Here is a 106039-nt window from a genome sequence, read left to right as displayed (position 1 = left end):
GGGATGCGGGGGGATGGATCCAGGGGGGGGGGGATACAGGGGGATGGATCCAGGGGGGATACGGGGGGATGGATCCAGGGGGGATACGGGGGGATGGATCCAGGGGGGATACGGGGGGATGGATCCAGGGGGGATACGGGGGGATGGATCCAGGGGGGATGCAGGGGATGGATCCAGGGGGGGGATACAGGGGGATGGATGCGGGGGGGATACGGGGGGATGGATCCGGGGGGGGATACAGGGGGATGGATGCGGGGGGGAAAGAGAGGGAGAATCCGGGGGAGATACGAGGGATGGATGCGGGAGGGATCGGGGGGTCGTGCCGGGATGCGGGGGGGAATCACGCAGGGATCGGGGGATGGATCCGGGGGGGAATTCAGGGGGGATGAATTGAGGGGGGATGCAGGGGGGGATGGATTGAGGGGGAAATTCGCGGGGAGATGGATTGCGGGGGGGATGCAGGGGGAGATTCACGGAGGGATGGCGGGGATGGATTTGGGGGGTCAGGAGATGCAGGGATGGATTTGGGCAGTGGAGGGGATGCAGGGATGGATTTGGGGCGCTGGAGGATGCAGGGATGGATTTGGGGGGCTGGAGGATGCAGGGATGGATTTGGGGTGCTGGAGGATGCAGGGATGGATTTGGGGGAGTGGGGGAGATGCAGGGATGGATTTAGGGGGCCAGAGGATGCAAGGATGGATTTGGGGGGCTGGAGTATGCAGCGATGGATTTGGGGGGTCAGGGGATGCAGGGATGGATTTGGGGGGTCAGGGGATGCAGGGATGGATTTGGGGAGCAGGGGGGATGCAGGGATGGATTTGGGGAGTGGGGGAGATGCAGGGATGGATTTGGGGAGCAGGGGGGATGCAGGGATGGATTTGGGGGGTCAGGGAATGCAGGGATGGATTTGGGGGTCAGGAGATGCAGGGATGGATTTGGGGGTCTGGAGGATGCAGGGATGGATTTGGGGGGTCAGGGGATGCAGGGATGGATTTGGGGGCTCAGGGGATGCAGGGATGGATTTGGGGGGCCAGAGGATGCAGGGATGGATTTGGGGAGCAGGGGGGATGCAGGGATGGATTTGGGGGGTGCTGAGGACTGTGGAGGCTGGAAGGTGGGGAGGGGTCACGGAGGTGTCGGGGGGGGACAGGACGGGATGGGGGAGGGGCGGTGACAGGAGGGGGCACACGGAGGGGTGGAGGGGGGACAGGGATGGAGAAGGGGTTGGATGCAGGCAGGGGTGCGGGATGGGGCTGGGATGCAGGGCTGAGATCTGGGATGCAGGGCAGGGATGTGGGATGGGGCTGGGATGCAGGGTTGAGGTCTGGGATGCAGGGCTGGGACGTCGGATGTAGGATGGGATTGGAATGCAGGGTCAGGATGCAGGCACAGATTTGGGATGCAGGTTTGGGATGCAGGGCTGGGCTGCAGGGTTGGGATGCAGGGTTGGGATGCAGGCAGGGACCTGGGATAGAGGATGGGGTTGGGATGTGGGGTTGGGATGCAGGCAAAGATTTGGGATGCAGGGTTGGGATGCAGGCAGGGGTGTGGGGTGCAGAATAAGGAGCAGGATACAGGCAGGGATGTGGGATACAAGCAGGGATGTGGGGTGCAGGAAGGGGTTGGGGTGCAGGACCGGGATATTGTCAGGGATGTGTGATACAAGCAGGGATGTGGGATACAAGCAGGGATGTGGGGTGCAGGACCGGGATATTGTCAGGGATGTGGGACACAGGATAGTGAGCAGGATCCAGACAAGGATGTGGGATACAAGCAGGGATGTGGGGTGCAGGATTGGGATATTGTCAGGGATGTGGGAAACAGGACAGGGAGCGGGATCCAGACAGGGATGTGGGATACACAATAGGTTGGGACGCAGGAAGGGCTGGGATGTAGGATGGGGTTGGGATGTGGGGTTGGGATGCAGGCGAAGATTTGGGATGCAGGGTTGGGATGCAGGCAGGGATGTGGGGTGCAGGGCTGGGATATTGTCAGGGATGTGGGATACAAGCAGGGATGTGGGGTTCGGGATTGGGATATTGTCAGGGATGTGGGACACAGGATAGTGAGCAGGATCCAGACAGGGATGTGAGATACACAGTAAGTTGGGATGCAGGTAGGACTGTGGGATGCAGGATGAGGTTGGGATGTGGGGTTGGGAGGCAGGCAAAGATTTGGGATGCAGGGTGGGGATGCCCGCAGGGATGTGGGGTGTAGAACAAGGAGCAGGATACAGGCAGGGATGTGGAGTCCAGGATGAGATTGGGATGCAGGCAGGGATGTGGGATACAGGCAGGGATGTGGGGTGCAGGACTGGGATATTGTCAGGGATGTGTGATACAAGCAGGGATGTGGGATACAAGCAGGGATGTGGGGTTCAGGATTGGGATATTGTCAGGGATGTGGGACACAGGATAGTGAGCAGGATCCAGACAGGGATGTGTGATACACAGTAAGTTGAGATGCAGGAGGGGCTGGGATGCAGGATGGATTCAGGATGAGGAACAGGATGAGGCAGGGATGTGGGATGTAGGATCCAGGAGAAGGGACCCACAGGGATCCCCTGGGAGCAGCACTTTCCCCTTGCTCCCTCTTCCCTCAGCAATTCCTGCCTCCCCGAGCCCCCGGATCCATCCTGGAGCAATCCCAGACTCCCCAAAATCCCACCCTGGCTGGGATCCCAACCCTCCGGGGCCCTGGCCCACAGCTTCTCCTGCTTTCCCTTCACTCCCAGACTTCAGGAAGATGCCAGAATTCCTTGGGAAGAGGGATTGGGATGCCTGGGGCTTCCTGAGAGCAGATGAGCTGGAAATCCACATCCCTTTTCTAACAAAAATCCACATTTTATCCCTTATTCCCACTTCCAGGTTGTCTTCCCAAATCCTTCCCTTCCAGCCCTCCATCCCCACCCATTCCCAAAATCCCAGGGGAACGCTCCCTCATTTCCAGCCAATTCCATTGTTACCCAAAAACCGGAAAATGTGTGCCAAATCCACAAAATGTATCTCAAATCTGGAAAACAGGCCTGAAATCCACTAAATGTATCCCAAATCTGGAAAATAGCTCCCAAATCCATAAAATGCATCCCAAGTCCATAAAATAGATCCCAAATCCACAAAATAAATCCCAAATCCACAAAATACATCCCAAATTCAGAAAATAGACCCCAAATCTGGAAAATAGACCCCAAATCCATAAAATACATCCCAGATCCATAAAATAGATCCCGAATCTACAAAATAGATCCAAAATCCAGAAAACATATCCCAAGTCTGAAAAATAAATGCTAAATATAGAAAATAGGCCACAAATCCATAAAATAAGTCCCAAATCAACAAAATAAATCCAAAATCCAGAAAATAGAGATCACAAATCCACAAGATGTGGTCACATCCCAGCCTTTTACCAAGTTTCCCCCAGGGATTTTTTCCAGCATTTCTGACTCCTCCTCCAGGACCTCCTGATTCTTCACTTTTCCCCTATCCCAGATTTCCCAGGTTCAGAATTCCTGAGCTCCAGGCTCTGCTCCTGGATCAATAAATCCAATCCCATCTGTGGCCCTTTGGAGATGAGTTTTTACAGGACAAGGAGCTTTGGGAACATTTTCCCCGTGGAATAAATCCCAGTTTTCCCTGCAGGGCAGCCAGGAAAATTCCTTGGGAATTTACCTGGAGCTAAAATTTTCCCAGCTTTTCCTGCAGCCAACATTCCAAAGAATTCCTGGAATGTGCCACCACTATCACCACGGGTGACTCCCGGATCCAGGCACTCCACATCCCATGGGATCATCTTTTCCAAAAGATGGGAAGGAGCTGAGGAGATCCTGGATTTCCCAATCCCAGGAAACACCTGGGAGCTCCAAAAGGATGGAAAAGAGGGGAGGAAGAGGAAAAAATTCCATTTTCTGGTGGAAAATCGCCTGGAATTTCCAACTTTGGAGGACAGGACTTGCCTTGGATGGGTTTTAGGAGGAATTTCTCCATCCTGGGAATGTTCAGCTGTTGGGAAGCTCTAGAGTCGTTATCTCCACACAATTCAATTAAAGTCTGGCGTTAATGACACAATGGTCACTAATTAATTTAATTAAATTAATTAATTTAATTAATTTTTAATTAATTTCATTAATTCTCGCTCCGGCACAGGAGATTTGGGGCAGGGGGGTGGGGGGATTGTTTTTTGTTGGGAAGCAAAATTGAATTCCAGCCCTGGAAGCACAGGGGGTCCTCGGGAAGCAAACAGATTTGGGAATGTTTGGGGAGCATCCAGGATTGGGAACTGGGAATATTTCTGGGAATATTGACTGGGAACTGGGAAAATTTACTGGGAGCTGGAAATATTGGCTTGGAACTGGGAATATTGACTGGGAATTGGAAATATTGGTTGAGAATTGGGAATATTGTCTTGGAACTGGGAATATTGACTGGGAACTGGGAAAATTGACTGGGAACTGGGAGTATTGGTTGAGAATTGGGAATATTGTCTTGGAACTGGGAATATTGACAGGAAACTGGGAAAATTGACTGGGAATTGGGAATATTGGCTGGAAACTGGGACTAGTGGCTGGGAACTGGAAATATTGACAGGGAACTGGGAGTATTTCTGGGAACCAGGAAAATCGACTGGGAATTGGGAAAATAGGTTGAGAATTGGGAATATTGGCTTGGAACTGGGAATATTGGCTGGAAACCTTGACTGGGAACTGGGAAAATTGACTGGGAATTGGGAAAATTGACTGGGAACTGGGAATATTGGTTGAGAATTGGGAATATTGTCTTGGAACTGGGAAAATTGACTGGGAACTGGGAATATTGGCTGGGAATTGGGAATATTGGTTGAGAATTGGGAATATTGTCTTGGAACTGGGAATACTGACTGGAAACTGGGAAAATTGTCTGGGAACTGGGAATATTGGCTGGGAATTGGGAATATTGGCTGGAAACTGGGAATAGTGGCTGGGAACTGGAAATATTGACAGGGAACTGGGAGTATTTCTGGGAACCAGGAAAATCGACTGGGAATTGGGAAAATAGGCTGAGAATTGGGAATATTGGCTTGGAACTGGGAGTATTGGCAGGAAACCTTGACTGGGAACTGGGAAAATTGACTGGGAACTGGGAAAATTGACTGGGAACTGGGAATATTGGTTGAGAATTGGGCATATTGTCTTGGAACTGGGAAAATTGACTGGGAACTGGGAATATTGGCTGGGAATTGGGAATATTGGTTGAGAATTGGGAATATTGTCTTGGAACTGGGAATATTGACTGGAAACTGGGGAAATTGACTGGGAACTGGGAATATTGGCTTGGAACTGGGAATATTGACTGGGAACTGGAAATATTGACAGGGAACTGGGAGTATTTCTGGGAACCAGGAAAATCGACTGGGAATTGGGAAAAATAGGTTGAGAATTGGGAATATTGGCTTGGAACTGGGAGTATTGACTGGAAACCTTGACTGGGAACTGGGAAAATTGACTGGGAACTGGGAAAATTGCTAACTGGGAATATTGGTTGAGAATTGGGAATATTGTCTTGGAACTGGGAATATTGATTGGAAACTGGGAAAATTGACTGGGAACTGGGAATACTGGCTTGGAACTGGGAATATTGACTGGGAACTGGAAATATTGACAGGGAACTGGGAGTATTTCTGGGAACCAGGAAAATCGACTGGGAATTGGGAAAAATAGGTTGAGAATTGGGAATATTGGCTTGGAACTGGGAGTATTGACTGGAAACCTTGACTGGGAACTGGGAAAATTGACTGGGAACTGGGAAAATTGCTAACTGGGAATATTGGTTGAGAATTGGGAATATTGTCTTGGAACTGGGAAAATTGACTGGGAACTGGGAATATTGGCTGGGAATTGGGAATATTGGTTGAGAATTGGGAATATTGTCTTGGAACTGGGAATACTGACTGGAAACTGGGAAAATTGACTGGGAACTGGGAATATTTCTGGGAACCAGGAAAATCGACTGGGAATTGGGAAAATAGGTTGAGAATTGGGAATATTAGCTTGGAACTGGGAATATTGGCTGGAAACCTTGACTGGGAACTGGGAAAATTGTCTTGGAACTGGGAATATTGACTGGAAACTGGGGAAATTGACTGGGAACTGGGAATATTGGCTTGGAACTGGGAATATTGACTGGGAACTGGAAATATTGACAGGGAACTGGGAGTATTTCTGGGAACCAGGAAAATCGACTGGGAATTGGGAAAAATAGGTTGAGAATTGGGAATATTGGCTTGGAACTGGGAGTATTGACTGGAAACCTTGACTGGGAACTGGGAAAATTGCTAACTGGGAATATTGGTTGAGAATTGGGAATATTGTCTTGGAACTGGGAAAATTGACTGGGAACTGGGAATATTGGTTGAGAATTGGGAATATTGTCTTGGAACTGGGAATATTGACTGGGAACTGGAAATATTGACAGGGAACTGGGAGTATTTCTGGGAACCAGGAAAATCGACTGGGAATTGGGAAAATAGGCTGAGAATTGGGAATATTGGCTTGGAACTGGGAGTATTGACTGGAAACTGGGAAAATTGACTGGGAACTGGGAAAATTGACTGGGAACTGGGAATATTGGTTGAGAATTGGGAATATTGTCTTGGAACTGGGAATAGTGGCTGGAAACTGGGAAAATTGACTGGAAACTGGGAAAATTGACTGGGAATTGGGAATATTGGCTGGGAATTGGGAATATTGGCTGGAAGCTGGGAATAGTGGCTGGGAACTGGGAATGTTGGTGGCACAAAGCAGCACCAGGTACGGACAAGAAACAGGGACATCTCCAGGTGGTTCCATTCCCAGCTGGTCATGGACAGATGGGAACAGGTTGTGGCACATCTGGAATTCTTTAGGATGGGTTGGGAAGGACCTGGAAGCTGATCCCGTTCCAATCCACTTCCCACGATCCCAGGCTGCTCCAAGTCCTAGTGTCCAGCCTGGCCTTGGGCACTTCCATGGATCCAGGGGCAGCCACAGCTGCTCTGGAATTCCATCCCAGGGCCTTGCCACCCTCCCAGGGAAGGATTTATCCCAATTATCCCAACTAACCCAACACACAGAATCTTTGAATGCTTCAGGTGGGAAAAAATCAATCCCACAGTGCTCCAAGCCCTGTCCTTGGACGCTCCAGGGATGGAGCAGCCCCAGATTCCTTGGATAAGCTGTACCAGGACCTCCCCATCCGGCAAGGTTGGAAGGAGCTGGAAAAGCTGGGATGGGAGGAGGAAGAGCCCTGGGAGGGGTTGGGAAGGGAGGGATAGAGGAGAAATTTTGGGAAGAAGCAGAACTTTGGGATACAACCAATTACGGCCGCTCCAATCGCGGCACAAAATCCAGGGATGGAGTTTACTGACAGAAGATGAAACTCCTTGGAACGACACCGAAATCTGCTTTTCCTCCCAAAATAACTTCCCACGCCGCAGCTGAGCTCCGAGCTGTCACTTCTTTGGGAGAAATCCCTCTCTGCCTCAATCCGGCCCTTTCAAGCGGAATTATTCCCGCTCGGAGCCGCCGTGGCTCCGAACGCTCCGCGGCGATTTCAGCTCCGCGCTTCCACCCCGTCAGCAGAGCAGGGATTTGGGAATTCTGCTTTCCCTCCCTCCCTCCTGCCCGGCTTTCGGCTGCTGGGAGATTTCCCGGCTTTCAGCCTCAGCTTCCCTGGAATTTGGAGATAACGAGGCCCAAATTCCTTTGATCTCCTGAATTCTGCCACCCCCCCGGTTCTGCTGCTCCTCCTAAATCCACGTGGGGGGAATTAAACATGGAATTTTCTCATCCCAGGGTGGAGTCTGGAAGTTTTCCAGGGGTCCAGGGAAGTTCTGCAGCTTTGAGAAAACCCACAGAATTTTTGGGTCCGTTTTTTACGGATTCCCCCCCCCCGGATATCCAAATAAATTCCCACATTCCAAAGGGTTTCTTGTGGGGAATCTTCAGAAGATCCCATTTTTTCCACAAGGAAACCAGACCTGGGAAATCTGGGAATGGTTATTTTGTGTAAATATCAGAAACTCCCGGAAATTCCAGCTGCTCCAAGCCTGGAATTGCCATCCCAGGATCCCAGACATCCCTAAAAATCCAGGTTTGTCCCAGCTCATAGATGAGGAATCCTCGCTTGAAGGCTTCAAATATCCATGAAATATCCCAAAGTTTGGGGGACTGGAGGAAAATCCTGCAGGATGCTTTTCCCAGCGGCTCGACCTTGACTGGGAATGTTGCAAAGACATCCCAGAGAATTTGCATCCATGATTTTCCTCCTCCTCCTCCTCCTCCTCCTCAGCCATCTGCTCCCCTGGAATGGCTCCTGCTCCTCAGGGAGAAGTTTTCCAAGATTGGAAGGAGCTGGAAAAGCTGGGATGGGAGGAGGAAGAGCCCTGGGAGGGGTTGGGAAGGGAGGGATGGAGGCACCTGAAGGCCTTTTCCAAAGGGATTGTCCCAGATTGGACACGGAGAAAAAGCCAAGGAAAAAATGAGGGGAAAATGAGGGAAAATGAGGAAAAAATGAGGGGGGAAAGGGGGAAAAAAGAAAAAAAGGGAGGAGGAAGAAAGGAGCAGGAAAAAAGGAGACAAAAGGAGGGAAGAAAGAACAAAAAAAAAGAGGAAAAAGTAGTGAAGAAAGATGAAAAAGGGTGGGAAAATGGGGAAGAAAAGGAGGGAAAAGAAGAAGGAAAAAGGAAGAGGAAAAAAAGATAAATTACAAAGAAAATAAAAGGGAGAAAATTAGGAATGTGTTCATTGCACATTCCAGGGTTTTTTTTTTCCAGCTATGGGAAGCTCCATAAAAAATCGAAATCCTCAGGAATAAATTTAAATAACAAGGAAAAAAATCCCAAATCCCAACGGGAGTGGCCAAGCTGGAGCCTCCCAAGGCTTGGAAGTGGAGCCATCCCAAATCCATCCCTTTGGGGCCTCCGGAGCTTCCCTTCTTCCCCAGAGCTTTGGGAACTGAGGAGAAGGGGCCTGGGGGTGGCTGAGCAGATCCCTCGTGCTCTGAGTCATTCCCAGCCGGATTTAGGAGCTCTCCCACGCGCGTTCCGGGTGTCCCGGCCCACCTGGAACTGCTGACTCAGGATCACTCCCAGTCCCACACGGCCAGTTCTGGGGCATCGGGAGCAGCCCGGATTCCCTGGAAAAGTGGAGGTGCAAGGATGCTCCCACTGCCCTCTGGCTGCATCCCAGGCTGAGAATCCCATGGGATTTTCCCACCCCTTCCCACCAGCCCAACCCCAAATCCCCAGGAACATGAATCCCATTGTCATCCCAGCATCACTTCACTGCTTTGTTCCTGCAAAATCCAAAAAAAAAAAACCCCAAAATTCCGAGAAATGTGAATCCCATTGTTATACCAGCACAGCTTCACCTGCTCTGCTCCTGCAAATCCCAAAACCCTCCAAAATTCCCAGGAACGTGAATCCCATCATCCTCTCAGCACAACTTTTCTGCTTTGCTCCTGCAAACCCCCAAAAAACCCCAAAATTCCCAGGAACACAAATCTCATTGTCCTTCCAGCACAACTGTTGCTGATTTTCTCCTGCAAATCCCAAAAAAACTCCCAAATTCCCACCAAAACCAAAGCTGCATTCCATGCAGAGGAATCCCATGGGATTTTCCCACCCCTTCCCACCAGCCCAACCCCAAATCCCCAGGAACGTGAATCCCATTGTCATCCCAGCATCACTTCACTGCTTTGTTCCTGCAAAATCCAAAAAAAACCCCCCAAAATTCCGAGAAATGTGAATCCCATTGTTATACCAGCACAGCTTCACCTGCTCTGCTCCTGCAAATCCCCAAAACTCCACAATTCCCAGGAATATGAATCCCATCCTCCTTTCTGCACAACTTCACTGCTTTGCTTCTGTAAATCCTAAAAAAACCCCAAAATTCCCAGGAACACGAATTCCATTGTCCTCCCAGCACAAAATTTGATGCTTTGCTCCTGCAAATCCCAAAACCCTCCAAAATTCCCAGGAACGTGAATCCCATCATCCTCTCAGCACAACTTTTCTGCTTTGCTCCTGCAAACCCCCAAAAAACCCCAAAATTCCCAGAAACACAAATCCCATTGTCCTTCCAGCACAACTGTTGCTGATTTTCTCCTGCAAATCCCAAAAAAACTCCCAAATCCCCACCAAAACCAAAGCTGCATTCCATGCAGAGGAATCCCATGGGATTTTCCCACCCCTTCCCACCAGCCCAACCCCAAATCCCCAGGAACGTGAATCCCATTGTCATCCCAGCATAAGTTCACTGCTTTGTTCCTGCAAAATCCGAAAAAAACCCCCAAAATTCCGAGAAATGTGAATCCCATTGTTATACCAGCACAGCTTCACCTGCTCTGCTCCTGCAAATCCCAAAACCCTCCAAAATTCCCAGGAACATGAATCCCATCATCCTCTCAGCACAACTTTCCTGCTTTGCTCCTGAAAACCCCCAAAAAACCCCAAAATTCCCAGGAACACAAATCCCATTGTCCTTCCAGCACAACTGTTGCTGATTTCCTCCTGCAAATCCCAAAAAAACTCCCAAATTCCCACCAAAACCAAAGCTGCATTCCATGCAGAGGAATCCCATGGGATTTTCCCACCCCTTCCCACCAGCCCAACCCCAAATCCCCAGGAACGTGAATCCCATTGTCATCCCAGCATAAGTTCACTGCTTTGTTCCTGCAAAATCCGAAAAAAACCCCCCAAAATTCCGAGAAATGTGAATCCCATTGTTATACCAGCACAGCTTCACCTGCTCTGCTCCTGCAAATCCCAAAACCCTCCAAAATTCCCAGGAACGTGAATCCCATCATCCTCTCAGCACAACTTTTCTGCTTTGCTCCTGCAAACCCCCAAAAAACCCCAAAATTCCCAGGAACACAAATCCCATTGTCCTTCCAGCACAACTGTTGCTGATTTTCTGCTGCAAATCTCAAAAAAACTCCCAAATTCCCACCAAAACCAAAGCTGCATTCCATGCAGAGGAATCCCATGGGATTTTCCCACCCCTTCCCACCAGCCCAACCCTACAATTCCCAGGAACATGGATCCCATCATCCTCCCAGCACAACTTTGTTGCTTTGCTCCTGTAAAATCCCCAAAAAACCCCGAAAATTTCCAGAAATGTGAATCCCATTGTCTTCCCAGCACAATTTTGTTGCTTTGATCCTGCAAATCCCAAAAAACCCCCCAAATTCCTAGGAACACAAATCCCGTTGTCATCCCAGCACAACTTCACTTCTTCCCTCCTGCAAACCCCAAAAATCCCAAAAATTCCCACCAAAACCTCTCCTGCTTTTCCAGCAGCTCCTTCCTTTGGCTTGTCCGGGAACAGATCCAACGGGATCATCCCACATTGGGAAAACCAACCCGACCCCAAAACATCAGTAGAAATTCCCCCAAATCCCAGCATCCCAACTTCACTTCTTTCCTCCTGAAAACCCCAAAAATCCCCAAATTCCCACCAAAACTTCTCCTGCTTTTTCAGCAGCTCCATCCTTTGGCTTGTCTGGGAACAGATCCAACGGGATCATCCCACACGGGGAAAACCAACCCCGACCCCACAACATCGGCAGAAATTCCCCCAAATCTCAGCATCCCAACTTCACTTCTTCCCTCCTGAAAACCCCAAAAATCCCCAAATTCCCACCAAAACCTCTCCTGCTTTTCCAGCAGCTCCTTCCTCTGGCTTGTCTGGGAACAGATCCAACGGGATCATCCCACACGGGGAAAACCAACCCCGACCCCACAACATCGGCAGAAATTTCCCCAAATCCCAGCATCCCAACTTCACTTCTTTCCTCATGAAAACCCCAAAAATCCCCAAATTCCCACCAAAACCTCTCCTGCTTTTCCAGCAGCTCCTTCCTCTGGCTTGTCTGGGAACAGATCCAACGGGATCATCCCACACTGGGAAAACCAACCCGACCCCACAACATCAGTAGAAATTCCCCCAAATCCCAGCATCCCAACTTCACTTCTTTCCGCCTGCAAACCCCAAAAATCCCCAAATTCCCACCAAAACTTCTCCTGCTTTTCCAGCAGCTCCTTCCTTTGACTTGGCTGGGGACAGATCCAACGGGATCACCCCGCAATGGGAAAACCAACCCCGACCCCACAACATCATAGAAATTCCCCCAAATCCCAGCATCCCAACTTCACTTCTTTCCTCCTAAAAACCCCAAAAATCCCCAAATTCCCACCAAAACCTCTCCTGCTTTTCCAGCAGCTCCTTCCTCTGGCTTGTCCGGGAACAGATCCAACAGGATCATTCCACACTGGGAAAACCAACCCCGACCCCACAACATCGGCAGAAATTTCCCCAATCCCAGAATCCCAACTTCACTTCTTTCCTCATGAAAACCCCAAAAATTCTCAAATTCCCACCAAAACATCTGCTTTTCTAGCAGCTCCTTCCTTTGACTGTCCAGGAACAGATCCAATGGGATCATCCCACATTGGGAAAACCAACCCCGACCCCACAACATCATAGAAATTCCCCCAAATCCCAGAATCCCAACTTCACTTCTTTCCTCCTGAAAACCCCAAAAATCCCCAAATTCCCACCAAAACCTCTCCTGCTTTTCCAGTAGCTCCTTCCTTTGACTTGTCCAGGAACAGATCCAACGGGATCATCCCACATGGGGAAAACCAACCCGACCCCACAACATCAGTAGAAATTCCCTCAAATCTCAGCATCCCAACTTCACTTCTTTCCTCCTGAAAACCCCAAAAATCCCCAAATTCCCACCAAAACTTCTCCTGCTTTTTCAGCAGCTCCTTCCTTTGGCTTGTCCGGGAACAGATCCAATGGGATCACCCCACACTGGGAAAACCAACCCGACCCGAAAAAAACCAAACCAACCCGACCCCACAGAATCTGCAGAAATTCCCCCAAATCTCTCTCAACACATTCCAGCTGCTCCCTGCATTCCCAGGAGCTTCCCACTTCCACCACGACTCCCTGGCACCGGTGGATGCAGCTGCTCCCACCTTCCCAAAAAACCCTGGAATTATGTAATCCCACAAAACAGAGCGCTTTTTTTTCCAGCCTCAGTAGGATCCCTAGACATCAAAAAAAAAAAAAAGGTGGAAAATATTCCCAGTGTGAGGTGGTGATGGAAAAATCCACCCCCAGCTCTCGTTCCTGGGGGAAGAGCAGGAGGCTCCTCCTTCAGCTGGAAGGATCCCGCCGGGAATTCTCGCCCCTGGATTGGGAAAGGAGCAGCTCCCGAAATTCCAGGGGATCAGGGGGAGCTGCTGCTCTGCTCCTCAAGGTGAGGAACTCTTCCTGATCCCAAAAATGAATGGGGAGAATCAAGGAGGTTTCACTAAAAATCCAATTTTTTTGCTGCTGGTGCATCCGAGGCTGTGTTTTCCTGGGAAAAGGGGGCTCAAGAAAAAAAGGGGGGGAAGGAAAAAAAGGGGGGAAAAACGGGGAAAATGGAAAAAAGGGGGAAAGGGGGTGCACTGGTTTTGCATTAGAGTTACCAACAAAAATAATTTTTTTCTGAGAGGAAAAAAAGAGGGAAAGGGAGAAAAGAGAAAGAAATGGAAAAAGGGGGAAAGGAGGGAAAGAGAAAAAAGGGGGGGGGAAGGGAAAAAAGGGGGAAAAGGGGAAAAAGCTCAGAGGAAAAAGGGAAAAATCTCCATCCACAAGCCTGGATCAAGAGGCAATAGAAAATTCCTGGGGAAGGCAGAAAATCCAGTATGGAAAACCAAAGGAAAGGGGGGGAAATGCTTCAGTTTCCCCCAAAATGCCATGGAGGAGGAGAAAAACCAGGAAAAAACCCTCTGGAAATATTCCAACCCTCATTCCTGAAGGACATCCAGCTGAAGTGGGATGGGGAAGGGCTGGGAGATCAAAGCTGGATCCAAGTTGGAAGGGCCTGAGCAGGGACCAAAGCCCCAATTCCAGGGAATTATCTTTTGGTCAAAATTGTCAAAGCCCCAATTTTGGGATTTGCCCAAGGTCGTTCCAGAGAAGAAAATGGGATTTCCATGGAATTGAACCAAAAATCAGCTCAGATGTGACACGAATTAACTTCCTGGGAATTTCTCCTTCTCCAGGATGAGCAGATGAACTCCCATAAGAAGTCCTCAAATCCAGGAATTTATTCCATCTCTTTCCCACCTTCTCCATCCTCAAAACTGGCTGGAATACAGAAACCAGGGCTTGGGAATGGCTGGAAAAATCCTGGATTTATTCCGACTTCAGGATGATGAAGGTGGGATCCATTGGGACCACGCCCCTTTGTAATCCTCCAGAATTCCATAAATCATCCACGATTCCCTCAGATTTTGGGATGGGATCCAAATGGGACCACGAGCCTACATTGGTGTTATCATAACTCATCCATAATTCCCTGAAATCTTGGGAATTCTGCCTCACTTCCAGGCGCCTGTCCCTGATAATGGAATTCACAGGATCCGTCCGTGATGTGGTGTCGGTTTCTCGGCTGTTTCAAAGACCTGGAAAGGCCCGGGGTGGCCTTGGACAGCCCGCGCTTCAAAGGACGAGAAGAGGCTTCAGATCTTTTCTCGCTCTCAGTGTTTATTAATTGTTTATCTAAAAGATTTTCTCTCAGCCCAACAGAGGTCTGCACAGCAGCCAGCCATGAGCACACTGAGAGCCCCCGGGGCGGTCACCTATCTTTATACTCAAAATTACGTATACAATATTTATCATTTTCCCCAATACCTTTTACCCTTATTAACCAGTGCACTTTTAGTAATAACCAATCCCAAAGTGCCAACATCACCACAGAAGATGGAGGCCAAGAAGAAGAAGAAGAGGACAGGACACGCCCCAATTCCTCCATCTTACTTCTCTAGACCCCCCTGCACAGAAATCCTAAACCCTGTGTTTCACACTCTAATTAACTTATCCCTTCACCATTCACCCCAGTGAAATCCTCCCATCCTCATACAGGTGTCGTCTCCCGTGCAGGATCAAAGTCCAGCCACCAGACACTTCTGGCAACATTCCAGGACCTCTGAGCCCCCCAAGGGTGGTCTCAGTCACTCTGCACATCAGTCCTGAGGGGCTGAGATCCCACAATGTGGGAATGGAAGGGGAAGAGAAAGGGCGGATTTTGGCCATGAATTGAGGGATCATTTTCTCCTTGGGAATGGAAAACCCTCGGAGCTGGGTTTATTTCCAAATAGAAGCCAGGAAAACATCCCAAAAGTGTTTGGGATTTGGGATTTAACATCATGGTCAATCCCCATCCTTGGCCTTTGGATCATGGAATTGTTCAGGTGGGAAAAGGCCATTGAGGTCATGGATTCCAATCATTCCCACAGGAATTAGGTGCCCCAAGGGATTTTTTAACAATTCCAGGGATGGGAAGTTCATTTCAGGGCTTCTCCACCTTTTCCAAAGGGAATTTTCCTAATATCCAACTTAAACCCCTCCTGCTGCACCCTGAGGCCATTTCCTCTTTTCCCGCCCTTTATTCCCTGGGAAAAGGGATGGGTCTGGTAACCATGGAGAGGCTCCAAGGGGTGAGGAAAAGCCTCTTTCCAACATCTCCTTGGTCCCTCAATCCCTGCTTTTCATCCCCAGAAACCTCCAACCCCAAAAACTCGTGGTTATCCATGAAAATGCTGGAAAATCCCATCCAAGAAACAGCTGGGAATAATTTTGACAATCCCAATGGAGCAGCTTTGGGATTCATCCTCTCCAGCTTATCCAAACCTGGGAATTCAGACATTTTTATCCCATATATGGATAATTACCACATCTGGATCTCCATGCTCTTCTCCCACCTGGATGATGTTCCCATGGATTGGCCTTTCCTTAAATCCCAAGAAAAGCCAATCCCAAAGCAAACCCAGCTTCCAAATCCTGGATTTTATCCATTCCCATCATTCAAGCTCAGCCTCAGAGGCCCCAAAGGCCTTTCCCTCACCTGGAAACTCACAGCCAACATTTCCAGCATGGAAAAGCCAGAAAATTCCGGATCCTTTCCAGGAAAACCACAAAACCCCTAGAATCAGGGGCTGCACTGCGGATCCTATTTTAGAGGTTTTGCATCTGGATAAATCGGGAATTCCGGCTCCATGCCAAGCTTGGGAAAGTTTTTCTTTCACCCAAAATACAGGGGATGGGTGAACTTTAAAAATCCAGGATCCTTCCCACCCCTTCCTGCCTTTTCCCTCCTCCAGCCGGGGCTCCTTGCTTCAGAGCAAGCTCAGCACTGGAAAATCTCATTTTTCCAGCTTTTTTCTCTCCCCTCCTCCTTTCTCCCCCCAATTCCTGATGCAAATTTATGGAAATCAGGCAGAGCCTGCTCCCAGCCAGGGATAATAAAGGAGAGGGATGAAAAGAGGGAGGAATCTCGGCACGGGGAGGGCTGGAAAAATCCATTGTTCCATGGAAAAGGGCGGATTTATTTTCCTGGTAAAGGCAAGGTTGGCTTTAATTAAATTTGTGTTTTCCACGCTTTTAATGAGCTCCGTTGTTGGGTGGTTCCTTCCTGAGGGATCCTGTGGGAATGGGAAAAGGGGGACCCAGCAGCCGGATCTGGCTCATCCCGATCCCAGCAGTGCTTGGCTGAGGATGGGAAAGGGCCAAACTGGGGGAAAATCCATTGGAAATTCATTTTTTGCAGGGAAATTTGAGCATGAGCCCCACTTAAACCTCATATTCCCAAAAATACCACATTTGGAGGATGAGAACATTCTCATTTCCCTCATATTCCCAAACCACCATTTTGGAGGATGCAAACGTTCCCATATCCCTCCTAATCCCCAAAAATGCCACATTTGGAGGACTCAAACATTCTCATATCCCTCATATTCCCAAATTTGTCATGTTTGGAGGATGCAAACACATCTAAGGAATTCTTGGAAAGGAGCACGGAGCCAAATCCAGCTGGGAATTGGGGCTGGAAGAGAAAAGAGGGACCCAGCAGTCGGATCTGGCTCATCCCATTCCCAGCACGGCTTGGCTGAGCATGGAAAGGGCCAAATTGGGGGAAAATCCATTAGAAATGGGTTTTCTTCTGAGAAATTTGACCATGATCCCAACTTGAGCCTTATATTCCCAAACATTCCATTTTGGAGGATGCAAACATTCCCATATCCTTCATATTCCCAAAAATGCCACTTTGGGAGGATGCAAACATTCCCATGTCCCTCATATTTCCAAAAATGCCACTTTGGGAGGATGCAAACATTCCCATGTCCCTCATATTTCCAAAAATGGCACTTTGGGTGGATGCAAACATTCCCATGTCCCTCATATTCCCAAAAATGCCACTTTGGGAGGATACAAACATTCCCATGTCCCTCATATTCCCAAAAAATGCCACTTTGGGAGGATACAAACATTCCCACGTCCCTCATATTTCCAAAAATGCCACTTTGGGAGGATGCAAACATTCCCATATCCTTCATATTTCCAAAAATGCCACGTTTGGGGGATTCCAACATTCCCATAACCCCCACATTCCCAAATGTGCCACATTTGGAGGCTGCACACATCCAAGGAAAGGAGCACGGAGCCAAATCCAGCTGGGAATCGGAGGAAAATCTTCTTTTGCAAGGGAGCCAGATCCAGCCAGGAATGGGATCAGAAGCAAATCTGGGGAGAGGCAGCCCATGGAAAACTGGGGATGCCCCGGAGAACCCCACTCCCACATCCCATTCCCACATCCCATTCCCGCTCCAGTCGGCATTGCCACTGGAGAGGCCGATCCCTTCCCTCCCCTCCTGCCCTGATCCAGGTTTTGGGAGGGGTTTCCATCCTTCCTCCACTTCCAGCCCTTCCCGCCCGCTCCGATACTATCTCGGATCCTTCCATTCTCACTGCTCCAATAATCCTGATCTAATTTGCCGGGAGCCGGCGCCGACTTCCTTCGGCACTTCATTAGGGAGCGTGAGCAGCATCTCATTATCCCAACGCCGCCACCATTCCCGGCAAATTCCCTGCTGGAAAAACCCAACATCCAAGGTGGATTTGCCGTCCCCACCATCCCCTGGGATGAGAGATCCCAAATCCACCTTTGGCCGCACGTGGAGCGGTTTCCGCGCTCCAGATCCAGATTTATCCTTCGGGATCCCCCAGGTTGAGCTCAGTTTTGGCTTCTCCCAAAAATTCAGGTGCTTTCATCAGGATAATTTTGACTTTTTGTGCTCATGGAATTATTTCTGGAATTCCACATTCCCATGGACCAAGGGACTCTGCTCCTAATCCACGTGCAGCCATTCGCTCCCAACCCATTCCAAACCCTTCATGCCCAAAAAAGGCTGCAAAACATCATCACCAACATTTTCCTTTGGGAAACGCGCAGATTTCAGGATATTTTTGGGGTGGAAACCCAGTGGTGTCCTTGGGAGGAATTTTTAGGGAGCGACTGCCTGGATTTGGGACCATTGGGAAGGATAAAAGGAAATTCAGGAATTAATTATGGGGGGAAATTGAGCAGGGGGGGAGGTTTGCATAAATCCAATTAAAAATTCCCCCACGTGCTTGGGATGCGGCCGATTCCAGGGATGAGGGGGACATGGATGAGCTCAACCCCCACTCCTGGATTTTCCAGCGGCTCCTCCCGGCAGGAGAAAGGGACAGACAAGGAGAAAGGAAGACGGATCCGAGGGAAGGAGGGAGGGGGAGCGAGCACGAGCCGCGGTTATTTATAGGAGCTGCGTTTGTGCCGGAGGAGGGAGCGCTGCCAAAAAGGGATGGGAAAAATAATCCCGGAGCCAGGTGCCGCCGCCTCGGGAAGAGCCGGGGGGGAGCTCAAGGTGAGACAGAACGGGAGGAAAGAAGGAAATAATAAAAATCGGGATTTGTCCGGGTTTGTCTGTCAGCTCTCACCTGGCTGAGAGCAGTTCCGGCCTCTGTGACCCCCACGTGCCACAGGATCGGAGGCTGGACATGAACGATTTTCCTTCTGGCTGGGAATTTGGGATGCAGTCACACCTCTGGATCGGGGTTTGGGGAGAGGAGATCCCCAAAATCTAAAGGAAGGGCTTGGGATGGGATTAGAGCCAAGGCACAGCTGACAACCGATTCCCAAGGGAGCCATAAGGAAAACAACCCCTGGATCCCCCCTTGAATCCCAGCCCGCTTTGCCCCCATCCCAAAAACCCTCATCCCAAAAATCTGCATCCCAAAAAACCCTTTTCCACAGCTGGGTTCCAGCCCAAAGTGCACATGAATTAAAAATTAATGAACCCAGCCTGCAAGATCTTACCCCCAGCTTGGGGGAAAAAAGAGGAAAACTCCACATTATTTTAGGAAAAAGACCCATTCTGCCTTAATTTTGGAGCCACCCTGGTGTTCTTTGTGCTCCAGGTGGAACGTGGGAAGGGACAATCCCATATCCACGTGGATTCTTCCACGTCCTCACACCACGCAGCGCTGGGATGGCTCCTGATTTATTTATGGAAAAGTATAAATATAAAAAATACAAAATCTATAAAAATAACCCTGGGAAAAGCCAGGAGAAGCGGGGGAGGACACGAGCCCCATCTCCCAGGGAAGGGGGAGGCGGATCCGGCTCCGAGGAGCCGGGATGGGATAATCACGGTGAGTGCGAGCAGCGAAGTGGCATCTCCACGTCTCCTCGCTCCCTCCCGACCTCCCTCCCTGCCTCCCTCCCTCCCCTTCCCTGTTTTTCTCCCCCCCTGCACGAATCCGTCACCTCCCCCTCTTTTCGGGGCCGCTGTCATCACGTTGTCACCCGGCGATGCCGAGCTGGGCTCTGAGTGAGATGGGAAAAAATCCGGAGGAAAAAGAAGGGGGAAAAAAACCATCAGAATGCTCCAACCCCGCCCCAAACTCGATTTGCCATCCCCATAACACAAAACCTGGGAATTTATTCCTAAACTGGAGGCGATTTCGGCAGGAGGAGCTGACAGCGGCGCCCGAGCCGGCAGAGGGAAGAGGGATTGTGGAATTGGGGAGGTTGGGAAGGATCTCCAAGGTTGTGGGGTCCAACTGTGAAGCCAGCACTGAACATCCACAGGGTGTGAACGCTTCCAGGCTTGGGAATTCCATCATTTCCTTGGGAAAAGAAGGAGAAGGAAGCACGGAGGTGGGCCAAGCCTTGCTGGGGGCTTTGGGAAGGAAAGGCCAAGTTGGGTTTTGGGAAGAAGAAGGCCAAGTCAGGCTCTGGAAAGAAAAGGCCAAATTGAACTTTAGGAAGACAGGGACAAGTGAGGCTTGAGGAAAAAAAAAGCCAATTTGGGCTTTGGAAAGGAAAAACCAAGGGGGAATTTAGAAAGGAAGGAGTCAAGACAGGCTTTAGGAAGAAAGGGCCAAGTTGTGCTCTAGAAGGAAAAGGTGAAGTCAGGCTCTGGAAAGAAAAGGCCAAGTTGAGCTTTAGGAAGACAAGGCCAAGTGAGGCTTGAGGAAAGAAAAGGCCAATTTGGGCTTCAGAAAGAAAGAGCTGAGCTGGGTTAGGGAAAGAAAGACCCAAGTGGGGCTTTAGAAAGACATGGCCAAGTCGGGCTTTAGGAAGGAAAGGCGAAATCGGGTTCTGGAAAGAAAAGGCCAAGCTGGGCCCTGGAAAGGAAGAGCCAAACGGGGATTTAGAAAGGGAGAAACAGCCCAAGTGGGGCTTCGGGAAGGAAAGGCCAAGTTGGGCTTTGGAAAAGAAGAACCAAACGGGAATTTAGAAAGGAAGGAATCAGGACAGGCTTTAGGAAGAAAGGGCCAAGCTGGGCTCTAGAAGGAAAAGGCCGAATTGGGCTGTAGGAAGGAGAAGGTCAAGTCAGACTCTGGAAAGAAAAGGCCAAGTTGGGCTTTAGGAGGAAAAGGTCAAGTCGGGCTTTGGAAAGGAAGAACCAAGCGGGAATATAGAAAGGAAGGAATCAGGACAGGCTTTAGGAAGAAAGGGCCAAGCTGGGCTCTAGAAGGAAAAGGCCGAGTTGGGCTTTAGGAAGGAGGAGGCCAAGTCAGGCTCTGGAAAGGAAGAGGCACATGGGGATTTAGAAAGGAAGAAAGAGCCAAGTTGGACTTTAGGAAAGAAAGGCCAAATTGGCTCTGGGAAAAAAGGACAAGTCGGGCTTAGGAAGAAAGAGCCAAGCAGGGCTCAGGAATAAAAAAGGCCAAGTCAGGCTGTAGGAATGAAGAGCCGAGCCAGGCTTTAGCCCGTGATGGGCTGGGGTTAAATCTCTTTGCGAAGCAGAAACGCAAAGCCCCTCGGGTTTATGGCTTTTCTGGCCTTCCCTCCCCTTTCCCGCTCCAGCCTGTGGAATGCGGAGGAGGAGGCCGAGCGGGATCTCCGCGGGCCGGGCTGACAAGGGCAGGACAAATGAGAGCGTTTAGGCGCTAATTAGGCACTAATGACCCGCTCGGAGGTCTCGGGAAAGCAGCGCAGCCGGGCGGCAGCTCAGCAATTTGTCAGGTTCTCGCCAAGCCCGGGGGAAGCGCGGCCGAGTCATTGACCCCATTACGGACTCGGCCTCTTCCAGACAGCCGGCTGGGAATAAAAACCCGCTTTATTCCCGAGTTTTTTCCAAACAGAGCTCCTTGAGGCTCTCGGAGCAGAGCTAAGAGGCTTTTCTGGGGTGCTCAAGGGTGCAGCGCTGCATTTGCTGAGCCACCGTGGGGAAAAAAAAGGGGGTTTAGCCCTAATGTTCCAGCTTTTCTTCCCCCAGAAGAGCCTTTGGAAATATGAAAACCTCTTCCCGTCGCTATTTATAGAGGATATTTATAGACGAAAGGAATTGATTGTACTTTGGGGGGGAGAAAACCGCGATGCTGTCCAAGTTTCAGATTTAAACTCTGCCAAGCTCGTTCAATTTTAACGAGAGCTTTGGCGCTCGGCTCGGCTGGAGCGAAACCTCATCGTCCCTCTCTGCTCCGAGAGACCCCAAATCCGACCGGCAGGGCCTGGATGGGATCCCAGCCTCCCAGGAAGGAGCTGGATCCAAGCGGAGCCGCCCCGGGGTGGTTTTGGCAGGGAAAGACGTAAAGATGAAGCCCCACCGTGACGGGAGCAGACAGCTCCAGGCCTGGCACCAGCAGCGCTTGGTTTCTGCTTCAGATCCAAGTCCAAGCTTTTCCTCCCTTCCGGTTGACTTCCTCCCTGCAGGCGCCAGCGGGATCCAGGCATTTCGCTGGAAAAGGATGGAAAAAAAGGCAAGAATTGGCTTTCCGGGCAGTGCTGGCGCCCAAGCAAAGGAGAAGCCCAAGGTAGGTTCACCTTCACCTTCACCTTCAGCAGCCAGGGCGGGGTTTGGATAATCCCAACTCATCCGTGACTGTCACGCTCCAAAGGAGGAAAGGGAGAGGTTTGAGCAGAAGGGGGAGGAAGAGGACGTTGATTTGAGATAACAGCGCCCCAAAGGCTCGGATCTCATGCTGGGAATGCACACAACCTGCTCCAGCACCAGGATCATGCCCACAGGCACCAAACCCTGGGAAAACTCATCCCTCTGCTGCCTTGTCCCGCCCTGGGAGCTCCAGGGATAGCCTGGATTTGGCCATCAGGGATCATCAAAACCTTGTTAATTATCCTTTGGCTCTGTGGGCTGGGATCATCTCCCAGCTATGATCATCTGCGGGCTGGAATCTTCTGTGGGCTGAGGTCATCTGGGGCCAGGATCATCTCTTGCCAGGTATCATCTCCTGGCTGGGATCATCTCCTGGCTGGGATCATCTGTGGGCCAGGATCATCTCTTGCCTGGGATGATCTCCTGGCTGGGATGATCTCCTGGCTGGGATCATCTGTGGGCCAGGATCATCTCTTGGCTGGGATGATCTCTTGGCTGGGATGATCTCCTGGCTGGGATCATCTCCTGGCTGGGATCATCTCCTGGTTGGGACCATCTCTCAGCTGGGATCATCTGTGGGCCAGGATCATCTGAGGGCTGGGATTATCTCCTGGCTCTGATCATCTGTGGGCTGGGATCATCTGCAGGCTGGGATTATCCCCCATCTGGGATCATCTGTGGGCCAAGATCATCTCCTGGCTGGGATCATCTGTGGGCTGAGGTCATCTGTGGGCCAAGATCATCTCTTGGCTGGTGTCATCTGCTGGCTGGGATTGTCTGTGGGCTGGGATCATCTCCCAGCTGGGATCATCTATGGGCCGGGATCATCTCCAGTCTGGGATAATCTCCCAGCTGGGCTCATTTATGGGCTGGGATCATCTCCAGGCCGGGATCATCTCCCGGTGCCACCACGGGGCCTCCTCACACCCTTAATGTGCTGTGACTTCCGCGGCTCCGGCGGCGGCTCTGCCGCAATCCCGGGATCGACGCCACCGATCCAGTCCCTGACCTGTCACGGAGCCTTAAAATCAACCAGGGACGGCTCGGGGACACGGCAGCACCCGCGGAGGGTGGGAAGGATTCACGGAAGCGACAGCGCGGGAGCAGATCCCGGGGGAATGAGAGGAGTGGGGTGGGGAGCGCGCGGCAGATCCGTCAGAAAAGGGGAAAGCTGGGAAAGGCTCGATGCTGATAAATGATAAATTCATTAATTAAGAGAAGAACGAGGGGTTTGGTGTTGCTGTGGTTCAGCATGTCCTTGTCTCCAGCCTTTGCTTCCCATAAGGAAAATTCCCGTGGTTTTTTTAGGATTATGAGCATTATGTGCAACAAAATCCCCCCCAACAAATCACAAAAAAAGGGAGAAGTGACCCAGCACATGATGGGGTGGGACCAGCCGTTATCCAGGGATTATTCCGAAAAAATTCAACATTTCACCCCAAATCTCCCCTTTCCCCAAAACTCTCTAAATCCAGGAAAAGCCATGAAAATCCCACTTGGAACAGGAGGAAAACGGCCTCAATTGAGGTTTTACTTTTACTCTAGAGCTTTCCAAGCTCAATAGGATTTATTTTTCCTGTTTTCCCAGCAAATGCAACCAGGAAAGGAACAAAACCCATCCCAATCCCAGTTTGGGAGACAGGAAAGGAACAAAACCCATCCCAATCCCAGTTTGGGAGACAGGAAAGGAGCAAAACCCATCCCAATCCCAGTTTGGGAGACACAGATGGAACAGAACCCATTCCAGCCAGGAAAATTCCCAGGATATTGTCCAGGAAGTGTCATTGACGATCTCAGGTTGGGATGCGGCCTGCATCACATTCCAGGAGCATCCCACTGGATAGTTGCCACCTCCCGATGCTTCAATCCCATTATTTGGTTTATTTCCAAATTATTTTTTCCCTTTTTTCCCTTCCCATAAACAAAATCCGAGGCTGAGCAGGAGAGGGAGACACCCAAGGTCATCCCGGAGCTTTTCCAAGGGCTGACACGGAACCGATGCTCCGGAGCTTTCTCCTGCTGTTCCATGCACCAACTCTGTCATTTTTGGGGGAAAAACGAGCTGGATTTCCCTCCAATCCCAATGGAGCCGTAACACTTCCATTATCGAGCTCCCAAATCCCTCCAACGATCCCATTAATTGCTCTTCCCTCCTTTTTCATGGGAGCTTTTCCACTCCGAGTTCATCCCATTACGGCTCCCAGCTCATCCCATTATGTCACTTCCCATTTTCCTCCCGGCCCATTAAAAGGTGGAATTAGGCTTTTAGTCCCAGTTCCAAATGGAACAACTCCATCGATTCCCTCGAATGTTCTGCCCCTAAAAGGTTCCCAGAACGTGCTGGGAATGAGGCGTTTTCCTCCTTTCCAGCCCCACCCAAGCCTTGTTCCCTATTCCTTGTGCAAAACTCCTTTTTTTTTTCCTTTAAAAATTCCTTATTTCTTCACAAAATTATTTATTCCTGCTGCAGAATTCCCTATTCCCTCCACAAAATCCTTTATTCCCTCTGTAAACCCCCAGGAAAACCCCACTGAGGGGTTCCAGAATTCCTTATTCCCTCCACAAAAATTCCTTTTTCCCTCTGCAAATTTCCTTATTCCTTTCTAAAATTCCTTTTCCCTTTGCAGAATGCCTTATTCCCTCAACAAAAATTTCTTACTCCCTCCGCAAAAATTCCTCATTCCTTGCACAAAATTCCTTTTTCCCTTGTAAAATTCCTTTTTTCCTCTGCAACTTTCCTTATTCCTTTCCAAAATTCCTTTTTCCTTCGCAGAATTCCTTGTCCCCTCAGCAAGAATTCCTTGTTCCCTCAGCGAATTTTTTTTCCTTGTAAAATTCCTTATTCCCTGAGCAAAATTCCATTTTCCTTTACAAAATTCCTCATTCCCTCTGCAAACCCCCAGGATAACCCCACAGAGGGGGTACAACACTACAAAAATTCCCATCTTTTCCCAAACTTGATGGTTTTGGAGGCCTTTTCCAAGCTTGGTGGCTCCAGCAGGGAGAAATTCCCAATTCCCGATCCCAAAAGATTCCCAAACATGCCGGACTGCGACATTTTCCTCCTTTCCTGCTCCATCCAAGTTGGAATTTCAATCAATTCCAGATTCCACTGAATTTTTGTTCCCTTTCCTCAGGAAAAGCTTGGCTGGGTCTCCCCCACCTTTGGGGTTTCCAGCACAGTGGGGAAAAAAATGAAGGAAAAAAGGCAGATTTTTGGGGTTTTCCCAAAAATTCCGGGCGTTTTGCAGCATTGTTGGTGCAATGCAGCACAAGGGACACGGAGCAATTCCTGCTTCCCAAATTAATGTCCTAATTCCAGGCCCTGCTAATTAAAGCCCTTCCCTGGCCAGAGGACGGAGGAAATGGAGCAGATCCCGAAATCCAGGACGCCGCTGGCACTGGGGCGACCCCAAAAAGGAGGTTGGGACGTCAAAGGTGCCCTCAGGGAGGCGTCCCCCATTCCAGAGGCTTGGAAAAGCTCCAGGGCCAGCTGGGATTTATGGAGCAGCTCAAGGAGAGGATGAAATCCCAGTGGGGAGGACGGGGAGGGCAGAAAACACAGCCCAATCCCAGTTAGGATCACTGGGATGGCACAAATCCCATCCCAATCCCATCCTGGTAAACAGGGAAGGCACAAATCCCATCCCAATCCCATCCTGGAAAACAGGGAAGGCACAAATCCCATCCCAATCCCATCCTGGAAAACAGGGATACCACAAATCCCATCCTGGAAAACAGGAATACCACAAATCCCATCCCAATCCCAGTTAGGGTCACTGGGATGGCACAAATTCCATCCCAATCCCAATTTGGGACATTGGGATGGCACAAATCCCAATCCCAATCCCATCCTGGAAAACAGTGAAGGCACAAATCCCATCCCAATCCCATCCTGGAAAACATGGATACCACAAATCCCATCCTGGAAAACAGGGAAGGGACAAATCCCATCCCAATCCCAACCTGGAAAACAGTGAAGGCACAAATCCCATCCCAATCCCATCCTGGAAAACAGGGATACCACAAATCCCATCCCAATCCCAATTTGGGACATTGGGATGGCACAAATCCCAATCCCATCCTGCAAAACAGGGAAGGCACAAATCCCATCCTGGAAAACAGGAATACCACAAATCCCATCCTGGAAAACAGGAATACCACAAATCCCATCCCAATCCCAGTTAGGGTCACTGGGATGGCACAAATCCCATCCCAATCCCAGTAAAACTCAAAAAAAGAGGGAATTTGGGAATAAAAAAAGGGAAATTCCAAAAATAATAGGGAAATTGGGAAATTTAAAAAGATAGGAATAAAAAGGGGGTGGGGGGGAAATTAGGGAAGGGGAAAAAAGGGGAATTCCTGAAATAATGGGGAAATTTAAAAAAGAAAGGAAAAAAGGGGGGGGAAATTGGAAAGATATAAAGGGAAATAAAAAAAATTATTAGCATTTTTAAAAATAAGGGGAAAAAGGAAGGGAATTGGGAAAATAAAGGGAAATTCCAAAAAAAAAAACCCCAGGAAAATTTAAAAAAATAGGGAGAAAGGGGAGGAAATGGGAAAAAAATAAAGGGAAATTCCAAAAATAATGGGGAAGCTCCAAAATTTAAGGAAAAACTTGAAAATTTAAATGGAAACTTCCCAAAGCAGCTGCTTCCTGCAGGAAAAATCCTCTTTTTTGGCTCCTTGGGGAAGGATTTGCAGCTCCTGCTGAGGTCAAAGCTGGGCTTAAACCCAGCCTAGGCTGAGCTTGACTCCCTGTCCCCAGTTCCTGCTGCCAAATTTTTTCCTTTATTATTTTGGAAAAGGTTTGGGTTGAAAGGGTTTGGGGGCAGCTCCAAATCCGAGCACCCTAAAAACCTCTGGATTATAAAAATCTCCCCATGGTGAAAACTTTGGCATCTCCAAAATTCCTCTGGGATGAAGAAAAGCGTGAAAACACAGAATTCCCAGGGGATAAATGGATTTTTCTCATTTTCCCTCCTCTTGCAGAGCAGAATTTGCAATATTTTCCTGGAATGAAGGGAAGGGGCTCAGCAGAACCTGGATTTTCCTGGACAAATTCAGAAGGAATTTTTTTCCCCTTTTTCCCAGACTGGCTCAGACTCTTGGGTGCAAATGGGAGAAAAATGGGAACAAATCGGTCGCGGTGTAAAACAAGGAGTGGGATTTCCTCCCTCAGCTCTTCCCTCCTCCCCACGTGGCTCCAAAATCCCAGATCCATCCCAAATCCAGGCATTTATTCCTTATTAATCACCGTGGAGATGTTTAAGTGCTTCTCTGGCTGGGATTCAGGGGGAATTTTTAGCTTTTGTGGGGCTTTTGGGAATCTGCAGGAGGGGTTTTTTGTCCTTGGATGAGGAACAGGAGCATCGAGGATGGGGGAAAACCAGGGAGGATCTCAGGGGAGTCCTGGAGAAGGAAAGTCCTTGGAATGAGGAAATCCAGGGCAGGAATATTTGAATTATACATTGAGATTTAAATATGGATGGGAATAAATCCAGTGGGAAATAGGAGGGGGGAAAGGGGAGATAAAGGAAAGGGGGATAAAACCAAAAGTTTTAGGGATGGGAGACTCCCCCCAAGTACCCAACACATCCCAAAATTCCTTCTTTTATCCCAATCCATTGGGATTTTAGCTCCATCTTGGAGCCTTCAAAAAAGAGAAATTCCTTTTTTGCCATTATTTTCTCATATTCCTTTTTCCCATTATTTGCATCTTTTCCTTTTCTCCCTTTCCCTGCAAGGTCCTGGTTCCCAAATTTTCCCAGAAAATGTGGGGAAAAGGCCCAGGAGCCGTTCCCAAACAAAGGGACAACACAGAGTAGAAAATCTCACCATTCCCTCTTTTTTTCCTCCCACAAAAGGGTTAATCCAGCTAAGAAAGGGAGATGGGAATAAAAACCCACTCAAGCCATTCCATCCCATCCCTCCCGGCGGATAAATGCGGGAAAATTACCCGGAGCAGCTCCATGACCCCGAGTTATTTCCAGGCAATTTCGGGGGATAACGGTGATTTATGGACAAGAACAAGGAAGGGCAAACGATCCCAGATCCTGGATTCTGGATCTTGGGTCTTGGATCTTGGGTCCTGGATCTTGGATCTTAATTCCTGGATCTTGGGTCCTGGATCTTGGATTTTAATTCCTGGATCTTGGGTCCTGGATCTTGGATCTTACATTTTAGATCTTGGATTTTGAATCTTGGATCCCAGATTGTGGATTTTGGATCCTGGGTCCTGGCAGGACACGGAGGAGCTGCCAGGCCTGGAGCTGAGCTGCTCCTTCCACAGGGAATTCCAAACCTCTGGAATTATTCCCTCTGTTTAGAAGCCTGGTGGAAAAACCGAGCCTGGGCCGTGGAAGGGGGAATTGCTGGAATTTGAGGGCTTTGGAGCACTGGGAATGTGTTCCCATGGATTGATGCCCTGCTCAGCATTCCCTGAGCATTCCTGGGATGGAGGGAAAATTGGGATTGGGGAGTCTGAGCTTCCATGTCCTGGGATGGAGGGATCTGGAGTATGGGACTCCAGACCCAATTCCCACTTTCCATAAAAATCAGCATTTATTTCAAATCCCTTTTCCTGAAGAACTGAAGATATCAGGGATTTTATTTTTTTTCCCCATGGAAAACCCCACTGTATCCATGCCCAGGGGAATGGGATAGGGAATGTGGGAAGCCAAGAAAAACCTGGAATTTTGGAGCACTGCCCCCTCCCATTTTCTGCTTTCTCCAAGTCCCTCACGGGGCCTCTCCTTTGGATGCTGGAATTCCCTCATCTCCCTATCCGAAGAATAATTTAATTAACTTGGAGAAACGTAATTAATTTTAATTGTGGGCGATAATTCATTGTTTCATGGGATATTAATAATTATATTTGGGAAATCCAAGTGCCTGGGAAGTGCTCTGGAACGTCCTAATTAACGGCTCGGATGGGAAGCGTTTAATTGGAAACGCTGGGAAATTGGTTCTGCTCCCCAGGGCCGGAATCCGTGACCCGAGGACATGGAAAAGGAGGAAGGGAGGCAGATTGAGATTCTCCCGCTGCTTCCCAAATCCCAAATCCACCTGGGCTGGGTAATGACACACCTGGATATTCATTTTTCCCGGGATTTTTGGCTCCCAGCCTGCTGGCCCCTGGGAATTTTGCAGGTGGGAAATGCTCTTTTTTCACGTTTTCCGTTGTTTTCGTAACCATCTCAAGTACCTGAATATCCCATTTCCATCAAGGAATTACAGGTTTGGATTTCCAGCAGTCTCAGAAAGCCAGGAAAGGACCCCCCCGTGGAAGTGTTTGCATTCCTGGAGTGGGATCAGCCCCAGGAAGGATTTGTCCTCTAATTGCTCCATCTGTGCCTCGGGAAGACGCGATCCCAGCCCGGACTTGGCTCCGGTTTTCCCATTTCTCCTTCATTTTTCACCTGCCTGGGAGGAAAACTCGGCAATTTCAGGTCCTGATGTCCCCCTGATCCAGGACTGGGATGCTCAGAACCCCCAAATCCTGATGTCCTTTAATCCAGGATTTGGATACTGGGACAACTCCAGGTCCCAGTAATCCCCCAGACCTGGATTGGGATGCTCAGAGCCCCCTGATCCAATATCCTCCCTAAATCCCACTGTCCCCACAGTTCAGGACCTGGATTTTGGACAACCCAGATCCCAGAATCACCCCTCAGGCTGGGATTTTGATGCTTGGAGACCCCTGATCCAATGTTTCCCTGAATCCCAATGTTCCCGCAAATCCCAATGTCCGCCCCAGTCCAGGACTTGCATGTTCAGATCCCTCAATCCCAATGTCCCCCCCCAATTCCAGGACAAGGATGCTCAGTCCCCCATGTCCCAATGTCCCCCCTAAATCCCAATGTCCCCACAGTCCAGGGTTTGCATGTTTGGACAACCCAGATCCCAGAATCGCCCCTCAGGCTGGGATTTTGATGCTTGGAGACCCCTGATCCAATGTTCCCCTAAATCCCAATATTCCCTCAAATCCCAATGTTCCCGTAAATCTCAGTGTCCCCCCCCCAGTTCAAGACTTGGATGTTCAGATCCCTCAATCCCAATGTTCCACTCCATTCCAGGACAAGGATGCTCAGACCCCCATGTCCCAATGTGCCCCCCTAAATCCCAATGTCCCCACAATCCAGGGTTTGCATGTTTGGACAACCCAGATCCCAGAATCCCCCCACTCAGGCCGGGATTTCAATGCTTGTAGACTCCTGATCCAATGTTCCCCTGAATCCCAATGTTCCCTCAAATCTCAATGTCTGCCCCAGTCCAGGACTTGCATGTTCAGATCCCTCAATCCCAATGTTCCCCCCAATTCCAGGACAAGGATGCTCAGTCCCCCATGTCCCAATGTCCCCCCTAAATCCCAATGTCCCCACAGTCCAGGGTTTGCATGTTTGGACAACCCAGATCCCAGAATCGCCCCTCAGGCTGGGATTTTGATGCTTGGAGACCCCTGATCCAATGTTCCCCTAAATCCCAATATTCCCTCAAATCCCAATGTTCCCGTAAATCTCAGTGTCCCCCCCCAGTCCAGGACTTGGATGTTCAGATCCCTCAATCCCAATGTTCCACTCCATTCCAGGACAAGGATGCTCAGATCCCCATGTCCCAGTGTCCCCCCTAAATCCCACTGTCCCCAGAGTTCAGGACCTGGATTTTTAGACAATCCAGACTCCAGGAGCCCCCCCACCCCAGGCTGGGATTTTGATGCTCAGACCCCCACCCAGGTCCCAGTGTTCCCCCAAATCCCAATGTCCCCCTAAATCCCAGTGTCCCTGCATCCCAGGACATGGAAGCTCAGGCTCCCCAATCCCAATTTTCCCCCCATCCCAGGACATGGAAGCTCAGGCTCCCCAATCCCAATTTTCCCCCCATCCCAGGACATGGAAGCTCAGACTCCCCAGTCCCAATTTTCCCCCCATCCCAGGACATGGAAGCTCAGACTCCCCAATCCCCATTTTCCCCCCACCCCAGGACATGGATGCTCAGACCTAAACGTCTGAATTTTGGTGGCTCCACCTGCTGGAAGAGGCTCAGGGACAGCTCCCAAATCCTCATCCCTGAGCAGGAGGGCTGGGAATGGTCCAAATCCTTGGAATACTGCAGGGATGGGGTTAAGGAAGGGGGAGAAACCCCTTAAAATCCAGTGATTCTGAAATAATGAGGGGGATTTTTTTCATTAGGGAATGGGAGAAAACTGGGAGCAGCTGGACACCAAAGGGACTTGAGCCTTGTCCTCAGCTCCTTGAGGAATTCCAATGTCCACGGTGGGGATTGATGGATCCGCCGGCATCCAGACGGGTTGAGTGATGCAGGACCAACCAGCGGCTCCCAACCCTTGGGAATTCATCAAGGAAATCTGGGAATTGCCCCATAAACTCTTGGAGCCCGCAATAAAAAAAATTAAACGCTGACGGCTCTGCTGCGTAAACACAACCAAGAAAACTGGGATTGGGAATGGGGAGAGGGAAATGATCCCACAATGCTTTTGTTTCTCTGGTTTTTCCCAGAAAACAGCACCAAGAAAGCCAGGAAAGGAGCGACGCCTTCCAGCCACATTCCAGACTCATCCAAGGACCGGTGGCTCCGTCTCCCGCAGGAGAAGGGCGAGGGGGGTTTATTTTAAATCCCTTTCCTGCCCTAATCCATGTGACGCCAATCAGGGATCCGGCCCCTCGGGAATCAATGATTAATGGAGTTAAATTTAGCGGGAGCTTGCCGGAGTAAAATTAGGCGCCATGCATAAAACATCACAGCTCCTCGTTAGCACGGCTAATTACTCTAATGGGGGGCGCTCACGCGGGCCTGGAATTAGGGATGGACCTCCCAACCTCCTCCCAGCTGCCCAAATCCGTGGTGGAGCTGGGAAAGAGCCTGGCCTGGAGCCTTAATGAGAAGGTAATTAGCATACAATTAATGCTCAAGGGTGGGGGTGAAGAGGGGCTCGGACATCCCAGAGGTCCAGGGTGTCCTGGGGATGGGTTTGTCCCACCCCCAGGGCTTGGGAGGCTGTGGTCCAACATTCCCAAGGGTTGGGAGGAGGGATTGGTGCAGCACACAGTCCTTTATCCCAATGGGGTGATTGGGATTGACATTGTTGGGGGTTTCCTCCACTGTGGGTTTGCCATGGGGTCAAGGACCATGATGGTCTGGGGTCTGGTCACAGATCCAGCATTCCCAAGGATTGGGATGAGGGTTTGGATCCCAATAGGGTTGTCTGGATTGACATTGTTGGGGGTTTCTTCCACTGTGGGTTTCCCATGGAGTCAGAAACCATGATGGGCTGGGGTCTGGTCATGGATCCAGCATTTCCAAGGATTGGGATGAGGGTTTGGATCCCAATGGGGTGTTTGGGATTGACATCAGTTATGGGTTTCCTCCACTGTGGGTTTGCCATGGGGTCAGAAACCATGACAGGCTGGGGTCTGGTCATGGATCCAGCATTCCCAAGGACTGGGATGAGGGTTTGGATCCCAATGGGGTGTTTGGGATTGACGTTGTTAAGGATTTCCTCCACTGTGGGTTTGCCATGGGGTCAGGCACCATGATGGGCTGGGGTCTGCAACATTCCCAAGGATTGGGATGAGGGTTTGTTGCAGCACCTGACTCTTTATCCCAATGGGATATTTGGGATCAGCATCACTATGGGTTTGCTATGGGGCCATCATCATTATGGGTTGGCTTTGGCCAGTGGCACGGCCATGATTCCAACATCCCCTTCCACCATGGCTGTAATTTCAACATCCCCCTTCCACTATGGCCATCATTCCAACACCCATGGCTCCAACATCCCATTCCACTGTGTCCATCATTCCAGCATCCATTATTCCAACATCCATCATTCCAACATGGCCACCATTCCACCATGGCCATCATTCCAATATCCATCATCCTAACATCCACCACTCCAACATGGCCACCATACCAACATTCATCATTCCAACATCCACCATTCCACCATGGCCATCATTCCAACATGGCCACCATTCCACCATGGCCATCATTCCAATATCCATCATCCCAACATCCACTATTCCAACATGGCCACCATACCAACATTCATCATTCCAACATCCACCATTCCACCATGGCCATCATTCCAACATGGCCACGATTCCATCATGGCCGCTATTCCAACACGGCCATCATTCCACCATGGCCATCATTCCAACACAGCCACCATTCCACCATGGCCATCATTGTAACATGGCCACCATTCCACCATGGCCATCATTCCAATACCCATCATCCCAACATCCACCACTCCAGCATTCATCATTCCAACATGGCCACCATTCCAACATCCCCTTCCAGAGTGACCATCATTCCAACATCCACCATCCCACCATGGCCACCATTCCAACATCCACCATTCCACCACGGCCACCATTCCAACATCCCCTTCCAGCACCACCATCGCTTTTTCCTCAGCCCAGCTTCCCAAAATCCCTGGAATCCCACATCTCCTGGCCTTGCTGCTTCCTCATCATCTCCCAACCTCCTGGTCACTCACCAGCTCCAAGGGAAGCGATTCCAGAGCCCAAATCCGGAGGGAGAAGGAGGGGGAAGGCGAAGCCGTCAGCGTTTCCAAGTGGTTCCTTCAAACCCAGTGCAGGGAACACAAATCCAGCTGTAATTAATCCCATTATCTTGGGAAGAGGGAGCTGCGGAGCGCTGAGAGGGTTGTCAAAAACCAGGAATCCAGCGGGATAAGCCTCTGGGGGAGTTTAAGCTTGGACAGGCACCGGCTCTAAGCTGGTTTTGGGGGAGATGGGAGTGACAGGGAAATAAAGACGGGAGGACTCCGGCCTGGAGCAGGAAAATCCAGGGATGATTAATCCACCTCCCTTTTCCTTAAGGAATGAGACAAAAATAACCCAAAAAAGCCTCAGCAGCAGCTCCATTGAATTCCCTGCAAAGCCCAAGCCATCGGGCAGGAGTAGGATGGAATGTGGGATAGCCAATGGAATGTGGGATGTCCCACGGAATGCGGGATGTCCCATGGAACGTGGGATGTCCAATGGAATGTGGGATAGCCAATGGAACGTGGGATGTCCCACGGAATGTGGGATGTCCCATGAAACGTGGGATGTCCAATGGATTGTGGGATAGACAATGGAATGTGGGATGTCCGATGGAACGCGGGATGTCCGATGGAATGTGGGATGTCCAATGGAATGTGGGATAGCCAATGGAATGTGGGATGTCCGATGGAATGTGGGATAGCCAATGGAATGTGGGATAGCCAATGGAATGTGGGATGTCCGATGGAACGCGGGATGTCCGATGGAATGTGGGATGTCCGTCTCCCACCCAAGGATCCACATCCTGCCCTGTGGAGCTGCTCCACATCCAAAAGATCCTTCAGGAGAGGCATTTTGGGGCAGGAAAGGCTTTTCCCGTGAGCTCAGGGGATGAGGTTGGACTCCAGAGCCGGAGCAGGATCTGGAATGTTCCCAGCTCCCTCAGCTTCTCCCCTTGGCACCCCTTGCTGGCAGAGCCCAATTCCCAGGAAGAGCAGGGAACAATGATCCCTGATTGAGGCAGCTGCCTCGGATCCGGAAACTTGAAAAACTCTTCCCAGCAGCTCCAGATCCCAGGAACAAAACCTGGAGCGTTCCATGTCCATCTTTTCCATCTCCAGTTCCCGTCAGACTGGAGTGTCCCATGTCCATCTTTCCCATCCCCAGTCCCCACCACACCTGGAATGTTCCATGTCCATCTTTCCCATCCCCAGTTCCCACCACACCTGGAATATTCCATGTCCGTCTTTTCCATCCCCAGTTCCCACCACACCCAGAGCAATCCATGTCGATCTTTTCCATTCCCAGTTCCCATCAGACTCGAATGTTCCATGTCCATCTTTCCCATCTCCAGTTCCCTCCACACCTGGAATATTCCGTGTCCGTCTTTCCCATCCCCAGTTCCCACCACACCTGGAATATTCCATGTCCATCTTTTCTATTCCCAGTTCCCACCAGCACACGGATGGAGCCAGAGAGGAGTTCACACGGAAGTGCTTCCTTGGGAAGAGCAGCCAGGAGGAAAATCCTTGGAATTTCCTCTGCATCCCAGGAGAGCATGGAGAACTGGGGTGAGTTGGGATGAGCGGGACAGGGATCTGCTCAGCAGGGATTGGAAAATCTGGGAAGGGCAAATCCTGCTCAAGGAAGGGGAAAGACTTATCCGAGGGCAAAATACTCCTCGATTTCTTCCCTGAAACTGTCTCTGCTCCCTAGGAACCCATACTGGAAATCCTGGGAAGGTTTTCCAAAGGGGATGAGCCTCCACAAGTCTCAGACACTCCGGTTTCCAACCTCTCCTTGTATGGAAGCTACACAAACTCTTTCATAGCCCACCTTTGGGGTGAAATATTCCTGGATTTCTCCCCTAGAACTGGCTCTGCTCCCTATATACCCACATGGAAATCCAGGGAAGGTTTTCCAAACGGGATGAGCCCCCGTGAGTCTCAGATTCCAGCCCCTCCTTACACGGAAGGCAGGGAAGGCTCTGCCCACCTTGGGGGTGAAATGTTTCTGGATTTCTCCTCTCAAATTGGCTTTGCTGCTGTGAACCCACACTGGAAATCCTGGGAAGTGTTTCCAAAGGGGATGAGTCCCCACTAGTCACGGACACTCCAACCCCTCCATGCATGGCAAATATGGAATTACCCCTCCTTGCATGGAACACCCAGAAGCTCTGCCCACCTTGGGGGTGAAATATTCCTGGATTTTTCCCCTAGAATTTGCTCTGCTCCCTATTTACCCACACTGGAAATCCAGGAAACATTTTCCAATCGGGATGAGCCCCCAGAGTTGCAGATTCCACTCCCTCCTTGCATGGAAGGCAGGGAAGGCTCTGCCCACATTTGGGGTGAAATATTCCTGGATTTCTCCCCTAGAATTGGCTCTGCTCCCTATTTACCCATACTGGAAATCCTGGGAAGGTTTTCCGAAGGGGATGAGCGCTCACAAGTCATGGACATTCCAACCTCTCCATGCATGGGAAGTATGGAATTACCCCTCCTTGCAGGAAATACCAAGAAGCTCTGCCCACCTTAGGGGTGAAATATTCCTGGATTTCTCCCCTAGAATTTGCTCTGCTCTCAATCTACCTACATTGAAATCCTGGGAAGTTTTTCCAAACGAGATGAGCCCTCACGAGTCCCATTTCCAAGCCCTCATCCCACGGAATTCCCAGGAGCCGCTGCCGCCTGCAGAGCTCGTCAATCAGCCCCGAATGCAGCCAGCGTTGATTATTTTTAGCCGGGGCCGCTGCGGTGTTTGTGCGCAGGAATCAGACCATGAAATCCCTGGATCCGGAGCATTCCCAGCTCTCCGGCGCCCGGAGCAGCTGAGCCGTGCCGGGGTGAGGCATCCGAAGCCTCCAAGTGTCACTCGATGCCACCTGATGTCCCCAAGGCGGGCAGCGCAGCTGGTGCCGGACACGGGAGCCCCGGGGCAGGCAGGAGCGGGGCCTGCCCTGGAATCAACCCCTGACCCCAATTCCCAGCCTGGAATGGGAAATGTGGGAAAAGCAGCACTGGCATCGGACAATCCGGCTCGGTGCACGGCTCACAGGGAGCGGGAGCAGCAAATCCGCTTTTTTTGGGATCGTTTTGGCCCCTGGATCTGGATCGGCCCCATGGGGGCAGCGGCTGCTCCCTGGATTCCAAGGATGCAGCAAGGGCTGGGACAAGGAGAGGGGAATATCCCTGAGAGGGTTGGGATGAGGATGGAATATCCCTGAGAGGGCTGGGATGAGGATGGAATATCCCTGAGAGGGTTGGGATGAGGATGGAATACCCCTGTGAGAGGGTTGGGATGAGGAGGGAATATCCCTGAGAGGGTTGGGATGAGGATGGAATATCCCTGTGAGAGGGCTGGGATGAGGATGGAATACCCCTGTGAGAGGGCTGGGATGAGGAGGGAATGTCCCTGAAATTGTTGGGACAAGGAGAGGGAAATATCCCTGAGAGGGTTGGGATGAGAATGGAATTTCCCTGAGAGGGTTGAGATGAGGATGGAGAATGCCTGAAAGGGTTGGGATGATGATGGAATATCCCTGAGAGGGTTGGGATGAGGTTGGAGGGAATATTCCTGAGAGGGTTGGGATGATGATGGAATATCCCTGAGAGGGTTGAGATGAGGATGGAGAATGCCTGTAAGGGTTGGGATGAGGAGGGAATATCTCAGAAATGGTTGGGATGAGGATGGAGGGAACATCCTGAGAGGGTTGGGATGAAGAAGGAATATCCCTGAAAGGGCTGGGATGAAGACAGGATATCCACCAGCAGCTCCCATTCCAGAGCTCAGGAATATCCATCCCATCACTGGGATGCTCCCCATGGAATTCCTGTTACAGACAGGAATGGATCCAGTCCTGGGATGAGTTCCCAACTCCCTGGGCTGGGATTTTTCTGGTGCCGATGGAGAGGGCACAAGTAGAGGAACAAGGTATGGATTTTCCCTCCATCCCACCCCATTCCCAGTGGGAAAAGAGGAAATTTTGGGCGTTTTTACCTGATTTTTAGGATGTGCAGCTCCAGGGCGGTGCATCAGAAACCCAGAATTCCAGGATGGAATCATCTGGAAGCTCATCCCATTGCACTGGAAACCTGCATTCCCAGGCTGCTCCAAGCCCCATCCTGGAGCATTCCCAGGGAAGCAGAACCCTTGGAATGCTGCTCCCAAATCCCAGAAAAGCCCCGAATCCACAAACCAAGGAAACCACGGCCATTCCTATGGGATTTATTTCCACGCTCCCCCTGTTTTCCTTTCCTCGGGAAGCCGAGCGGGCTCGGCTCCCAAATCCAGGGGATTCCAGTACGGAAGATCCTCAAATTCCCAGTTGGGAACAGGAGTGGATATTGCAGCCGAGGCCGCTTTTTCGGGAGCTGCTCCCGCTCTTCCCGGCATTCCCAATATATACAGATTCCTTCTTTTTACAGGTAATAATTTACATCCTATTTATAATCCAGGGATTTCTATCTCTAGGGATTACCCACACACACACACACACACACGCAGGGAAACCGGGAACACCCCGCCGCTCCCAACTCCAGATCTGCTGGATCTGCTGGAGAATCCCGCGTTTTTCCCAGTTTTTTTTCCTCGCAGCGGCTCGAGCACCGCTCCCGGGAATTCGGGGGACTCCTGAGGTAGGAAATTCGGGAATTCCGGGCGGGCTCAGAGCGCCAGCGGGAGCTGCCAGATGAGCAGGGAGCTGTCGGCGGCTCCGGAGCGGCGCGTGGATTCCGCACGGAAATCCCGGTACCCGCGGCCTCCGGAGACGATGGCCACGGAGGAGATTTCCTTGCGGGAAGAATCCCGGGAGCACGGCCGGCTCCGCACCCACACGTCGGGATCGTCGGCCAGCTCGTAGATGGATCCGTCCTCCTCGGCGTGTCCCGGCGTTCCCGGCGTTCCTGGTGCTGCTTCCCGCACGGAGAGCAGCTGGCCGGGCAGGTGGGATGTGGAGCGCAGCCGGTATTGTAACAAAATCCCTTTTTTCCGCATTTCCCGCGGCTGGAGCCCCTCGGGATCCGGGGATTTCTCCTCCTCGGCCTCGTCGGGCTCGTCCTGCTCGGCCCGGAGGGCGTCGGGGGCCAAAGTGCTCAGAGCCAGCGCCAGGAACTGCACGGGGCCGGCGTGGCCGTTCAGGGACACCATCCCCTTCCCTGGAAAACAGCGGGATCAGGATGGGAACGGGAACCGTGGGATGGGAACAGAAACAGTGGGATTGGGATGGGAATGAGTCTGGGAATGGGCTGGGAATGGGCTGGGAACAGAAACAGCAGGATGAGAACAGAAACAGTGGGATTGGAATGGGAATGAGTCTGGGAATGGGCTGGGAATGGGCCAGAAATGGGCTGGGAACAGAAACAGCAGGATTGGAACAGAAACAGTGGGATTAGGATGGGAATGAGTCTGGGAATGGGCCAGAAATGGGCTGGGAACAGAAACAGTGGCATGGAACAGAAACAGTGGGATCAGGATTGGGAACGGGAATGGAAAGAGAAGGATGGGAACAGAAACAGTGGGATTGGGGTGGGAATGAGTCTGGGAATGGGCCAGAAATGGGCTGGGAACAGAAACAGCAGGATTGGAACAGAAACAGTGGGATCAGGATTGGGAACGGGAATGGAAAGAGAAGGATGGGAACAGAAACAGTGGGATTGAGATGGGAATGAGTCTGGGAATGGGCCAGAAATGGGCTGGGAACAGAAACAGCAGGATAGGAACAGAAATAGTGGGATTGGGATGGGAATGAGACTGGGAATGGGAACAGAAACAGCAGGATGGGAACAGAAACAGCCAAGGAATGGGCTGGGAATAGGAAAAGCGAGATTGGGATGGGAATGAGCTGGGAATAAGCTGGGAATGGTTGGGAATGGGCTGTGAATGGAAACAATGGGATTGGGATGGGAACAAGCTGGGAATGAGCTGGAAATGGGCTGGGAGCAGGCTGGGAATGGCACTGTGTTTAGGGAATGGCATTGTTTTCCGGGAATGATGCTGTTTTTTGGGAATGGGCACTGTTTTTTGGGAATAGCACTGGTTTTTGGGAACAAAGCCATTTTTTGGGAACAACGCTGGTTTTTGGGAATGGTGCTGTTTTTTGGGAACAACGCCAGGTTTTGGGAACAATGCTGGTTTTTAGGAATGGCACTACTTTTTGGGAATGGGCACTGTTTTTTGGGAACGCCAATGCTTTCTGGGAATAAAGCCATTTTTTGGGAATGGTGCTGTCTTTTGGGAACAGCGCCGTTTCTCCAGGATTGGTGCTGTTTCTCCAGGAACGTCGCCGCTTTCCCGGGAAGCTCACCGGTGATTTTTGGGATGCCCTCCAGGCGCGGCACGGGCAGCAGGACGATGATTCCCAGATCCGTCCCCACCCAGAGCGAGCCCTGGCACAGCAGGAGGCTGGTGACGCGCACGAGCTTCTGCCCTGCAGCGGGAAAAGCCGGGAAAAACCGGGATCAGGGAGAATCCCCATGGCCCAGCTTCCAGCTGGCCACGGGGTTTCCATAGGGATCGGCCTCAGGAAGATCCCGGCAGATCTGCAGCCAGAGGGGAGCGCTGGGAATAAAAAGGAATCAAGAAAGGAAAAAGAAGAAGTGGGAGAAAAGCAAGATTCCAACAGGAAATGAGGATTTCATGGGAAGGAGTTAGCGGGAGTTGGGAAAGCGATAAATCCAGGGAAAGTGAGAAATTCAGGGAAAGAGAGAAATCCAGGGAAAGATGAATCCAAGGAAAGTGATAAATCCAGGGAAAGGTTAACTCAGGGAAAGAGAGAAATCCAGGGAAAGACGAATCCAAGGGAAGTGATCAATTCGGAGAAATCGATAAATCCAAAGCACTGTGGCTCATGGAGGAGCTGCCACATTCCAAAGGGTTTGGGAGCAGGAGTTCAAATGGATTTAATCCCAACATTCCTGCCTACGAATCCAGGGATGGGAGGGATATTGGGAAATCAGGATATCAGACATGTCTGGAAAAAGAGGGGAAAGGGGAAAAACCAGGGAATTACCCAAGTCTGGTGCTCAGAACTAATGAAGGGGTTATGGAGCTGTGGAGTGGGAATGAGGTTGGGATAACCCAGAGAGAGAGTGGGAATGAGGCTGGATAACCTGGAGAGGGACAGGGATGGGGGACACGGATGGGATCGCTGGACAAAGTCGGGATCCAGGGGTGGGATCACAGAACAAATTTGGGATCCAGGGAAGGGATCAGGGCATGAAGTTGGGATCCAGAGATGGGATCATGGGACACAATTCCTGCCCAGCTCCATCCCTGCCCTGTTCCTTGGGAAAGCCGCAGATCCTGGTGGGACCCCCTAAGGTGCCCCATTCCCTGATTCCCCTTGGATCTTTTAATTAATCCCCCTCATTAGCTGTTAATTAGTATCCCACTGAGCAGCGGGAAGATCCCATTCCCTAATTCCCTATGGATTCATAAATTAATTCCCACCCCTCGCTAGCGCTGACTGGGCTCTCACTGGGCAGCAGGGAGGTCCCACTTCTTGATTCCTCACGGATCTATTAATTAATTACCCTAATCAATCATTAACTGCTCACCGGGGAGCAGCAGCAGGGTGGTCCCATTTCCCGATTCCCCCCGGATCATTAATTAACGGCCCTAATTAAGGGTTAATTGCTCACCGGGCAGCAGCAGGGTGGTCCTGGTGGCCACGTTGATCTCCTGGAGGTGCTCCTGGGTCTCGGTGTGGAACAGGCGGATGGAGGAGCCCTCGGCAAAGGCCATCCAGACCCCGCTGCCCGCCCGCACCATCAGCGTCACCGCCGCCGCGGGGTCGGGGTGCGCCTCGAAACAGTGCTGGGGGTTCCCAACATTCCCAGGGTTACTGACATTCCCGGAATTCCCACAATTCCTACAATTCCCACAATCCCCAGGAGCAGGCGGATGGAGGCCATCCGGATCCCGCTGACCATTTGCACCATCAGCATGATGGCCACTGAGCGGCTGGGGTGTGCCTCAAAATGGTACTGGGGGATCCCCAACATTGCTGGTATTACCAATATTCCCGACATTCCCGGATTTCCTAGAATTCCTGCTCTGGGAGCACAGTGCTCCACCAGGAATTCAGCTCCCAGCCCCCCCTGCCAGAATCCAGCCCCACTCCAAGCTCCTTCCAGGGCTTTTTCCCATTCCTCTTCCCCATCCCCTTCCCATTCCCACTGTTCCCTGTTCCTGTTCCCATTCCCATTCCCACTCCCATTCTTCTTCCTCTTCCTGTTCCCATTTCCATACCCATTCCTGATCCCATCCTCGTTCCCGTTCCCACTCCCATTCCCATTCCTGTACCCATTCCCAATCCCATTCCTGTTTCTATTTCCATTCCCACACCCATTCCCATTCTCCTTCCTCTTCTTCTTCTCATTCCTGTTCCCGTTTCCATTCCTGTTCCCGTTTCCATTCCTATTCCCACTCCCATTCCTGTTCCTGCTCCCATTCCCGTTCTCACTCCCACTCCCATTCTTCTTCCTCTCCCTGTTCCTATTCCCATACCCATTCCTGATCCCATTCCCGTTCCCATTCCTGTTTCCACTCCCATTCCCATTCCCGCTCCCATTCCCATTCTTCTTCCCGTTCCTGTTCTCATTCCCGTTCCCATTTCCATTCCCACTTCCATTCTTGTTCCCATCCCCACTCCCATCCCCATCCCCATTCCCAATCCGGTTCCTGTTCCTGCTCCCATCCCTATCCCCATTCCCGATCCCGTTCCCATTGTTCCCGCTACCATCCCTATCCCTATCCCAATTCCCATTCCCATCCCCATTCCCATTCCCATTCCTCATTCCCATTCCTATCCCCATTCCCCCTTCCCATTCCTGTCCCCATTCACCATTCCCCATTCCCATTCTCATTCTCATTCCCAGTCCCCATTCCTATCCCCATTCCCATTCCCATTCCCATTCCCATTCCCATTCCCATTCCCATTCCCCATCCCCATTCCCATTCCCATTCCTGTTCCCAGTCCCCATTCCTCACTCCCCATTCCCATTCCCCATTCCCCATTCCCATCCCCATCCCCATCCCCATTCCCATTCCCATTCCCATTCCCATCCCATCCCCATCCCCATCCCCGTCCCCATTCCCATTCCCATTCCCATTCCCCATTCCCCATTCCCATCCCCATCCCCATCCCCATCCCCATCCCCATTCCCACCCCCATTCCTATCCCCATTCCCCCTTCCCATTCCTGTCCCCATTCACCATTACCCATTCCCATTCCCATTCCCATTCCCGCTCCCATCCCCATCCCCATTCCCGTTCCCACCGTTCCCGTACCCGGTTCTGCAGCTCGGGTGTTCCCAGGACGCTGACGAGGTTCTGGGAGCTGGCCCAGAGCGACTCCTCCAGCACCAGCAGCGCCCGCACAGGGCCCGGCCCCACCTGGAGCACCTGCACCGAGTCCACGTCCCACAGACCCTCTGGGAACGGGATCAGCGGGAATGGGGTCAGGAACAGGGTCAGCAATGGGCCTGGCCCCACCTGCAGCACCTGCATGGAGCCCCTGTCCCACAGACCCTCTGGGAATGGGATCAGCAGGAATGGGGTCAGGAATGGGGTCAGGGATGGGCCCGGCCCCACCTGGAGCACCCGCACCGAGTCCGCGTCCCACAGACCCTCTGGGAACGGGATCAGCGGGAATGGGGTCAGGAATGGGATCAGGAATGGGATCAGGAATGGGCCCCGACCCCACCCGCAGCATCTGCACTGAGCCTACATCCCACAGACCCTCTGGGAATGGGATCAGCAGGAATGGGGTCAGGAACGGGGTCAGGGATGGGCCCGGCCCCACCTGCAACACCTGCATGGAGCCCGTGTCCCACAGACCCTCTGGGAACGGGATCAGCAGGAATGGGGTCAGGAATGGGGTCAGGAATGGGGTCAGGAATGGGCCCGGCCCCACCTGCAACACCTGCACGGAGCCCCTGTCCCACAGACCCTCTGGAAACGGGATCAGCAGGAATGGGGTCAGGAATGGGGTCAGGAATGGGCCCTGACCCCACCCGGAGCATCTGCACTGAGCCCGCATCCCACAGACCCTCTGGGAACGGGATCAGCGGGAATGGGGTCAGGAATGGGATCAGGAATGGAGTCAGCAATGGGCCCCGACCCCACCCGCAGCATCTGCACTGAGCCCACATCCCACAAACCCTCTGGGAATGGGATCAGCGGGAATGGGGTCAGGAACGGGGTCAGGGATGGGCCCGGCCCCACCTGCAACACCTGCATGGAGCCCGTGTCCCACAGACCCTCTGGGAACGGGATCAGCGGGATTGGGGTCAGGAATGGGGTCAGGAACGCGGTCAGGAATGGGCCCCGACCCCACCCAGAGCATCCACAACAAGCCTGTGTCCCTTAAACCCTCTGGGAACGGGATCAGCGGGAATGGGGTCAGGAATGGGGTCATCAATGGGCTCTGACCCCACCCAGAGCATCCACACTGTGCCCACGTCCCATAAACCCTCTGGGAATGGGATCACTGGGAATGGGGTCAGGAATGGGGTCAGGAATGGGGTCAGGGAATGGGATAACAGGGAACAAGAAAACATGGAACAGGATAACATCAACAGAATAACAGGGAATGGGATAATGTGGGATGGGATAAGGGAATGGGATAACAGAATGGGATAATGTGGAATGGGATAAGGGAATGGGATAATGTGGAATGGGATAACAGAATGGGATAACAGAATGGGATAATGTGGAATGGGATAAGGGAATGGGATAATGTGGAATGGGATAACAGAATGGGATAAGGGAATGGGATAATGTGGAATGGGATAACAGAATGGGATAACAGAATGGGATAATGTGGAATGGGATAACGGAATGGGATAACAGAATGGGATAATGTGGAATGGGATAACAGAATGGGAAAATGAGGAATAGGATAACAGGGAATGGGATAATGGAATGGAATACCAGGGAACGGGGAACAGGATAACAACAGGGAACGGGATAACGGGGATGAGGATAAAAGGGAACGGGATAACAGGAAAAACACAGAACACTCAGCACACATGGAACAGGGTAAGGGAAAACAGGGAATGCTGAGCACACACGGAAGGGGATAACAGGGAATGGGATAACATGAGATAGGATAACGGAATGGGATAACAGGAAATGGGGTGATGGACAATGGGATAACTACAGGGCATGGGATAACAGGGATTGGGATAAAAGGGAACAGGGTAACAGGAAAAACACAGAACACTCAGCACACATGGAACAGGGTAAGGGAAAACGGGGAATGCTGAGCACACACGGAAGGAGATAACAGGGAAAACAGGGAATGCTGAGCACACATGGAATGGGATAACAGGGAGAAGGGAAAACAGGGAACTCAGCACAGCCGGGAAGCTCCAGGTGCAGCTGAGCTCCCCCAGGGGTCACCAGGAGGGTCATTCCCACTTCCCAACATTCCCAAAGTTCCCTTTTCCCACTGCACACAGCACTGGAGCAGGGAAGGAGCGGCCACCTCCACCCTGAGAGCTCCTTGCCGAAGCCCAAATTCCATTTTTTTAAACGGATTCACTCCACTCCAGGCCCAATCCCGAGGATCTGGAAGCAGCTGGATCAGGATGAATCCACAGCCAGAGGCTCCGATCCATCATCACTTTCCCTCTTTTTATTCCCAATCCATGTTTTTGTATCCAAACCCTCACATCCCAGGAACTTGGAGCCTTTGGATGCTCCAAGCCCTGCTCCCAGCATATCCCAATTTCCAGGGAAAAGGAGCAATTCCAGGGAAGCTCATTTTCCCCAAAAAAATCGGGATGAGGTTAAGAACTCCCCCCTGTGGCTGCTGTTTAATCAAATAAAATTAATTAAATCCCTTTAATTGGCTCCCAGCGTTGCAATTATTTGGGAAAGGGGATGGGCACAATCCCAAAAATCCCTGTTTAGGGGGATTGGGTGGCTCAGGATTCAAACAGGTGCTGCTTCCTGCAGCTTTTCCTGGAGAAAATCTGGAATTGTGTCCAAAAATTCCGCCAGATTCCCGGCTCTCCCCAACCCCCTAGTGATGAAAACAGGGAATTTCCCAACCCAGGAATTCCTGCAGAATAGGGATCACAGCAGGATGGGACCTCAGCCTGAGCCAAATCCCAGGAAAATGACCCCAAAATCCAGGGAATAAAGGGAATTTTCCACCTGGGGGAGGTGGTGGGGACCAATGCCATTTCCAGCCCTAACACTGGGAATTTTGGGAAGGCAAAAATTCCCATTCCTTGTGATCCCACCCTGGATCTTGCAGCAGCCCCTCTCCAGGACCATTTCCCCAAGGTTTTCCCCCAAAATGAGTTTGTTTGGATCCACCATGGGAAAATGGGATTTTCCTGCTCTGGGGCTGCCAAAAGAAGGGGAAAATATTGGGAAAACAAAGGAAAAATGGGGATTTATCCAAAATGGGAAATCCTAAATGGGGATTTACCCTAAATGGGATGTCCTAAGTGGGGATTTATCCCAATCCCAACAGGATATCCTAAATATTGATCCTAAACATGAATTCACCCCCATGGGATATTCTCCTAAATGGGGATTTATTCTAAAAAGCGATTCATCCTGATGGGATATCCTAAATATGGATCCTAAATAGGAATTGATCCCGATGGAATATCCTAAATGGGGATTTATCCTAAACAGGGATTTATCCCAATCCCGACAGGATACCCCAAACAGGGATTTATCCCAATCCCAACAGGATATCCCAAACGGGGATTCATCCCAATCCCAACGGGATATCCTAAATGGGGATTTATCCCAATCCCTGTGGGATATCCTAAAGGGGGATTTACCCTAAAGGGGAATTTATCCCAATCCCAACAGGACATCCCAAACAGGGATCCATCCCAATCCTGACGGGATATCCCAAACAGGGATTCATCCCAAACCCGATAGGATATCTTAAAGGGGGATTTATCCTAAAGGGAGGTTGATCCTAAAGGGGGATTTATCCCAATCCCAGTGGGATATCCTAAATGGGGATCCATCCCAATCCCGACAGAGTATCCTGAACAGGGACTCATCCCAATCCATGTGGGATTTCCTAAATGGGGATTTATCCTAAAGGGGGATTTATCCCAATCCCAATAGAATATCCTAAGGGGAATTTATCCTAAAGGGGGATTGATCCTAAAAGGGAATTGATCCCAAACCCAACAGGATATCCTAAAGGGGGATTTATCCTAAAGGAGGATTTATCCTAAAGGGGGATTTATCCTAAAGGGGGATCCATCCCAAAGGGGGATTTATCCTAAAGGGGGATTTATCCCAATCTCAGTAGGATATCCTAAGGGGAATTTATCCTAAAGGGGGATTGATCCTAAAAGGGAATTGATCCCAAACCCAACAGGATAACCTAAAGGGGGATTTATTCTAAAGGGGAATTTATCCTAAAGGGGGATTTATCCTAAAGGGGGATTTATCCTAAAGAGGAATTTATCCTAAAGGGGGATTTATCCTAAAGGGGGATTTATCCTAAAGAGGAATTTATCCTAAAGGGGGATTGATCCCAAAGGGGAATTTATCCTAAAGGGGGATTTATCCTAAAGGGGGATTTATCCTAAAGGGGGATCCATCCCAAAGGGGAATTTATCCTAAAGGGGGATTTATCCTAAAGGGGAATTTATCCTAAAGGGGGATTGATCCTAAAGGGGGATCCACCCCAAAGGGGAATTTATCCTAAAGGGGGATTTATCCTAAAGGGGGATTTATCCCAAAGGGGAATTTATCCTAAAGGGGGATTGATCCTAAAAGGGAATTGATCCCAAACCCAACAGGATATCCTAAAGGGGGATTTATCCTAAAGGGGGATTTATCCTAAAGGGGGATCCATCCCAAAGGGGGATTTACCCTAAAGGGGGATTTATCCCAATCCCGATGTGATTTCCCAACAGCCCCTGCCCCATCCCCACAGGGTTTTCCGGGCGCTCACCGTGGTTGCGGGGGAAGGCGGCCACGGCGCCGTCCTGCAGCCCGGCCAGCAGGAACGCGGGGCTGTTCCGCAGGCACAGCACGGGCACCGCGCCCGGCACGCGGCACCGCTGCAGCACCGGCGTCCCCGCCGCCACCGCGCCGAACACCAGCACACTGCGGGACAGAGGGACATCATCAGCATCATCAGCATCATCATCATCGGCATCATCATCATCGGGATCAGCCCCAGAGTACGGGCAGGGACAGCAGGGTCGGGATCATGGGGATTGGGATCAGCCCCGCAGCACAGGGAGAGAACAGGATCGAGATCAGCCCCAGAGCACAGGCAGGGACAGCGGGGTTGGGATCACTGGGATCATCTGGATCAGCCCTGGAGCACAGGCAGGGACAGCGGGGTTGGGATCACTGGGATCATCGGGATCAGCCCCAGACCACAGGCAGGGACAGCGGGGTTGGGATCACTGGGATCATCGGGATCAGCCCCAGAGCACAGGCAGGGACAGCGGGGTTGGGATCACTGGGATCATCGGGATCAGCCCTGGAGCACAGGCAGGGACAGCGGGGTTGGGATCATCACAATCGGGATCGGCCCCGGAGCACAGGCAGGGGAGCGGGGTTGGGATCATCACAATCGGGATCGGCCCCGCAGCACAGGCAGGGACAGCGGGGTTGGGATCACTGGGATCGTCAGGATCGGCCCCAGAGCACAGGCAGGGACAGCGGGGTTGGGATCACTGGGATCATCGGGATCGGCCCCGCAGCACAGGCAGGGACAGTGGGGTTGGGATCACTGGGATCATCGGGATCAGCCCCAGAGCACAGGCAGGGACAGCAGGGTTGGGATCACTGGGATTGTCAGGATCGGCCCCAGAGCACAGGCAGGGACAGCGGGGTTGGGATCACTGGGATCGTCAGGATCGGCCCCAGAGCACAGGCAGGGACAGCGGGGTTGGGATCACTGGGATCATCGGGATCCGCCCCAGAGCACAGGCAGGGACAGCAGGGTTGGGATCACTGGGATCATCGGGATCGGCCCCGGACCACAGGCAGGGACAGCGGGGTTGGGATCACTGGGATCATCGGGATCAGCCCTGGAGCACAGGCAGGGGAGCGGGGTTGGGATCACTGGGATCATCGGGATCGGCCCCGGAGCACAGGCAGGGGAGCGGGGTTGGGATCATCACAATCGGGATCGGCACCGCAGCACAGGGAGAGAACGGGATCGGGATCATCGGGATCAGGATTGGCCCCAGAGTACAGGGAGAGAACAGGATCAGGATCGGGATCAGCTCCGCAGCACAGGGAAAGAAAATGGGACTGGAATCAGCCCCACGGAGCGTGGGATCAGGGCTGGGATTCAGGATCAACCCTGGAGCATGGGCAGGGATCAGGATCATCCCTGGAGCACAGGGAGAGAGCGGGGTTGGGGCTGGGATTGGGTTTTGGGATTGGCCCCGCAGCGCCAGGAGAGAGAGCAGGGTTGGGATCCGGATTGGCTCTGGAGCGCAGGGGAGAGAACGGGATCGGGATCGGGATCAGCCCCAGAGGGCAGGGAGAGAGCAGGATCGGCCCCAGAGCGTGGGGAGGGAGTGGGGTGGGAGCTGGGATTTGGGATCAGGGCTGGGATTTGAGATGGGAGCCAGGATTTGGGATGGGACCCAGGATTTGGGATGGGAGCCGGGATTCGGGATTGGAGCTGGGATTCGGGATCAGGGCTGGGAGCCAGGATTTGGGATGGGAGCTGGGATTCAGGATGGGAGCCAGGATTTGGGATGGGAGCCAGGATTTGGGATGGGAGCCAGGATTCGGGATGGGACCCAGGATTTGGGATGGGAGCTGGGATTCAGGATTGGAGCTGGGATTCGGGATCAGGGCTGGGAGCCAGGATTCGGGATGGGAGCCAGGATTTGGGATGGGACCCAGGATTTGGGATGGGACCCAGGATTTGGGATGGGAGCTGGGATTCGGGATTGGAGCTGGGATTCGGGATCAGGGCTGGGAGCCAGGATTTGGGATGGGAGCCAGGATTCGGGATGGGAGCCAGGATTCGGGACCTCACCTCCCGTCCTGCAGCCCCAGGCACACGGCGGGGTGGGGGGCGTTGGGGGTCGGCTCCGGGGCCATTCCCTGCTCCGCGGGATCCTCGGGATGCGGCTCCGGGATGAATTCCATGCACAGCACCGGGGCCGGCACCGGGAAGGATTTGACGGTTCGGGGCACGGAGCGGTTCAGGGAGAAGATCTCCACCTGCCCCCCCGCCCCCTCCTGCCCCCCTCCCACCTGGGGGAAAGTGGGAAAAGCGGGAATGAGCACCCCGGGATTCCAACAGAGCCATCCCAAATCCCAATCCCAGATCCAAAAGCCCAAATAATCCCAAATCTCGGGAGCCACTGGGGTTGTGCTCACCCACAGATCCCCACCTGCCCCCTCCTGCCCCCCTCCCTGCTGTGGGGCAGGAAAACCAGGAATGAGCATCCCAGGATTCCAGCCAGAGCCATCCCAGACCCCAAACCTCAAACAACCCCAAATCCCAAACCCCAAATAACCTCAAACCCCAAACAACCCCAAACCCCAAATAACCCCACACCCCAAACCCCAACCCCCCAAGTAACCCCAAATAACACCAAACCCCAAACAACCCCAAATCCCAAACCCCAAATAACCTCAAATCCCAAACAACCCCAAACAACACCAAAACCCCAAACAACGCCAAACCCCAAATCAACCCCAAATCCCAAATCCAAAACCCCAAGTAACCCCAAACTCCAAATCCCAAACCCCAAACCCCAAATAACCTCAAATCCCAAACAACCCCAAACAACACCAAACCCCAAACAACGCCAAACCCCAAATAAACCCCAAATCCCAAATCCAAAACCCCAAGTAACACCAAACCCCAAACAACCCCAAATCCCAAACCCCAAACTCCAAATAACCTCAAACCCCAAACAACCCCAAACCCCAAATAACCCCAAACCCCAAAACAACCCCAAATCCCAAACCCCAAACTCCAAATAACCTCAAACCCCAAACAACCCCAAACCCCAAAAGACCCCACACCCCAAACCCCAACCCCCCAAGTAACCCCAAATAACACCGAACCCCAAACAACCCCAAACCCCAAACCCCAAATAACCTCAAATCCCAAACAACACCAAACCCCAAACAACGCCAAACCCCAAATCAACCCCAAATCCAAAACCCCAAGTAATCCCAAACCCCAAACAACCCCAAATCCCAAACCCCAAATAACCCCAAACTCCAAATAACCCCAAACCCCAATAACCCCAAACCCCAAAACAACCCCAAATCCCAAACCCCAAATAACCCCAAACCCCAAATCACCCCGACCCCGCAGTCTGGGCTCTGCTCACCCACAGGAATCCCTGGGGCAGGGAGGTGCTGACGGCCGAGAACCCCAGGAGCGAGGAATGGACGGGATTGTGGACGGCAGCTCCGAGCTGGGGGAACAAAAATGTTGGGATTGGGATTGGGATTGGGATCCAGCCCAGCTGCAATTCCCCAATTCCCCCTCAGAATGCCCCAATTCCTGCCTTTTCCAGCCCCTCCACTATGGGATTTATGGGATTTGTGCTTTTCCACCCCAAAATCACCAATATGAAGGGAAAGGGGATGGAAAACCTAAATCGTCCCAAGCAGGCAGGGATCAGTGAGAACCTCAAAATTCAGGATCTGGCTGCCATTCCAAATTTTGCCCCTTTAATTCCATCAATTCCTTCATTTTCCAGCCACTCCACTGTAGGATTTGTGCTTTTCTGCCCCAAAATCATGGATATGAAGGGAAAGGGATTAAAGAATCCAAACCATCCCAAACTTGCAGGGGATCAGTCGGAGCTCCAAAATTTGGGATGCAGCTGCCATTCCAAATTTTCCCCCTTAGATTCCATCAATCCCTGCCTTTTCCAGCCCCTCCACTGTGGGATTTGTGGGATTTGTGCTTTTCTGCCCCAAAATCATGGATATGAAGGGAAAGGGGATTGAGAACCCGAATCACCCCAAGCAGGCAGCATATCAGTGCAGATCCCAAAATCTGGGATCCAGCTGCCATTTCCAACTTTCCAGGTTGGATTGTCCCAATTCCTGCCTTTTCCATCCCCTCCAGGCTGGGATTTGTGCCCTTCCCAGATGGATTCAGGATTTTCCATCCCCTCCAGGATGGGATTTGTGCCTTTCCCAGATGGATTCAGGATTTTCCATCCCCTCCAGGATGGGATTTGTGCCCTTCCCAGCCGGATCTGGGATTTTCCATCCCCTCCAGGCTGGGATTTGTGCCTTTCCCAGATGGATTCAGGATTTTCCATCCCCTCCAGGATGGGATTTGTGCCTTTCCCAGCTGGATCTGAGATTTTCCATCCCCTCCAGGCTGGGATTTGTGCCTTTCCCAGATGGATTCAGGATTTTCCATCCCCTCCAGGCTGGGATTTGTGCCTTTCCCAGACGGATTCAGGATTTTCCATCCCCTCCAGGCTGGGATTTGTGCCTTTCCCAGATGGATTCAGGATTTTCCATCTCCTCCAGGATGGGATTTGTGCCTTTCCCAGCCAGATCTGGGATCTTCCATCCCCTCCAGGATGGGATTTGTGCCTTTCCCAGATGGATTCAGGATTTTCCATCCCCTCCAGGCTGGGATTTGTGCCTTTCCCAGATGGATTCAGGATTTTCCATCCCCTCCAGGATGGGATTTGTGCCTTTCCCAGATGGATTCAGGATTTTCCATGCCCTCCAGGCTGGGATTTGTGCCCTTCCCAGCCAGATCTGGGATTTTCCATCCCCTCCAGGATGGGATTTGTGCCCTTCCCAGCTGGATCTGGGTTTTTTCCGGCTCTCACCTGCAGATCCAAGGCTTTGGAGGAGAAGGCTGGAATGTGGCAGGACAGGATGGGGCACCAGAAGGGCGCTCGGCTCTTCCTGTCCTCGTCGGGGCAGAGCCAGCCCGGCTGGTTCTCATCCCCTGCGGAAAACCGGGAGCGCCGGGATCACCCCAGCCCAAACTCCCCCTCTGGGATCCATCCCCACCCCAATCCACCCCTTTCCATGGATTTGGGATGTGCCCCATCCCCTCCTCGGAATTATTGCAGTGTGGATGGGGGGAAAAAATCCCCAAAAAAACCAAATTTATGGGAAAAAATTCCATCGTAAAAATTCCATCCCCTCCCCGACATCAGGCTGGGATGGGGTTGGGGTTTTGGCTCGTGGGTATGGGATTATCCAAGCTCAGAAAGCTCCCAAACCTCCTCCGAAACCTTCCAAAAACCTTCTCCCAAACCTCCTCAAAGAGTTCCCAAACCTTTCCCAGGACCTCCCAAACCTTCTCCAAACCTTCTGCAAAAAACCCCAAACCTTTCCCAAAGCCTCCCCAACCTTCCCCAGAACTTCCTCCAGAACCTCCCCAAACCTCCAGAACCTCCCCAAACCTCCAGAACTTCCCCAATATTCCCCAAACTTTTCCAAACCTTCTCCAAAAACCTCCCCAAACCTTCTCCAGAACCTCCCCAACCTTCTCAGAAAATTCCCAAGCCTTCTCCACAAGGTTCCCCAAAGGCTCCAAAACCTTCTCCAGAACCTCCTCAAAACCTCCAGAACCAACATTCCCCAAACTTTTCCAAACCTTCTCCAAAAACCTTCCAAACTTTCTCCAGAACCTCCCCAACCTTCTCAGAAAATTCCCAAGCCTTCTCCACAGGCTTCCCCAAAGCCCCTAGACCTTCTCCAGAACCTCCCCAACATTCCCCAAACCTTCTCCAGAACCTCCCCAAACCTTCCCAAACCTCCCCAAACATTCCCAAACCTCCATAACCTCCCTAACATTCCCCAAACCTTCTCCAGAACCTTCCAAACATTCTCCGGATCCACCCCAGCATTCCCAGAAAATTCCCAAGCCTTCTCCACAGGCTTCCCCAAAGCCCCCAAACCTCCATAACTTCCCCAAACTTTCTGCAGAAGCTCCCCAAACCTCCAGAACCTTCCCCAACCTTCCCAGAAAATTCCCAAGCCTTCTCCACAAGGTTCCCCCAAAGCCCCCAAACCTTCTCCAGAACCTCCCCAAACCTTCTCAGAAAATCCCCAAACCTTCTCCACAAGCTTCCCCAAAGCCCCTAGACCTTCTCCAGAACTTCCCCAACATTCCCCAAACTTTTCCAAACCTTCTCCAAAAACCTCCCCAAACCTTCTCCAGAACCTCCCCAACCTTCTCAGAAAATTCCCAAACCTTCTCCACAAGGTTCCCCAAAGGCTCCAAAACCTTCTCCAGAACCTCCCCAAACCTCCAGAACCTCCCCGACATTCCCCAAACTTTTCCAAACCTTCTCCAAAAACCTTCCAAACTTTCTCCAGAACCTTCCCAAACCTTCTCCAGAACATCCCCAAACCTCCAGAACCTCCCCGACATTCCCCAAACCTTCTGCAGAACCTTCCAAACATTCTCCGGATCCTCCCCAGCATTGCCAGAAAATTCCCAAACGTTCTCCACAAGGTTCCCCCAAAGCCCCCAAACCTTCTCCAGATCCTCCCCAAACCTCCAGAATCTCCCTGACATTCCCCAAAGCTTTTCCAAACCTTCTCCAAAAACCTTCCAAACTTTCTCCAGAACCTTCCCAACCTTCTCAGAAAATTCCCAAGCCTTCTCCACAGGCTTCCCCAAAGCCCCTAGACCTTCTCCAGAACCTCCCCAACATTCCCCAAACCTTCTCCAGAACCTCCCCAAACCTTCCCAAACCTCCCCAGAACCTCCCCAAACATTCCCAAACCTCCATAACCTCCCTAACATTCCCCAAACCTTCTCCAGAACCTTCCAAACATTCTCCGGATCCACCCCAGCATTCCCAGAAAATTCCCAAGCCTTCTCCACAGGCTTCCCCAAAGCCCCCAAACCTTCTCCAGAACATCCCCAAACCTCCATAACTTCCCCAAACTTTCTGCAGAAGCTCCCCAAACCTCCAGAACCTTCCCCAACCTTCCCAGAAAATTCCCAAGCCTTCTCCACAAGGTTCCCCCAAAGCCCCCAAACCTTCTCCAGAACATCCCCAAACCTCCATAACCTCCCCAACATTCCCCAAATCTTCTGCAGAAGCTCCCCAAACCTCCAGAACCTTCCCCAACCTTCCCAGAAAATTCCCAAGCCTTCTCCACAAGGTTCCCCCAAAGCCCCCAAACCTTCTCCAGAACCTCCCCAAACCTTCTCAGAAAATTCCCAAACCTTCTCCACAAGCTTCCCCAAAGCCCCTAGACCTTCTCCAGAACTTCCCCAACATTCCCCAAACTTTTCCAAACCTTCTCCAAAAACCTCCCCAAACCTTCACCAGAACCTCCCCAACCTCCTCAGAAAATTCCCAAACCTTCTCCACAGGCTTCCCCAAAGCCCCCAAACCTTCTCCAGAACCTCCCTAACATTCCCCAAACCTTCTGCAGAACCTTCCAAACATTCTCCGGATCCTCCCCAGCATTCCCAGAAAATTCCCAAGCCTTCTCCACAAGGTTCCCCCAAAGCCCCCAGCCCTTCTCCAGCCCTTCCCACCCCGCTCCATGCCCTGGTTCCCGTTTTCCCCTTTCCCCTCCCAGATCCCCGGGCAGGGCAGGACTCACGCAGGCCGATCTTGGCCAGGTGCAGCCGGTTCACCCAGGAGATCTTGCTCAGGGGGCTGGGGGTGATGAACACCACCATGACGCTGATGGGGCGCCCCGACCTGCGGGACACGGCGGCCTTCAGCCTCATCCTCTTCCTCACCCCCCCATCATCCTCATCATCATCATCGTTATCCTGATCCCCATCATCCTCATCAAATTCATCCTCACCCCCATCCTCCCCATCATTGTTATCCTCATCCTCATCATCCTCCTCATCTTCATCTTCATCCCCATCATCTTCGTCATCGTTACCCTCATCCCCCATCATCCTCATCAACTTTATCCTCATCCCCATCATCCTCACCATTGTTATCCTCATCCTCATCATCCTCCTCATCTTCATCTTCATCCCCATCATCTTCATCATCGTTACCCTCATCCCCCATCATCCTCATCAACTTTATCCTCATCCCCATCATCCTCACCATTGTTATCCTCATCTCCATCATCCTCCTCATCTTCATCTTCATCCTCATCCCCATCATCTTCATCCTCATCCCCATCATCCTCCTCATCTTCATCCTCATTCCTGTCATCCTCCTCCTCACCTTCACCCTCATCTTCATCCTCATCCCCATCTTCCTCCTCATCTTCATCCTCCTCTCTCCTCACTATCATTATTCTTATCCCCATCAACCTCCTCATCTTCATCCTCATCCCCATCTTCCTCCTCCTTCTCATCATCTTTATCTTCATCCCCATCATTCTCCTCCTCATCCTCCTCCTCCTCTTCTTCATTCTCCTCATCATCTTCACCCTGCTCTTCTTCCTCCTCCTCATCCTCCTCCTTTCTCCTCTTCCTTATCCTCATCTTCCTCATCATCATCCTCATCCCCATTATCCTCCTCACTGTCATCCTCTTCCTCACTGTCATTATCCTCATCATCTTCATCCTCATCCCTATCATTCTCCTCCTCGTCATCCTCCTCTTCTTCTTCATTCTCCTCATCCTCATCATCTTCATCCTGCTTCTTCCTCCTCCTCATCCTCCTCCTTTATCCTCTTCCTTATCCTCGTGTTCCTCATCATCATCTTCATCCCCATCATCCCCCTCCTCCTAATCTTCATCCTCCTCCTCCTCACTGTCATTATCCTCATCATCTTCATCCCCATCATCCTCCTCCTCCTAATCTTCATCCTCCTCCTCCTCACCGTCATTATCCTCATCATCTTCATCCTCATCCCCATCATTCTCCTCATCATCTTCATCCTGCTCTTTTTCCTCCTCCACCTCCTCCTTTCTCCGCTTCCTCCTCCTCTTCCTTATCCTCCTCCTCCCCATCTTCATCCTCCTCCTCATCATCATTATCCTCATAATTTCATCCTCACCCCCAACATCCTCCTCCTCATCTTCATCATCCTCATCCCCATCATCCTCCTCCTCCTCATCTTCATCATCCTCATCCCCATCATCCTCCTCCTCCTCCTCATCTTCATCCTCATCCCCATCATCCTCCTCCTCATCTTCATCCTCATCTCCATCATCCTCCTCATCTTCATCCTGCTCTTTTTCCTCCTCCTCATCCTCCTTTCTCCTCTTCCTTATCCTCATCTTCCTCATCCTCTTTTTCCTCATCATCATCCTCCTCATCCTCCCGCTCTCCTCCTCCTTCTCATCTTCTTCCTCACGCTCCTCCTCTTCCTCACCCTCCCCATCCCCACCCTCCTCCTCCTCCTCCATCCCCGATTCCCGCCTCACTTGTCGGGTTTCCCGGGCAGCAGCAGCCGCAGCCGGCACTTGTTGGCCGAGTGGATTTCTTCCTCCTTGACCTTCATCATCCTCTGCAGGGCCAGGCACCAATCCTGCGCCACCGTCATGTTCAGGTTCTGGAGAACACCGGGAACGCTCCCTCAGAGCCGGGAACAGCCCGGATCCCGCCCGGAGGGGCTGAGGCTGTTCGCAGGAATGCAGCGCTTCCCGGGAATGTGGCGGTTCCCGGGAGCACAGCGGTTCTTGGGAATGTGGCGGTTCCTGGGAATGTGGCGGCTCCCGGGAATGCGGTGGTTCCCGGGAATGTGGCAGTTCTTGGGAATGCAGCGCTTCCCAGGAATGTGGCGGTTCCCGGGAGCACAGCGGTTCTTGGGAAGGTGGCGGTTCCCGGGAATGCGGTGGTTCCCGGGAATGCGGTGGTTCCCGGGAATGCGGGCAGTTCTTGGGAATGCAGCGGTTCCTGGGAAGGTGGCAGTTCCTGGGAATGCCATGGGTCCTGGGAATGCAGCAGTTCCCAGGAATGTGGTGGTTCCTGGGAATGCAGCGGTTCCTGGGAATGTGGCGGCTCCCAGGAATGCGGCGGTCCCCAGGAATGCAGCAGTTCCTGGGAATGTGGCGGTTCCCGGGAATGCGGCAGCTCCCGGGAATGTGGGCAGCACCCAGGAATGTGACAGTTCCCAGGAACGCAGCAGTTCCCGGGAAGGTGGCGGTTCCTGGGAATGTGGGCAGTTCCCAGGAACGTGGCGGTTCCTGGGAATGCAGGTGGTTCCCGGGAATGCGGAGGTTCCCGGGAATGCGACAGTTCCCAGGAATGCAGCGGTTCCCGGGAAGGTGGCGGTTCCTGGGAATGCGGCGGTTCCCAGGACCGTGGAAGTTTCTGGGAATGCAGCTGTTCCCGGGAATGCAGTGGTTCCTGGGAATGTGGCAGTTCTCAGGAATGTGGGCAGTTCCCAGGAATGCGGCAGTTCCTGGGAAGGCAGCGGCTCCTAGGACCGCAGAAGTTCCTGGGAATGCAACAGTTCCCAGGAATGTGGGCAGTATCCAGGAATGCAGGCGGTTCCCAGGAATGCGGCAGTTCCCAGGAATGCGGGCAGTTCCTGGGAATGTGGCGGCTCCTGGGATTGTGGCAGTTCCTGGGAAGGCGGCGGTTCCTGGGAGCGTAGCAGTTCCCAGGAATGTGGCAGTTCCCGGGAATGTGGGCGGTTTCCAGGAATGCGGCAGTTCCCAGGAATGCAGTGGCTCCCAGGAATGTGAGCAGTTCCCAGGAAGGCGGGTGGCTCCCGGGAATATTGCAGTTCCCGGGACCATGGCGGTTCCTGGGAATGCAGTGATTCCTGCGGATGTGGCGATTCCCAGGAATGCGGGCAGTTCCCAGGAATGTGGCGGTTCCTGGGAAAGCAGCAGTTTCCTGGGAATGTGGCAGATCCCAGAACGAGGCGGCTCCCAGGAATGTGGGCAGTTCCCAGGAATGTGACGGTTCCTAGGAATGCAGGCGGTTCCCGGGAATGCGGAGGTTCCTGGGAATGCGACAGTTCCCAGGAACGCAGCGGTTCCCGGGAAGGCGGCGGTTCCTGGGCATGTGGGCAGTTCCTGGGAGCACGGGCAGTACCCAGGAATGCAGTGATTCCCGGGAATGTAGTGGTTCCCAGGAATGCGGCAGTTCCTGGGAATGTGGCGGTTCCTGGGAATGCAGCGGTTCCCAGGAATGCAGAGGTTCCCAGGAAAGCAGCAGCTCCTGTGAACGTGGCATTTCCCAGGAATGCAGCAGATCCCGGGAATGCGGCCGTACCTGGTATGTGCCGTGCAGCGTGCTGACGAGCAGCGTGATCTGCTCCACCACCGCCAGGTCCTTCTGCAGGTCCTGCAGCTCCTGGAAGAGCCGCGGCGGGCCCAGGTAGACCTTGTCTTTGGGGAGAAAAACCAGGATTTGTGGCACGTGGAGCGCCACGGGATCCACCAGGCTGGAGAAGATCCAAGCTGGAGCCCAGCCCGTGACCCAGCACCACCAGGGACGGCCCCGAGCACCACAGATGCTGCTCCTCAAACATTTCACCACCCACAGTCGTGAAATCCCCCAAATCCCAGCCCAGAGAGGTTCTCCTGCCACCAATGTGGCTGGAGCACCAAATCCATGATTGCATCATCTCCCAGAGTGATGAAATCTGCCTAAAATCCCCCAAATCCCAGCCCAGGGATGTTCTCCTGCCAGGAATGAGGCTGGAGCTCCACATCTGTCACTCCACCACCTCCCAGAGCAGTGAAATCCCCTAAACCCCCCAAATCCCCTAAAACCCCCCAAATCATATCCCACCAAGGTGATCCCACCAGGAATGAGGCCCAGACCACCTCCCAGAATGGCGAAATCCCCTAAAACCCCCCAAATCCCAGCCCAGGAAGGTTCTTCCACCAGAAATGAGGCCCCGAGTGCTGCATTGGTGACTCCATCATCCCTCAGAGGGGTCAAATCCTCTAAAACCACCCAAATCCCCTAAAACGTCCCCAAATCCCCTAGAACACCCCCAAATCTCCTACAACACCCCCAAATCCCCTAGACCCCATCCAATCCCCTAAAACCCATCAAATCCCTGCCCAGGGAGGTTCTCCCACCAGGAACAAGAGTTGCATCCGTGACTCCATCACCCCTCAGAGAGGTGAAATCCCCTAAAAACCCCCAAATCCCCTAAAACGCCCCTAGAAATCCCCTAGAACCCATCAAATTCCCCAGAACACCCCCAATTTCCCTAAAACACCCCAAATCCCAGCCCAGGGAGGCTCTCCTGCCAGGAATTCATCTGGAGCTCCACATCTCCAACTGCACCACCTCCCAGAGTGGTGAAATCCCCTAAAATGCCCCCAAATCCCCTAAACCCCCCCAAATTCCCTCAAACCCACCCAATCCCAGCCCAGGGAGGTTCTCCCACCAGGAACGAGGCCCTCAGTGCTGCATCCATGACTCCACCAGCCCTCAGAGCAGTAAAATCCCCTAAAATGTCCCCAAATCCCCTAGAATTCATCCAATCCCCTAAAACCCCCCCAAATCCCCACTGAGGGAGGTTCTCCCATTATGAACAAGGCCCCAAGCACTCCGTTGGTGACTCCATCACCCCTCAGAACCGTGAAATGCCCTAAAACCCCCTAAAACACACCCAAAACCCCTAAAACCCCCCAAATCCCAGCCCAGGGATGTTCTCCCACCAGGAACAAGACCCTGAACACTCCATTGGTGACTCCACCACCCCTCAGAGGGGTGAAATCCCCCCCATCACACCCCCAAATCCCCCCCAGGCTCTCACTGTGGGCGGCCTGGCCGGCGGGCGCGTGCCGGCGTTGGCCGGCGTTGGCCACGGCCGCGGCGGCGCTGTCCTTGTCCCCGGCGCCGCTCTCCTGGCCCACCTCCACCACCTGCACCTGCGGGAGGGCCGTGCTCCACTTCAGCACGTACTTGGGGCCCAGCGGCACCAGGCTGCTGATTTCCAGCTGGCCTCTGCCAAGGCAAGAATTCCAGGTCAAGAAAACCCCATGGATTTTCCCAAAATCCGTAGATTTCCCCAAGAAACCCCCCAAAAAATACGTGTCCTGCAAGCCAAGCACCCCACACCATGCAGGAACCCCAGAATGTGGTTTTCCAGAACCTCTGATTTCCAACTGGACGCTGATTTCCAACTGGCCTCTACCAAGGCAAGAATTCCAGGTCAAGAAGATCCCAGATTTTCCCAAAATTCATAGATTTTCCCAAAAAAAAACCATCTGGTTTTTCTCCCCCCAAAAATACGTGTCCTGCAAGCCAAGCACCCCACGCCATGCAGGAACCCCAGAATGTGGTTTTCCAGGACCTCTGATTTCCAGCTGGCCTCTACCGAGGCAAGAATTCCAAGTTAAAAAAAAAACTCCCCAGATTTTCCCAAAATTCATGGATTTTCCCAAATAAACCTGGTTTTTCCCCCCACAAATACGTGTCCTGCAAGCCAAGCACCTCACACCATGCAGGAACCCCAGAATGTGATTTTCCAGAACCTCTGATTTCCAGCTGACCTCTGCCAAGGCAAGAATTCCAGGTCAAGAAGATCCCAGATTTTCCCAAAATTCATAGATTTTCCCAAAAAAAAACCATCTGGTTTTTCTCCCCCCAAAAATACGTGTCCTGCAAGCCAAGCACCCCACGCCATGCAGGAACCCCAGAATGTGGTTTTCCAGGACCTCTGATTTCCAGCTGGCCTCTACCGAGGCAAGAATTCCAAGTCAAAAAAAAAAACCTGGATTTTCCCAAAATTCATGGATTTCCCCCAGAAAAGGCATCCCACAGGCCAAGCACCCCACACCGTGCAGGAACCCCCAAACTTGGGGCACACGACACAGCACAGCACACCTGGCACCTACCCTGCAGGCACTGGCCTGGAGAGGGGGAAAAGGAGGGATTCAATGGGATTTTGGGAATTTTATGAGGTTTTCCCGCTTGGCGGCATCAAATCCTGCCAATTCCACCCCATTCCCAAATCCCACAGCAGCTCTAAGACCCCGGAGCAGCAGGGAGGGAGATGGGTCAAAGGTGGGCAGGTAAACCTCAAACTTGACGGGATTTCCCAAAAAAACCCAAACTCAATGGGATTCCCTCCAAAAACTACAAACTCAATGGGATTCCCCATAAAAACCCCAAACTCAATGGGATTCCCCACAAAAACCCCAAACTGAATGGGATTCTCTCCAAAAACCCCAAACTCAATGGGATTCTCTCCAAAAACCCCAAACTCAATGGGACTCTCTCCAAAAACCCCAAACTGAATGGGATTTCCCCCAAAAACCCCAAACTCAATGGGATTTCCCCCAAAATCCCCAAACTCAATGGGAATTCTCCCAAAAGAACCAAATTAAATGAGAATTCTCCCAAAAAAACTCAAACTCAATAGGAATTCTCACCAAAAACCCTACACTTGATGGGATTTCCCCCAAAAACCCCAAACTGGGTAGGGTCCCCCCTTAAAAACCCCAAAATCAATGGGATTTCCCTAAACCCCCTAAATTTGATGGAATTCCCCCCAAAAACCTCAAACCTGATGGAAACCCCCTCCAAACACCCCAAACTCAATGGGATTTCCCCCAAAAATGAGGATGAGGAGGATGGGAATGAGGAGGAGGAGGAGGAGGAGGAGGAGGAGGAGGAGGAGGAGAAGGAGAAGGAGAAGGAGAAGGAGAAGGAGGAGAAGGAGAAGGAGAAGGAGAAGGAGAAGGAGAAGGAGAAGGAGAAGGAGAAGGAGAAGGAGAAGGAGAAGGAGAAGGAGAAGGAGAAGGAGAAGGAGAAGGAGAAGGAGAAGGAGAAGGAGAAGGAGAAGGAGAAGGAGAAGGAGAAGGAGAAGGAGAAGGAGAAGGAGAAGGAGAAGGAGAAGGAGAAGGAGAAGGAGGACAAGGAGGACGAGGAGAAGGAGGACAAGGAGAAGGAGGACGAGGAGAAGGAGGACGAGGAGGAAGGTGAGGATGACAAGGAGGAGGAAGAGGATGGGGATGTGCTGAGATCTCCCGAGGGTTCTGGGGTCAGGAGGTGCCCCGCACGTACTTGAAGTTGACGTTGGCGCAGACCAGGAGGTCGCTGAGCAGGAACACCTTCCTCTCCTTGGACTTGAGCAGCTGCCCGCGGTCCCCGTACACCGTCTCGGTCAGCGTCTCGCACAGCAGCAGCTGCCGCTGCCCCGAGCTCAGCAGCTGCAGGACAACCCCCACGTGGTCACTCCAGGATGGAGATTCCACCCCGGAGTGGTCAATCCCACCACAGAGTCAGAACCACCAATTCCCAGCATTGTTAAAAAATAAAGCTTCTCCAAGAGGTCCAAAACGTCCTGCAGAACGTCCCAAAACCTTCTCCACAACCTCCCAAAAAACACTTCCAGAACCTCTGAAAAACCTTCTCAAGAACTTCTCTAAACCTTCCCCACCACTCCCCAGAACTTCTCCAGAAGGTCCCCTACCTCCTCCAGAACCTCCCAAAACCTGCTCCAAAAGCTCCCCATCTCCTCCAGAATCTCCCAAAGAACATCTCCAGATCCTCCCAAAAATCTCCTCCATAAGCTCCCAAACCTCCTCCAGAACCTCCCAAAATCCTTCTCCAGAGCCTCCCAAAAACCTTCTCCAGATCCTCCCAAACCTCCTTCAAAAGCTCCCAAACCTTTTTCAAAAGCTCCCAAACCTCCATCAGAACCTCCCAAAAACCTTCTCCAGAACCTGGAGAAGCCACACATGGAGTCAGAGCTCCAAATCCAAACCCAGCAGATCCTCGGGGAGGAATCCCCAAATTCCACCCTCAAGGAGGAGGACGAGGATGAGGAGGATGAGGAGAAGGTGGAGAATGAGGAGGAGGAGGTGGAGGTGGAGGACAAGGAGGATGAGGAGGAGGTGGAAGATGAGGAGGCTGAGGAGGATGAGGATGAGGAGAATGAAGAGGATGAGGAGGGTGAGAAGGCTGAGGATGAGGGTGATGAGGATGAGGAGGCTGAAGAAAAGGAGGATGAGGAAGATGAGGAGAGGACAAGGAGGACAAGGAGAATGAGGACAAGGAGGACGAGGATGTGGGTGAGGAGGAAGATGAGGAGGATGAAGAAAATGAGGTGAAGACAAGGAGGACAAGGAGAATGAGGACAAGGATGAGGAGGATGATGAGGACAAGAAGGACAAGGAGGATGAGGAGGACGAGGCTGAGGATGAAGAGGAGCAGGAGAATGAGGACGAAGATGAAGGTGACGAGGAGCCCCCACCTTGTTGAAGCTGCTGCGGTCGCTGATGCTCTTGCTGAGCTGCTGCATCTCGGCCACCTGGTCGGCCAAGCGCTTCTGCTCGTTGAGCTTCTCGGCCAGAGTCTCCAGCTCGGTCAGCGCCAGCTGCAGGGACAGGCGGTCGGCGTGGCCGCGCGGGGTGTTCTTCAGCATGTCCTGGGACACAGAAACACCGGGAATGGCCCTGAGGAACCGCCACGGCAAAACTGACGGGGCCTCCCACACCGAGGTTTGGAGGATGATCCTTGGGTGGATCCACAAATCCAACCAGGGTGTCCACTCCGAAGTGTGTCTCTGTCATGCAGCTCCCAAAAAGGTGCTTCTCCAGAAGCTCCCAAAAACCTTCTCCAGAACCTCCCCAAAACCTTCTCCAGAACCTCCCCAGTCCTTGTCCAGAACCTCCTCAAAACCTTCTCCAGAACCTCCAAATAACTTTTTCCAGAATCTCTGCAACCTTGCCCAAAACCTCTCCAAAACCTCCCAAAAACCTTCTCCAGAACATTTTCAAACCTTCTCCAGAGCCTCCCCAGTCCTTGTTCAGAACCTCCAAAAACCTTCTCCAGAACCTCCTCAAAACCTTTTCTAGAATCTCTGCAACCTTGTTCAAAACCTCTCCAAAACTTTCCCTAGAACCTCCAAAAAATCTTCTCTGGAACTTCCCCAGTCCTTCTCCAGAACCTCCACAAAACCTTCTCCAGAATCTCACATCTTTACCTAAAACCTCTCAAAAACCTCCTCCAAAAGCTCCCAAAACTTTCTCCAGAACCTCCCAAAACCCTTCTCCAGAACCTCCCCAGTCCTTGTTCAGAACCTCCAAAAACCTTCTCCAGAACCTCCAAAAAGCATTTTCTAGAATCTCTGCAACCTTGCCCAAAACCTCTCCAAAACCTTCTCCAGAACCTCCCCAAAGTCCTCCAGAACCTCCCTTCTCTCACCTGCAGGAAAAGGATGAACCGAGGGAATTGGGAGCACTTTGGGCACCTCCAAATTCAAAGCTTAGGAGATGATCTTGGGATAGATCCAAAAATTTTTAAAAATCAAAAAAATCCAAAAAATTAAAAAAAAATGGCCCTGTCCTGCAGCACCCAAAAAGCTACTTCTCCAGAACCTCCTCAAAACCTTCTCCAGAACCTCCTCAAAACCTTCTCCAGAACCTCCCCAGTCTTTGTCCAGAACCTCCTCAAAACCTTCACCAGAACCTTCAAAAAACCTTCTCCAAAAGCTCCTCAAAACCTTCTCCAGAACCTTCCTGATGCCCTCCAGAACCTCTCACCCGTCTCACCTGCAGGAGGAGGATGAACTGAGGGAACCTCTGGATGGGCTTCACCATCAGCCCGTAGAGCGTGACGCGGTCGGCGCTGGCCATCTGCCGCTTCTGCCAGGGGGAAATGCCACAAAAACGGGAATTTTTGGGAAAATGCCATAAAAAGGGGATTTTTGGGAAAAGCGGAGCTGTGGAGGGGCCATGCTGACCTTGAGGAAGTCCAGGAAGGCAGGTTTGGTCAGACAGGCCTTCTTGATCAGGGACATGGCCGTGGTGAAGTTGTTGACGTAGTCGCTGTAGACGTCCAGCACCATGGACTTGGAGAACTGGGAGAGGACAGGAGAGTGGGAATGGCGTGGGGCTTCCCAAAAATGGCACATGGGGCTTCCCAAAAAACGGGGTGGGATTCCCAAAACATGGGGTAGGATTCCCAAAAATCAGGGTGGGCAAAGTGCTGGGGGTGTCCCACCACTCCAATCCTCCACCCATCCCTGGTGGGATCCCAAGGGACGTTTGGGGCTGACTCCTGGTTTTTCTTCCTACTGAGGTTGCACATCCAGCACCATGGACTTGGAGAGCTGGGAGAGGACGGGAGAGCGGGAATGGCGTGGGGCTTCCCAAAAATGGCATGGGGCTTCCCAAAAAATGGAGTGGGCAAAGTGCTGAGGGTGTCCCACCACTCCAATCCTCCACTCATCCCTGGTGGGATCCCAAAGCATGTTTGGAGCTGATTCCTGGTTTTTCTTCCTACTGAGGTCTCGAGTCCAGCACCATGGGCTTGGAGAACTGGGAGAGGACAGGAGAGTGGGAATGGCGTGGGGCTTCCCAAAAATGGCATGGGACTTCCCAAAAAATGGAGTGGGCAAGGTTCTGGGGGTGTCCCACCACTCCAATCCTCCACCCATCCCTGGTGGGATCCCAAAGCATGTTTGGAGCTGATTCCTGGTTTTTCTTCCTACTGAGGTCTCGAGTCCAGCACCATGGACTTGGAGAACTGGGAGAGGACAGGACACTGGGAATGAGGTGGGGATTCCCAAAAAATGGGGTGCTGGGGGCATCCCAATTTGGGCTCCATCACTCTACTCATCTCTGGTGGGATCCCAGGGGATTTTGGGGGTGATTCATGACTGATGAGATGCCAGGGGGATTTTGGGGGCAACTCCCAGTTTTTGATAGGACCCCAGAGGGATTTGGGGCCATTCCCAGTCTTTGCCAGGACCCCAGCAGAGACTGGGGCCATTCTTGGTTTTTGCTAGGGCGCCAACAGGATTTGGGGCCATTCCTGGTGTTTGCTGGGATCCCAGCAGGATTTGAGACCATTCCTGGTTTTTGCTGGGACCCCAGTGGGATTTGGGGCCATTCCCAGTTTTTGCTGGGATCCCCATGGGATTTGGGGCTATTCTTGGTTTTTGCTGGGACCTCAACAGGATCTGGGGCAATTCCTGGTGTTTGCTAGGACCCCAGCAGGGACTGGGACATTCCTGGCTTTTGCTGGGACCCCAGTGGGATCTGGAGCCGTTCCCAGTCTTTGCTGGGATCCCCATGGGATTTGGGGCCATTCCCAGTGTTTACTAGGACCCCAACAGGATTTGGGGCCATTCCTGGTTTCTACTGGGATCTCAGCAGGATTTAGGGTCATTCCTGGTGTTTGCTGTGATCCCAGCAGGATTTAGGGCCATTCCTGGCGTTTGCTAGGACCCCAACAGGATTTGGGGCCATTCCTGGTTTCTACTGGGATCTCAGCAGAATTTAGGTCCCCAACAGGATTTGGGGCCATTCCTGGTGTTTGCTGTGATCCCAGCAGGATTTGGGGCCATTCCTGGTTTTTGCTGGGATCCCAGCAGGATTTGGGGCCATTCCTGGTTTTTGCTGGGATTCCAGCAGGATTTGGGGCCATTCCCAGTTTTTGCCGTGACTCCAGCAGGATTTAGGGCCATTCCTGGTGTTTGCTAGGACCCCAACAGGATTTGGGGCCATTCCTGGTTTCTACTGGGATCTCAGCAGGATTTGGGGCCATTCCTGGTGTTTGCTGTGATCCCAGCAGGATTTGGGGCCATTCCTGGTGTTTGCTGTGATCCCAGCAGGATTTGGGGCCATTCCTGGTTTTTACTGGGATCCCAGCAGGATCTGGGGCCATTCCCGGTTTTTGCCGTGACTCCAGCAGGATTTAGGGCCATTCCTGGCGTTTGCTAGGACCCCAGTGGGATTTGGGGCCATTCCCAGTTTTTTCTGGGATCCCCATGGCATTTGGGGCTATTCTTGGTTTTTGCTGGGACCTCAACAGGATCTGGGGCAATTCCTGGTGTTTGCTAGGACCCCAGCAGGGACTGGGACATTCCTGGCTTTTGCTGGGACCCCAGTGGGATCTGGAGCTGTTCCCAGTTTTTGCTGGGATCCCCATGGGATTTGGGGCCATTCCCAGTGTTTACTAGGTCCCCAACAGGATTTGGGGCCATTCCTGGTTTCTACTGGGATCTCAGCAGGATTTAGGGCCATTCCTGGTGTTTGCTAGGTCCCCAACAGGATTTGGGGCCATTCCTGGTTTCTACTGGGATCTCAGCAGGATTTAGGGCCATTCCTGGCGTTTGCTAGGACCCCAACAGGATTTGGGGCCATTCCTGGTTTCTACTGGGATCTCAGCAGGATTTAGGGTCATTCCTGGTGTTTGCTGTGATCCCAGCAGGATTTAGGGCCATTTCTGGCGTTTGCTAGGACCCCAACAGGATTTGGGGCCATTCCTGGTTTCTACTGGGATCTCAGCAGAATTTAGGTCCCCAACAGGATTTGGGGCCATTCCTGGTGTTTGCTGTGATCCCAGCAGGATTTGGGGCCATTCCTGGTTTTTGCTGGGATCCCAGCAGGATTTGGGGCCATTCCTGGTTTTTGCTGGGATCCCAGCAGGATTTGGGGCCATTCCCAGTTTTTGCCGTGACTCCAGCAGGATTTAGGGCCATTCCTGGTGTTTGCTAGGACCCCAACAGGATTTGGGGCCATTCCTGGCTTTTGCTGGGACCCTTGCACGATTCGGGGCAATTCCTCTTTTTTCCTGCGATCCCAAGCAGGATTTGGGGCCGTTGTTCCCGTTTCCCCCGCACGCACCGAGGCCACGAAGAGGTCGCCGATCTTCTCGTTGGAGTCCCACTCGGCCACGCGCGAGGCCAGGGCGATCTGGAACATGGAGTGGCACTGCAGGATCTCCTTCAGCCGGAAGAACACCAGCTGGCACTTGCGGGCGCTCAGCACCTTGGGCTCCATCTCCAGCAGCGGGTTCCGGTAATCCTGCGGGAATGGCGGCGCTGGGATCGCGGGATCGGCGCCAGAGGGGGGGGATCCCCGTCCTGCCCCGGCCCGGCCCCACCTGCAGGATGCGCTTCAGGGAGTCCACGTAGCTGCGCTCGCTCTGCACGATGGAGCCCAGGATGTGCCGCCGGAGCACCTGCGGGGGCACGGGAATGGAGCCTGATCCCAAAATCCACAATCGTGGGGCTGGGGAAAGGCCCCGATCCCAAAATCCACAATCATGGGACTGGGGAAATGCAGGAACAGCCCAGATCCCAAAATCCCCAGTCCCAGAATAGGGGAAATGCAGGAACAGCCCAGATCCCAAAATCCCCAATCATGGGACTGGGGAAATGCAGGAATAGCCCAGATCCCAAAATCCCCAGTCCCGGAATAGGGGAAATGCAGGAATAGCCCAGATCCCAAAATCCCCAATCCTGGGACTGGGGAAATGCAGGAACAGCCCAGATCCCAAAATCCCCAATCATGGGACTGGGGAAATGCAGGAACAGCCCAGATCCCAAAATCCCCAATTCCGGGACCAGGGAAAGGACCTGACCCCAAAATACACAATCCCAGGACCGGGGAAAGGCCCTGATCCCAAAATTCCCAATCCCAGGACCAGGGAAAGGCCCTGATCCCAAAATCCCCAATCATGGAACTGGGGAAATGCAGGAACATCCCAGATCCCAAAATCCCCAATCCCGGGACCAGGGAAAGGCCCTGATCCCAAAATCCACAATCCCGGAATAGGGGAAATGCAGAACCAGCCCTGATCCCAAAATCCATAATCCCCGGACCAGGGAAAGGCCCTGATCCCAAAATCCCCAATCATGGGACTGGGGAAAGGCCCTGATCCCAAAATCCCCAATTCCAGGAACAGGGAAAGGCCCTGATCCCAAAATCCACACCCATGGGATCAGGGAAAGGCCCTGATCCCAAAACCCCCAATCCTGGGACCAGGGAAAGGAGCTGACCCCAAAATCCCCAATCATGGGACTGGGGAAAACAGGCACAGCCCTGATACCAAAATCCCCAATTCCAGGATTGGGGAAAGGCAGGAACAGCCATAATCCCCAACCCTGGAATAGGGGAAATGCAGGAACAGCCCTGATCCCAAAATCCCCAATCCCAGGACCAGGGAAATGCAGGCACAGCCCTGATCACAAAATCCCCAATCCCAGGATCAAGAAAGACAGGCACAGGCCTGATCCCAGAGTCCTGAATTCTGGGATCAGGGAAAAACAAGCACAGCCCTGATCCCAAAATCCCCAATCCCAGGATTGGGGAAATGCAGGAACAGCCATAACCCCAAAATCCCCAATCCTGGAATATGGGAAATAGAGGAACAGCCTTGACCCCAAAACCCCCAATCCTGGAACCAAGGAAAGGCAGGAAGAGCCCTGATCCCAGAGTCCCAAATCCCAGGATCAGGGAAATGCAGGCACAGCCTGTGGGGCTCAGCCGTGATCCCCCAACCCGAATCCCAGGAAAAGGGAAGCAGCCCCAGCCCTGCGGAAGCGCTGACCCAGCAGCGCCGTTCCTGCTGACTCGGCATTTCCCTGTTGCTCAATCACGGGGCCCGGGGGACGCTGGGACCCCCCCAGAGCCCGGGAAAGCCCCCCTGTCCCAATCCCAGGAAAGCCCCAATCCCAGGAGATCCCAGGAAAGCCCCGATCCCAGGAAAGCCGTGATCCCAATCCCAGGAAATCCCCAAAACAGATACCAGGAAAGCCCTGATTTCAGGAAAGCCATGATCCCAATCCCAAGAAAGCCCAGATCCCAGTAAATCCCCAATCCCAGATCCCAGGAAAGCCCCGATCCCAGGAAAGCCCTGAGCCCAACCCCAAGAAAGTCCCAATCCCAAGAAAGCTGTGATCCCAGATCCCGGGAAAGCCCCAGTCCCAATCCCAGGAAAGCCTCGATCCCAGATCCCAGTAAAGCCCTGATCCCAGGAGATCCAGGAAAGCCCCGATCCTGGAAAAGCACCGATCCCAGATCCCAGGAAAGCCCTGATCCCAATCCCAGGAAGGCCCTGATCCCAGGAGATGCCAGAAAAGCCCCAATCCCAAGAAAGCCCCACTCCCAAGAAAGCCCTGACCCCAGGAAAGCCCCAATCCCAATCCCAGACCCCAGGAAAATCCCAGTCCCAACCCCAGGAAAGCCCCAATCCCAGGAAAGCCCCGATCCCAAATCCCAGAAAAGCTCCAGTCCCAGAAAAGCCCCGATCCCGGGAAAGCCCCGATCCCAAATCCCAGAAAAGCTCCAGTCCCAGAAAAGCCCCGATCCCGGGAAAGCCCCGATCCCAAATCCCAGAAAAGCCCCAGTCCCAGAAAAGCCCCGATGCCGGGAAAGCCCCGATCGATCCCAGTCGATCCCGGACCTGCTGCGGGCTCAGCCCCTCGGGCGCGGGGCCCAGCTCGGGCGGGGGGTGCCTCATGTCGGACACGGTGACCTCCAGGAAGCCGGTGTCCTCCTCCTCCGAGTCCCCTGCGGCACGGGAACACCAAAAAAACCCCAAACTGACCCAAACTGACCCAGACTGAGCCTTCCGGAGGCACAGCCCGTTCTCCCGGTATTCCCGGTATCCCAGCGCGGTCACCGGACACCGGGATGAGCCGGGCAGGAGCGGGGATGGGACCCAGAGGGGACAGGGAGGGTCCTCATTCCAAAAATCCGCCCGGGAACAGCGGGAACAGCGCCTCATCCTCGCTCCAAGACATCGGGATACGGGAAAAGAAGCCGGGAAAAGGAGTCAGGAAATGGAGTCAGGAAAAGGAGCCGGGAGCCCAGAAAAAGTGGGAAGTGCCAGAGTATGGACCAGGACAGCGCCAAGGGGAGGGGACAGGGAGGGTCCCCATCCCAAAAATCTGCCCAGAAGCAGCGGGAACAGCGTCTCATCCTCGCTCCGAGACAGCAGGAAACAGGAAAAGGAGCCAGGGAAAGGAGTCGGGAAAAGGAGCCGGGAAAAGGAGCCGTGAGCCCAGGAAAAGTGGGAAGTGCCGGAGTGGGGACCAGGACAGTGCCACGGGGAGAGGACAGGGAGGGTCCTCATCCCAAAAATCCGCACGGGAACAGCGTCTCATCCTCGCTCTGAAATACCGGGAAACGGGAAAAGCAGCCGGGAAAAGGAGCCGTGAGCCCAGAAAAAGTGGGAAGTGCCGGAGTAGGGACCAGGACAGCGCCAAGGGGAGGGGACAGGGAGGGTCCCCATCCCAAAAATCCGCCTGGAAGCAGCGGGAACAGCGTCTCATCCTCGCTCCGAGGCAGCGGGAACCGGGAGCGCAGGAAAAGCGGGACGCGCCGGAGTGGGCAGCCCTTACCCGAGGCCGAAGCAGCCGAGGAGGAGGAGGGTGAGCGAGCCAGGGAAAGCTCGGGATGAGCCGAGGAAAACGCGGGAAGGGAGCGCGGCCGTCGCCTCCACATGGCCGCGGCCCCATCCCGGGCCAGAAATCCCGGGAAGGGGAAGGGCTGGGGGGAGAGGAGGAGGAAGGGAAGGGAGGAAGGGAGGGAGGGAAGGGAAGGGCTGCGGGGACCTTTTTCCTTCCCTAATTTCGGCTCCTCCTCCCCGGGGATGCGCTCCCGGGATTGCCGCGCCCCGAAGCCGCGCTGGCCATGCGGGAACGGAGGGACCGATCCCATGGGAACGGCGGGAACGATCCCATGGGAAGCTGCGGGAATAGCGGGACTGATCCCATGGGAACGGCGGGAACGGAGGGAATCCCATCCCATGGGAAGCTGCAGGAAAGCTGGGAACACACACAGCCAATACCATGGGAATGCCGGGACACACACATTTCCCATGGGAATGCTCTGGGAATGCTGGGAACCACAGCCAATCCCATGGGAATGCTCTGGGAATGCCAGGAACACGCAGCTGATCCCATGGGAAAGCCGGGAATACACACAGCTGATCCCATGGAAATGCTCTGGGAATGCAGGGAACATGCGGCCGATCCCATGGGAATGCGGGGAACACACAGAGCCGATCCCATGGGAATGCTGGGAACAAACACAGTTGATCCCATGGAAATGCTCTGGGAATGCAGGGAACATGTGGCCGATCCCATGGGAATGCCAGGAACACACAGCAGATCCCAGGGAAAGCTGCAGAAATGCCGGGAACACACACAGCCAATCCCACAGGAATGCTCTGGGAATGCCAGGAACACGCAGCTGATCCCATGGGAAAGCCAGGAACACACCACAGATCCCATGGAAAGCTGCAGAAATGCTGGGAACACACACAGCTGATCCCATGGGAATGCTCTGGGAATGCCCAAGAACACACAATGGTTCCCATGGGAGTGCCGGGAATACACACAGCAGATCCCATGGAAATGCTGGGAACACACAAAGCCAATCCCACGGGAATGCTCTGGGAATGCCAGGAACACACAGCAGATCCCATGGAAAGCTGCAGAAATGCCGGGAACCGCAGCCAATGCCACGGGAAAGCCGGGAACACACACGGCCAATCCCATGGGAATGCTCTGGGAAAGCCGGGAACACGCAGACAATTCCATGGAAAGCTGCAGAAATGCCAGGAACACACAGAGCCAATCCCATGGGAATGCTGGGAACACACAGAGCCGATCCCATGGGAATGCTCTGGGAATGCCAGGAACCACAGCTGATCCCATGGGAGTGCCGGGAACACACAGAGCTCATCCCATGGAAATCTGCAGAAATGCCAGGAACACACAGAGCCGATCCCATGGGAATGCTCTGGAAATGCCAGGAACACGCAGCCGATCCCATGGGAATGCCGGAACACACACAGCCAATCCCACGGGAATGCTCTGGGAATGCCAGGAACACGCAGCTGATCCCATGGGAAAGCCAGGAACACACCACAGATCCCATGGAAAGCTGCAGAAATGCTGGGAACACACACAGCTGATCCCATGGGAATGCTCTGGGAATGCCCAAGAACACACAATGGTTCCCATGGGAGTGCCGGGAATACACACAGCAGATCCCATGGAAATACTGGGAACACACAGAGCCAATCCCACGGGAATGCTCTGGGAATGCCAGGAACACACAGCAGATCCCATGGAAAGCTGCAGAAATGCGGGAACATGCAGCCAAACCCACAGGAAAGCTGGGAACACACGCAGCCGATCCCACAGGAATGCTCTGGGAATGCTGGGAACACGCAGCCGATTCCATGGGAAGCAGCAGAAATGCTGGGAACACACAGAGCCAATCCCATGGGAATGCTGGGAACCACAGCTGATCCCATACAAAAGCTGCGAATACACACAGCTGATCCCATGGGAATGCTCTGGGAATGCCAGGAACCACAGCTGATCCCACGGGAGTGCCGGGAACACACAGAGCTCATCCCATGGAAATCTGCAGAAATGCCGGGAACACACAGAGCCAATCCCATGGGAATGCTCTGGAAATGCCAGGAACACGCAGCTGATCCCATGGGAATGCCGGAAACACACACAGCCAATCCCACAGGAATGCTCTGGGAATGCCAGGAACACGCAGCTGATCCCATGGGAAAGCCAGGAACACACCACAGATCCCATGGAAAGCTGCAGAAATGCCGGGAACACACACAGCTGATTCAATGGGAATGCTCTGGGAATGCCAAGAACACACAATGGTTCCCATGGGAGTGCCGGGAATACACACAGCAGATCCCATGGAAATGCTGGGAACACACAAAGCCAATCCCACAGGAATGCTCTGGAAATGCCAGGGACACACAGCAGATCCCATGGAAAGCTGCAGAAATGCCGGGAACTGCAGCCAATGCCACGGGAAAGCCGGGAACACACACGGCCAATCCCATGGGAATGCTCTGGGAAAGCCGGGAACACGCAGACAATTCCATGGAAAGCTGCAGAAATGCCAGGAACACACAGAGCCAATCCCATGGGAATGCCGGGAACACAGAGAGCCGATCCCATGGGAATGCTCTGGGAATGCCAGGAACCACAGCTGATCCCATGGGAGTGCCGGGAACACACAGAGCTCATCCCATGGAAATCTGCAGAAATGCCAGGAACACACAGAGCCAATCCCATGGGAATGCTGGGAACACACAGAGCCAATCCCATGGGAATGCTCTGGGAATGCCAGGAACCACAGCTGATCCCATGGGAGTGCCGGGAACACACAGAGCTCATCCCATGGAAATCTGCAGAAATGCCAGGAACACACAGAGCCGATCCCATGGGAATGCTCTGGGAATGCAAGGAACACGCAGCTGATCCCATGGGAAAGCCAGGAACACACCACAGATCCCATGGAAAGCTGCAGAAATGCTGGGAACACACACAGCTGATCCCATGGGAATGCTCTGGGAAAGCCCGGAACACACACGGCCAATCCCATGGGAATGCTCTGGGAAAGCCTGGAACACACAGACAATTCCATGGAAAGCTGCAGAAATGCCGGGAACACGCAGCCAATCCCACAGGAATGCTCTGGGAATGCCGGGAACACGCAGCTGATCCCATGGGAATGCCGGGAACACACACATTTCCCACGGGAATGCTCTTGGAAAGCCGGGAACACACGCGGCCGATCCCCCGGGCAGCTCCAGGCGCTGGGATCCAGCGGGATCGATCCTACCTCCCCTGGATCCTACCTGCCCCCCCGGGCTGCTCCAGGGAAACCCGGGAGCTCCGGCGGGAGCGCGGCGGCTTCTCCGCCTCGGCCGCGCTCCTCCTGCGCTCCCCGTCCCCTGCGGCACAGGGAAAGGGCCGGGAATTGGGAATTCAGGGAAAAAATCCTGAGGGGAAAACCCAAGGAAAACATCCTGGGAAATGGGAGTTCAGGGAAAAAATCCTGAGGGAAAAATCCAGTGAAAACCTCCTGGGAATTGGGAGTTCAGGGAGAAAATCCTGAGGGAAAACCCCTCAGGAATTGGGAATTCAGGGGAAAAATCCTGAGGGAAAAATCCCAGAAAAATCTCCTGAGAATTGGGAGTTCAGGGGGAAAATCCTGAGGGGAAAACCCAAGGAAAACCTCCTGGGAATTGGGAGTTCAGGGGGAAAATCCTGAGGGAAAAATCCAGTGAAAACCTCCTGGGAATTGGGAGTTCAGGGAAAAAATCCTGAGATCCTGAGGGAAAACCTCCTGGGAATTGGGAATTCAGGGGAAAAATCCTGAGGGAAAAATCCCAGAAAAACCTCCTGGGAATTGGGAGTTCAGGGGGGAAATCCTGAGGGAAAAATCCCAGAAAAACCTCCTGGGAATTGGGAGTTCAGGGGGAAAATCCCGAGGGAAAAATTCAGTGAAAACCTCCTGGGAATTGGGAGTTCAGGGAAAAAATCCTGAGATTCTGAGGGAAAACCTCCTGGGAACTGGGAGTTCAGGGGGAATATCCTGAGGGAAAAATCCAAGAAAAACCTCCTGGGAATTGGGAGTTCAGGGAGAAAATCCTGAGGGAAAAATCCAAGAAAAACCTCCTGGGAATTGGGAGTTCAGGGGAAAAATCCTGAGGGAAAAATCCCAGAAAAACCTCCTGGGAATTGGGAGTTCAGGGGGAAAATCCTGAGGGAAAACCCCTCAGGAATTGGGAATTCAGGGGAAAAATCCTGAGGGAAAAATCCCAGAAAAACCTCCTGGGAATTGGGAGTTCAGGGGGAAAATCCTGAGGGAAAAATCCCAGAAAAACTTCCTGGGAATTGGGAGTTCAGGGAAAAAATCCTGAAGGAAAAATCTCATGAAAACTTCCTCGGAACTGGGAATTCAGGGCAAAAAGGGAAAAAATCCTGAAGGAAAAATCCACAGGAAAGACCCTGGGAATTGGGAATTCAGCAAAAGAAATCCTGAGGGAAAACTCCAAGAAAAAACCCTGAGGAAGTGGGAATTCAGGGGGGAAAAATCCTGAAGGCAAAATCCACAGGAAACCCTGTGGGAATTGGGAATTCAGGGAAAAAAATGCTGAAAGAAAAATCCACGGGAAAGCTCCTGGGAATTGGGAATTCGGGGGGAAAATCCTAGGGGAAAAACCCAAGAAAAAGCCCCAAGGAATTGGAAGTTCAGGAAAATAATTCTTAAGGAAAAATCCACAGGAAAGGCCCTGGGAATCAGGAATTCAGGGAAAGAAATCCTGAAGAAAAGTCCAAAGAGGAATCCCTGAGGAATTGGGAATTCAGGGGGAAAATCTTGAAAGCAAATTCATGGGAAACCCTGTGGGAATTGGGAATTCAGGGAAAGAAATCCTGGAGGGACAAAACCCTGAAGGAAAAACGCAAGCACAGGCCGGGTACTGCCGGTTTATCCCTGAGGATAAAAGGAGGGAGGTGGAGCCTGCAGAGATCCCGGGAAGCTCCAGATCCATGGAAAGAGGCGGGAGAAAGAAGGGGAAGGAGGTTCTGGAGGGATGGGGTTCCCGGTTCCATAGGGATGGGACCCCCTGGTTCTGTGGGGATGGGATCCCTAGGATTCTGGAGGGATGGGATCCCCGGTTCCAGAGGAGTGAGGTTCCTGGGTTTCTGGAGGGATGGGACACTCAGTTCCATGGGGATGGGATCTCTGGGGTTCCCTGGGGATGGGATCCCCTGGTTCTGTGGGGGTGAGATCCCTAGGATTCCAGAGGAATGGGATTCCTGGGGTTCCGTAGGGATGGAATTCCCTGGGGATGGGATCCCTGGTTCCAGAGGAATGGGACTCCTGGGGTTCTGTAGGGATGGGATCCCTGGAGGTTCCCTGGGGATGGGATCCCTGGTTCCAGAGGAATGGGATTCCTGGGGTTCTGTAGGGATGGGATCCCTGGAGGTTCCCTGGGGATGGGATCCCTGGTTCCAGAGGAATGGGATTCCTGGGGTTCTGTAGGGATGGGATCCCCAGTTCCATGGGGATGGGATATCAGGGGTTCCATGGGAATGGGATCCCTGGTTCCATAGAGATGGGATCCCAGGGGTCCATAAGGATGGGATTCCCTGCTTCCAGAGGAATGGGATTCTCTGGGGATGGGATCCCAGAGGTTCTGGAGGGATGGGATTCCCTGGGGATGGGATCCCTGGTTCCAGAGGAATGGGATTCCTGGGGTTCTGTAGGGATGGGATCCCCAGTTCCCTGGGGATGGGATCCCTGGGGTTCCATGGGGCTGGGGTTCCCAGAGGTTCCCCGGGGATGGGGTTTCCTGGGGATGGGATCCTGGAGGTTCCCGGGGGCTGGAATCCCCAGTTCCAGAGGAATGGGATTCCCGGGGTTCTGTAGGGATGGATCCCCAGTTCCATGGGGGGATGGGATCCCTGGGGTTCCCTGGGGATGGGGTTCCTGGGGTTCCCCGGGGATGGTATCCTCTGGTTCTGGAGGGATGGAATTCCCTGGGGATGGGATCCCCAGGGTTCCTTGGGGCTGGGATTCCCTGAGGATGGGATCCTGAAGGTTCCCTGGGGATGGGATCCTCTGGTTCTGGAGGGATGGGATTCCCTGAGGATGGGATCCCCGGGGTTCCCTAGGGATGGGTGGGCTCCCTGGGGATGGGATCCCTGGGGTTCCCTGGGGATGGGGTTCCTGGGGTTCCCTGCAGATGGGATTCCCTGGGGATGGGGTCACAGAGGTTCCAGAGGGATTGAATTTCCTGGGGATGGGATCCTGGAGGTTCCCTAGGGATGGATGGGTTCCCTGGGGATGGAATTCCCTAGGGATGGGATCCCAGAGATTCCCTGGGGATGGGATCCCTGGAGTTCCCTGGGATGGAATTCCCTAAGGATGGGATCCCTGGGGTTCCATGGGGATGGGTGGGTTCCCTGGGATGGAATTCCCTGGGGATGGGATCCCTGGGGTTCCCTGGGGATGGGTGGGTTCCCTGGGATGGAATTCCCTGGGGACGGGACCCCGTGTGCCCGGTGCTCACCGGTGCCGTCGCGGCGCTGCAGGAAGGTGACCCTGCGCAGCACCGCCATGCGCGTGCGCTCCAGCCCGTCCTTGGTGCCGCTGCGCGCCGCCCGCATCAGCTGCGACACCTGCAACGGAACCGGGCCGGGGATCAGCTCGGGGATCAGCACGGGGATCACTGCAGGGATCATCATAGGGATCAGCTCAGGGAACACCAGGATCTTCACTGGGATCACTGCAGGGATCATCATAGGGATCAGCTCAGGGATCAGCACAGGGATCATCATAGGGATCATCACTGGGATCACTCCAGGGATCAGCACAGGGAACACCAGGATCATCACTGGGATCATCATAGGGATCATCACAGGGATCAGCTCAGGGAACACCAGGATCATCACTGGGATCACTGCAGGGATCAGCACAGGGAACACCAGGATCATCACTGGGATCATCATAGGGATCATCACAGGGATCAGCTCAGGGAACACCAGGATCATCACTGGGATCACTGCAGGGATCACTGCAGGGATCATCATAGGGATCATCACTGGGATCACTGCAGGGATCATCACAGGGATCAGCTCAGGGAACACCAGGATCACCACTGGGATCATCATAGGGATCAGCTCAGGGAAGACCAGGATAATCACTGGGATCACTGCAGGGATCATCATAGGGATCACAGAGGATCACCAGGATCTCAGGGATCAGCAGGATCGTGGCTGGAATCACAGGGGTCACCAGGATCTCAGGGATCGGCAGGATCGTGGCTGGAATCACAGGGGTCACCAGGATCTCAGGGATCACCACAGGGATCATTGGGATCATCACTGGGATCACAGGGATGAAGAGGATCACCAGGATCATCACCAGGATCTCAGGGATCACAGGGATCAGCAGAATCATCACTGGGATCATTGGGATTGCAGGGATCCCCAAGATCACAGGGGCCACTGGGATCTCAGGGATCAGCGGTTTGATAACTGGGATCACAGGGATCATCAGTGGGATCACTGGGATCACCAGGATCTCAGGGATCACAGGGATCAGCAGAATCATCACTGGGATCACAGGGATGAAGAGGATCACCAGGATCATCACCAGGATCTCAGGGAGCACACAGATTCCAAGGATCACTAAGATCACTGGGATCACAGGGGTCACTGGGATCTCGGGGACCAACAGGATCACCGGGATCATCACTGGGGTTACAGGTGTCACCGGGATCTCAGGGAGCACAGGGATCACAAGGATCAATGGGATCATCACTGGGATCACAGCGATCAGCAGGATCACAGGGATCATCACTGGGATCGCAGGGATTGCAGGGATCCCCAAGATCCCAGGGGCCACTGGGATCTCAGGGATCAGCAGGATGATCACAGGGATCAGCAGGATCATCACTGGGATCGCAGGGATTGCAGGGATCCCCAGGATCACAGGGGCCACCGGGATCTCAGGGATCAGCGGTTTAAACACTGGGATCACAGGGATCATCACAGGGATCAGAGGAATCAGTGGGATGATCACTGGGACCTCGGGGATCATCACCAGAACCACAGGGGTCACCAGGATCATCACAAAGACCACAGGGATCATCAGGATAACGGGGATAGGATAAGACCACCAGGATCACAGGGATAACAGGAATAACAGGGATCAGAGGCATAACAGGGAAAACAGGGATCACTGGGATCATCACCTGGATCTCAGGGATCATCACCGGGATCTCAGGGATCATCACCTGGATCTCAGGGATCAGCACAGAGATCACAGGGATCAGCACAGGAATCTCAGGGATCAGCACAGGAATCTCAGGGATCATCACCTGGATCTCAGGGATCATCACCTGGATCTCAGGGATCATCACCGGGATCTCAGGGATCATCACTGGGATCTCAGGGATCATCACAGGGATCTCAGGGATCATCACCGGGATCTCAGGGATCAGCACAGGGATCTCAGGGATCAGCTCAGGGATCTCAGGGATCATCACCTGGATCTCAGGGATCAGCACAGGGATCTCAGGGATCATCACCTGGATCACAGGGATCATCACCGGGATCACGGGGATCATCACCTGGATCTCAGGGATCATCACCTGGATCTCAGGGATCATCACAGGGATCACAGGGATCAGCACAGGGATCTCAGGGATCATCACAGGGATCTCAGGGATGAGGAAGCTCCAGGCTACCCCAGGCTTCCTCCCGGACCCAGCTCCTCAGGAAGATCCCTGGAGTGCCATTCCCTGTTCTCCCAGCCAGGAGCAGCAGGCACAGGGCCAGGGCTCCGGGATCCCCCATGGATCCCCCCAGATCCCCCCAGATCCCCTGGGATCCCCCGGGATCCCCCCATGGATGCAGCAGCCGGAGCTGTGGGGTCGTGCAGCGCAGCCAAGCGGGGCCGGGCAGGGATGCCAGGATGGGATGTGTGGGGCAGGAAAAGGGGGATTGGCCCTTCCCACCCCAAATCCTGGGGGTTTACCCCAAAGCTGAGAGTTCTACCCCAAATCCCTGGCATTTCCACTCCAAATCCAAGAGTTTTACCCTGAATCCAAGTGTTCTACCCCAAATCTGACAGTTCTACCCCAAATCTCAGCATTTCTACCCCAAATTCCAATGTTGTACCTCAAATCTGACAGTTCTACCCCAAATCCCAGCAGTTCTACCCCATGGAGTATCAGCTGGGATGGGATGGGATGGGGTGGGAAAGGCTCTGCCCTGAGGTTCCACAATTCCCTAAATTCTCCTTCCTGAATTCCTTCCTTTCCTCCTGAATTCCTTCCTGAATTCTTCTTGAATTCCTGAATTCTTCCCTGAATTCCTGAATTCTTTCCCAAATTCCTGAACTCAGAATTTTCTTCCTGAATTTCATCCTGAATTCTGAATTTCTTCCTGAATTCCCAAATTCCTGAACTCATCATTTTCTTCCTCAACTCCTTCCTGAATTCCTTCCCAAATTCCTGATTTCTTTCCCCAATTCCTGAACTCCTGATTTTCTTCCTGAACTCCTGAATTCCTTCCCAAATTCCTGAACTCATCATTTTCTTCCTAAATTCCTTCCTGAACTCCTTCCTGAATTCGTTTCCAAATTCCTGAATTCCTGAATTCTTTCCCGAATTCCTGAACTCATTATTTTCTTTCTGAATTCTTTCCCGAATTCTTGAACTCATTATTTTCTTCCTAAATTTCTTCCTGAATTCCTTCCCTTGTAAACTCCTTCAGGAATTCCTTCCTGAATTCCTGAACTCATGATTTTCTTCCTGAATTCCTGAATTCCTGAGCTCCTGATTTTCTTTCTGAATTTCTTCCTGAATTCCTCCCCAAATTCCTGAATTTTTTCCTGAATTCCCGAACTCCTTATTTTCTTCCTGAATTCCTGAATTCCTTCCTGAAGTCCTGAACTCCTGATTTTCTTCCTGATTTTCTTCCTGAATTCCTTCCTGAATTCCTTCCCAAACTCCTGAACTCATCATTTTCTCCCTGAATTCCTGAAATCCTGATTTTCTTTCTGAATTCCTTCCTGAATTCCTGAACTCCTGATTTTCTTCCTGAACTCCTGAATTCCTTCCCAAATTCCTGAACTCATCATTTTCTTCCTAAATTCCTTCCTGAACTCCTTCCTGAATTCGTTTCCAAATTCCTGAATTCCTGAATTCTTTCCTGAATTCCTTAACTCATTATTTTCTTCCTGAATTTCTACCTGAATTCCTTCCCAAATTCCTGAATTCTTTCCCAAATTCCAGAACTCATGATTTTATTCCTGAATTCCTTCCTGAATTCTTTCCTGAATTCCCGAACTACTTATTTTATTCCTGAATTCCTGAATTCCTTCCTGAATTCCTGAACTCCTGATTTTCTTCCTGATTTTCTTCCTGAATTCCTTCCCGAACTCCTGAACTCATCATTTTCTCCCTGAATTCCTGAACTCCTGATTTTCTTCCAGAATTCCTTCCCAAATTCCTGAATTTCTTCCCGAACTCCTGAACTCATTATTTTATTCCTGAATTCCTGAATTACTTTCTGAATTCCTGAACTTCTGATTTTCTTTTTGAATTTCTTCCTGAATTCCTTCCCAAATTCCTGAACTCCTGATTTTCTTCCCAAATTCCTGAACTCATCATTTTCTTCCTAAATTCCTTCCTGAATTCCTTCCTGAATTCGTTTCCAAATTCCTGAATTCCTGAATTCTTTCCTGAATTCCTGAACTCCTGATTTTCTTTCTGAATTCCTTCCTGAACTCCTGAACTCATCATTTTCTCCCTGAATTCCTGAACTCCTGATTTTCTTCCTGAATTCTTTCCCAAATTCCTGAACTCATTATTTTCTTCCTGAATTTCTACCTGAATTCCTTCCCAAACTCCTGAATTCTTTCCCAAATTCCAGAACTCATTATTTTATTCCTGAATTCCTTCCTGAATTCCTTCCTGAATTCCTGAATTCGTTTCCAAATTCCTGAATTCCTTCCCAAATTCCTGAACTCCTGATTTTCTTTCTGAATTTCTTCCTGAATTCCTTCCGGAATTCCTGTCTTTCTTCCTGAATTCCTTCCCAAACTCCTGAACTCATTATTTTTTTCCGAAATTTCTTCCTGAATTCCTTCCCTTGTAAATTCCTTCAGGAATTCCTTCCTGAATTCCTGAACTCATTATTTTCTTCCTGAATTCCTGAGCTCCTGATTTTCTTCCTGAATTTCTTCCTGAATTCCTCCCCAAATTCCTGAATTCTTTCCTGAATTCCCGAACTCCTTATTTTCTTCCTGAATTCCTTCCTGAATTCCTTCCCAAACTCCCGAACTCATCATTTTCTCCCTGAATTCCTGAAATCCTGATTTTCTTTCTGAATTCTTTCCCGAATTCCTGAACTCCTGATTTTCTTCCTGAATTCCTTCCCAAATTCCTGAATTTCTTCCCGAACTCCTGAACTCATTATTTTATTCCTGAATTCCTGAATTACTTTCTGAATTCCTGAACTTCTGATTTTCTTTTTGAATTTCTTCCTGAATTCCTTCCCAAATTCCTGAACTCCTGATTTTCTTCCCAAATTCCTGAACTCATCATTTTCTTCCTAAATTCCTTCCTGAATTCCTTCCTGAATTCGTTTCCAAATTCCTGAATTCCTGAATTCTTTCCTGAATTCCTGAATTCATTTCCAAATTCCCGAATTCCTTCCCAAATTCCTGAACTCCTGATTTTCCTCCTGATTTTCTTCCTGAATTCCTTCCCAAACTCCTGAACTCATCATTTTCTCCCTGAATTCCTGAAATCCTGATTTTCTTCCTGAATTCCTTCCCAAATTCCTGAATTTCTTCCCGAACTCCTGAACTCATTATTTTATTCCTGAATTACTTTCCGAATTCCTCAACTTCTGATTTTCTTTTTCAATTTCTTCCTGAATTCCTTCCCAAATTCCTGAACTCCTGATTTTCTTCCCAAATTCCCCAATTCCTGAACTCATTATTTTCTTCCTGAACTCCTGAGTTCCTTCCCAAATTCCTGAACTCATCATTTTCTTCCTAAATTCCTTCCTGAATTCCTTCCTGAATTCGTTTCCAAATTCCTGAATTCCTGAATTCTTTCCTGAATTCCTGAACTCCTGATTTTCTTTCTGAATTCCTTCCTGAACTCCTGAACTCATCATTTTCTCCCTGAATTCCTGAACTCCTGATTTTCTTTCTGAATTCTTTCCCGAATTCCTGAACTCATTATTTTCTTCCTGAATTTCTACCTGAATTCCTTCCCAAATTCCTGAACTCCTGATTTTCTTCCCAAATTCCCCAATTCCTGAACTCATTATTTTCTTCCTGAACTCCTGAATTCCTTCCCAAATTCCTGAACTCATCATTTTCTTCCTAAATTCCTTCCTGAATTCGTTTCCAAATTCCTGAATTCTTTCCCCAATTCCTGAACTCATTCTTTTCTTCCTGAACCCCTTCCTGAATCCCTGAATTCCGATGTCTCGGGAAGCCCCGGAAGCAGCTCCAGGCTGATTTTCTGGGCCAGGAATGGGATGGGCCCAGCCTGGATCCATTCCACGAGGGAATTTCATCCCCCCCCAGGCCGTGGAATTTGGGGAATTTCGGGGCTGTGGGACGGGGTCGGTACCTTCCAATCGGATTTGTGCTTCAGCTCCTGCATTTCCTTCCCCCCAACTCTCAGAGCCAGGAGCTCCCGCTTAGTCCTGGCGCATTTTTCCTTGAGTTTATGGAGGTCTGGAGAGAGCTGAGCCCAAAGCAAAGCGGGAGAGTGGCAGAGCAGAGATCCCAGGAAGCAGCAAATGCAAAAAAACAGGAGAGATCATCCCAAAGGAGCAGGGAATGGAGGCGGCAGCAGCAGCACGGAATTCCGGCTGGGAGCAGCGGGGAAAGGCTCGGGAATGGGAGGAATCGTCCCAAAAATCCTGAAATGCCAGCTGGGATGGAGCAGAGAATGAAGCAGGAGAAGGGAAAGGCTCAAAAACAGGAGGAATGACCCCGGAATTCCAGCTGAAATGGAGCAGGGAATGATGCAGGAGCAGGGAAAGGCTCAAAAACAGGAGGAATGACCCCGGAATTCCAGCTGGGATGGAGCAGGGAATGAAGCAGAAGCAGGGAAAGACAGGGAGAGGATCAAAACCAGGAGGAATCATCCCAAAAATCCAGAAATTACAGCTGGGATGGAGCAGAGAGTGCAGCAACAGCAGGGAAAGGCTCAAAAACAGGAGGAATGACCCCGGATTTCCAGCTGGGATGGAGCAGGGAATGAAGCAGGAGCAGGGAAAGCAGCACAGAACAGGCAGCAGCATCCTGGAATTCCAGCTGGGATGGAGCAGGGAATGCAAAACAGCAGGGAAAGGTTCAAAAATTAAAAAAAAAAAATCCCAAAAATCGTGTCTGGGAGCAAGCAGGGAGAGCAGGAGCAGCAGGGAAAGGCTCGGAAATGGGAAGAATCATCCCAAAAATCCTGAAATGCCAGCTGGGATGGAGCAGAGAATGAAGCAGGAGCAGGGAAAGGCTCAAAAGCAGGAGAAATGACCCCGGAATTCCAGCTGGGATGGAGCAGGGAATGAAGCAGAAGCAGGGAATGGCAGAGAGAGGCGCAAAAACAGGAGAAATGAGCCCAGAATTCCATCTGGGATAGAGCAGGGAATGCAGCAGGAGCAGGGAAAAGCTCAAAAGCAGGAGAAATGATCCCAGAATTCCAGCTGGGATGGAGCAGGGAATGCAGCAGGAGCAGGAAAAGGCTCAAAAACAGGAGGAATGACCCCGGAATTCCAGCTGGGATGGAGCAGAGAATGAAGCAGGAGCAGGGAAAGGCAGAAAGATGCTCAAAAGCAGGAGAAATGACCCCAGAATTCCAGCTGGGATGGAGCAGGGAATGCAAAACAGCAGGGAAAGGTTCAAAAATGAAAAAAAAATCCCAAAAATCCTGTCTGGGAGCAAGGAGGGAAGGCAGAAGCAGGGAAAGACAGGGAGAGGATCAAAACCAGGAGGAATCATCCCAAAAATCCAGAAATTACAGCTGGGATGGAGCAGAGAGTGCAGCAACAGCAGGGAAAGGCTCAAAAACAGGAGAAATGAACCCAGAATTCCAGCTGGGATGGAGCAGGGAATGAAGCAGGAGCAGGGAAAGCAGCACAGAACAGGCAGCAGCATCCTGGAATTCCAGCTAGGATGGAGCAGGGAATGCAAAACAGCAGGGAAAGGCTCAAAAATTAAAAAAAAAAAATCCCAAAAATCCTGTCTGGGAGCAAGCAGGGAGAGCAGGAGCAGCAGGGAAAGGCTCGGAAATGGGAGGAATCATCCCAAAAATCCTGAAATGCCAGCTGGGATGGAGCAGGGGGTGCAGCAGGAGCAGGGAAAGGCTCAAAAACAGGAGGAATGAGCCCAGAATTCCAGCTGGGATGGAGCAGGGAATGCAAAACAGCAGGGAAAGGCTCAAAAATTAAGAAAAAAATCCCAAAAATCCTGTCTGGGAGCAAGGAGGGAAGGCAGAAGCAGGGAAAGACAGGGAGAGGATCAAAACCAGGAGGAATCATCCCAAAAATCCTGAAATGCCAGCTGGGATGGAGCAGAGATTGAAGCAGGAGCAGGGAAAGGCTCAAAAACAGGAGGAATGACCCCGGAATTCTGGCTGGGATGGAGCAGGGAGTGAAGCAGGAGCAGGGAAAGACAGAGAGAGGCGCAAAAACAGGAGAAATGATCCCAGAATTCCAGCTGGGATGGAGTAGGGAGTGCAGGAACAGCAGGGAAAGGTTCAAAAACGAAAGAAATCATCCCAAAAATCGTGTCTGGGAGCAAGCAGGGAGAGCAGGAGCAGCAGGGAAAGGCTCAGAAATGGGAGGAATCATCCCAAAAATCCTGAAATGCCAGCTGGGATGGAGCAGAGAATGAAGCAGGAGCAGGGAAAGGCTCAAAAACAGGAGAAATGACCCCGGAATTCCAGCTGAAATGGAGCAGGGAATGATGCAGGAGCAGGGAAAGGCTCAAAAACAGGAGGAATGATCCCAGAATTCCAGCTGGGATGGAGCAGGGAATGAAGCAGAAGCAGGGAAAGGCTCAAAAACAGGAGGAATGAGCCCAGAATTCCAGCTGGGATGGAGCAGGGAATGAAGCAGAAGCAGGGAAAGACAGGGAGAGGATCAAAACCAGGAGGAATCATCCCAAAAATCCAGCAATTACAGCTGGGATGGAGCAGAGAGTGCAGGAACAGCAGGGAAAGGCTCAAAAACAGGAGGAATGACCCGGAATTCTGGCTGGGATGGAGCAGAGAATGAAGCAGGAGAAGGGAAAGGCTCAAAAACAGGAGGAATGAGCCCAGAATTCCAGCTGGGATGGAGCAGGGAATGCAAAACAGCAGGGAAAGGTTCAAAAATTTAAAAAAAAATCCCAAAAATCTGTCTGGGAGCAAGCAGGGAGAGCAGGAGCAGCAGGGAAAGGCTCGGAAATGGGAGGAATCATCCCAAAAATCCTGAAATGCCAGCTGGGATGGAGCAGAGAATGAAGCAGGAGCAGGGAAAGGCTCAAAAACAGGAGGAATGACCCCGGAATTCCAGCTGGGATGGAGCAGGGAATGAAGCAGGAGCAGGGAAAGCAGCACAGAACAGGCAGCAGCATCCCGGAATTCCGGCTAGGATGGAGCAGGGAATGCAAAACAGCAGGGAAAGGCTCAAAAATTAAAAAAAAAAAAATCCCAAAAATCCTGTCTGGGAGCAAGGAGGGAAGGCAGAAGCAGGGAAAGACAGGGAAAGGCTCAAAAACAGGAGGAATGACCCCGGAATTCCATCTGGGATGGAGCAGGGAACGAAGCAGGAGCAGGGAAAGCAGCACAGAACATTCCGGAATGCCGGCTAGGATGGAGCAGGGAACGCAGGAACAGCAGGGAAAGGCTCAAAAATGATGGATGAGGGTTCCAAGGGATGGATGAGGGTTCCATAGGGATGGATGAGGGTTCCAAGGAATGGATGAGGGTTCCAAAAGGATGGATGAGGGTTCCAAAGGGATGGATGAGGGTTCCATAGGGATGGATGAGGATTTCCAAGGGATGGATGAGGGTTCCAAGGAATGGATGAGGGTTCCAAAAGGATGGATGAGGGTTCCAAGGAATGGATGAGGGTTCCAAGGAATGGATGAGGGTTCCATAGGGATGGATGAGGGTTCCAAAGGGATGGATGAGGGTTCCAAGGGATGGATGAGGGTTCCATAGGGATGGATGAGGGTTCCAAGGGCTGGATGAGGGTTCCATAGGGATGGATGAGGGTTCCAAGGGATGGATGAGGGTTCCAAAGGGATGGATGAAGATTCCAAGTGATGGATGAGGGTTCCAAGGGATGGATGAGGATTTCCAAGGGATGGATGAGGGTTCCATAGGGATGGATGAGGGTTCCATAGGGATGGATGAGTGTTCCAAGGGATGGATGAGGGTTCCAAGGAATGGATGAGGGTTCCAAAAGGATGGATGAGGGTTCCAAGGAATGGATGAGGGTTCCAAGGAATGGATGAGGGTTCCATAGGGATGGATGAGTGTTCCAAAGGGATGGATGAGGGTTCCATAGGGATGGATGAGTGTTCCAAGGGATGGATGAGGGTTCCATAGGGATGGGTGAGGGTTCCATAGGGATGGATGAGTGTTCCAAAGGGATGGATGAGGGTTCCAAGGGATGGATGAGGGTTCCATAGGGATGGATGAAGGTTCCAAAAGGATGGATGAGGGTTCCAAGGAATGGATGAGGGTTCCAAGGAATGGATGAGGGTTCCATAGGGATGGGTACCTTGGGCTGGAACGCCGTGCGGAGCTTGGCCGGCTCCGCGTCCCGCCGGGATTCCGGCCGGGATTCCTCTCCGGACTCGCCCTCGCTGTAGCTCTCGAACTCGCTGGAGCTCCAGCCCAGGTCCTGCCCCAGGCGCGTCCCCTCCCCGCGCTGCACCTCGGCGTAGATCAGCCCCGCGCCTGCCGGGACCGCAATTCCCAGTGTATCCCCATTCCCAAGGCATTCCCACTCCCACTCCGTTCCCGTCCCCGCTCCATTCCCATCCCCACTCATGCTCCATCCCTGCTCCACTCCCACTCCATTCCCATTCCCGCTCCATCCCCACTCCATTCCTTTCCCCATTCCCACCCCCGCTCCATTCCCATCACCACTCGTGCTCCATCCCTATTCCCGCTCCATTCCTGCTCCACTCCCATTCCATCCCTGCTCCATTCCCATCCCCATCCCCATTCCATTCCTGCTCCATCCCTGCTCCATTCCCACTCCATCCCTGCTCCATTCCTGCTCCATCCCTGCTCCATTCCCATCCCCATTCCATTCCTGCTCCATTCCCATTCCCATCCCCATTCCATCCCTGCTCCATTCCCATCCCCATTCCATCCCTGCTCCATTCCCATCCCCATTCCATTCCTGCTCCATCCCCATTCCATCCCTGCTCCATTCCCATCCCCATTCCATTCCTGCTCCATTCCCATCCCCATTCCTATTCCACCCCTGCTCCATTCCCATCCCTATTCATGCTCCATTCCTATCACCGCTCCATTCCTGCTCCACTCTCACTCCATTCCATCCCTGTGCCATTCCCACTCCATTCCCAACTCTGCTCCATTCCTGCTCCATTCCCATCCCTGCCCCATTCCCACTCCATTCCTATTCCATCCCCACTCCATCCCTGCTCCATTCCCATTCCCATTCCCATTCCCATTCCCATTCCCATTCCCATTCCATTCCTGCTCCATTGCCATCCCTGCCCCATTCCCATTCCCATCCCCAATCCATTCCCATTCCATCCCCATCCCTATTCATGCTCCACTCCCACTCCATCCCCACTCCATTCCCATTCCATCCCCACTCCATTCCCATTCCATCTCCGCTCCATTCCCATTCCATCCCCGCTCCATTCCCATCCCCGCTCCATTCCCATTCCCATTTTCCTGCCCTATTCTTGCTCCATTCCTGCTTTTCCCTGCGCTCCCAAGCCATGGGAATTCTGGGCTTTGACTGTTTGGAAGGGAGCTGGGAGCATTCTGGGATGGATGGGTGAATCCAGGGGAAACTGATCCCCTGGGAGTGACAGAAATGAGGGGGATAGAGAAAGGAAGGAGAGGAAGGAGAATTTTGGGAATCCTAGTGCAGAACTCCAGAATTCCCATTCTCTGGAACTCTCAGGGTCCTGCAGCCCCATCCCTCCCAGATCCCAGGATTTCCCTGGTTATTCCCACCCACAGCCTCCTGGAGGATGGGACTCTCCTTCCTGACAGAAAATGGGGATGGGAGCCCCTGGAAAACCGGGAAGAGGCAGCTCCCGGCTGGAAAAGCAGGAGGAGCGTTCCCATACCGTCCTGGTCCACATCCAGGCCCTCGCAGGGAACGTCGTCGTAGATGACCTCGTCCTCCACCTCCGGGAAGGAGAAACGTTCCCCTGGGAACACCAAGATCGGGTTGGGATCGGGATTGGGACCCCAACGGGGTGCAGAAACCTTCCTGAGCCCACCAGGAGTTATTCCAGGGGTTATCCCAGGGGTTATCCAGGGGTTATCCCAGGGGTTTAATCCCAGGGGTTATTCCCAGGGGTTATCCAGGGGTTATCCCAGGGGTTATCCCAGGGGTTTAATCCCAGGGGGTTATCCAGGGGTTATCCCGGGGGGTTATCCCAGGGGTTATCCAGGGGTTATCCAGGGGTTAATCCCAGGGGTTTAATCCCAGGGGTTATCCCAGGGGGTTATCCAGGGGTTATCCCGGGGGGTTATCCCAGGGGTTATCCAGGGGTTAATCCCAGGGGTTATCCCAGGGGTTTAATCCCAGGGGTTATCTTGGGGGGTTATCCCGGGGGTTACCCCAAGAGTTTAATCCCAAGGGTTTAATCCCGGGGGTTTAATCCCAGGGGTTTAATCCCAAAGTTTAATCCCAGGGGTTATCCCAAGGGTTAATCCCAGAGGTTATCCCACAGGTTTAATCCCAGGGGTTATCCCAGGGGTTTAATCCCAGGGGTTTAATCCCAGGGGTTATCCAGGCATTATCCCAAGGGTTAATCCCAGGGGTTTAATCCCAGAGGTTATCCCAGGGATTTACACAAGGTTTAATCCCAGGGGTTATCCCAGGGGTTTATTCCCAGGGATTATCCTGGGGGGTTATCCCAAGGGTTTAATCCCAAGGGTTTAATCCCAGGGGTTATCCAGGGGGTTATCCCAGGGGTTTAATCCCAGAGGTTATCCCAGGGGGTTATCACAAGGTTTTATCCCAAAGGTTTAATCCCAAGGGTTTAATCCCAGGGGTTTAATCCCAGGGGTTATCCCAAAGGTTTAATCCCAAGGGTTAATCCCAAGGGTTTAATCCCAGCCTTCCCCCACCTCTGCAGATGCTCTCCCTCTTCCAGGTGCGGGTCCGGATCTGGGAATCTCCTCCGGCTTCGCCATTGCTCACCTGTGCCGGGATCCTGCAGGAAAAATCCCTCAGGATTGAGGGCAAATCCCCCAGGATTGGGGCCTCCCAAAGTTCCCACCCACTGTCACCCCCATTCCCACCACAGGAACAAAATAAGGAATTTTTTAAAGGAATTCCCCCCCTTTCCATCTCCTCCTTAGGATCCCGGGATTTAAGGTCATCCTACATTTTTAGGGACGTTCTGCCAACACGCTCAGGGATGATGGAAAAGATCCCAAAATCCCAGAGTTCTCCTGCTCGGAGCTCTTTGAAATGCAGAGAAACTGAGGGGAAACTGAGGCACGGCAGCAGCTGCGACACCAAACGGAGGGGACGGATCCCAAAGATCCATCATGGGACACAAAATCCCGCCAGAAATCCTGGAATTCCCACCAAAACCTCCTGAAACCCACCGACATCCCAGGAAACTCCCGGGAAATTCCAGGAAACTCCCCCAAATCCCACTGAAATCCCACCAGAACCCCAAAACTCCCTGGAAATCCCACTAAATGCCCCAAATCCCACCAGAACCCCCAAAATTCCCTGGAAATCCCACTAAATGCCCCAAATCCCACCAGAACCCCCAAAATTCCATGGAAATCCCACTAAATGCTCCAAATCCCACCAGAACCCCCAAAATTCCATGGAAATCCCACTAAATGCTCCAAATCCCACCAGAACCCCCAAAATTCCATGGAAATCCCACTAAATGCCCCAAATCCCACCAGAACCCCCAAAATTCCCTGGAAATCCCACTAAATGCTCCAAATCCCACCAGAACCCCAAAACTCCCTGGAAATCCCACTAAATGCCCCAAATCCCACCAGAACCCCCAAAATTCCCTGGAAATCCCACTAAATGCTCCAAATCCCACCAGAACCCCCAAAATTCCATGGAAATCCCACTAAATGCTCCAAATCCCACCAGAACCCCCAAAATTCCATGGAAATCCCACTAAATGCCCCAAATCCCACCAGAACCCCCAAAATTCCATGGAAATCCCACTAAATGCTCCAAATCCCACTCACCCTTCCTGGGTCTCCGGCTCCAGCCCTTCTGCGGGGAAGGAAAACAAAGAGAAACGGTGTTGGCACGCCGGGATGTACCGGGAATACCGGGAATGAGCGGGAATTCCACAGGGGGACATCAGGGATGAGCAGGAATTCCCCACCAGGAATGAGCAGGAATTCCATACTGGGAATACTGGGAATTCCACACCAGGAATGACCAGGAATTTCACAGGGGAATATCGGGAACTCCATACCAGGAATGAGCAGGAATTCCATACTGGGAATACTGGGAATTCCACACTGGGAATGAACAGGAATTCCACACCGGGAATGGACAAGAATTCCACATGGGAATACCAGGAATAAGCAGGAATTTCGTACTGGGAATGAGTGGGAATTCCACACCAGGAATGAACAGGAATTCCACACTGGGAATACCTGGAACTCCATATCAGGAATAAGCAGAAATTCCATACTGGGAATGACCAGGAATTTTCCACCAGGAATAAACAGGAATTTCGTACTGGCAATGAGTGGGAATTTCACCCTGGGAATGAACAGGAATTCCACAAGTGAATACTGGGAATTCCACACCGGGAATGACCAGGAATTCCACGTGGGAATACCAGGAACTCCATACCAGGAATAAGCAGGAATTCCATACTGGGAATGAGTGGGAATTCCACACCAGGAATGAACAGGAATTCCACACTGGGAATACCTGGAACTCCATACCAGGAATAAGCAGGAATTCCATACTGGGAATGAGCAGGAATTTTCCACCAGGAATGAGCAGGAATTCCATACTGGTAATGAGTGGGAATTTCACCCTGGGAATGAATAGGAATTCCACAAGGGAATACTGGGAATTCCACACTGGGAATGACCAGGAATTCCACATGGGGATGTCGGGAACTCCATACCAGGAATAAGCAGGAATTCCATACTGGGAATAAGCAAGAATTCCACACTGGGAACACTGAGAATTCCACACCAGGAATGAACAGAATTCTACAAGGGAATAGCAGGAACTCCACACCAGGAATAAGCAGGAATTTCGTACTGGCAATGAGTGGGAATTCCACACTGGGAATACTGGGAATTCCACACCAGGAATGAGTGGGAATTCCACACTGGGAATGACCAGGAATTCTGCACTAGGAATGAACAGGAATTCCACAGGGGAATACTGGGAATTCCACACTGGGAATGGCCAAGAATTCCACATGGGAATACCAGGAACTCCATACCAGGAATAAGCAGGAATTTCGTACTGGGAATGAGCAGGAATTCCACACTGGGAATACCGGGAATTCTACACCAGGAATGACCAGGAATTCTACATGGGAACACTGGGAATTCCACACCGGGAATGAGCGAGAATTCCACACTGGGAATACCGGGAATGAACAGGAATTCTACACTGGAAATACTGGGAATTCCACACACGGAATGAGGGGAAATTCCTCTGGGAGTACTGGGAATTCCACACCGGGAATGAGTGGGAATTCCACAAGGGAACACTGGGAATGAACAGGAATTCCACACTGGGAATGAGCGGGAATTCCACACTGGGAATGCCAGGAATGCTCCTCACCGGAGCTGGGCGGGCGCCGCCGGCGCGGGGGCGCCTGGAGAGCGACGTCAGCACCGGGATCGGCTCCGGGATCAACTCCGGGATCGGCTCCCGAATCCGAGTCCTCGTCCTCCTCCTCCTCCTCCTCCTCCTCCTCACTGTCCTCGAAGTCGAAGGCCTGGCCCAGATCCTCCATCCCCGCGGGGCCGGGGGGATCTGGGGGAGATCCTGAGCGGGAACGGGCACGGAAAACACGGAATGGGGCACGGGAGAGCGGGAAATGGGAATGGGGAGGGATGGAAAAGGGGGAAAGGGAGGGGATGGAAAAGGGATGGAGGAAAAAAGGGATGCAGGAAGAAAAGGGATGGATGGAAGGAAAAAAGGGATGGATGGAAGGAAAAAAGAGATGGAGGAAAAAAAGGGATGGAGAAAAAAGGGATGGATGGAAAAAAGGGATGGATGGAAAAAAGGGATGGATGGGGGAAAAAAGGGATGGAGAAAAAAAGGGATGTAGGGAAAAATGGGATGGATGGAAAAAAAGGGATGGATGGAAGGAAAAAAGGGATGGAGGAAAAAAAGGGATGGATGGAGAAAAAAGGGATGGATGGGGAAAAAAGGGATGGAGAAAAAAAGGGATGGATGGAAAAAAAGGGATGGATGGAGTAAAAAAAGGGATGGATGAAAAAAGGGATAGAGGGAAAAATGGGATGGATGGAAAAAAAGGGATGGATGGAAGGAAAAAAGGGATGCATGGAAGGAAAAAATGGATGGAGGAAAAAAAAGGGATGGAGAAAAAAGGGATGGGGGAAAAAAGGGATAGAGGGGGAAAAAGGGATGGATGGATGGATAGAAAAAGGGATGGATGGAAAAAAAGGGATGGATGGAAAAAAGGGATGGATGGAAGGAAAAAAGGGATGGAGAAAAAAGGGATGGATGAAAAAAGGGATAGAGGGAAAAAGGGATGGATGGATGGATGGATGGATGGATGGATGGATGGATGGATGGATGGATGGATGGATGGATGGATGGATGGATGGATGGATGGATGGAGAAAAAATGGGATGGAGATGGGAGAAGGGAGATGGAGACAAAGGAGGGAGAAGGAGGAAGCAGGAGATGGAGGAAATGGAAAAGGAGATGGAGGAAATGGAGGAGATGGGAAAAGGGGATGGAGACAAAGTGGGAGGGAGAAGGAGGTGGAGGAAGAGGAGGAGGATGAAGGGAAAGGGGAGGGAGGAGACAGAGGAGGGAGATGGAGAAAGAGGAGGGGAAGAAAAGGGATGGAGGAGGAGAATGGGGATGGAGAAAACCAGGGAAGGGAGATGGAAATGGAGGATGGAAAAGGGGACAGAGGAGAGGGAAGAGGAAGGGGGACGGAGGAGGGGAATGAAGGGAAAGGGGAATGGAGATGGAGCAGGGAGGAAAAGGGGGATGGAGGAGGAAAAGGGAGGAAAAGAGGATGGAAGAGATGGAGGGGAACGGGGGCAGAGATTGAGGAGGAAGACGAGGAAGGAGGGGATGGAGATGGAGGGGGAGTGGGAAATGAGAAGGGGGATGGAGGTAGAGGAGGGAGAAAAAAAGGAGATGGAGGGGGAGAATGGGGAGGGAAAAAGCAGGGGAGGGGGATGGAAATGGAGGATGGAAAAGGAGGATGGAGAAAGGAAAGGGGGATTGGCACCGTGGCATCAGGAATGACACAGGCTCCAGGCCAGAAGCCCCCAGTTTATTGGAACCCCTTCTTTTATACCCTGCTACCGGTGCACCTGATTGGTCACTTAATTTTTTTAAAAAATGAACACATTTCACACGAGTGGCTAATTAATCACCTTTGGGGTGAACACCTTGTGAGGAAAGCAGCTTGCTCCCACCCAACACCCCCTGCAGGATTTTTACCATTGCTCCAAACACCCCCTGCTGGTTTTTTACCATTTATTTACAATTCCTTCTCCCTAAAACTTCCCAGACCATTGCTCCAAACACCCCCTGCAGGTTTTTTTACCATTTATTTATAATTCCTTCTCCCTAAAACTTCCCAGACCATTGCTCCAAACACCACTTGCAGGTTTTTTTACCATTTATTTATAATTCCTTCTCCCTAAAACTTCCCAGACCATTGCTCCAAACACCACTTGCAGGTTTTTTTACCATTTATTTATAATTCCTTCTCCCTAAAACTTCCCAGATGGATCCATGGGAAAGCTCATCCAGCTTTCCCTCTGTCTGACCAGGCTGTCACATCCACAGGGGATGGAGGAGGAGGAGGAGGAGGAGGGAAAAGGGGCACGGGAATGGAGGGAAAGGGGAGGGAAAACAGGAGAATGGAATGGAAGGGGGAGGGAGAGGGATGGGAAGGGAATGGAAGGGAATGGAGGGAGGGAATCAGGGAAACAGGGAACAGGGAAATAGGGGACCAGGGAAATAGGGAAACGGGGAATCAGGGAAATAGGGAAATAGGGGAACAGGGAAATAAATAGGGAATCAGGGAAATAGGGAATCAGGGAAATAGGGAATCAGGGAAATAGGGAATCAGGGAACAGGGAAACAGGGAAATAGGGAAATAGGGGACCAGGGAAATAGGGAAACGGGGAATCAGGGAACAGGGAAATAGGGGAACAGGGAAATAAATAGGGAACAGGGAAATAGGGAATCAGGGAAATTGGGAAATAGGGAATAGGGAAATAGGGACAGGGAAATAAATAGGGAATCAGGGAACAAGGAAATAGGGAATCAGGGAAATAGGGAATTAGGGAAACTGGGACAGGGAAATAGGGAATCAGGGAGCAGGGAAATAGGGGAACAGGGAAATAGAGACAGAGAAATAGGGGAACAGGGAATCAGGGAAATAGGGACAGGGAAATGGGGAATCAGGGAGCAGGGAAATAGGGGAACAGGGAAATAAATAGGGAACAGGGAAATAGGGAAATAGGGGACCAGGGAAATAGGGAAACGGGGAATCAAGGAACAGAGAAATAGGGGAACAGGGAAATAGGGACAGGGAAATAAATAGGGAATCAGGGAACAAGGAAATAGGGTATCGGGGAAATAAGGAATTAGGGAATCAGGGAAATAGGGAATCAGGGAAATAGGGAATTAGGGAATCAGGGAAATAGGGGAACAGGGAAATAGGGGAACGGGGAATCAGGGAACAGAGAAATGGGGGAACAGGGAAATAAATAGGGAATCAGGGAACAAGGAAATAGGGAATCGGGGAATTAGGGAATCAGGGAAATAGGGAAACAGGGAATCAGGCAACTACAGAAATAGGGACAGGGAAATGGGGAATCAGGGAACAGGGAAATAGGGAATCAGGGAAATTGGGAAATAGGGAATAGGGAAATAGGGGCAGGGAAATAAATAGGGAATCAGGGAACAAGGAAATAGGGAATCAGGGAAATAGGGAATTAGGGAAACTGGGACAGGGAAATAGGGAATCAGGGAGCAGGGAAATAGGGGAACAGGGAAATAAATATGGAACAGGGAAATAGGGAATCAGGGAACAGGGAAACAGGGAAATAGAACAACAGGGAACCAGGGAGCCAGGGAAATAGGGAACCAGGGAAATAAATAGGGAAATAGGGAATCAGGGAAATAGGGACAGAGAAATAGGGGAATGGGGAATCAGGGAGCAGGGAAATAGGGAAACAGGGAAACTGGGAACCAGGGAACTAGGGAAATAGAGGACCAGGGAAATAGGGAAACGGGGAATCAGGCAACCACAGAAATAGGGACAGGGAAATAGGGAATCAGGGAAATAGGGAAATGGGGAATCAGGGAACAGAGAAATAGGGAATCAGGGAAATAGGGAAAGAGAAATAGGGGGATAGGGAATAGGGAAACAGGGAACTAGGGAAAGAGGGAATCAGGGAAATTGAGATAGGGAGATAGGGAATCAGGGAGCAGGGAAATAGGGAAAAGGGAAATAGGGAAATAGGGAAAAGGGAAATAGGGAAATAGAGAATCGGGGAAATAGGGAATCAGGGAAATAAACAGGGAATCAGGAAACAGGGAAATAGGGACAGAGAAATAGGGGAATGGGGAATCAGGGAGCAGGGAAATAGGGAATCAGGGAAATAGGGACAGGGAAATAGGGAAACAGGGAAATAGGGACAGAGAAATAGGGAATCAGGGAGCAGGGAAATAGGGAAACAGGGAATCAGGGAGCCACAGAAATAGGGACAGGGAAATGGGGAATCGGGGAAATAGGGAACAGGGAACCAGGGACAGAGAACAGGACCAGCAGCCCCCAGATCCAAGATCCTTCCGTGTTTTCCCAATCCCCAGAGGCTCCAGCTGGGATATCCGGGATACACTGGGTGCTTCTCCCTCCCTCCCACCCCGGGCTGGCTGTCCCAAAATCCCAAAAATCCCCAAAAATCCCCAAAAATCCCCAAAATCCCAAATTCCCGAAGCCGAGGCTGACAGTACCTACTGCGGGCGGGGGGGGCGAGGCCATGGCGGGGGGGGCTCAGCTGCTCCAGGGGCGTTCCTGCAGAAAACAGGGAAAAAGGGTTGGGAAAATGGGAAAAAGGGTTGGGAAAATGGGAAAAGGGGTTGGGAAAATGGGAAAAAGGGTTGGGAAAATGGGAAAAAGGGTTTGGGAAAATGGGAAAAAGGGTTGGGAAAGGGGGAAAAAGGGTTGGGAAAATGGGAAAAAGGGTTGGGAAAATGGGAAAAAGGGTTGGGAAAGGGGGAAAAAAGGGTTGGGAAAATGGGAAAAAGGGTTGGGAAAGGGGGAAAAGGGTTGGGAAAGGGGGAAAAGGGTTGGGAAAATGGGAAAAAGGGTTGGGAAAGGGGGAAAAGGGTTGGGAAAATGGGAAAAAGGGTTGGGAAAGGGGGAAAAAGGGTTGGGAAAGGGGGAAAAGGGTTGGGAAAGGGGGAAAAGGGTTGGGAAAATGGGAAAAGAGTTGGGAAAATGGGAAAAAGGGGTGGGAAAATGGGAAAAAGGGTTGGGAAAATGGGAAAAAAGGGTTGGGAAAGGGGGAAAAAAGGGCTGGAAAAGGATTGTGAAAGGGTTGGGAAAAGGGGGAAAGGGTTGGGAAAGGGGGGAAAGGGTTGGGAAAGGGTTGGGAAAGGGGGGAAAGGGTTGGGAAAGGGTTGGAAAAAGGGGGAATAGGGCTGGGAAAAAGGGTTGGAAAATGGTTGGGAAAGGGGGAAAAGGGGCTGGGAAAAAGGGCTGGAAAAGGGTTGGAAAGGGGGAAAAAGGGGTTGGAAAAGGGTGGGGAAAAGGGTTGGGAAAGGGGGAAAAAGGACTGGAAAAGGATTGTGAAAGGGTTGGGAAAGGGGGGAAAGGGTTGGAAAAAGGGGGAATAGGGTTGGGAAAAAGGGTTGGAAAATGGTTGGAATAAGGTTGGGAAAGGGGGAAAAGGGGTTGGAAAAAGGGTTGGGAAAGGGTTGGGAAAATGGGTTGGGAAAGGGGGAAAATGGGTTGGGAAAAAGGGGGAAAGGGTTGGGGAAGGGTTGGGAAAGGGGGGAAAAGGGTTGGAAAAAGGGCAAAAGGGAAAAAAGGGCTGGAAAAGGGTTGGGAAAAGGGTTAGGAAAAAGGGTTGGAAAAGGGGGGAAAGGGTTGGGAAAGGTGGAAAAGGGTTGGGAAAAGGGTTGGAAAAGGGGAAAAAAAGGGTTGGGAAAGGGGAGATGATTGGAAAAAGGGGGAAAAGGGTGGGGAAAAGGGTTTGGAAAGGGTTGGGAAAGGGGGAAAAGGGGCTGGGAAAAAGGGCTGGAAAAGGGTTGGAAAGGGGGAAAAAGGGTTGGAAAGGGAGGAAAAGGGTTGGGAAAAAGGGTTGGAAAAGGGGAAAAAAGGGTTGGAAAAGGGGAGAGGATTGGAAAAAGGGTGGGGAAAAGGGTTTGGAAAGGGTTGGGAAAGGAGGGAAAAGGGTTGGCAAAGGGGGAAAGGGGAAAAAAGAGTCGGGAAAGGGGGAAAGGGGGAAAAACGCTTGGGAAAGAGGAGAAAAGGGTTTGGAAAAGGGGAGAAACGTTGGAAAAGGGTGAAAAAAGGTCAGAAAAGGGGCAAAGGGGGGAAAAGGGGGATCAGCCCCAAAATCCCAGCCCTGGAAAGGACCAGGAGGCTCCAGCGGGACGGATCCAGCTCGGGCAGGGAGCTGGGAAGGGCTCGGGGAGAATTTATGCCGGGAATTGTGGATCCTGCTCCGGGGAAGGGCGGGAGGCGCCGGGACCCGGCCGGGATCGATGCCGGGATCGATGGAGCGTCCGCCCGGAACCGGGAGGGCGCCGGGAAGGGCGGCAAGGTCGGAGCCTTGGGATGATCCCAAGGGATGATCCCGGGAGAGGTTGGGATTTTCCCTCCTGGAATTGTTTTCCTGCAGCGAGAACCTCTCCCGGGTCACCCCACCTGGGAATTTTCCCTGTGGATGCGATGCCAAGCGGGCCAGAAATCCAGGAGAGGAATTCACCGAGGGAAAAGGAGATCAATCCACGAAAAGTGGGAGAAAAATTCCAAAAAAATGAGATGAATCCACAAAAAAAAAAAAACAAAAAAAAAAAAAAACAGGAGATGAATCCACAAAAAAAAACCCCAGATCAATCCACAAAAAAATTGGAGAAGAATCCTCAAAAACTGGGAGAAAAATTCCAAAAAAAGGAGATGAATACACAAAAAAAACCCAGGAGATGAATCTACAAAAAAAAAAAAAAAAAATCCCAGATCAATCCACAAAAAAAAAAAAAGGGAGAAAAATTTCCAAAATCCCAGGAGAAGAATCCCCCCAAAATCAGGAGAAGAATCCCCCAAAAACTGGGAGAAAAATCCCAAAAAAATGAGATAAGGAGATGAATACACAAAAAAACCCAGATCAATCCACAAAAATTGGGAGAAGAATCCCCAAAAACTGGGAGAAAAATCCCAAAAAAAGGAGATGAATACACAAAAAAAAAACCCAGATCAATCCACAAAAAAATGGGAGAAGAATCCCCAAAAACTGGGAGGAAAAATCCCCAAAAAATGAGATGAATCCACAAAAAAAATCCAGATCAAGCCACAAAAAAATGGGAGAAAAATCCCCAAAAAACCCAAGATAAATCCACCCAAAAAAAAAAAACAAAAAAAACCCAGATGAATCCACAAAAAAATGGGAGAAGAACTTCCAAAATCCCAGGAGAAGAATCCCCAAAAAAACAGGACAAAAAGAATCCCCAAAAACCGTGAGGAAAAACCCCCAAAGAACCAGATGAATCCACAAAAATCCCAGGAGATCAATCTCCAAAAACCAGGAGATGAATCTACAAAAAAAAAACGGGAGAGGAATCCCCAAAAACCAGGACAAGAATTTCCAAAACCCCAGGAGAAGAATCCAGAAAAACCAGGAGAAGAATCCCCAAAATCCCAGGGAAGCTCCGGAACCGGAGATTCCCAGGACACCGAGAATTCCCAATTTCTGCAGCTCCAGAAAAAGCCCCAAAATTGGGAATCCTCAGGAAAAACAACGCCAGGATTGGGGTCGGGATTGGGATCCGGCCCCTTCCCTCTCCCAGCGGGAATTGTGGCCAATCCCAAATTTATCCAGGGAAAAGGTCACTCCCGTTTGGAGCGCTGAGCCCAGCCCAGCCCAGATTTATCCCAGGCCTCCAAAATAATCCTGGGATTGGGATGGATCCAAGGGAAAAAGGGATTTTTCCTGGAGTGTTCTGCACAGCGAGGGGTGGGAACGAAACAAATCCCATGGGAGGAGGAAAAATTGGGATCTCAGGGAGAGGAAAAGTGGGAAGCGGGAAAATCCATGGGAATGGGGAATGGGGATTCCCAGGAGCTGCTGGGGATCCGTGGAAATGAAGTGGGAGAGGAAAACGGGGAAGCAGGAATCCATGGAAATGAAGTGGGAGAGGAAATTGGGAAGCAGGAATCCATGGAAATACACTGGGAGAGGAAAATTGGGAAGCAGGAATCCATGGAAATAAACTGGGAGAGGAAAATGGGGAAGCAGGAATCCATGGAAATACACTGGGAGAGGAAAATCGGGATTCAGGATAATCCAGGGATGTGGGGATGGGGAATCAGCCCTGGGAATGTGGAGGTTTGGGAGCTGCAGATTTATCCCAGGCCTCCAAAATAATCCTGGGATTGGGATGGATCCAAAGGAAAAAGGGATTTTTTCCTGGAGTGTTCTGCACAGTGAGGGGTGGGAACGAAACAAATCCCATGGGAGGAGGAAAAATTGGGATCTCAGGGAGAGGAAGAGTGGGAAGCGGGAAAATCCATGGGAATGGGGAATGGGGATTCCCAGGAGCTGCTGGGGATCCGTGGAAATGAAGTGGGAGAGGGAAACGGGGAAGCAGGAATCCATGGAAATGAAGTGGGAGAGGAAATTGGGAAGCAGGAATCCATGGAAATACACTGGGAGAGGAAAATCGGGATTCAGGATAATCCAGGGATGGGGAATCATCCCTGGGAATGTGGAGGTTTGGGAGCTGCGAGGGATCCATGGAAATCAATCAGGAGAGGAAAAATGGGAAGTGGGAGAGGAAAATCAGGAAGCAGGAATCCATGGAAATAAACTGGGAGAGGAAAATGGGGAAGCAGGAATCCATGGAAATAAACTGGGAGAGGAAAATCGGGAAGCAGGAATCCATGGAAATAAACAGGGAAAGGAAAATCGGGATTCAGGATAATCCAGGGATGTGGGGATGGGGAATCAGCCCTGGGAATGTGGAGGTTTGGGAGCTGCAGATTTATCCCAGGCCTCCAAAATAATCCTGGGATTGGGATGGATCCAAGGGAAAAAGGGATTTTTCCTGGAGTGTTCTGCACAGTGAGGGGTGGGAACGAAACAAATCCCATGGGAGGAGGAAAAATTGGGATCTCAGGGAGAGGAAAAGTGGGAAGAGGGAAAATCCATGGGAATGGGGAATGGGGATTCCCAGGAGCTGCTGGGGATCCGTGGAAATGAAGTGGGAGAGGAAAATTGGGAAGCAGGAATCCATGGAAATGGAAATGGAATGGAAATGAAGTGGGAGAGGAAAATCGGGATTCCGGATAATCCAGGGATGGGGAATCATCCCTGGGAATGTGGAGGTTTGGGAGCTGCAAGGGATCCATGGAAATAAATTAGGAGAGGAAAAATGGGAAGTGGGAGAGGAAAATGGGAAGTGGGATCCGTGGAAATGAAGTGGGAGAGGAAAATGGGGAAGCAGGAATCCATGGAAATAAACTGGGAGAGGAAAATTGGGAAGCAGGAATCCATGGAAATGAAGTGGGAGAGGAAAATGGGGAAGCAGGAATCCATGGAAATAAACTGGGAGAGGAAAATTGGGAAGCAGGAATCCATGGAAATGAAGTGGGAGAGGAAATTGGGAAGCAGGAATCCATGGAAATAAACAGGAAAAGGAAAATCGGGATTCAGGATAATCCAAGGATGGGGAATCAGCCCTGGGAATGTGGAGGCTTGGGAGCTGCGAGGGATCCGTGGAAATCAATCAGGAGAGGAAAAATGGGAAGTGGGAGAGGAAAATGGGAAAATGGGAAGTGGGATCCGTGGGGATCCGTGGGGCAGGAAAAAGGGGGTGCAGGAGAAGCCAAGGATGGATGCTGGGATGGGAATGGAGATTCCCAAGGAGGCCCCAGCGCCGGGAGCAGCGAGATCCAAACCCGGCCCGGCCTCTCCCATCCCGGGGTATTTTTATCCTGGAATATTTTTATCCCTGGCACCGGAGCTGCTGCCTGGAGGAGACACTGAGGGATCCACCCTGGGATCAGACAGGGACCATCCCCGGGATCCAGATCCATCCAGGGACCATTCCACAGATCTGGATCCACCCTGGGATCATCCTGGAATCATCCCATGGATCCAGATCCATCCCAGGGATCACCCAGGGATCTGGATCCATCCCATGGATCATCCTATGGATCCAGATCCATCCTGGGACCATCCCATGCATCCAGATCCATCCCAGGGATCATCCCAGGGACCATCCCAGGGATCCAGATCCATCCCAGGGACCATTCCATGCATCCAGATCCATCCTGGGATCATCCCATGGATCCAGATCCATCCTGGGATCATCCCATGGATCCAGATCCATCCCAGGGACCATCCCAGGGATCATCCCATGGATCCAGATCCATCCTGGGATCCTCTCAGGGATCCGGATCCATCCCAGGGATCATCCCGTGGAACAAGACCCATCCTGGGATCATCTCAGGGATCCAGATCCATCCAGGGACCATTCCACGGATCTGGATCCATCCTGGGATCATCCAGGGACCATCCCAGGGATCCAGATCTGCACTGGGAGATCATCCCATGGATCCAGATCCATCCCAGGAATCATCCCAGGGATCCGGATCCATCCCAGGGACCATCCTGAGCCCTTTCCATGGATCTGAATCCATCCTGAGATCATCCCATGCATCCAGATCCATCCTGGGATCATCCCAGGGACCATCCCAGGGAACCAGATCCATTCCAGGGATCATCCCATGGATCCAGATCCACCCCAGGGATCATCCCAAAGATCCGGATCCATCTCAGGATCATCCTGAGCCCTTCCCATGGATCTGAATCCATCCTGGGATCATCCCAAGGATCCAGATCCATCCCAGGGATCATCCCAAGGATCCAGATCCATCCCAGGGACCATTCCACAGATCTGGATCCATCCTGGGATCATCCAGGGACCATCCCAGGGATCCAGATCTGCACTGGGAGATCATCCCAGGGATCCAGATCCAACCCAGGGACCATTCCACGGATCTGGATCCATCCCAGGATCATCCAGGGACCATCCCAGGGAACCAGATCCATCCTGGGTTCATCCCAGGGATCATCCAGGGATCTGGATCCATCCCAGGGATCATCCCATGGATCCAGATCCAACCCAGGATCGTCCCAGGGATGTGGATCCAGATCTGCCCTGGGATCCTCTCAGGGATCTGGACTGATCCCACTTGGATTGGATCAGGGATTGGGAGCAGTGTGGGGGAAATCCAGGATCCATCCCAGCAGGGAATCCGGGATCCCTTCCAGCAGGAAATTCAGGATCCATCCCAGCAGGAATCTGGGATCCCTTCCAGCAGGAAATCCAGGATCCAACACCGCAGGAAATCCAGGATCCCTTCCAGCAGGAAATTCAGGATCCATCCCAGTGGGATTCGCCAGGAATCGGCCCCACCCTGCTGCTAATCCCAGGAATAAATAACTGGGAATGAAAACCTGGGAATAAATAAATAAATAATGATCTTCCCCAAAATCCCCTTTACCTTCCTCAAATTCCCCTTCACTTGGCCCCAAAAATTTCCGTTCAATTTTCCCCAAAATTCCCTTAATTTTTCCCACAACTCCCTTTCATTAGGCCCCAAAATTCCTTTTTATTTACCAAATAAAAATTCCTTTCATTTCTCCCCAAATCCCCTTTATTTGTCCCAAAATTCCCTTTATTTTTGTTACCGTCGGGAATTCCCCTTCCCATTCCCAGCTTTTTGGGAGTTCTGAATCCAATCCTTAGGGAAAAACTGGGAATTTTTGAGTGGGAATAACAGCAGGAATTGCTGAGACAGTGGGGAGGGCTCATCCCAACGGGAAAACCTCTGGATATCGGGATTTGGGGTGGGAATGGGGATTTGGGGTGGGAACAAGGATTTCTGGGTGGATCCAGGAATTTCCAAGTGCATCCATGGATTTAGGGCTGGATCCAGGGATTTAGGGGTGGGAATGAGGATTTCTGGGTGAATCCATGGATTTGGGGTGGGAATGGGGATTTCTGGTGAATCCATGGATTTGGAGGTGGGAATGGGGATCTCTGGGTGAATCCATGGATTTGGGGGTGAATCCATGGATTTAGGGGTGGGAATGGGGATTTCTGGATGAATCCATGGATTTGGAGGTGGGAATGGGGATTTCTGGATGAATCCATGGATTTGGGGGTGAATCCATGGATTTGGGGTGGGAATGGGGATTTCTGAGTGAATCCATGGATTTGGGGTGGGAATGGGGATTTCTGGGTGAATCCATGGATTTGGGGGTGAATCCATGGATTTGGGGTGGGAATGGGGATTTAGGGGTGAATCCATGGATTTGGGGGTGGATCCATGGATTTGGAGGTGGATCCAGGGATTTCTGGGTGAATCCATGGATTTGGGGTGGCAATGGGGATTTCTGGGTGAATCCATGGATTTGGGGTGGCAATGGGGATTTCTGGGTGAATCCATGGATTTGGGGGTGGATCCAGGGATTTAGGGCTGGAAAACAGGAATTTGGGGATGGATCCAGGGATCTGGGGACACATCCAGGGATTTTGGGGATGGATCCAGGGATTTGGAGCTGGGGTTTTTTGGGAAGCAGGGACAGCAGGAAAATCAGGAATGGCTGTGACCGCTCTGCCCACCGGGAAAACCTCTGGATGAGGGAATTTGGGGTTGG

General features: G+C 51.8%; 1 protein-coding gene across 2 annotated transcripts; it reads right to left on the bottom strand.

The window, feature by feature from the left end:
• Positions 1-37978: 37978 nt before the first annotated feature.
• Positions 37979-100126, bottom strand: ARHGEF10L (Rho guanine nucleotide exchange factor 10 like). Of its 2 annotated transcripts, XM_063177153.1 has the most exons (28): positions 100021-100126; positions 98100-98160; positions 93696-93902; positions 92117-92144; positions 91016-91101; positions 90004-90087; positions 88446-88624; positions 84302-84418; positions 78212-78320; positions 70757-70863; positions 68453-68530; positions 68194-68373; positions 65304-65420; positions 65113-65205; positions 63813-63986; positions 62621-62766; positions 60366-60556; positions 58862-58977; positions 57061-57188; positions 55320-55420; positions 52568-52689; positions 51092-51178; positions 49777-49997; positions 47716-47870; positions 43059-43201; positions 41408-41582; positions 40072-40194; positions 37979-38923 (listed from the first exon to the last, which is right to left on the bottom strand). In XM_063177153.1, exons 2-28 carry the CDS (start codon positions 98125-98127, stop codon positions 38433-38435), a joined length of 3786 nt encoding a protein of 1261 aa, XP_063033223.1. In that variant the 5' UTR covers positions 98128-98160; positions 100021-100126; the 3' UTR covers positions 37979-38432. The 2 variants fall into 2 exon arrangements, with proteins under 2 accessions (XP_063033223.1, XP_063033224.1); XM_063177154.1 differs by lacking the exon at positions 84302-84418 and having other exon boundaries at positions 100021-100124.
• Positions 100127-106039: the final 5913 nt, after the last annotated feature.

This window comes from Melospiza melodia, chromosome 26, assembly GCF_035770615.1.
Source record: "Melospiza melodia melodia isolate bMelMel2 chromosome 26, bMelMel2.pri, whole genome shotgun sequence".
Lineage (NCBI taxonomy): Eukaryota > Metazoa > Chordata > Aves > Passeriformes > Passerellidae > Melospiza > Melospiza melodia.
Note: the sequence above shows the minus strand (reverse complement) of the source record. Positions and strands in the feature narration are given on the sequence as shown.

Excerpts from the sequence above, each read along its gene's own strand:
- ARHGEF10L (XM_063177153.1), bottom strand. The coding sequence starts at position 98,127 with ATGGCCTCGCCCCCCCCGCCCGCAGTAG. Across the intron at positions 93,903-98,099 it reads GCCCCCCCCGCCCGCAGTAG|GATCTCCCCCAGATCCCCCC; the intron begins GTACTGTCAGCC and ends GTTCCCGCTCAG. Across the intron at positions 65,206-65,303 it reads CCTTCCTGGACTTCCTCAAG|AAGCGGCAGATGGCCAGCGC; the intron begins GTCAGCATGGCC and ends TCCCCCTGGCAG.